The sequence below is a fragment of the Balaenoptera ricei genome, chromosome 3, assembly GCF_028023285.1.
Source record: "Balaenoptera ricei isolate mBalRic1 chromosome 3, mBalRic1.hap2, whole genome shotgun sequence".
Taxonomy (NCBI): domain Eukaryota; kingdom Metazoa; phylum Chordata; class Mammalia; order Artiodactyla; family Balaenopteridae; genus Balaenoptera; species Balaenoptera ricei.
In genome coordinates this window covers 42,933,970-43,063,887 of record NC_082641.1, presented here as the reverse complement: position 1 = coordinate 43,063,887, position 129,918 = coordinate 42,933,970, and the positions used below count along the sequence as shown (strand labels likewise).

The following is a 129,918-nucleotide window of genomic DNA, read 5'->3' as shown; positions in this document are numbered from 1 at the left end:
GGCTAGTTCGCCCCTGGGCGGAAGCTCTTTCTCGGTAGCAGCGGCAGCAGCCCGGTGTCGGTGTACGAGGATCCCCCAGACGCCGATCCCGCTGCGCTACCAGGTGATACCGGTGGTCCTTGCGCGACCCCTCGGGTTCCCCACGCCAGGTGGGTGGGGCGCGCGGGGCTCAGAATAGCTTTTCTCCCTGGGGTTTCGGAGTCCTGGCAGCGATGCCAGCGGCGAGCCCTTGCGGGGAGGCTTAGGGTCCGCCCGGCGCGTGTCTCCGGTTCTCCCCGCGCAGCCCTCACCACCATAGACCTGCAGGACCTCGCTGACTGCTCCTCGTTACTCGGGTCCGACGCGCCGCCTAGCGGTAATTCGGCCGCCTCACAGGTACCTCTCCTGGCGGAAACTCGCGGCCTCTCGAAGGCCAAACTTCGATTCGGGAGTCAGTTCTCAAGTTGCCTCAAAGAATCCTTTTGGGTGGGGAGCGCAGACACATCTGGCTAGCGGGGGGAGATGTCCTGCAGAAATCCAAGCCTCGAGGATTAGAACTTCCTCCTCCCTCCTAGTATGTTAACGGTGGCCGCATTCTCAGAACTGTTTTGACCAACTCTGGACAGGGAAGCTCATCTGGAGGGCTCCCCTGCCAGACGGGTCTCCCATTCCCCTCCCCATCTATTCCTTGGAGCTGCGATAAAGCAACGTGGAGGTTGCGCACTGAGGGACCAGGTGGGTAGATGGGAGCAACGTTGCTCTCTGGGCACCTATCTGTTCTCCCAACATGCCTTTCCAGGCCATTCATTAACCATTTTCATTCCCTGGATGTCTAAGGAGTGTGGAGATCGGAGAATAACTTCTCGATCAAGACTGGAAAAAACGAAGAGAATTTACATTTGGAGGAAGTGGGAAGAGTGACAGATGACTCGAAGAAATCTGACTGAAAACGTTGCTCTCTACAGAGATGGCCCTTCAGCAGTTGGGTACTTTATAAAAGTCCTTTTCGCCCCCTGCAAAGGCTGCTGTCACTTACTCCCATGGGGCAAAGAGGCATTTCCCCCCAAAAACCTATCTTCTTACTTGCATCCCATTTCTACCACTTGCCAGGGCTGAGACTCCCCAGCCAGATGATGGCGCTTCCCAGCACTGGTGTCTGGGAGGCCAGAAGCCTGCCTCATCGATGGATATGAATGCATCCATCGATGCATATGAATGGATATGAATAGCTAGATGCAACCTCCAGGAAGGGTGTCAGTTCCAGGTTCCTGGCAGCACGTGCTGGGGATATGAGGTTTCAAGGGGAACAGACCAAGTACAGAACTCTCCAGAGGAAATGACTACCTCCTACAACTGGGGTTGGTGTGGTGGAGCAAATCTTCCCAGGGCCTCTCTAAGTGCCTCTTAGAATTGGGATAGAGCCTAAGGAGACTCAGGGTAGGTGGCAACTGAGAGCAGAGATTGTAAAGGCAACAGGTAAGAGTGGGAATTGCCCTGCAAAGGCCATTCTCCTGTTCTTTTAGGGTCTGGATGCTCAAATGAAAAAAGACAATACATAAGAATCTTTCAACGGACCCAGAGGGCTACATCACGCCCTTACTCCAACATGTTTATTTTGCAAGAAAAAAGCCAAACCAAACCAAACCAAACAACAACAACAACAAAACCAAGCAGGCTCTTGCTGAATTTTTGCTTATGTATACAGAACCTAAATTTGACATCACGCTCTGCGTTAAGTTTTTTGGTTTTGTTTTGTTTTTGTTTTTTGGCTGCTGTTTGTGTTGGAGAAATGCCAGGTTTTTACCTAATTGGGAAGATAGGATTCAAAGTTTCAAGGACAGAGCTCATGCCCGATGGCCCAAGCAAGAGGTCCAGGATTTTTCCCGCGGGAAGGCAGAACTGGTACAGAAGGAGATATATCCCTAGGGTAAGATTCTGTGGGGGAACCCCCTGGCCAGTGCACACTCTGGTTACATTTCTCCTTCCTGTTGGGGAAAGTGGACAGAGAGAGGAAGTGCTCTACAAGTGTTGGAGGTCCAGAATAGGCTAAGACCTGGGATAGCACAGGAGGAAGCATTTCCTGGGTGCCTGTCCCTGAGTTGGCCTCTAGTCTCCTCATGGTAAGGGCTTTTCTCTACTGAGAGGGAGACCTTTTAGCCCTTGGGAAATGTCTCATTTCTGACTCCTTCAACCAGGGAAGAACTTGTGCTTCAGGATTTGTCTGGGGCCCTCAGTCTTTCCTTTCTAAGCTCCCTTCCCCTTACAGACTCATTTCTTAACTGGTGCTAGAGGTATCCCTGGTTGAAGCTCTCCTCCCTGAAGGAAACTGATACTTGTACATTCTTTGAAGTTAGAGTCAGAATAAGTTCCTCTTCTCAGAAGTATCTGAATAGTAAAGAAGGGTGTTTGGGAGAAGAATATGATTAACCCAAAGGAATAAAAAAATTGATAATAGTGGAATCAGTAGAATAGATATTTCTGATGGGCATACTGGATGCACCCATCACACCGTGCTCCTTGAGAGGCTTCTTTCCCCTTCCCAGAACTGTCTTCATTGGAAACCAGGCTTTCCTAAAAGAGAAATAAAAGCTAGAGGCAATGAGGTATAGAGGAAAGAGGACTGAAATAGGCACCAGCATTCTGGGGCAGAAGCTCCAGTTTCACTATTTCAGAGCTGGGTGGCTTTCGACAACGCGATTTCTCTGCGCTTCAGCTTCTCCATCGTGGGAGGAGTCACTTCCTGGGCCCTGCCTGCTTCCTACATTGGTGTGAGAATTAACAGAGAGACTCGATGTAAAAGTTTGTGTCAACTCTGTCCACGAATTAAGGGAATAAGAAGTTTCCTGGTCACCAGCCTTTTACAGTCTCCTTCCGTCTCACGCACCCAGGCACATTGCAGGAACCGAGGAGTGTGTCCAGTCCAAGATGCTGGTGATGCATCACGCCGTACGGGAAAAGTCAACTCCAACTTTTTGAGAAACAGAAGAGCAAGAGGGTCCACGCCTGCTGCGTGCTGAACAGAAGCACTTTCCATAGCATCCCTGGCCCCTCATATCTTCGCCTACCTTTTCTCTTTCTGTGTGGGGAGAGGTGGTTTAGTTGTGACTGAGCCTTGGCGGGATACGCGGACTCGAGTTACTGCTTTGGATGCCCCTGCACGCTGGCGGGTCTTGGGAGGAAGGACGGTGTGTCCGTACGCCAGGCTCTCAGCTCTTAGAGCTGTGGCTCCTTGGCCTGTGGGAGGTAAGTCGGGGCTGAAGGTCTGCGGGCGCACTAGCAACGCGCCTGGTTGGCTGGTGACCGGCCAATGAGGCGGCGCCGGACTGTGCAGGCTGCCAGAGGCCGGGCGCGGGGCGGCTGTGCTGCGCGCAGCAGGACCGACGCGCGACGCAGCAGCGCGCAGTTTCAGCGCCCGGCAGGACCCTCGCGACCGGGTCCCCGCTTCGTGCGTCCCTCTCCCCACCATGGCAGTGCAGGCCTGCTGGATTCCGTGTCTCGGGCAGGGCTTTGATTTTCAGGTACAAGTTTCCGCTGCGAACGCGAGTGCATGCAGACCTGCCATCGAGCCCGGGGGGTTAACTGTCGGTCTAGGAAGTGTTCCAGACCCGCCAGACTCAACATTAACTAGTTGGTACCTCTGGTTTGTTTCAGAACCACTCCCTGCAAACGGCAGCGGACTTCGATCTGCAGGATTTCAGAGACACCGTGGATGATCTCATTGCAGGCAAGTGCAATCTCTTTGCAGTTAAATAACGGCGGGGGTGTCCTCTACCCCTCAAATCTGACTAGTTCGGATTTCGTGGTCCTGAAAGTGGTAAACCCTGTACCTGTCAACGACTCGCCAGCAACTCATCAAAGGGTCTGGCTCATCCATATTTAACCCCCCCCCCCCTTTTCCTAATGGAGAAGATGAGTCGCTGGATCTATAGCGCTTTCTCAGTTTGCCCATGTGAGTTCTGGGAGAGAGAACCCTACGCTGTGATGTGGGCTGGAAGACGCTGAGTGACAGGAGTGTGCAGAGTAGGGCATTCGTGTGACTTCAGGCAAGTTTGACCTGGCCACCGTGGAAATTCAGTTCAGATCATCTCAACAGGCATTTATTGAGCGCCTGCTGTGTATGTAGAGGATATCAGGAAGAGCCTGGGGATCGTAGGGATTGCAGAGTGAGGGGTGCTTTATTAATAAAGAAAAATCACGTAAACCCTACAGCCGCGTGATATTTTGTCCCTGCAGTTAGCTGGGCACGAGTCTGAGGCTGCAAACCCAGCTCCCTCTCTTCCTCTTCATCAGACTCATCCTCTTTGATGTCGCCTCCCCTGGCGGGCGGAGACTTCCCCTTCTCTCCTTGCGACGTACTGCCGTTTGGTCCCTGTCTCTCCCCACAAGCCTTGCAGTCACCGCCGCTGCGCCCTCCCGACGTGCCCCCGCCAGAGCAGTACTGGAAGGAGGTGGCCGACCAGAACCAGAGGGCGTTGGGGGACGCACTCGTGGAGAATAACCAAGTAGGGACACTGGGCTGGCGTCCAGGAGTCCTTGGGGCGGGGGCAGGGCATGGGGCCCCGGGAGGAAGCGGAGTTGCAGGAGCGGGAATGAGCCCCCTTGGACGTTAGAACCAGTGGACGAGTTTACGTAGCTGCTGTTGCTCCACTGGTTCTACCTCAGTTTACAACGTCACGAAGTGGGAATAATCTTACCCACCAGATTTTTAATAGGGCCACCAATATTTACTGAAGGCTTTCTATATGCCTGGTATTGTGCTTACCAATTTACTTTTCTCATGAATTACTCACAGCCATTGAGCTAGATACTTTTACCAGCCCCATTTTACAGATAAGGAAACTGACTTATAGGAAGGTTGAACTTCTGTATCTGCCTGTTGCCCAAGTCAGCACTCCTCACCGCTACACTGAGGATTAACTGAGAAACATTTTGTCTAAGTGCTCTGTAAAAATAAATAAATAAACAAACAAACAAATAAATAAAATTATCATTCTCACCAGTGTAAACTTCCTTGGGGCCCCAGTTTCTAATTAGACGTTAGGATCTGGGTTCAATTTATGAAGAGTGTACAGGCGAGACCGAGCAGGGTAGCCTATCCCTGAATGTTTGGGTCTCCTCCTGCAGCTGCACGTGACGTTGACCCAGAAACAGGAGGAGATCGCCTCACTGAAGGAGCGGAACGTGCAACTGAAGGAACTCGCCAGTCGGACACGGCACCTGGCCTCGGTGCTGGATGTAAGTGGGGCGCGCGCGTGTAGAACACTGCAGGAAGTCGGAAATGTTCTGTGCACCTCCCACCCAGCTCCCGGTGTTGGGAGCCGGCGGAGGTCGGGGAACGGAGAGGACCGCTGGGAGCTCGCTGAGTCACTTGCAGGTGTTGCCTAAGTCGGCCGAGTCGCGCAGTTCGAAGTGCGCCCAGGTCTCCTTTGAGCGCCCAGCACGAGGCGAGTCCGGATGGCCCCAGGGCGGCGCTCCTCCCCATCTTTTTGTAGAAGCTGATGATCACACAGTCCCGGGATTGCGGGGCGGCAGCCGAGCCCATCCTGCTCAAGGCGACTTCCAAAAGGAGCCTGGAGGAGTTGTTCAGCGCTGCGGGGCAGGATTGCGCGGAAGTGGACGCCATCCTGAGGGAGATTTCTGAGCGCTGCGATGAAGCGCTGCAGAGCCGCGATCCCAAGCGGCTTCGGCTGCAGCCCGAGCCCCCGAGCACGGACGGCAGGCCCGGGAACCTGCACGGCGCCTTCCGGGGGCTGCGCACAGACTGCAGCCGGAGCGCGCTGAACCTGAGCCACAGTGAGCTGGAGGAGGGCGGCTCCTTCAGCACCTCCATCCGCAGCCACAGCACCATCCGTACCCTCGCTTTCCCCCAGGGCAATGCCTTCACCATCCGGACAGCCAACGGGGGTTACAAATTCCGCTGGGTCCCCAGTTGAGCTGGGATGTGGTCCTCCGAAACACTGCCTTCTATCCAAACTGAAGCCCCTGTAGGCTAAACGGGAGTAGCTGAAACCTGGTTTCTCAGAAGAACTCCACTTGCAGGGCCGACGCCAGCCTGAAACTTTTTTTTCAGGAACAAAAACGTTTTGATACTGATGCACTGTAAAATTCTGGTACAAAATACTGTCTAGTCCCTCCCCTTTTCACAGCGAAACCGTGTGTGTATGTGCGTGTGTGTGCTTGCATATGGATGTGTATACATACACTTATATGTCACAGTCAATTTTTAAAGTATTTATTTTTAGCAGCTTTGAATTACGTACTTTTTAGAGCTGGAAGGGACCTAAAAACCACTTAGGTATTTTATAATTATAATAATGCCCTACTTTCATACGAAGCAAAAGGAGGCTCTAAGAAGTTAAGCAATTTTCTACAAAGAGAAGCGTCATGGGAACCTTCCAAGTGCTCTCGCTAGTCTTTTAAAGATTGTAGGTCCAGAGGCCAGGTCTCTGGGTGAACGTTTCAATACATCACTCACTTCCCCTTATCACTTAATTTTGTTACGATTGGAATCTTTCATTTTAGCTGCCAGAATAAAAAATTAGGAGAGGTTAGGGTTAGGAATTCCTAAACCCTTGTCTTAGGGCAGGCAATAAAACAGAGGAAGGTGAAGATTCTCAGAGTCGATGGGTTATTGACAAAACAGGTGCTAAACACGTTTGTTTGTAATGATCATTTACATAATTTTGTAAGATTTATGATAAATGTTTATATTAATTATGTATAGTTTTATTTGTCTAGACAGAATAACCACAGAAAAAGCAAACTTAGTAAGAAACACACATTGTTTTAAGAAAATGGTACATCCCACATGAAAAAGAATGTGCATATTTTAGGGTGTTCATATTTTGGGGGGGCAGAAACCAAGTGTGGAAACCTTGGTAAAAGTAAAACTATCTATTTGAATTCCATGGATAAAACTGGGGTACACATTCATGTTTTATATTTCTTGGCTTCATCTTCTAAGAAAAACTTAGGTGTTATACGGTGCCTTCGCTTTGCCTTTTCTTTATCCCCTTTTGCGTAGGCTTCCTTTTTCTACTCTGTTGTGAAGTTTTGTTAATAGAGTATGTCAAGTCGTGATTTGTCCTAAGCTCCACAGTTCTCAACAAGAGGGCTGCTTCTTGCGTTTGGGGGCTCAGCATGGGCAAGTGTCCAACCCTGTTACACCGCATTGCTGGTTCTGCCATCCGAATGCCATCTGAATGGAGAGATCAGGTAACAGGTGAGCTGGGCAGGCTGGCGGAACCTGCTTCTCCAGTTTGTCCTGTGTAACTGTTATCTGTATTTAAATGGCCATTTTGAAAACAAACAAGAAAGTGATAAAATAGAGCACATTTCCTCATACTTTGTCTAACAAATGGACTCTTACAAAATACACTGGATGGTTCAGAATTCTTTTTTTTAAAAATTTATTTATTTTATTTATTTTTATTTTTGGCTGTGTTGTGTCTTCATTGCTGCACGCAGGCTTTCTCTAATTGTGGCGAGTGGGTGCTACTCTTAGTTGCGGTGCGTGGGTTTCTCATTGCGGTGGCTTCTCTTCTCGCGGAGCACGGGCTCTAGGCACGTGGGCCTCAGCAGTTGTGGCTCACGGGCTCCAGAGCACAGGCTCAGTAGTCGTGGCGCACGGGCTTGGCCGCTTCACCGCATGTGGGATCCTCCCGGACCAGGGCTCGAACCCGCGTCCCCTGCATTGGCAGGCAGATTCCCAACCACTTTGCCACCAAAGAAGCCCCCATAATCTTTTCGTCAGCGTAAATATAAAGTTACTACAGTTCAGCATCAGAAGAAACAGAAAACAAAAACAAAACCCCTTGTTTCAAGAAACAATCAGCTTGTTAAAAGTTCTTTTCCTCTCCACTCCTCAGTTAGTATCTTCATAATGCATTAGCTTCAATGACAGAAAACTTAAAAAATTATCTATATGTATTTTTCTATTTGTCTTATGCCTGGAATTTTAAAAATTACAAGAGCTATCAAGACTTCTGTGCGTGGTAGTAGGTGGTTTTACGGCCTTCCCCATGCTGAATGAGCCCACAAACCAGAGCTTCTTTGACCTGGTGTTTTCCTCACTTCTTTGGGAAGCTAACCACCCAATGACTGAGTGCTTATACTAGCAATGAAGGGAGCTGTGCCCACTGATTTATGTCCTTACATTCCTTACATGGTGCGAATTCTTTGTACTGCTTGTTGCTGATTTAGTAGGAAACCTCAGTTAGAGCAACTTTAAACCAAATCTTAGCCATTGTCTCCATGATTCTTTGAGCCTATATTCAGCTATGTGATCTAGCCTAGCTCAGGAAGACATGTTAGCCTGAAATTATCCCAATAATTCCTTCATTTCAAATAGGACCAGGCACTGTTCAAGGTGTTCAGGAGATAGTCATGAACAAACCCAATTCCTTGCTGTCATGAAGCATGCATTCTAGTGGGGGAGACAGATACTGAACAAATAGTATATAATGTCTGACAATTAACATGTTATATAGAAAATAAAGCAGAGTCTGGGGATAGGATGTGACAGGAATTATTATTTTAGATAACATGGTTGGAGTGTTTCTAAACAGTTTCTATAGCAGCAAAATCAGTTTAAAAAAAGAGGCACACACACTTTAACTGAATTATTTTTTAAGGAAGTGACCTCATAATTGCAACACTTAGATGTTGTTCTAAAGTAGTGGTTCTTAAATTGTAGCATGTATCAGAATCATCTATAGGGCTTATTAAAACCCAGCTTGCTGGGCCCCATCACCAGAGTTTCTGATTCAGTGAGTCTGGGTAAAGCCTGAGAATGTGAATTTCTAACAAGCTGCCAGGTGATGTTGATGCCTGGGTCTAGGACCACCTTTGAGACCACTGTTGTAAAGAAACTTTTTAAAGATCACTTTAAAAAGGTTAAAACAAACAAAAACCAATTCACCTGATGTTATGCAAATAATTCTTGTGATTTAGGATTAAGTTTTTAATGATAGAAAGCATACTACATTCAAACAAGGGCTATATTTCAAAAAGTTGGAAGCGACAATAATGTGCTTTGAAAAATGATGTTAGATGACCCAGAAGGTAGCTTCAATGATGAAATGAATACCTTCAATGAAGGACTTGTTGTTGAAGATAAGTGTGAAGAGTCTGAATAAAATTACTTATGAAATGTGTTAAAGAAGCTCAATTCAATTGACCCCTACTGTGGGCAGAGAGATCAGGACCTAGTCCTAATTCTTCTAATTAACTCAAAGGTCACTTAGAAGAATAATACATAACAGTTGAAGAATTATGGTACCATTAATTTATAATATTAGCTAATGATATTTTTGTGTCTATGTTTAACCTAAAGGAGAACTAGGCAGTATAATGATATTTAAAGAATTTAAAATTATTTGGAGCAATGATATGACCAATAAGGGATTAATATCCAACATATATAAACAGCTCATACAACTGAACATCAAAAAAACAAACAACCCAATTAAAAAATGGGCAGAAGAATTGAATATACATTTTTCCAAACAGGAAATGTAGATGGCCAACAGGCACATGAAAAGATTCTCAACATCGCTAATCAACAGAGAAATGCAAATCAGAACCACAATGAGATATCACCTCACACCTCTAGAATGGCTATCATCAAAAAGAACAAAAATAACAGATTTGGCGAGGATGTGGAGAAAAGAGAATCCTTGTGCACTGTTGGTGGGAATGTAAATTGGTGCAGCCACTGTGGAAAACAGTATGGAGGTTTCTCAAAAAACTAAAAATAGAACTACGATATGACCCAGCAATTCCGCTCCTGAGTATATACTTAAAAACCCCCAAAACACTAACTCAAAAAGATACATGCACCCCAATTTTCATAGCAGCATTATCTACAATTGCCAAGACATGGAAACAATCTAAATGTCCATCAACAGATGAATGGATAAAGAAGATATGGGGGTATATATACAATGGAATATTATTCAGCCATTAAAAACAATTTTGCCATTTGCAACAACATGGATGGACTTGGAGGGCATTATGCTAAGTGAAGTAAGTCAGACAGAGAAAGACAAACACTGTATGATATCACTTATATGTGGAATCTAAAAAATACAACAAACTAGTGAATACAACAAAAAAGAATCAGACTCATAGGTATAGAGAACAAACTAGTAGTTACCAGTGGGGAGGGAGAAAGGGGGAATATAGGGGTGGGGGAGTGGGAGGTACAAACTATTGGGTGTAAGATAGGCTCAAGGATGTATTGTACAGCACAGGGAGTAAAGCCAATATTCTGTAATAACTGTAAGTGGAAAGTAATTTTTAAAAATTATATAAAAATAAAAGAATTTTTAAAAAGACACTAAATTTTGATAATAAAGATTCAAATTCATAAAAATAGTTCATGCACAAGCCAAAATGTTCACTTAACAAAAGAAAATCATTATATCAATAGTTTGCAGTTTACACTGGTTGTCTCTATTTTTTTTTTTAATAGATCTTTATTGGAGTATAATTGCTTCACAATACTGTGTTAGTTTCTGTTGTACACCAAAGTGAATCAGCCATATGCATACATATGTCCCCATGTCCTCTCCCTCTTGAGCCTCCCTTCCATCCTCCCTGTCCCATCCCTTTAGGTCATGGCAAAGCACCGAGCTTATCTCCCTGTTCTATGCTGCTGCTTCCCACTAGCTAACTATTTTACGTTCAGTAGTGTATATACGTCGATGCTACTCTCACTTTGTCCCAGCTTCCTCCTCCCACCCCGTGTCCTCAAGTCCATTCTCTATGTCTACGTCTTTATTCCTGCCCTGTCACTAGGTTCATCAGTACCATTTTTTTTTTTTAGATTCCATGTATATGCGTTAGAATATGGTATTTGTTTTTCTCTTTCTGACTTACTCCACTCTGTATGACAGACTCTATATCCATCCACCTCACTACAAATAACTCAATTTCATTTCTATTTATGGCTGAGTAATATTCCATTGTATATATATGCCACATCTTCTTTATCCATTCATCTGTTGATGGACATTTAGGTTGGTTCCGTGTCCTGGCTACTGTAAATAGTGCTGCAGTGAACATTGTGGTACATGTATCTTTTTGAATTATGGTTTTCTCAGGGTATATGCCCAGTAGTGGGATTGCTGGGTCATATGGTAGTTCTATTTTTAGTTTCGTAAGGAACCTCCATACTGTTTTCCATAGTTGTTGTATCAATTCACATTCCCACCAACAGGGCAGGAGGGTTCCCTTTTCACCACACCCTTTCCAGTGTTTATTGTTTCTAGATTTTTTGATAATAGGCATTCTGACCAGTGTGAGGTGATACCTCATTGCAGTTTTGATTTGCATTTCTCTAATAATTAATGATGTCGAGCATCTTTTCATGTGCCTCTTGACCATCTGTATGTCTTCCTTGGCAAAATGTCTATTTAAGTCTTCCACCCATTTTTTAATTGGATTGGTTTTTTTTTGATATTGAGCTCCATGAGCTGTTTGTATATTTTGGAGATTAATCCTTTGTTGTTTCATTTGCAAATATTTTTTCCCATTCTGAGGGTTGTCTTTTTGTCTTATTTATGGTTTCCTTTGCTGCGCAGAAGCTTTTAAGTTTAATTAAGTCCCATTTGTTTATTTTTGTTTTTATTTCCATTACTCTAGGAGATAGGTCAAAAAAGATCTTGCTGTGGTTTATGTCAAAAAGTGTTTTTCCTATGTTTTCCTCTAAGAGTTTTATAATGTCTGGTCTTACATTTAGGTCTTTAATCCATTTGGAGTTTATTTTTGTGTATGGTGTTAGGGAGTGTTCTAATTTCATTCTTTTACATGTAGCTGTCCAGTTTCCCCAGCACCACTTATTGAAGAGGCTGTCCTTTCTCCATTGTATGTTCTTGCCTCCTTTGTCATGAATTAGGTGACCATATGTGCGTGGGTTTATCTCTGGGCATTCTATCCTGTACCATTGATCTACATTTCTGTTTTTGTGCCAGTACCATACTGTCTTGATTACTGTAGCTTTGTGGTATAGTTTGAAGTTGGGGAGCCTGATTCCTCCAACTCTGTTTTTCTTTCTCAAGATTGCTTTGGCTATTCGGGGTCTTTTGTGTTTCCATACAAATTGTAAAATTTTTTATTCTAGTTTTGTGAAGAATGCCATTGATAGTTTCATAGGGATTGCATTGAATCTGTAGATTGCTTTGGGTACTACAGTCATTTTCACAATGTTGATTCTTCCAATCCAAGAACATGGTATATTTCTCCATCTGTTTATGTCATCTTTGATTTCTTTCATCAGTGTTTTATAGTTTTCTGAGTACAAGTCTTTTGCCTTCTTAGGCAGGTTTATTCCTAGGTATTTTATTCTTTTTGTTGCAATGGTAAATGGGATTGTTTCCTTAATTTCTCTCTCTGATTTTTCGTTGTTGGTGTATTGGAATGCCAGAGATTTCTGTGCATTACTTTTGTCTCTGGCAACCTTACCAAATTCATTGATTAGCTCTAGTAGTTTTCTGGTAGCATCCTTAGGATTTTCTATGTATAGTACCATGTCATCCACAAACAGTGACAGTTTTATTTCTTTTCCAATTTGTATTCCTTTTATTTCTTTTTCTTCTCTGACTGCCGTGGCTAGGACTTCCAAAACTATGCTGAATAAGAGTGGTGAGAGTGGACATCCCTGTCTTCTTCCTGATCTTAGTGGAAATGCTTTCAGTTTTTCACCATTGAGTATGATGCTTGCTGTGGGTTTGTCATATATGGCTTTTATTATGTTGAGGTACGTTCCCTCTATGCCCATTTTCTGGAGAGTTTTTATCACAAATGGGTGTTGAATTTTGTCAAAAGCTTTTTCTACATCTATTGAGATGATCATATGGTTTTTATTCCTTAATTTGTTAATCTGGTGTATCACATTGATTGATTTGCATATATTGAAGAATCCTTGCGTTCTTGGGATAAATCCCACTTGATCATGGTGTATGATCCTTTTAATGTGCTGTTGGATTCTGTTTGCTAGTATTTTGTTCTGGATATTTGCATCTATGTTCATCAGTGATATTGGTCTATAATTTTCTTTTTTTTGTGATATATTTTTCTGGTTTTGGTATCAAGGTGATGGTGGCTTCATAAAATGAATTTGGGAATGTTCCTCCCTCTGCAATTTTTTGGGAGAGTTTGAGAAGGATTGGAGTTAGCTCTTCTCTAAATGTTTGATAGAATTCTCCTGTGAAGCCATCTTGTCCTGGACTTTTGTTTGTTGGAAGATTTTAAATTATGGTTTCAATTTCATTACTTGTGATAGGTCTGTTTATATTTTCTAATTCTTCCTGGTTCAGTCTTGGAAAATTGTACCTTTTCCAAGAATTTGTCCATTTCTTCATGGTTGTCCATTTTATTGGTACATAGTTGTTTGTAGTAGTCTCTTATAATCCTTTGTATTCCTGCGGTATCAGTTGTGATTTCTCCTTTTTCTTTTCTAATTTTATTGATTTGCGTCCTTTCCCTATTTTTCTGATGAGTCTAAGGGTTCATCAATTTTGTTTATCTTCTCAAAGAACTAGCTTTTAGTTTTATTGATCTTTGCTATTGTTTTCTTCTTTTCTATTTCATTTATTTCTGCTCTGATTTTTATGATTTTTTTCCTTCTAGTGACTTTGGATTTTCTTTGTTCTTCTTTCTCTAGTTGTTTTAAGTGTAGGTTTAGATTGCTTATTTGAGATTTTTCTTGTTTCTTGAGGTGAGATTGAATTGCTATACACTTCCCTCTTAGAACTCCTTTTGCTGTGTCCTGTTGGTTTTGTGTCATCATGTTTTCATTGTCATTTGTTTCTATGTATTTTTTAATTTCTTCTTTAATTTCTTCAGTGATCTCTTGGTTACTTAGTAGCTCACTGTTTAGCCTTCATGTATTTGGTTTTTTTTACAGTTTTTTTCCTGTAATTGACTTCCAATCTCAGTGTTGTAGTCAGAAAAGATACTTGATATGATTTCAACTTTCTTAAATTTTCCAAGGCTTGATTTGTGTCCCAAGATGTGATCTATCTTGGAGAATGTTCCATGCTCACTTGAGAAGAAAGTGTATTCTGCCACTTTTGGGTGGAATGTTCTATAAATATCAATTAAATCTATCTGGTCTATTGTGTCATTTAAAGCTTGTGTTTCCTTATTTATTTGCTGTTTGGATGATCTGTCCATTGGTGTAAGTGGCGTGTTAAAGTCCCCTACTATTATTGTGTTACTGTGAATTTCTCCTTTCATGGTTGTTAGCATTTGCCTTAGGTATTGAGGTGCTCCTATGTTGGGTACATAAACATTATAATTGTTATATCTTCTTCTTGGATTGATCCTTTGATCATTTTGTAGTGTCTCTCCTTATCTCTTGTAACAGTCTTTATTTTAAAGTCTATTTATCTGATACGAGTATTGCTACTCCAGCTTTCTTTTGATTTCCATGTGCATGGGATATCTTTTTTCATCCCTTCACTTTCAGTCTGTATGTGTCCCTAGGTCTGAAGTGGGCCTCTTGTAAACAGCATATATATGGGTCTTGTTTTTGTATCCATTCATCCAGTCTGTGTCTTTTGGTTGGGGCATTTAATCCATTTACCTTCAAGGTTATTATAGATATGTATGCTCCTATTACCATTTTCTTAATTGTTTTGGGTTTGTTTATGTGGGTCTTTTTCTTCTCTTGTGTTTCCCACCTAGAGAAGTTTTTTTAAGCATTTGTTGTAAAGCTGGTTCGGTGGTGTTGAATTCTCTTAGCTTTTGCTTGGTTGAAAAGCTTTTGAGTTCTCCATCAAATCTGAATGAGATCCTTGCTGGGTAGAGTAATCTTGGTTGTAGGTTTTTCTCTTTCATCACTTTAAGTATATCCTGCCACTCCCTTCTGGCCTGCAGAGTTTCTGCTGAAAAATCAGCTGATAACCTTATGGGGATTCCTTTCTATGTTATTTTTTTTGTTTTTCCCTTGCTGCTTTTAATATTTTTTCTTTGAATTTAATTTTTGTTAGTTTGATTAATATGTGTCTTGGTGTGTTTTTCCTAGCATTTATCCTGTATAGGACTCTCTGTGCTTCCTGGATTTGATTGACTATTTCCTTTCCCATGTTAGGGAAGTTTTCGACTATAATCTCTTCAAATATTTTCTCAGACCTTTTCTTTTTCTCTTCTTCTTCTGGGACCCCTATAATTTGAATGTTGGTGCATTTATTGTTGTCCCAGAGGTCTCTGATATTGTCTTCAATTCTTTTCATGCTTTTCCTTTATTCTGCTCCTCTGCAGTTATCTCCACCATTTTGTCTTCCAGCTCACTTATTCGTTCTTCTGCCTCAGTTATTCTGTTACTGATTCCTTCTAGTGTATTTTTTATTTCAGTTATTGTGTTGTTCATCTCTGTTTGTTTGTTATTTAGTTCTTTTAGACCTTTGTTAAACATTTCTTGTATTTTCTCAATCCTTGCCTTCATTCTATTTCCGAGATTCTGGATCATCTTTACTATCATTACTCTGAATTCTCTTTCAGGTAGATTGTCTATTTCCTCTTCATTTATTTGGTCTTGTAGGTTTTTACCTTGTTCCTTGATCTGTGACATATTTTTTTGCCATCTCATTTGTTGTTGTTGTTTTTTATGAGTGGGATTGTGTTCCCATCTTACTGGTTGTTTGGCCTGAGGCTTCCAACACTGGAGTTTGTAGGCTGTTGGGTAGAGCTGGGTCTTGATGCTGAGATGAGGACCTCTGTGAGACCTCATTCTGATGAATATTCCCTGGGATCTGAGGTTCTCTGTTAGCCCAGTGGTTCTGACATGGAGCTCCCACTACAGGAGCTTTGGCCTGACCCCTGGCTCATGAACCAAGATCCCACAAACTGCATGTGGTGGTAAAAAAAAAAAAAGAGAGAGAGAGAGAGGACAAAAACAAAGTAAAAAATAAAATTAGACTAGGAAACTATCAGATATGCTAGATAAGAATATAAAAATAAACATATAGATGAATCAACAACCGGAAGGTACAACAGTACCATAATAGTAAAAGAGAGAAGAGAAAAGAGAAAAAAAAAAGGGGGGGGACAAAAGGCTTTGGCTGTGGAGGGTGGGGCCTAGGCAAGGGCGAGGTTTGGGCAGTGGGCAGGGCCTATGCTTAGGACCCACAGGGCTGGAAAAGACCTTGGGGGCTGTGGATGGTGGGGCTTAGGCTCAAGGAACAGAAGGGGCCCAGGCGTGCCCCCCACCTCTGGTCTCAGAGGGTGGGGGATGTCACCTGGGAGCCCAGCAGGCTTCATGGGCTCAAGTGAGCAGGGCAAACGCCCTCTGCTCCTCTCCCACTTCTCCTGGAGGGCCCATCCCACCTGCCTCTCTTGATCTCCCCCACCTCCCTCCTATGCCCCCCAGACCTACATGGCCTGGAGGGGGCTTTGGAGTGGGGGTACTGGCCTGGGAGCTCAGCACGCTCCCCAGGCCAAGTGGGCCAGGCAATTGCCCTCTGCTCCTCTCCTGCTCCTCCTGGAGGGCCCCTCCCACCTACCTCTCCTGATCTCCCCGGCCTCAGGGGTGCCGATCCTGTCTGGCCTCCACTTCTCCTCCCCTCTCTGTCCCCACACATTCTACTGGTTCACTTGGGGGTTTCTCCCATCTCCTTGGGCATCAGGGTCCCCTACCAGTGGCCAGCAGGCGCCCTAGTTGTGGGGAGACACTAACTCGTTGTCTTCCCACACCGCCATCTTGACTCCGCCCTCTCTACACTGGTTGTCACTATTTAAAAATTTACATACATGTGAAAATTCCAACCGTTCACTTAAAATGAGAGAATTGAAATAACTCAAGTTACGTTTCTTTGCTTAGTCACTCACTGCGCCAGCAATGTTCAGTTTTAATCTCCTGTTTAAATGCAAGAAAATGCAATACCGCAGGGATGAATGACATGAGCTTTGACTAATGCAAGCTCACAGAGCTCAAAACATTAGGAACTCTCTCTCTTGAAGACATGTAATTGAGTCCCTGTTTTTTGAGCAATGACTGTATGATGGAGATTTTCCCGATTAACTGTCAATGTTTATAAGAGGATAGGAAATGAAAGTGTGTTAATATGAAGTTTCCACCTATAGTATTAAAATTCAACAATGACCACAGAATTTAGAACTTAGACCAGCCAATAAAAGATTTCTTCAGATAGGAACATTTTATCCCAGATATTTAGAATTACCCATCCTACATAAAAGACTTGTAGTTGTTTTTTTTATTGTTTTGTTAAAGTCTCCAGACAATGTATCCTCTTAGTGCTGGCACTTGGAGTAGACAGACTGCTCCAGATGACCCTTAATATGCCACAGGGAGAAGTTGTGGCATTCCATTTTATTAGTTATTCATGAAAAAAATTATTTGGAGCAAGAATCATCGGCTGCGTGATCCTGTAGGTCACATGACTGAATCTAATCTGTTAATCTTACTGTGTCCTCCTTGAAGTAGATGCTGTGGGCTGAAATCTGTGCCATAAGTGATAAGCATGATGCCTTGGTTTCAGCATAGGGATTTATGGGACATGACAAAATTAGGGACTTGAAGCCACCTACATGTTGAAAACACTCACAAGCAGGTTTCCCTAAATTAGTTCTTCCTTCTCCCCTCTCCCTTGTTCTCTCTCTCTGATCTTTGCATCTCACAGAAAAGAGCACCAGTACTATAAAGTCTGTGCCAGGCAGTTGAGATAGGAATGGAGTTTACTCGATTTTTAAGATAAGGGTTTATTTTCAACACATAATAAGTTGAGACAGGAGTTGCTAACATTTGTTTCAGCTGCTAATGATGCTGTCAATGAACCAGACTTTATCTTTCTGCTTTATGCCCCCCTAACTTGTTAGCAGTTTGTCCTCATGCTCAATGTTTCATGACCATAAGGTTACTGCTGTAGCTCCAGACATCATGTCTGCATTCAAGATAAAAATAAAGAGTACAAGGTTTCACAGATTGAAAGGGAAGACAAAAACTCTGCCAGAAAACCCCCAGGTGGACTTTCATTCAAGTCTCATAATCATACCTGAGCCCCTACTTGCAAGGGAGGCTGGGAATCTAGTTTCTCACTCTTCTAGCCAATATAGTGAAAGGTAGGCAAGGGAGAAGGGAGTTGGGAAAAGCTCTTACCCTATCTAACTAACAGTATCTGCCACAGAGGTTTAGTTGGTCTCAGTAATATAGGGAAACCTAAAGAGAAAAGACAGGAGGAATGTGTCCCCATGACACCAGAGCTTGGCCTCCCCAGCAGGAAGTGAGGTGGGCTTCCATCCTGAGAGAGGGCCCAGGATAGTTCTCGGCCTCCCTTGGGGACCTGGGAGCCTGAAAGGGAAGGAAGCACTCAGAGTGGTGCTGCAGCTGGAACCTGAGGCCTGGGTATGTGATGAGAGTCTTTGAGTGTGGGAGCCTCTGGGAATAAGATGAAGGAAGTGATTGGTACTCTGGTTGGATTCTCCTTAATACATTTCATCTTCATCTTTTAACTAAAAAAATGGAAATAAAAATTTTATGCAAGGAAAATATACTCATTGTAAATACAATGAAGTAACGAGTGGTAATGAAAGTACAGTGAAGTAACAAGTGGTAATCCTACCAACTAAAGATACTATTCTGAATATTTTGGTATATTTCCTTTCAGAAATTTTTAATGTATACACATATGTGAGTGCATAAGTATGTTTGTGTGTATTTAAAACTTGGATCCTCTATACATATTATTTTTTTTTAAATAAATTTATTTATTTGTTTATTATTTATTTATTTTTGGCTGCATTGGGTCTTCGTTGCTGTGCTTGGGCTTTCTCTAGTTGCAGCGAGCAGGGCCTACTCTTCATTGCAGTGCGCAGGCTTCTCATTGCGGTGGCTCCTCTTTGTTGCGGAGCACAGGCTCTAGGCGCGCAGGCTTCAGTAGTTGTGGCTCACGGGCTCTAGAGCACAGGCTCAGTAGTTGTGGCTCACGGGCTTAGTTGCTCCGCAGCATGTGGGATCTTCCTGGACCAGGGCTCGAACCCATGTCCCCTGCATTGGCAGGTAGATTCTTAACCACTGCACCACCAGTGGAGTCCGGCAGGTGGATTCTTAACCACTGCATCAGCAGGGAAGTCCCTACATATTATTATTGAATAGCAACAATTGACCATTGTATAGAAATGGTCAAGGGTTCTGGAGTCACATAGAGATGGACGGTTGCTATCCTGGCCCTGCTGGGATGGGCCAGCTGGGTGACTTGAGTCTGCGAGCGGGCCGCATTCCTCAGTTTTGCAACTGGGACTATAGAAGTTGTGCGATTGATTGAGGTGATGCATCTCAAATGCTTGACACAGTACCTGTTACTTGATGAACACTATAGTTATCTGTTTGTATTAGTTTTCTATCGCCACTATAACAAATTACCATAAACTTAGTGCTTAAAACAACACAAATTTATTATCTCACAATTCTGTAGGTCAGAGATGGTTAAGCTGGGTTCTCTGCTCTGGATTTCTTGGAAATCAAGGTGTTGGCCGGGTTCTTATTTAGAAGCTCTGGGAGGACTCCATTTCCAAACTCAGTCTGATTGTTGGAAGAATCCAGTACCTTATGATTGCAGGACCGAGGTTCCCATTTCCTGGCTTGCTGCAAGCCAGGGACTTGTCTTTGCTCCTAGAGATGTCACTCTGGTCCTTGCATTTGGACGCCTATATATCAAAGCCAGCAATGTGTGTCAGATCCTTCCCACTGGAAGCTCTCTGACTTTCCCTTCTGCTGTATCTCTCTCTTGCTTCCAACTGGAGAAAATTGCCCAAGAAGTAAAACTATAAGCATGAGTTAGATGTCAAAAGTGTGGGCATGGGTTATCTGGAGAGCAAAAATGGTGTCCTTGCTCACGGCTGAATTCTGGAGCCTATTTGTCAAATGGAGGAAGCTAGAGAGCAGCTTTATTAATGAGTGCTGAAGACATTCACAACAGTTTAACCCTTCTAGACAATCGTGGGGAGGAAATCAAGAAACAGGGAAATAAATCCAGTTCTTGCTTCCCAGTGGAATTCCCTGTCTCAAGGTACCTCAGACTGAGTTATAGAAGGAAAGTTGCCAGGGTCCTGGAGGCATCTTTGTCCTGATGCTGTGCAAAAATTTCCCATTGGGAAAAGATGCATTGATTTGAGAAGAGAGCATTTCATGCACATCTCAATGTCCTGCAACTCTGCCCAAGCCTAAAAATGCATCCTTATAATGTGACCACTAGCCTGTTAAAAATGCTATTTAAAAGTTCTACATTTTTTTCTAATTCATTGGGTTAACAGAGTTTTTCTTGCCATCCCAAGTACCTAACAGATCTTTTTCTGAGAAATTCCATTTTCATATTAAGGGATACCATCTTCATCCAGTACCTTTCTCTGTCTGGAGTGAAGTTTAATTCACTAATTTATTGAGGTTCTATATTTTATTTTCATCTAGTTGTTTATATTTTATTGCCACTTACATCCAAAATTGATCTGAGACCATTTGTAATGAAAACTTACATGAAATACGGCAGTTAAAGTTGAGTACCATTAAATGTAAGGAAATCAGCATAGTTAGGGTAGTAATAATTTGCTTTGATTCAATCATACCTACACTTAAAGACCTATAGCCTTCCTTTAGGCAAACACCTGTTCAAACTTGCATAACTAACAACTGTTTTCAATATTTACTTTTAGCTGCTTAACAAAACACAAGGTAAATCAGACATGACAACTATTTACATTTATTCGTACTGTACTGATGTAAGGGAAAAGAAACACCACAGATTTACTTAGGATTTATATGGGCAGTCAAGTAATAATTAGAAATTTCATTTAGGTATAGGATGTGGAAAATTCAATTATTTCTAAGCCATGCCATGGTTTAAAGCAAATACAAATACCATGTTCTGTGAGGGATAATGATAGCTTTGAGCACTTGTATAAGATCATGCCTAACTCTCAAGGCTTCAAGATTTGTCTTTCATTTATTTGTTTATAATGGAAATTCCTAATGTAGAAAATCCCTCTTGGGGTGCTTCCAAACTCATCATGATCGCCCCTTTTCTGGGAAGAGACCTGAGTACACAGGGCTGGGTCTGTTTAGTTTAGGTTGTCACCCCCCTCTTGCCCTCATCATCCACATCACCAACAAGGAGATTCTTTGGTTTTAAACAGAACTATTGAGATATATTTCACATACTATATAATTCGCTGATTTGAAATGTACAACTTAATGTTTTTTAGTATATTCAAGGGTTTTGCCATCATCCCCACAACCTAATTTAAAAAGTCCCTTCTATAAGAAGTACTGTACCTGTTAGCTGTTACTTCTCATTTTCCTCCCCAATCCTCCAGCCCTGGGTAACAACTAATTTATTTTCTGTCTTTATAGTTTTCATAATCTGGACATTTCATATAAATGAGATCATATGTATTTTTTTGTGACTAGCTTCTTTTTTTTAAAATTTATTTTTGGCTTCCTTGGGTCTTCATTGCTGTGTGCGGGCTTTCTCTAGTTGTGGCGAGCAAGCAGGGGCTACTCTTCATAGCCGTGTGCGGGCTTCTCATTGCGGTGACTTCTCTTGTTGCGGAGCATGGGCTCTAGGCATATGGGCTTCAGTAGTTGTGGCTCGCGGGCTCTAGAGCTCAGGCTCAGTAGCTGTGGTGCACGGGCTTAGCTGCTCTGCAGCATGTGGTATCTTCCTGGACCAGGGATCGAACCAGTGTCCCCTGCATTGGTAGGAGGATTCTTAACCACTGTGCCACCAGGGAAGTCCTAGCTTCTTTCACCTACCATACTGTTTTTAAAATTCATCCATGTCATAGCACATGTCAGTACTTAATTCCTTTTTATTGCCAAATAACATTCCATTGTATGGACATTTTTGTGGTTATCATGGAAAATGTTGCTATGAATATTTATGTACAAGTTTTTGTGTAGACATATATGTATTTTCATTTCTCTTGGAAATGAAATACCTAGGAGTGGAATTGCTGGGTCATAATGATAACTCTATGTTTAACATTTTGAGGAACTGCCAAACTATTTTCCAAAGTCTTTGTTCCAAAGCTGCACCACTTTACATTTCCACCAGCAGTGTATGAGGGTTCCAGTTTCTCCACATCCTTACCAACACTTGTTATTGTTTTTCTTTTTTGATTATAGCCACACTAGTGGGTGTGATGTAATATCTCATTATAATTTTGCTTTCCATTTCCCTAATGACTAATGATGTTGAACATTCTTTCATGTGCTTATCGGTCATTTGTATATCTTCTTCGGAGCAAAGTCTTTTCAATCCTTTGCCCATTTTAAAATTAGGTTATTTCTCTTTTTATTGTTGAGTTGTAGGAGTTGTTTATATAGTCTGGATACAAGTCCCTTATCAGAAAAATGACTTTAAAACACTTTCTCCCATTCTTTCTGGTTTGTCTTTCCTGATGCTATCAGTTGCAGCAAAAATGTTATTTTGAAGCAGTCCAATTTGTTTATTTTTTGTTTTGTCACTTGTACTTTTGGTGTCATGACTAAGAAACCATTGTCCAACTCAAAAATCACAAAGACTTACTCTTGTATTTTCTTCTGCGTTTTATAGTTTTATCTGTCAATTTAGGTCTGTGATACATTTTGAATTAATTTTTGTACACAATGGGTATTCAAACTTCATTCTTTTTGCATTGGATATCTAGGTATGTCAGCATCATTTGTTGAAAACACTATTCTTTTCCAATTGGATTGTTTTGACACCCTTGTTTAAAATCAGTTGGACATAAATTTGAAATCAGGAAGTGTGAGGTCTTCCAACTTTGTTCTTTTTCAAGATGGATTTGTCAGTTCTGGATCTCTTGCATTTCCAAATGAATTTTAGCACTACCTTATTATTTTCTGCAAAAACCCCAGCTAGCTGTGGTTTTGATGGGGTTGTGTTGAACTTATAGATCAATTTGGGAATATTGCCATCTTAACAATATTAAATTTTCTGATACATGGATATTTCCCCTTTGTTTAGATCTTTGCTAACTTCTTTCAATAATGTTTTGTAGTTCTCAGTGTACATTTTATACATCTTTTGCAAAATTTTTATCTAAACATTTTATTTTTGTAACAGCATATTGCTATTGTAAGTGGAATTGGTTTCTTAGTTTCATTTTCAAATAGTTTCATTGCCAATGTATAGAAATACAACTAATTTTTGTATATTGATCTTGTATCCTATAACATTGTTAAATTAGTTTATTAATTCTAATAGTTTTTTAAAAAATAGATTCTTTAGAATTTTCTATATACAAGATCATGTCACCTGCAAATAAAGATACTTTTACTTCTTCCTTTCCAATCTGAATATCTTTTATTTCTTTTTCTTGCCTAATTGCCCTCACTAGTACCTCTAGTACAAAGTTGAATAGAAGTGGGGTAAGCAGACATCTTTTTGCTTTTCCTGATTTTAGAGGGAAATATTTAGTCTTTCCCCATTAAGTATGATAGTTAATCTGGATTTTTCATAGATGTCCTTTATCAGGTTAAGGAGGTTCCCTTTATTCCTACTTTACTGAACATTTTTAATAAACGGGTATTGGATTTTGTCAAATTTTTTTTTTGGGTATTTATTGAAATATAATTTATGTGGGTTTTGTCCTTTATGCTATTAAAATGTTTTATTACCGTGATATTTGGACCCAAGAGATTCTTGATGTACAATAAGTCAATCAGAATTCCCTTTCCTGGGAAAACTCAACCTTGCAACTTAGGTTTAGAGACTAGTAGTCATTTTAATGGCAAAATGCTGGGGAGGAGATCCAACACTTGGTAACATCAAAACTTTGGGAGTAGGCACCATTCAGGGAAGAGGTCCATAGTGGAGCATTCCAGGTGGTGACCATCAGTGAAGTGAGTTCTGATTCTTGGAGGAGATGCCCTGTCTAAGAGAAGTTGGTGAAACTCTTCATGTAAAGAAGCGGCCACTTCGGGGGGTGGGGAAGGGTATAGGGCAGAAAGACACTGACAGCTAAGGAGCGGACAACCCCTCTCCTTCTTCTGAGTACAAAGAAGAGGGAGACCTTTAGATTAGGGCTGAGTGTCAAGGAATTGTTGATAACTGGATAAAACAATTCTTCCTGAGTGATCTCAAGGCTCTGGGGGGAAACCAACAGATATTCCTACTTACACTGAAGTCAGGAACACTTGCAGTATAAAGTCCTCTTAAAAAAATTACAATAGTCAGAAACCTTATGATATTATTAACTATATTGTTTCTATAAGTTAAACATATTTTTGCTTTTCTTAGAGTTTGTTTTTTAAGAAAATGATAAACTTTTAAAACTACCACAGCTTTAATTGTTATTGATCTTTGTGAATATTATCTTTATGCAATTGAATCTTCTCAGCCTATTGTAAATCTTAGATTTCAATTAATTCCAAAGGGTATAATATATTGCTCAACTTTTAAAACACAAAATACAAAATGTGGCTTTTGTTGACAGACAAATATGCATTTGGTTTGAGACACAGTGTGGATGGTAAACATGCTTGCTCATCATCACACTGGAGGGGACTTGCATACTTGGTGCAAAACAAAAACCAACCCATTGGGCTTCCCTGGTGGTTCAGTGATTAAGAATCCGCCTGCCAATGCAGGGGATACGGGTTCGAGCCCTGGCCCGGGAAGATCCCACATGCCGTGGAGCAACTAAGCCCGTGTGCCACAACTACTGAACCTGCGCTCTACAGCCTGCGAGCCACAACTACTGAAGCCCGCACGCCTAGAGCCAGTGCTCCACAACAAGAGAAGCCACCGCAATGAGAAGCCCGTGCTCGCCGCAACCAGAGAAAAGCCCATGCTCAGCAACGAACACTCAACACAGCCAAAAATAAAAAAAGTAATAAAATAAAATAATAAATAAAAAAAACTAACACAAAAAAACAAAAAACAATCCATCGTGTACCTTGATGCCTCCTACTCACAATTTGGTGTAAATAAAAGGACATTTATAAAGCTGTGACCAAAATTAAGGCATACTCTTCTTGTGAATATTAATAACATTTGAAGAAACATAATAATCTAAAAAATTTACTGTTGACTGACTTTCACCATTTACTACATTTGCGGGAGGAATGGGTAGGAGGGAGAGAAATGTCTTCCAAAGGTCACTAGGTTGAAACAGCTGTCATCCTTCCCATGAACCTAGGTCAGTTTAGTGTCCCTAGAGATTAGGTACATAGAGCAGAAAAGAGAAATGAGTGAGAGAAATTTTTTTTTTTTTTGGACAAACCATAAATTAATCTTTCCCCAAAAGTAGAAAAATAGCAAACTATCTACTATTCAAAAGCAACACATATATAGAATTACTTCTAAACATGAAAATTTAATCTAAGTGTCTCCATCTTCCCTGCAAATCTTTAGATTTTATAAAAATATTTATGAGTAAGAGATCATAAAATAAAAGCATAAGGACCTTAGAAAATGTAAAATGAGCCTTGCAAGTGCATTGTATTTCTTCTTTCATTTAAAAAAAAATTTTTTTTTTTTTTTTGCTTTATTGAGGTATAATTGACAAAGTTGTAAGACATTTAAAGTGCACATTGTGGTGATTTGATATACGTGGCTACACATTGTGTAAGTATTCTCCCCCATTGAGCTAATTAACACATCTAACACTTCATAAATTTATCTTTTTTTTTCTTTGTGAGAATCTCTTCATCTTTAACTGACTAAACTAGGAAAGGAATTTAAGTAAGTATGAATGTGCTTACCACATTCATTCTGATTTATATAACTATTTATATTAAAAATACATTAGTTTTCTTCTTATGACAGTAATATATGTTTATTGTAAAAAAGAAAGATAAATCCAGCCATTTAATAATTCATTAATTTAACTAATATATGCTGAATACCTACTCTGTGCTAAGTATTGGTTATATATTGGTGAATAAAACAGGTGTGGATCTCCTCCCTGTGGAGCTCAGAGGCTAGAGAATGAGATATTCAATAAACAGTAAACACATAACAAAAGTAATTTAAAACTGGAATAGGTACCTTGAAGAGAGAGTCCAGAGATAGAGAATAATAGCAGAGAATCCACTTACATGAGGGAGCTCAGGGAATGCCTCTCTGAGGAAGAGAATTGTAAGTATTAAATTTGAAATTTTATCAAAGCCAAACATACACGTGATTTAAAAAATTAAATAATAGAGAAGAACTTATATGAAAAATGATGATCTGCCTCTCCTCATCTTCCCATTCCCACCCTACTCACCAGATACAGCCATTTTAATCTCATTTGGCTGTTTCCCCGCGCTAGTTGCTGCCATATCTAAATCGTTGGTTTTCAACACTGGCCCTCATTGGAATCACCTGGGGTGGTTGAAACAAGTACCAAATATGTGGGCCTCACCTTCAAAGATTCTACTTTATCTAGTTGTGATGATGTCAATATTCTGCTTGGGTTACAGAACATGCTTTGTAAGATTTTGATCTTTTGAAATCTACTGATATTTGTTTAATGGCCTGGCTTATGGTTTAAATTGGTGAATGTACCATATGCATTAAAAAGAATGTGTATTCTGAATTTATTGGGTGTAGTCTTCTTTAAATGTCAATTAAGGTGGCTGATGTTGTGATAATTACCATGTTATCTTGGCTGTGATAGTTTCTAACACTTTTTCTTGCTTTTGATATCCTGGGCAGTTTTGAGGAGTACTGATCAGGTATACTTTAGCATGCCCCTCTACTACTGGAATTTATCTAATGTTCTTCTTGTGATGGCGGGGGGGAGGGTTGTGTTTTTTGGAGGAAGATAATACAAAGTGCCATTTTCATCCTATCATATCAAGGGTACATTCTATCAATATGATCTATGACTATTGATGTTCACTTTATCACTTGGCTGATGGAGTGTTTGTCAGGTTTCTCCACTATAAAATTACTCTTTCTTCTTCTCACTATGAAAGCCACTATGTATATCCCATGCTTAAGAAATGGGGAGTTATGCTTCCCTTCCTTTGGGGTGGAATATCTACATAAATTATTTGGAGTTTTTCTGCATGAGAAATTTGTCTCTTTTCCTCAATATCATTTTTATCAATGCTATCTATCTATATATCATCTATCTACCTATTTACCCATTCAATCATCTATCAGCTCTTTCCTTTTCAAGTTAAACAAACAAAATTAATAAAAATTATCTTGCTCTAAAAGACTCAGTATTATTTCTAAATCTAAATTGACAAGTCTTTTCTTTATCTGAGTGGAATAATGTTCATTATATTTGCTTTCATTTTGACTAACATTTGGCTTTTACCTAAAACTTTACAGTACGATTCTCTATAACTTTTTATTATTTATTTTTGCAATGATTTAGTCTACATGCTGACACTATTAACTTTATTTTAGAGATGAAGGAACAAAATAGTTAAAATGCCATTACTAAGTTCTCAGAGCAAACCAATGAATGAGCTGCCTCTACAGTTGACTCCTAGCTTTGCCCTCACATCACTGGGCCTTGTTAAGTTTGTCTCTGTAAATTTTAAGACTTCTAAGAAAAAGAATCTTTTTCATTTGTTTCTTGCTTTTGGTCCTCTACTTTAACTTTCCCCTGTCTTTGAATAGTGAACTTTAAACACACTTCTGTCCGGAGGGAAGAAATTAAAGCTAGATTTTTCTGCAATGCTTTGGAAACCACCACTTAGCAAAAACTAGAAAGAAAAATCAGAATATCACTTTGAAAGCAAGATGAACACCAGTATTGCACAAACAAAATGTAAACTGCAAATCCAGCAACAAATAAAGAACTTACAGGTGTTACTACTTAGAGAAACGTTACCTTTAGTTTCTCTTGTTTCTGTATTGAAAGCAAGACATGTTTGCATTTAAATTTAGAAAGTTTTGGCGATACTTATTCTTAAAAGTAAACACTCCACAGTGAGTGGCTCAACCATAATGCGTGTATACCAGGAATGGAGAGCTCTGCTACTTGGAGGGAATGGAGAGAAGAGGATGAGTGGTGGAGGGGGAGCTTGGCATGAAGAACGAGGTTGAGGAAATGGAGTTATGTGTTAATCTTACTTTTACGGAAATTTTTAAATGAATTCAAAGTTGTTAAATGAATAACGAAAACAGCTATATTATAGAAAAAAATCTTTGTGTAGTTGTAACATAAAGAAATTCGAGCATCTAAAATCACATCTATAACAGGAGAATGGCATTTGTATCTGGGTTTAGTGTAGAAAATGATTTACTCAAGAAGTTATTTTATCTTCTGCACTAAGTACTTAAAGCACCCTAAAGCTAGCTACACGGTGGCACAAAAATGTTTAATAGATTTATATTGGAGGGAGAATTTTTATAGCTAGATTGGAAACCTATCAACTAAATGGAACTACTAAATCAATTCAGAATGACAAATTAAAACTAAGAATGTCAAAATGCAATAGAATAAGTGTCCTTATTCTATTAAATGTGTTATATTTATTGGTAACACATTTTTATCAGACCAGCTTATGGACTCTAATATAGTATGTAATATTGACAGGAGATTTTTCAGTTAATCAGGTAAATAGTGGCTTATTAAAAGGTCTTACTGTCTCTTAGCTTAGGCTTGTTTTTATTTAATTAATTTTGGGGGGTACAGTTACAGTGAGGAGATTTTGGCTGAACATAAGATCTTGCCCAGAATGGTATCTATGAATATTTGTTGGCTCTACTAATTCAGAGTGCTTCTCCTTAAAAATACCTGAAGAGATTGTTTTACCTTGAGAAGTTCTAAAGAAGACCGATTGAAGAGACTCCACAGTCTATGAAATGAATCAGATATCATTTGCAAAAAAGTATATGCACAGTTCTCAGATGATGAAGGGCCTACAGCCACAGAGTGTATTTGCAGTTAAGATTACTCCGGACTTCCCTGGTGGTCCAGTGGTAAAGAATCCGCCTTCCAATACAGGGGACGGGGGTTCGATCCCTGGTCGGGGAACTAAGATCCCACATGCCATAGGGCAATTAAACCCGGGTACCACAACTACACGCAACACAACTACAGAGCCCATGTGCCCTGGAGCCCGAGTGCCACAACTAGAAAAAGAAAATCTGCACACCACAACTAGAGAGAAGCCTGCGCACCACAACAAAGAGCCCGCGCCGCAATGAAAGATCTTGCATGCTGCAACTAAGATCCGACACAGCCAAAAAAATAAAGAAAATAAATAAGTAAATTAAATAAACATTAAAAAAAAAGAATTACTCATTTCTCGAAACTAAAGAGTCACGACAGCTGATTCGATATGTGATCCTGGACCAGATCCTGTACTGGAGGAAAAATGTACTATAAATTACACTATTGGGTCAATGGATAAAAGTGGAGTAAGGGGTGCATATTAGATAAAAGTATTGTATCAGTATTAAATTTCCTGAATTTGATAACCATACCCTGATTATGTAGGTTAATTTCTTTGTTTTTAAGAAATACATGTTTAAATATGAAGGGTGAAAAGAGACATGAGGTATGCACCACTTTCAAATGGTTTAGAAAAGTAAACTATACACATATCTATATTTATACACTTATCTATTATCTATCTATTTATCTATGTATCATCTATCTATCTATCTAGAATGATAAAGAAAATAAGGCAAAATGTTAAATTTGGTGAATCAGGATAAAAGTTAAACAAGAGTTCTTATTATTCTTTCTTTTTTTTTTTTTAAAGATCAAATTTATAGAGAGAATGTTTTGCTTATTTCTTTTAAATTTTATTTATTTATTTATTTATGGCTGTGTTGGGTCTTCGTTTCTGTGAGAGGGCTTTCTCCAGTTGTGGCAAGTGGGGGCCACTCTTCATCGCAGTGCGCGGGCCTCTCACTATCGCGGCCTCTCTTGTTGCGGAGCATAGGCTCCAGACGCGCAGGCTCAGTAATTGTGGCTCACGGGCCCAGCTGCTCTGCGGCATGTGGGATCTTCCGGGACCAGGGCTTGAACCCGTGTCCCCTGCATTGGCAGGCGGATTCTTAACCACTGCGCCACCAGGGAAGCACCCTCTTATTATTCTTGTAACTTTTATGTAAGTTTGAAATTATGTCAAACAAAAAGTTAAAACACACACATATTAAATTTTTAAAAGTTGGAAAAAAAAAAAGAATTAGTCATTTCTCAGCAGGGTGATGACGAAGCCCTGGGCCAGACTGCTTCATGTAACTTGTCCTTGACCCAGACTCTTCTTTTTAAAATCTCCCTCTTTTGTATCATTCCTTGTCTACACCAGTCCATGTGAAATTGATTAGTTCTTTGTATCTGAAGTGATATGCTAACTGCAGAATTTGCAATCTATTCACAGTGACCTAAAGTTCAGTCTTTCAGATCTGAACTTTCTACCTCAACTACAGAGACTCCATTAATTAAACTCTGTCGTGCTGGCTGATTCTGTTCTCATTTCTTCTCTTTTTAAAAAAAAAATAATAAATATTTATTTCTCACAGTTTTGGAGGCTGGGAAGTCCAGGATTAAGATGCTAGCAGATCTGATGTCTAGTAAGGCCCCACTTCCTGGCTTATAGACAGCTGCCTTCTCGCTCGTCCATCTTTTTGCTCCATCATCCTCAGGTTGTTGACTTGTCTTCTTAAGATGGTTCCCTTCATGGTCCCCTTGGGGCTCTGTAGTTCCACGTGCAGAAAGCAACATCTTCTAGTGAAAAGGGAACTGTCTTCTCCCACGTTGATTTAGAGCAGTTCCTGAGATGGAAATTTTCATTCAGGGAGGTTATGGGTGGTTGCTTTCAGGAACAGGACCTGATACGGATGACAGACAGGACTGGCCAGCAAGAGAAAATTGAGCCAAGATGCAGCTGCAGCAGAGACCTCAGCTGATGCCACAGGGCACATTAGAGCTGGTTGAATCCTGAGTTTCCCAAGTTGAGACAAGAGGCTGGACCTATGTGCCTCTACGTGGACCAGTCACTGGATGCAGGCTTAACCTTGGCCATAGACCTCTTGGAAGTTGCAGGAGTGAGAGCTTCTGTCCTGAAGGGGGGTCTGGGTGGTGCACCCAGCATCCACTACACATGTCTATTTTCATGAGCAAAGACGTATTTCCCACATGCCCCTTCACGTCCCCCTGGCTGACATTGCCTCATATCCATTTCTAAACCATTTAGTGGTAATGGCAATGGAGATACCAGGACTGCCTTTGACTGAAAAAGAGTCATACTCGGGATAACTTTGGTTTCTCCTGAAGGATGAAGCTGCCCTGAAGGAGGTGAATAAAATCGGGTATGTTAGCAAGGAAGGTGGAGGGTGGGATGGCCATTCGGTCGCAACAGAATCTGGTCCATGTAATACTGAATATTTATCTTTCTGATTGATCAATGCTCAACACAGTGGAGGGAATTCCAGTTACAAGGTGTCTAGAAATATGTGCATCTCTCAGTGCTTATGGGCAGAGCATACAAGGAGGAGATAAAGGCCTGCTTCCCATGGGAAGTGCCAAGCTGTGGCTGCATTTGTGATGTAGGAGGAAAGGTTTCTCTCCTCTATACGGTGACTTTGAACAACATAGGGGTGAGGGGTGCCAATCCTCTGCAAAGGGGAAAATCCACCTATAACTTATCGTAGGCCCTCCCTATCAGTGGTTCTTCTGTATCTGTGGTTCTGCATCTTATTCAACCAATCGTGGATCTTTTTATGCTGTAGTATTTACGATTGAAAAAAATCCGCATATAAGTAGACCTGTGCAGTTCAAACCCATGTTGTTCAAGGGTCAACTGTATAAGCTGTATTTAAAATGGTTTCTGTGAAAGTTGGCTGAAGGTTCCATTGTCCTGGCTCCCAAGGAGTCCAGATGGACCTTAAATGTTCCCATTTCTTTTTTTTGAAGGTTTTTAAAAAAAATTAATTAAGTTATTTATTTATTTTTGACTGCGTTGGGTCCTCGTTGCTGTGCGCAGGCTTTCTCTAGTTGCGTCAAGCAGGGGCTACTCTTCGTTGTGGTACGAGAGCTTCTCATTGTGGTGGCTTCTCTTGTTGCGGAGCACAGGCTCCAGGCACGCGGGCTTCAGTAGTTGTGGCATGCAGGCTCAGTAGTTGTGGCTCGCGGGCTCTAGAGCGCAGACTCAGTCATTGTGGTGCACAGGCCTAGTTGCTCTGCGGCATGTGGGATCTTTCCAGACCAGGGATGGAACCCACTTTCCCTGCATTTGCAGGTGGATTCTTAAACACTGCGCCACCAGGGAAGTCCCATAAATGTTCTCATTTCTTATTAGGCAAACTGATGTGATGTAGGAAATTTAAGTAAGGTGATGCTCCTTTAACTTAAATATATTTTACCTGGAAAGGCTTATTAATACTTGTGCATACCGTCTATGAAATGATTCCTAGTATATTATCACTCACTGCATGAGAAGAGGTTTTATAAATAGCCTTGGCTTTAACAGAGAAAGAAAAAAATCTTCCAGGCTCAAACATTACCTCAAACATAGGCTCAAAATATTCTTTTTTTATTACTTAGGAGATCATGTACTTGGGTAAACTCATTTGGGTTTGTTTCCTCATCTGAAAAGATAAAAAGAGGCTGGGGCCTGATAGGCTGAAATCTTCTATGGTTATTAGGAAGCAGAAAACATTTCCTTTTTCCTTTGAATCAAACTAATGATTACCAAGTAAATAGAAAGACATTTGAAAACACTTGTTTATCTTGGTTTTATCTTAAGAGTGTTTACTATTGCCAATGTAAATGTTGAACATTTTATTTTTATGTGCTAGAACAACTGACAGAAACAAATGAAGATTTAAGACAAAGGAAAAAACTGAGAGGCTGAGTTGTATTTTGGATTTAAAGCTACTTTTGTGTCAAGACAAGTACATTGTGCAGAATGAAGTTTATATGGTCAACAAATGAAGAAACTGCAGATGCCTGGTTGTTGAAAATCCACTTTTGTTTATCAATACAGAAGAATTTAAACGTAAAGTGGAAGAGACTAAAGTTATTCCTGTATATACAAAGTGAAATTGAGAATTGAGGCAATTGGTTTTCCAGATGTTTTCATAAAAAGAAATTTTTGACTTGCAAAATTTTGAAAATTGCTTCACTGATCCATCTTACTCTATATACAAAGAAAACATCTAAGGTATTTTGTAATGGATTTTAATTTATTTATTCTAATTTTAGCTTTTAAATAAAAATATAGGAAATCTCCATGGTATTATTAGAGTCCAGGGAACCTTCTGCTGGTAAAATGCTTTTATGTGTAGAAACAGGTGGGCATTTTAGGAAACATTTTCAGATTCAGAAATGGAGTTGGGGGAAGAACTACAAAAAGTAGGGTTCATTCAGGAGAGCTGATGCCAAGCCAGGGAAGGCCTCCTGCTCTCCCCAGTACATCTCCCTCCCCTGAATCTTCTCATTTCACTTAGATACGTGGTCCAACTTTCCTCTGATTAAAGATGAATTTGGGTTAATAAGTAGTCTCATTTAAAAATATGATTTTTTCCATTATAACAGTAGTATGTGTTCATTAATGCGGTTGTAGGAAATAGAGAAAGTAATGAGAAAATAGAGAAAGTAATGAGAAATTACCTCTAGTTTCACCCCCCATCATGAGTAAACAGCTTCTTTAACTTTCTCTGGAAGGAATATGGGGCTGTTTGGCATTCCTGAGTTAGTGCAATTTTGTTGTGCTGGGTTGTTTTCCCCCTCCTTCCTACCAAGCTCATATGCATTTATTTATTTGGCCAGTACATTGAACATCTCCTATGTGCTGAAAGGCTAGGAAGGTAGAGCCCCTCTCCCTGAGGAGCTCACAGTCTACTGGGGAAAAGCTGTATCAACGAAAGAATGAGCAGTTTGACTGAAGAGGAGGGAGACAGGTTGCTTGGATCCAGGAGTACTTTGGACCCAGGACAGGTCAAGGCAGAGCTGTGAAAAGCATGACCATTCTCTCCCACAAAGTACCAGAGAAAGTGGTCCAGAATTGAAGGTGGGAGGGTGGCAAAGATAAATTCAAAATAAAAAGTTTTTCTAGGTAAAACTAATTGCAGGTTTTAAAGTCAGAGTAGTGGTTACCTCTGGTGAGGGGTATTGACTGGTGAAAGAGAATGAGGAAATCTCCTGGTGTGGTGGAAATATTATGTCTTTATCTGAATGATGGTTACACAGGTGTATTCGTGCGAAATAAATCATCAAACTATACACTTAAGATTAGTGCCCTTTATGTGTGTATCAGTAAAAAAGTAAAAGCTTTTCCCCATAGGTCTGGCCCTCTGACCACAGGAGGAGAGGTTTAAGAAAGTCTCACTCTCTGCTGTACTACATCACTCTGTCAGCACCCAGGACTCAGACTTGTATTATTAATACAGTGGTTCTGCTACATTATAGGTTTAAAAGGTTTTGTGGATTAATTTTGGAAGTTAAATACCATTTAAAATTAAGTCTGTAGGAAAGTGCAATTGACTTACAAAAGAACATCGGGCGTGCAACTCAGCAAACAGTCATGGAACACCTCTGCTGTGTAAAGAATGGTGCTTTGTGCTGAGAAAGTCTCCAAGATGAATGAGACCAGGATCCTATTGTCTAAGTGTGACCTTTCCTTGGTTAGAGTCTTTGCCATGTTACTATTGGTTGAAGGCTTGATTTTTTAAGTTTTAGAAATAATCCAAACATGGCCATCAGGGAAATGCATATCAAAACCACAATGAGACACCACGTTATACTCACTGGAAGGCTATGATTAAAAAAAAAAAAAGACAGATAAAAAGTGTTGGTGAGGCTATGGAAAAACTGGAGTCCTCATATATTACTGGTGGGAATGTAAAATGGTGCAGCCACTTTGGAAAACAGTTTGGCAGTTCATTAAAAGTTAAACATAGAGTAACCATATAACCCAAAAAATTCACTCTTAGGTATCTACCTAAGAGAAATGAAAACATGTCCACACAGAAACTTTTGCATGAATGTTCATGCCAGCATTATTCATAATAGTCAAAAGTTGGAAACAACTCAAATGTCTGTCATCTAATGGATGAATAAAATATAGTATGGCCATGCAATTGAATATTATTTAGCAATAAAAAGAATAAAGTACTGATACATGATACAATGTGTGGATAAACTTTGAAAACATTATGCTAAATATAAGAAGCCAGTCACAAAGACCACATATTGAATGATTCTATTTATATGAAATTCCAGAATTGGCAAATCCATAGAGACAGAAGATAGATTAGTGGTTGCCTAGGGCTGGGGAAAGGGGGAAATGGAGAGTGACTGCTCAAGGGTAAGGGATTTCTTTGGGGGGAGGTGATTAAAATATTCTAAAATTGATTGTGGTAATGGCTGCACAATTCTGTGAATATACTAAGAATCATTGAATTGTACACTTTAAAATGGTGAATTTTATGCTATGCAAATGCAGCTGTTAAAACACACTAAAAATAGTGTCTTTGAAGAAAGTAGCAAGAAAACCTTAACACTAACATTTAAGCAAAAATTTTGAGTGGTTAAGAGCTGTTCTGGAGCCCTTGGGGTTATTTATTTATTTATTTATTTATTTATTTTTGGCTGCGTTGGGTCTTCATTGCTGCATGAGGGTTTTTCTCTAGTTGTAGAGAGCGGGGGCTACTCTTCATTGTGGTGCGAGGGCTTCTCATTGCGGTGGCTTCTCTTGTTGCGGAGCACAGGCTCTAGGCGCGTGGCCTTCAGTAGTTGTGGCACGCGGGCTCAGTAGTTGTGGCCCACGGGCTCTAGAGCACAGGCTCAGTAGTTGTGGTGCACAGGCTTAGTTGCTCCAGGGCATGTGGGATCTTCCTGGACCAGGGCTCGAACCCATGTCCCCTGCATTGGCAGGTGGATTCTTAACCACTGTGCCACCAGGTAAGTCCCCTGATGACCTTTTTCAGAGCTCATGTCAGAGCTCAGTAAATGTTAGCTATTATCGGTAGAGAGCGCTAACATTTTTAAAGTACCCTACATACATTTTCTCACTTGATAACACAAGTACTCGGGACATTTACATTCTTTCTGCCTCAGTAAAATTTTGAGCAGCTTGTTTTTTGGCACTGGAGACTCTCCTGGTGTCTGTCACTCTGTCTCATCCCTGTTTAACCCTATTTGATTCTTACTTTTACTTAATTTCTGCTAAGATGTCAATAAATAACACTGAATAATGTGACCCAGCCAAGAAAATTTCCATGTTAAAAGAGAAATCTTAAAAACCAAAGAAAGCTTGTGGAATCCAAAGGAAAGGCAACTCTACAATAGTATCTTTTTCCTTTGCCATTACATAGCATTACTGCGGCAGCCTGATCTGCCCACTCCTCAGTAGGGTTCTGATTTTTATTACGATTTAGCATGTATATTGTGCCTATTCTAAAGGTAGCTTAAAAGTCCTAAAAAAATAAGAATTTTCTCATAAAAAGGAATTTACACTTCTTTTCTTTAGATTTGTTAGGCCTCATGCTAATAAACCAAGATTTAAAATCTGTTTTAATTCTGAGAATTTTATTACAAATTCAAGTATTTTATTATTATTGTTTCTTGTTACAAAATCAATGACTGCAAGTGAAAAGAGTAACATAAAACACCCATATTTCTCCACTTTGATGGGGACTTCAGACATTTTTGTTACATATATACATACAAATATATACTTAAAAGAACAGGAATCATCCCATTGTACACCTGTTTTTTCTCCTACCTAACAGTAGTGATGATTCTTCTTTTTTTAATTTTATTTTTCTAATTTTTAATTTTTTAAACATCTTTATTGGAGTATAATTGCTCTACAATGGTGTGTTAGTTTCTGCTTTATAACAAAGTGAATCAGCCATACATATACATATATCCCCATATCTCCTCCCTCTTGCATCTCCCTCCCACCCTCCCTATCCCACCCCTCTAGGTGGTCACATAGCACAGAGTTGATCTCCCTGTGCTATGCGGCTGCTTCCCACTAGTTATCTATTTTACATTTGGTAGTGTATATATGTCCATGCCACTCTCTCACTTCGTCCCAGCTTACCCTTCCCCCTCCCCGTGTCCTCAAGTCCATTCTCTATGTCTGCGTCTTTATTGCTGTCCTGCCCCTAGGTTCTTCAGAACCTTTTTTTTTTTTTTAAAGATTCCATATATGTGTGTTAGCGTACCGTATTTGTTTTTTTCTTTCTGACTTACTTCACTCTGTATGACAGACTCTAGGTCTATCCACCTCCACCTCACTACAAATAACTCAATTTCGTTTCTTTTTATGGCTAAGTAATATTGCATTGTATATATGTGCCACATCTTCTTTGTCTATTCATCTGTTGATGGACACTTAGGTTGCTTCCATGTCCTGGCTATTGTAAATAAAGCTGCAATGAACATTGTGGTAGTAGTGATGATTCTTTTATGATTTTTATTTCTGAAATATTTTAATGACTTCACTTCATTATACAGATGTGGAGTAATTTATTTAACCAACACCCTGTGGCTGGATATTTAACAAATCTGCATGGGATCATGCACATTTCTACAATTATCTCAAAAGCAAACAAAATGCTAGGAAATTAAGGGAAGTAAGGCATTTCTTCCAAAATTCAGCCTTTCAGGCCTTTATAATGGTGGTACAGTTTTGAGTTCTATAATCTAAGATAAATATTGAAAGCTGAGGATTCAGAAGAAGACAGTAAACAAAGCATTGAGAAACAGGAATTGAAATTATTTAACCTTAAGAAGAGGAAGCTTACAGATGACTATATATTTATTTATATAAAAAGAATATCCCACAACACCTTGTATTTTCCTATGTCACTCTCACAATCTGTCAATATTAGAATTATTATTGTCCATGTCTCCTCTTTACTTTTAGTCTGAGAGCTTTCAGAGGGCAGAAATGATCTCACTTCTCTGTTTACCCTGTAGTGTGTGCTGTCTATTGAACATGATTTGAACATAATCATGACATCTCAAAGAAATAGAGAGCAACCAGAGCTTAGCCCTGCTTACGGTCACTATGTTAATCTTCATAAGCTTCTGAAGGAACTGCAAGCCATGTGACTCTGTAAATATTGCTAGTATGCTACTGTGTGTTTCTTATTCCTATGAAGAATAATTTAAGCTTTTCCTTGCTGCCTTACTCTAGTATATCAGGTCCTTGTGTATAATATTACTGAAATGTAAACACAATTGTGTTGAAATTATGACCCACTAGCTAATTTGAACTATACAAAATGTTAACTAAATGCTTCTGTATTTACACAGGTATATTTACTTATTGGATAAACATAGTTGGAAGTGTTTCATTTAAGCGTGATGATCTGATCCTCTTGTGCTGCAGCTGAGGGGCAAGTTTTCCACCATAGTGATACAATTCAAGTTTTCTGGGTATTTTAAAAACTAAATATCTAGGAGATAAAGCTGTGAAATCTCAAGAAAAATTAAGAATGGCACACAGCCAATTCATGTCGTCAAATTATGCTCTCCAACTTTGAGGGTGGTTGTAAATTTTACCAGCCTTTTGAGCAGTAAGGTAACTGTAAACGTTTAGGTTGTTTGAATCACAACTTCCTACATTTGATGACAAAATAATTTAGATGGCTTGTACCTTGCTAAAGTAGGTCTGATTCTGGTGTGAGTTGGTTGGTGTTTTTTAACAGGAAACAGAAAACATCCTTGATGAGATCTTCGGTTTTGTTTGGTAGCAGGTAACAAAATAAAGGCTCGTATTTAGTCAAGTCTCCAGTTAATAAAGGCAAACATCATACCTTGACTCCTTACATGTTGTCCCAGAAAAAAAAAAAAAAAAAAAAAAAAGCAGAGAAACAAGTTTATAAACGCTTCGATTCCCTAGCAAAACCAAGTAATCTGGAGTTGTGGGAGTTAAATATTCTTTTAAAATAGCTCCTTTCTTTAGTCCACTGCTGAAGTTTGTAGTACAGTGGCTGAACATAGCATTCAATAAACTCTAGCCATTAGTTTTTTTCAAGAAGACAATGTCTTAATCTAAAAACTTAGTCAAAAAGTTAATGGGTGCAGCTACAATAGACAATAAATTTGAGGAATCAAAGTGAAAAGAAAACGGCAATTAAGAAATGAAAGCCAGAGGCTTCCCTGGTGGCGCAGTGGTTGAGAATCCGCCTGCCAATGCAGGGCACACGGGTTCGTGCCCCGGTGCCGCAAAGATCCCACATGCCGCGGAGCAACTAAGCCCGTGCACCACAACTAGTGAGCTTGTGCTCTAGAGCCTGCGAGCCACAACTACTGAGCCCACGCGCCTAGAGCCCGTGCTCCCAAACAAGAGAAGCCACCGCAGTGACAAGCCCGTGCACCCCAACGAAGAATAGCCCCCGCTCGCTGCAGCTAGCAACTAGAGAAAGCCCGCGTGCAGTAACGAAGACCTAACACACCCAAAAATAAATAAATACATAAAAAGAAAAAAGAAATCAAAGGCACCAGGATGCATATTGTTGCCTTTTTTTTTTAACCTAATAAGATAGTCCTGTATTTCCTGAAGAATTTAGTGAATTAATTACTTTTTCTTGTTCACAGTGCCACCTTCAGGAAAGACAAGTTTCGTTTTAATTTAGTGCAAATACATCCTTATTGGATTGAGCTACGTCAAATACCTGAAGATTAGGCATAATAAAGACAAAGTTTGTTTTAGTTTAATTGATTATCATGAGAATATCTACTCTGATTTTTTCTGCCTGGCTGTGTTAATGCAGAAGATCAACTGTAATTTTAAAGTTTTGATGTGGGGCATTAAAAAATTGATTAGAAAGGGAATGCATATGGTTTCTAATTTATTTTCTTTCAGGACATCATACTTACATCATAATATATAAAGTATGCAATTTTAATGTTATATACAGGAGATTTAACAGTCTCCCTTGATAGTTTGTTCCTTTAATCAGTCTCATAAGGGAATTTTCTATTATATTGAATGAAACATGAAATTAAACTATTACTTTTAGTATTTAGAATAGTACCCAATGGATGAATAATCGGTTGAGGAAGCTGGAGTAGTTCAGATTAAACAACCTGGGGGAAAAGGGGAAGAGCTGCAAGACCTCTCCAAGGCTGCATTGTGCAATATGATAGCCACTGGCCACATATGGATACTGAGCACTTGAAATGCAGATAGTATGAATTGAGCTGCGCTACAAGAGTAGAATACGCACAGGATTTTGAAGGATTAATACACACAAAAAATCTTACAATATCTTATTAATATTTTTATATGGATTACATGTAGAAATTATGTTTTCTTTATATCAGGTAAATAAAATAAATTATTTAAATTGATTTCACCTATTTATTTTTACTTTTCTTAATGAGGCTACTAGAAAGTTTAAAATTATATAGGTGGCTTGTGTTACATTTCTTTTGGGTAGCACTGCTCTACAGCCTACATATTATAGTGGCAGTAGCACTCATAACAATGATAGATTTACTGAGCACATACCATGTGCCTGGCCCTATACTAAGTGCTGATAAGAAACCTTCAAGTAAAGTTCCATGATCACTCATGTTTTCACCTGGAATTGAAGCTGAGAGATTAAATAATTGCTCAAGATATCATAGCTAGTAAGTAGAAGAGGGGGTATTGGAACCAAGTGTGATTCCACAGCCCACTTTCTTAATATCTACATTATAGTACCTCATGGAATAACCTTTACCTGGAATCACAGAAATCAGAGCTATGTAGAAAAGGTAGGGCTTTAATTCAAACTTTCAGTTTTATAGTTGAGAAAAATGAGGCCAAGATCTCCTGGACAAGAGAAGTTAAATGGCTTGTCTAAGATGTCCTGTAGCTGAGTCTCATATAGTTTACCACTTCATTTGGGGTGGGATGAATTATGATAAATCCTAAGCAGGCAAAGAAGAGGGCTCTATGACATCAAATAATTGGAGGTTGGGATATGGTCTGAAAAGTCAAGAAAGGAAGTAATGTTTGAACTGAGCTCTGGAATAAGGGCAGAAGTTAACTAGGTCGAGGAGGAGGGGCAGGAGGATGTCACAGCAGAATCTCTACGATTTTCTAGTAAGAGCTTGCTTAAAGGAAGGTGCTCACACACTTAGCTGAAGACATCTCAGAGCGGTGGGTTCCTGTCCTAGTTTCATACATAGCCTTGGGCCATAGGGCTTCAAATCCCAGACCTTTCATTATCTCCTCCTTTGGAAATCTTTATCCGTTTTCTCTCATCTTCTGTGTCCCAGGTTTCACTTGTCAGGTTGCAGATGATCCGTAAGCTGCTCTGTTCATTTCTTGATATTAGCAGATCAAGACCTCTTACAACTTAAGTGTGCTTTTTCTAAGAGGGCAACTGAAAGGGATCATTTACAGATTAAGATTCCAAACTATCTGTATGTTTTCAATGGAAATACATCCAACTAGGGAAAGACCATCAAATTCATTGTAATTTTTTAGTCTTTTTTTCCCATTTACTTTACTCTTGTGACTTTTACCATCCTTTTCTTTCCAATTAAAAAAAAGGAATTTATGGTATCTTGGACTAAGATGATGGCTGTGAAGATCTGAGCAAAATTTAGGAGGTAAAATTGACTGGACCTTGTGATGGATTGAACAGGGAGAAGGAATGAGATGTCAAGGCTGACCCCTAAAATGCTGGCTTATATCACTGGATGGATTATGGCACATTCACTAAGTTGGTGCATATTGGAGGAGGCCAAGATTTGGGGGGAAGGTCATTAGTTCAGACCAGCTAGAAGTTTGAGGTGCCTGTGAAACATATTGGTCTGGATTAGGTATGGGTCACTGACACTGTGGACAAGGTTGAGATTACCCATGGAGGGTAGGTACAGTGTCAGTGGTGGGCTGGAGCTGGTCTGTACTGTCCATGAGCCAATTTGCTCTGCATGATGTCATGTTGGTAACCTGAAATAGGCAATGGTGGAAGTATGCACACCACAGAAATTGGCAAAAACTTCAAATTTTAGGTCTCTCCCTGCCTCCCAGCTGATTATCAGCAAGCCACTGATAAAACTTAAACCTTTCAAAAGCCTAGTAAGAAGAATGAACCAGTAGTAACTACCGAGAAGGAGGAAAACCAAGAATGTGTAGTGTTGCTGAAAATGGAAAAAATTTCAAGTAGGAGGGAATGATGAGTAATCTCAAATATTGCTCACTTTTATCAAGTAAGATGAAAAGTGAGACCTGTGGGCTGTAGCAATGGGGAAGTAATAGTGAGTAGGCTGAGGAGTGAGTTGGAGTTAGGAACTGAGACTGGGGTATAGACAAATCTTTTGAGAAGCTTAGCTGTGGGGAGGATAGTCTAGAACAATAGCTGGAGATTTATACACATTTCAGTGCTTATTGGATGAATCCAAGGGAAAGGTTGCAAACAAGGTAGGACAGGGAGGGCTGGGGAGATACTACTACTACAGTATGGATCCCGAGATGAGATGATGGTAAAATTCCTAGAGAAATTAACCTTAGGAGAAGGGCTATTTTCTTTACTGCATAGGAGAGAATGAGGAAAATGGTGTCACGGGTTGGGCTTCCCAGGAGGCAGACTTGGATTTATTTTTCTCAGATTTACCTTCTAGTTTATGATTTTTTTTCTGACATGATTTTTAGATACTTTAGTATACTTGTGAGGTTTCTCTGATTATGACAATTGATAACCATTGCGAAGTATGATACTCAGAAGTGATATCTGCAGATATGGTCTGCCTCATACAAAGGAAGGAGTAACATTTCTCTCCTGAGGACACTACATTTCTATTTTTAAAAAAAATTTTATTGGAGTATAGTTGATTTACAATGTTGTGTTAGTTTCATGTGTACAGCAGAGTGAGTCAGTTATACATATATCCATTTTTTTTTAGATTCTTTTCCCATATAGGCCATTACAGAGTATTGAGTAGAGTTCCCTGTGTTATACAGTAGGTTCTTATGAGTTATCTTTTTAATATATAGTAGTGTGTATATGTCAGTCCCAATCTCCCAAATTTTCCCTCTCCCCCTTACCCCCGGTAACCATAAGTTTGTTTTCTACATCTGTGACTCTACTTCTGTTTTGTAAATAAGTTCACTTGTACCCTTTTTTTAAAGATTCCACATATAAGGGATATCATATGAAATTTGTCTTTCTCTGACTGACTTAACTCAGTATGACAATCTCTAGGTCCATCTATGTTGCTGCAAATGGCATTATTTCATTCTTTTTTATGGCTGAGTAATATTCCATTGTATATATGTACCACATCTTCTTTACCCATTCATCTGTCGATGGACATTTAGGTTACCTCCATGTCCTGGCTATTGTAAACAGTGCTGCAATGAACAATGGGGTGCATGCATCTTTTCGAATTATGGTTTTCTCTGTGTATATGCCCAGGAGTGGTATTGCTGGATCATACAGTAGCTCTATTTTTAGTTTTTTAAGGAACCTCCATACTGTTCTCCATAGTGGTTATACCAGTTTACATTTCCACCAACAGAGTAGGAGGGTTCCCTTTTCTCCACACCCTCTCCAGTATGTATTGTTTGTAGATTTTTTGATGATGGTCATTCTGACCGGTTTGAGGTGTTACCTCATTGTAGTTTTGATTTGCATTTCTCTGATAATTAGTGATGTTGAGCATCTTTTCATGTGCTTTTTGGCCATCTGTATGTCTTCTTTGGAGAAATGTCTATTTAGATCTTCTGCCCATTATTTGATTGGGCTGTTTGGGTTTTTCTGACATAGAGCTGCATGAGCTGTTTATATATTTTGGAGATTAATCCCTTGTCAGTTGCTTCGTTTGCTAATATTTTCTCCATTTCAACTCATTCTGTGGGTTGTCTTTTCATTTTGTTTATGGTTTTCTTAGCTGTGCAGAAGCTTTTAAGTTTAATTAGGTTCCATTTGTTTTTGTTTTTATTTTCATTACTCTAGGAGGTGGATCAAAAAAGATATTGCTGTGATTTATGTCGAAAAGTGTTCTGCCTATGTTTTCCTCTAAGAGTTTTATGGTGTCTGGCCTTACATTTAGTCTTTCATCCATTTTGAGTTTATTTCTGTGTATGGTGTTAGAGAGTGTTCTAATTTCATTCTTTTACATGTAGCCATCCAGTTTTCCCAGTACTGCTTATTGAAAAGACTGTCTTTTCTCCATTGTATATCTTGCCTCCTTTGTCGTAGATTAGTTGACCATGGGTGTGTGAGTTTATTTCTGGACTTACTATCCTATTCCATTGATCTATATTTCTGTTTTTGTGCCGACATTACATTTCTATTAATAGAACCTGCATTTTTTTGGTAGCCACATTGACATCATCCTGCTGACTCATACCAACTTGTAGTCAACTAAAACCCCCAATTCCTTCTTATATGATGGTAGTTTTTAAACATTACTTCTCTTTCTCTATCATAATCATCCTTTGCTTGGAAGAGTATGGTTTTTGTTTTCGTTTTTTTAGTTTGTGAGTTTTTTTTTTAAGAATAAGTGTAGATTTTATATTTAGCTTGATGAAATATTATTTTGGCACATTGTTGCAGCCTGGAGAGGTAATTTTAGATTTTGATACGACTGAATTAATTCTTCCAGACATGTTGACTCTTTCAACTCTTATGAGTATTTTTGATGATTGAACAGTACCTTAAAAGCAAACTATACAACTATACAAACAAAAAATACAAATGATACGCCATGGGCTAGTGAAGTCTTAAATAGGCAGACTCTCTGTTTATAATATCCTGCCTTTAATTTTTCAAAGGTAAAATTTGGGATGTTAATGATCCCAAGTACCTCACATGATTTCAGATAAGAAGAGGGCTTTTTAGAGTACTTATGTCATTTAGTGCTTTAATAATTCCTACATGGGAACAAAGACATTATGTTGTGCTTCATATAGGCTTAAGTATTTGAATGAACATTTTTAAAAACCAAGTACCATGTGTGGATTTAAGTAGAAAAAAAAAACCTGAGGTGACTTCCCTGGCTGTCCAGTGGTTAAGCCTCTGCACTCCATCACTGGTCCGAGAACTAAGATTCCCACATGCCAAAAAAAAAAAAGAAAGAGACCTGAGATTTTTCTCATGTGCAGAATAAATATTTTAAAGGTAACCTTACATTAAAAAAAATAATTTCCATTAAAAAATGCAACTGAAAAAATTAAGAAAAATGGCTAATATCCTCATGAAGGAAATCCTCTTATTTAATCAATAAAGCTATTGGTATTTCTGGTTCTCAGTACCAAGAATTGTTCAGACTAAAGGTCAAGTTATAGTGAAAGAAACTAGAAGTTAAATTAGTGAAGCTCTCACATGTCACTGGAGATGGATGAGCCTGGATTTCAGAGAGTAATGTCTTCCATCACTGAACAAAGACTATGCTTCCCTCTTTTAAAGACTCCATATCACCACACTCCATAAATTATTAAAATGATTAAAAGACCAAGCTTTAGTCTTTGGAAATGCCTTAATTTGCTAAGTAGAACAACACAGAATTTAAAACAAAAACAAATCAAGTAGAAATGATTTTGTTGAATATGACCTATTTCATTCTCACTAAAATGTATGTAATGAATAAAATTAAAAATTTAAATCAAAATATAGAGTATAAAGGCCAGTTTGGTCCTTTGAACACATTATTTCAATTAGGATAATAAGAGGATATGATGGCTTAAATGGAATTACATTGAAAACTTCAACCATGGAACAAGTTTCATCTATTTAGAATGCAAACTTTTAATGCATTTTATTGGGCTTTTAAAATTCTTATCTGTCACAATTGAGTTAACTGACTTTTAATGAAGGTATCCAAATAATTTCAGAATTAAAAAAAAAAAATTCTGCAGAGATTGAAATAATAATTTTGATCTTGTTAATATTTTACTAACCCTGGGGGTTAACTAAATTTCTCTGACATCTAAATTTCTAGCCATCTGCAGATATCTTGAAATCAAACTATGAAAATTATACAAAAGAGAAAGCATAAAAAATTCCATGGCTATATGAGACTCAGTTTTCTGCTCTTGTAGTCTCTCATGAAACTTCTCACTTAAGGACATGGGTCTTTGATTTGATTTTATCCTGTATACAGTCTAATAAATTAGCCTATTAGTATTGAATGGGTGCTGGCAAAAGACACAAGACTCCTGTGTCAGAGACAAAGGACTTTTAAACAAAATTAAAAAAAAATTTTTATTGAAATATAATTGACATGTAACATTATATTAGTTTCAGCTCTACAACATATTGATTCGATATTTGTATATGTTGGGAAATGATCACCACAATAAATCTAGTGAACATCTGTCACCATACATAGTTATAATTTTTTTTTCTTCAGATGAGAACAAAGGACTTCATTACTCAAACCACAGCAAGAGGCATAAGCATGGGGCTTCCTTGGTGGTGCAGTGGTTTAGAATCTGCCTGTCAATGCAGGAGACATGGGTTTGAGCCCTGGTCTGGGAAGATCCCACATGCTGCGGAGCAACTAGGCCCGTGAGCCACAACTACTGAGCCTGCGCGTCTGGAGCCTGTGCTCCGCAGCAAGAGAGGCCGCGATAGTGAGAGGCCCGTGCACCGTGATGAAGAGTGGCCCCCGCTTGCCGCAACTAGAGAAAGCCCTCGCACAGAAACGAAGACCCAACACAGCCAAAAAAAAAAAAAAAAAAAAAAGTAAATAACTGAGTATTAAAAAAAAAAAAAAAAGAGAATCTACTATGTGTAGGATCTGGGCCCAAGGATTGTGTTCTCTGGACAAGTGCTTTATAGAGACGTATTTATTTATTTATTTATTTATTTATAAAACTCACTTTATTTTTTAATTTATTTTTTTAATAGTAATCTTTTATTTATTTATTTATTTTAATATTTATTTTTGGCTGTGTTGAGTCTTCGTTTCTGTACGAGGGCTTTCTCTAGTTGCGGCAAGCGGGGGCCACTCTTCATCGCGGTGCGCGGGCCTCTCACTATCGCGGCCTCTCTTGTTGCGGAGCACAGGTTCCAGACGCGTAGGCTCAGTAGCTGTGACTCACGGGCCCAGTAGCTCCGCGGCATGTGGGATCTTCCCAGACCAGGGCTCGAACCCGTGTCCCCTGCATTAGCAGGCAGACTCTCAACCACTGCGCCACCAGGGAAGCCCTAGAGACGTACTTATTATCCAAATACTTTTTAAAGTTAGACATCTAAGTACCATTACTTTATCTCAAAAGAAAAATATATTATTTTAGGGGCTTTCTATGAGTTATCTTAATTTCATCATAAATATGTACAGTAGAAAATAATTATCACATTTTGCAGATGAGGAACCTGAGACTTAAAGGGGCAAAATATCATTTTCAATACCTGTCACACAATTAGCAAGTGGCAGGCCTAGGAAGACCTAGGTCTACCTTATCCAATCACCTTTGCTTTCCACTACACCTTTTAACTCACAAATTTCTTGAGTTTATTACATTCTAAGCATAGCCATATTAAGGTTTTCTTTTGTGACTCTGTAATCCTAGTTCCATGATTTAGGAAAGGTACTAATCTCATCTACAAATCAATTCAACAAACATTTATTGTATTGTACAATGATGTACAAAGCTTACTATATACAAGACAGTTAGCCATTCTCTGAAGAGGACACGAAGATGAAAAAGACAAGATCCTTGTATTCTTGGAGTTACGACATAGTGGAGAACACATACACACAAAAGCTGGAACTAAGTAGACAAACAGTACAAAAGATATGTTCTGGGAATTTAAGGAAGTGAAAAAAATTCCAACTAGGAAGATCTGAGAAGGCTTTTTGGAAATGGGAACTGAAATTTCATGGGTAAGATTGCCAGGAGAAGTTAGGGAAAAAGAACCCAAAGGTGAGGCAGCCTCAGCAAAGGCCAGAAGGCAGGAGAGTGATGGGCATTACCTACATTGTGGGGGACCGGAGATGCTGGTGGGATTGTGGGACATGATGCAAGAAAGGTAGAGAGATGTTAAAATAATAGAGGACTGTATGTGAGCTAGAAAGTTTAGAACTTAATTCTATGTGTAAGAAAGATCCTTTCATGGATTTGGGGCAGGGAAGAAATATGATCAGTGCAAGATAGTGTTTATTGCCTTCTATAGTTTTGTCACTGGATCTCCACTACTTTGCCTAGTGCATGACACTTGCTGGGTGCAAATAAACATGTTAAATGAATGGACTAGAGGAGAATAGACTGGAGGTTGAATTATCAGTTAGGTTCTTGTAATCATTCAAGAAGAGGACAGATGTAATCAATACTACAGAGGTGAAAATGACTGTCTTTGATAGTTGAATTTGGGCACATGGGAAAGAGAGAGTTAAGGCTGGCTTTGACTTTGCTGCACAAGGAAGATAAGTGATACTGGGAACAAGGTGCATGCAGAGGAATAGGTGATTTGGGGAGAATGGGAATAGGGGAAGATTCTCAATTCTGTTTTGGATTATGTTGTATTTGAAGTGCTGGTAGGATAGCTAGTAAAAGGATGATCAGGTCTAGAGCATTTATGAGCCCTCTTTTCTTTGAGGAGGATACCATGTTCATAAGCCCGACTTCATCAGTTGTTTTATACAGATTTGTACTCATTTCAGTTTGATAGCTTCCTTACATTCCTTAAAATCGTGGGGAAGTAACTTAGTACCCTATGCAAGAGTTATACCACAGAGAAAAAGAGAAGGGGAAAATGCTTGAAGTGGTTGGAGGTGAAGTGATATAATGATTTTCGTGCTTTCAGCTGGGCAGACTTTACTCTCCATCTTCATTAGTTGGGGTATGGATGGAGAAAGACATTTTATTTTATTTTATTTATTTTTTTGAACAAAGTGAGAGCACATTTATTGAGAGACAGAATGAGATCTGCACAAAAGAAAAGTCATCCCATGTTCTCGGATGGGAAGAAATTATGTTATAATATGTAATTATCTCTAAATTAATATATACATTTAGTACAATTAACCTAATCTCTAATGCTTTCTAAATCTACTTATTGAAAACTTTAGAAGTACTTCATAAGGTAAGAAGGTAATTAGAAAGTATCAGGACAACCACCTAAAATAGAAAGTTTTATTTTCTAGTTATCATTGAGTTACTTACAAAGTTACCCAGACTTTCTCATATCTTGAACTTCTGCTCAGTTCTTGAACTTTTTGGTGACGGTGGTGAGAGTTTCACTGCAATACATCATAAGTTATTTGGTTCACCATATATTATTTTGTATTGGAGAAAGACATTTTAAAGGACAGACTACTTAGAAATCATTCAGTAACGGGACAATATGCGTATACACAAACTACTTATGATTGAAAAATAATAAGTCATGTAACCAGAGGTGACGTACTTTATTGACTGCTCTTCTGACTGAGGCTTTTTTACGTTGCTGAAACCTTCTCAGTTTACGTTTTTAGAGTCCTACTCATAGTCTGAATTATAAGGGATTCACTGATTCCTTCCCCAGCGCTATTTTGAGCTATATATTCTGGGGAGCAGTCACGCTCAGAGAGTTTATTAGTCCGGGACACGACGGTCTCCTTCCCTTCCTTTCCCCTCGCCCCTCCGCAGTGAGGGAAGTCCCCCTTCATCCAGCGTCCCCTCCTGTCCCACGCAGGCTGGAGCTGGATACATGCCCGTCAGCGTGGCGCTTTCCCCACCCACCACCTGGCGGGGCACGTGCCCCGGGGACCGTTGGAGCGAACCCCAACCGTCCCTTTTGTCCAGTAAGGAGCGCGCAGGGAGGGTCGGGCTGGCGCGCGGGAGCTGGGGGCGCGAGCCGGGCTGGCTGGCGCAGGGCAGGTGGGGCGCCCGGGGGAGGTCGGGCCGGGACGCGGGACCAGCCTCCAGCCCGGCGGGAGGAGCAGCGGCCCGAGGGACGCGACAACCGACCGTTGGAGTTGGGGATGAGGAGCTCTCCGGTTTGCATTTCTGGAAAGCAATTGAAATCAGTGAAGTAGAAAAAGCAAGTTGCAAAACCGATAAGTATAGTAAGATCCCACTTATGTAGAAAGATTCACAGCGCCAAATGATCTATGTGTACGTATGTAAATGCCCTGGAAAAGGTCTGACGATGCTCTGGGGAAAGGAGTAGCTTGGGAGAGCGGATGGAGGGAGCTTACTTTGTACGTTGTACATTTCTGAGCTATTTAACATTATAGCATGAAAATGTGATCATGTAATTGAAAAAAAAAATCTGCATTTGGGAAGCTTGGCTATCCATTTGCTTCCCATAGGTAGGGACCTGCTCAGACTCAGAGCACCGGCAAGAGATGAGTCAGGAAAAGCTTCTTCCCACTCGCCCTTCTCTCTGCCTCACTACTCTACCTGTTTCCCCCTCACCTTCTTATTCCAAGTCTTTCCAAGTGGCCTTTGCCCTTTGCGGAGGAGTCCTCACAGCCTTTCTCATTATTACAAATCTACCTCCCAAACCCACTCTCAAAGAGGAAACATTTTGAAAACAGGTAATTACTCACAGGCACCTGAACATTTGAACTAGCCATTACTCCTAAAACATATTTGATACAAATTAAGATAAAATGTTTATAGAATATATCTATTTTCTCCTAAACAGGTGTACCATAGTTTTTCTATTTGTATGACCACATGATGTTAATTTTTTTATTTTAAGTTTTCATTTTGAACTAACTTGACTTAGAAAAAGTTACAAAAATGGTACAAAGAATCCCATTGTATCCTTCACCCAACTTCCCTAAATGTTAACACTTAAGCATAATAAATGATTATATACAGGAAATTAGCATTACTATTACTCTATTAACTAATCTACAGATATTATTCACATTTCTACAATTATTCAACAAATGTCCTTTTTTTTTCTGGTCTAGGTTTCAATCCAGGATCTCATAATGCATTCAGTTGTCATGTCTACTTAGTTTCTTCTGAACTGTGACAGTTTCTCAGTCTTTCGTCATGACTGACCCTTTTGAAGAGTACTACTGGCCAATTATTTTGGGGATGTCCTTCAGTTTGGGTTTGTTTAGTATTTTCTCATTATTCAAGTTATAATTTTTTTTTGGCAAAAATATCACAGAGGTAATATTGTACCCTTCCCAGTACATTATATCAAGAGGCACATGATATCCGTGTGTCATTAATGGTGACCTTAATTGATTACTTTGTTAAGGTGGTGTCTGCCAGGTTTGTCCAATGAAAAGCTGTAATTTTTCTTTTTGTATTTAATCATAGGAGGCAAACATCCTCATCATATGCACACCAGTTTTAGCATTCATGGTTCCTGACTGAGACAGTAGGTGGTGTTTGCCAAATGGTGATTTTTCTGTTGACATTATTCTGGTGTTAAATTTCAGTCTGAATATTTAAATGCACAATAACTTTTAAAAGGAAGATTTTGACTAATATTTTTCTACTTTACACTAGGGGGGAAAAGGCATTTGGAGGCTGTGTGATATGCCATGGAATTAGTGGCTAAAATGGAATTATTGAATGTATTACTTATAGATAACTGAATTCTAAATGAATAATTCACTATTCTTAGTACTTGTAAGGAACATGGGATCTGAAATCCCAATTTACATGAATTTACAAGCTCATTAATTGAATTAGTTTTTATTACTCTCATGTTTGTACCCATTCTTATAAATGGGTGAACATAAAATGGTATTTTAAATAGAACTAAGATTAGAAGTTTTAAATTTTATTTCAATGTATTGCTATTTTTAGTTGGTATTGAAAACTAATCCTTTAAATCAACAATACTTCTGACTCTTATCCAACGATATTTCACTTAGCCTCAATGTTTGCTGAAAGTATTTACTGGAAGTTGGAATGAGTATCCTTTGAATGCACTGCAAGGAAAGTGGAATTCTTGTGGGTGAAACTTAGAGATCTTTTAATCCGAAGGTTATTTGACTAGCAAGCATTTTGATAAATCTCATTTGAAGATTAAGTTACCCTGTGCAGCGTTTCCTCTAACCCTTTATCACTGTAAATGGAAAACTGGTCTAAGATTGGATCTTAGCCTTGATGCTATTTTTATTTCAGTATGAAGAAAAGCAGGAGAAATGAGTTTAGATTTTAAAAATCACTGACCCTTTTGACTACTTGATATCTATTAACCCTTCTCCCCTCCCCGAATGCACAAACCTACATGTTGCATTAGAGGGAAAGCAATCCAATGTCAGTTGGGGGGGTGGGGAAGAGGAGGGAGGAGGTAATGAGGGGGAAAAGCAGGCTGCCAGACTGTCAGAGGTTTCCCAGACAGTTTCCCCTCGTGCCATACGGCACAGCTCTCCTCTCCTGGCAGCTCAGGTGTGCACAGCCCATCTGGCTCCTTGTCATTTCCCTCAAACCCCTCCCTCAACCCCCAATATCATCCTCTCCTTTATCACTTAGCCCCCAGTCTGCTCAGCTTTCTTGCTGGGTCTTCACTCCCTATCAGGTCCTCCCCGTCACTGGCCGTTTCGCCAACTTTCACTAACCATTGTTAGGGGAGAAAGCTCAGAAGCTGAAGTGTGAGAACCTGACCACTGCCAAATGGTTAGAGCAAAGAAGAATTTCTTGAATAAATATGTCAATGATTCCCCCTCCCCTTCTCATTAGCATAGAAATCTTGCCACGTTTTCTTGTCCGTTTGAAGATGGAGGAAGAGCTGATGACACGTTGAGGGAACACACCTAGACTCAGTAGCTTTAAGCAAAGGGTGATTAGCGTCAAAGGAGAGGAGGCCGGAGAGTTATGCACCCCTCCGATCCCTCAGAGGCAGAGGCAGGACGGTGGGGCTGGAGAATGAGAAGTGGGGGCCGAGGAAAAGGGAGCAGGGTTCGTTATTACAGAACATTTTTGTTTCTAAAATGGAAAGAACGTGAATTCCCAGAACCCGCTTCTTCGCCCGCCAACCGCCTTGCCTCCTGCAGCTGTCCAGCCCTCCGCTCCTGGCCCGGCTCAGGCCCGCCACCGCTCGCGGCAAAGCTTGGCGCTCCTGCGCGCGCCTCTGCGGACAAAGAGCTGGAGGCTGCGGGGCGCGGCCGCCGGCCGAGGGAGAGGGAGAGAGAGAGAGAGAGAGAGGACCCAGGCGCGCGCAGGGGGAATCCCTCCCGGGCTCTGACGTCACCGCAGCGCCGGCCAATGAGAAGCCGGAGAGGGGGATTCCCGCTCTGGCTGCCGCCCCGCCGGCTTTTTAAACCGTACCCTGGGGAAAGCCCGCTGGGAGCGGTGGGAGGAGCGGGGAAAAATGGGAGGTTAGGGGTGAAGTATGATCGTCCTGCGGGACAAGACTCCAGAGGTTTGACGATTAAGCGTCAAGACTGGCTTTGAACTGGGGGGCAAAACCAAAAGCGTTCGAGGAGAGGCTACACTCCAGCCAGGTAGGGCAAACTCCTCCAGAGATGGAGTGGAAACTTGAGCGCACCGCCCGGAGGAGGGTCCGGACCGAAGAAGAGATCCTATGGGTGAGTAACGCCCTTTTGTTTCCTCGCCCCAACTCCCTAAAGGGACTTCTTGTCGAAGGCACCGTTTCTAATACCTGTTTAGGACCAAGAGGTAGTTCAAAACTCTAAATCCTGATTTTAATTTTGAGTTGTGTAATTTAGTTATATTCTGGAGGTGCCTGTTTTCTTTCCAAAAAAAAGTGAATGTAGTTTGACTAAGTAAGGATCTAGAAACATTCCACGCCTAATATTATGTTTTTCCTAAACAGTTTCTATTCATATATGTTGTCTGTATTTTCAAAGGAGGAGGTCATGCGGGTGCTCGCCAAAGACATGAAACAGAAGAGAGGTCAAGATTCTCCCAAGGTGAGTGTCCAGTGCTTACTCCAGTTCTCTGTCTTGAATATGACCTCGAACAAACGAATTCTTGCTAAAGATATTTGCTGGAAGTATGAATTGGTCTGAAAATATGAAAAATTAAAAAAAATCTCACACTATCACTAACTACAGTCTGTATATTAAAGAGTCTATATATTAAAACCTTTTTGTAAGAAACTGAAGATCTCTGACTGACAAATAATGGTAATCATTTTAATCTGAATGTTACGTTCTAGTTTTTGCCTCTACAGCAAAAGATGACGCTTGGATGTGTCAGGTAGGCAGTGCATCTTTAGCTGGCTGTTATAATTTCATTTTAACAGTTGCTAGTTGCGCTCCCCTCTGTTGCGTTCATAAGCTCGCCCCCCAAAGAAACGGAAATGGTGCTATCTTGTGGTCAAGAGGAGAAGTGGCATAATCCACCGGCCCTTAGGTTAATAACTTAACAGTTGATCCCATGTAGTACTTTTTCACCTTGAAAGTCCCAACCCAAAGGCCTTTAGCTTCTCTTGTAATCAGTGTAAATCATTATCATGATTCACCTTGCTAAACAGTTCACATTCTTTTAGTCTTTACTTACAGATTTTAGTTTCAAATCCATCACCAGTTTTATAGATTTTTTTCTAGACCTTCTTTAAATTTTTCTGTATTTAATTGGTGACACAATAAATTGAACACATAACTTTCAGAATGCAATGACTAATAGCCTTTTTAGCCAGAGAAAACAAATGACATTTGACTCCTAAAATTCCCTAAATACTTTAATATTTATTTTTCCCAAACAAAGCTGAAGATTTGTCTTGCCTACCTTTTGTATCACCATGACTCCTAGATATTTGACTCCCTGATACAGACAACTGGTCTTTTCGTCAGTAAATAGAAGTAATGGGAAAAGCTACAGTTATGTATAACTTTGTTAATTCACTTGTATAGCAGTATCCGAGCCTTTAATTTGTAAAAGCTAAGTGGAAGTATTTTGAAAGTTTTCTTTTTAAGTTTTTGAATAGATTAAAGAAAATATTGGTTTTATTTCTTACAGTATTTTTGGAGGAACAGATTTTGCCTGTAAGTTTTCTTTAATGTGACTATTAAGATGAAAGTTCTGCCACTGTTTCATGTTACAAATTTAGCCTCAGTGACTTTATGGGCCATGAAAAGCAGCGGTGACCTGAATCAGGTAGGCAGTGTATTGTTAGCTGGCTGCTTTGGGTCAATTCAGCAGCCACAACTACCCTGCCACTTGCTTCTGGATAAATTCTTCTTGTTAACGAAGTACACTGTTTACCTGTGTGTGATGGGTTGGCAGTGTATTGTTAGCTGGTTGAATATGTGAATGGCATCAGCTAACATGCAACTGCTATCTTATTGCATGTACAATGAACATCAGAGTATAATTAAATCTGTAAGTAATATGTGTGTATGTTTGTGTGTACGTGTACTTTTTGCCATGAACCGGGTCACTCTTTACCATGATGCTTATTACTACTTTTCAGTTATAATACAACAAACAGCTTTATAATGATGAAGAAACTACTCCAATTAATTATTTTAAAGATTTCAGGTAATATTCTGGAGTCTCTAATACTTGTAGACAGTATTAAAGTATTTGTGAAATTATATATTAATTTTAAATATAAAATTTAGAATATAATGACAATTTGGAATGGCAAACCTAAAATGTTTCCTCAAATTTTCAACTAAGTCTTTAGAATTCTTTCTGGATGATTAGTTTCTTAATTTGACATTAGAATAGGTCTCAATTACCATGTGTGTGTACAGCTAAAGGGGGAGTTGAAGTAACTTTCCAGATGAGTCAGTCAACTAAAACATTTTCACTTGAATATCAACAGAATTGGGGATTTTGGGGGTTAGGGGCTGAATTATTTGGAAGATTTGCCTTGAATCTTCATTTTCTGTAAAATCACAGACTCATACAGTGTTTGGAAGAGAGCATGATATTTAGTTTGTGAAGGGGGAGAACTGACCGCACAATATAATTTAAAATATTTTCTCATTCCCTTGGAGGCCATTTTGACTCATGGAGCCATGTCAGGTGTGTGCTGGGTCCCAGACACACTGTGGTTGTATAAACATTTGCAGCAAGTTCATGGAACTGACTTTGGTGGTCTGGTCAATTATTAACACCCTAAATGAGAAGTGAGAAATGTATCACATTCTCTACTGCATTGGATTATAAGTTATGGGTAAAATTAAATTCCTACCTTATTTAAATGTAAACATTTCTAGAACCATGGGTTAAAGAGATACCTATAATTTGATTCTTATGCATTTTGCTACTTTCAAATCTCATCCTCTTTTTGTTGTTGCCTAGTATCATTCCATTTTCAGCATCTTTGTGTTTAAGTATTCCTTTAATGTAAATATTGTTTTCATCTTGTTTTTTTTAAGGTTAAATTTCAACATGTTATTTTCTATAGAAAATCACTGATCTGTTGATAAAAATAAAACCTACTAAATTTAGAAGGCTTGTCCTTTGTGTTTTACTTTAAAAAAATTTTTTTACAGAGCAAGACGTAAAATGCCAACATTTATACTCAATAAACAGAATACATAGTTCAGTTCCTATTACTGAGATGATGAGAAAGGAGAGAAAGGATGGAGTGTAGTAAAGATAAATAAGGAGATCAATGGGTAAGGAGGCGATTGAATGTTTAAATTCAAAAAGAAATTGTTTTCGTAAGAGTGAGAAGGAAAGAGAGGGATCCACACTTGGGATGTCAGAGGAAGAGAAGACAGAAGTGGGTTGAAAAAAAGAGGAGGACGGAGGCAAAGCTGGTTGGAAGTATCTTCTCTGGGGGCAGCCACTGCTGTTCACTGGTGCTGGGGATGTAATTGCTTCCCATCACACCCTCTGGAAAATGGTTCTCCCTCCCCCACCAGCCTCTGCCCCCAAAAGAGGATGCTTCCCTCGGCAAGGTGTGGCCTTAAGGGTTCAGAGGGAGGAGGGAACAAGAAGAGTGGGAAGAAGTGTGATGTGTTAGTTTCTTGGTGTAACAGTTATTAGGATTTTATTATTCCCTGGGGAAGATGAAGTCAAGCTGAGGGATAAATACAGAGCGTCCCCATATTAGCTGCACCCAAACATGACATTTTTCTTTCAAAGGAACACGTTAGCAGGAATACACATGATTTTGTACAGGGATCACCCAAGACCTTCCCGCTCATATCGGGCAGTCTTGAAACAGTTAATATGTTTAAAGAAAATAAATGTAGAGAAATAGTTTTTGTTTTCCTTCTTAGACTTTGTCTATATATATATATATATATTTTTTTTTTTTTCTTAATTTTTACTGGAGTGTTTTCCTACTTGAAATTACCTGCAGGCAATCCAGTTACATTGTTAGATTATAGTGCGATTATACAGTTATAATGTTAGCAGCTTTTCATAATTCAGTATAACTGCATATACATACACATTTATATATAACCTGTCAAAATAATATATTTGTAATAAAAATAAAGAGTATATGTGATATGTTTTTGCTTTAGATTTTTCTCTCTGGAGATCCTTATTACCATAAGTCTGATTTTAAAAATTTTGTTGTGCTGGAGCCAGCTTATCCTGGTCTGTGAGAATTGATTGTTAAATTTTCAGAAATTTTACAAGCCAGTTATCAAACCATTAATAGATTAAAATTGACCATGTGGGAGCATTCACACCATGGAAATTGCAAATGCTGCAAATTGGGACTCCTCCTCCAGAGATTTGGTTGTTAAACATTTACCAGTCATCACTGTATATATGCTATATATACTATAGTTATTAAGAATTATGTATATGTACATATATACATACTATAGGTATGCTATAATTAGTACGCAATTTCAAAAATGAAGTACAATTTTTAGGGAATATTTCAGGCAAATTCATATTTATTCCACTCTGCAACACTCTGTATTTTTACCTCTGCCATAAGATGATGATTAGGAGTTACTAGGAAGTACTCCTCTCCACTTCCCAAATTAAACAAACCAAAACAAACTGCGTCAATGAATTATTAACCACAGTTAAAAGCATTTGATTTTGTCCCTTTCCTTTGTCAGGAGGACAACTGCTGAATACTCTTTTATGGGATGCCTACTATTTTTGTTATACTTCTCAGTTCAGGCAGCTCGTAGCAGTTTATGTCCCGGACTTTTTGATGCTGAGATAGAGAAGGTATTGTGCTCAGTTCAAGAAAAATGCATTTTTTTCCTCTGTGTGTTTGCCTGACGGTATTCATATGAGAATTCGTTGAGGTCTGGGTGGCAGCACGTCAGCAAATGGCTCTCCTCCCTTTCCTCACACATAGCCTGGTTGTTACAGAACCCTGAATGGACACCTGTATGACACACTTTCAAATCCCTACCTGCCTTCCCTGCATACTCAGAGGGGCGAGAGGAGAGAATCAAGCCTAACCTAGTAGAGATTATAGGTTGAATAAGGCAACCAAGTTTGGAGATACATAAGTGAAAAACCCACTTTTTATGGCTTTGGAGAGAACTAGTGATTTGGGGCAGGATGGACATCCCAGCTGCGTTCTCTGGGACAGTCCTGGTCGTCCCCCAGCGCATTGCCCTCTGTCTGGCAGTGGGGTGTCTACGTAACCTCTGTGGTGCTGGCAGATACACTTCTGCTCACACCCCGATTGTGAGCACATAAACACCCCTGCCGTCCCGGAGCACTGATATGAACTCATGGAAGTCGTAAGCGGGGGTAAACAGCAGGAGTGTTCCAGAAGCAACACTTGGAGGGATTATCCTAAGTAAAATTTTGCTTAGAGGCCCAGAATTCAAATTGCTAACAGGCTTTCGGGGGCAAGCTTGCAAAAGGCAGATAGACTAATGAGGTGGCTTCCATTTCTTCAACAACAATCCAGGTTAGTACTGATTCCTGATCACTTGAAAGACCTTGGGAACTTGGAAGGGGCTTTTTGTTCACTTTGACCCCACCCCCAATTTATAGGTGAGGAAACTGAAAAGTAGTCGAGCTTGGCCCAAGGCCCTGCCGCTGGTGAGAGGTAGAAGCGGGCTTTGCTCACACAGTGACCACCATTCTTTTTTTTTTTTAATGTCTTTTTTATTGGGGTAAAAGTCACATAATATAAAACATACTATTTTAACCATATTGACTGCTATTCTTGAGGTGCCTCTGCACATCCTCTTGACCTGAGGGGAACCACACCTCCACCCCCATCAGAGAGCTTACTAAATACATTCAGAGCTGGGGGTTGGACATATATGTTGAAGTAGAAGGTATTCCGGGAAATATATTTGATTTTTTTAAGACCTTTAAACACTTTTGCAGAATTATTTACTGAGGTGGCACTACTGATTTCACCATAAAAAAGAATCTTCACTTTCACTCATCAGGTCAGAATTGGAGAGCCAATTCACAATTATTTAGATTGGGTCTTCCTTCTTAGCCAAATTCTACATGACTGTTTTTTCACATTTTTTTTTTGGCTCCAGTATTCCTGTTTAATTCCTTTATGAAATGAATATATATTTCATGGGGCAATAATTAACCTTCATCAACTTGGCAGGTTGCTTTTTTAGCCAATAATTAGAAGCCTGACAAAACGTAAAGATCAGGACTTTGGGAGAAAAGGTATGTTGTGACTCTATCAAAAGGCTCAGTGATTGCTGATGTTTCTAAGACTCATGTAGTTGCAATCACTCCCTTTTCTTCATTAAGAGTTTTGACTGTTTGCAGTTGATTCTTCTTATTACAGCCATGAGAATGATGCAGCATTGAATTCTTTTCAAATGGCTAATCTAGTCTGACTAGATTAGCAACCAAAATTAACCTGTAAGGAACCTGTAAGGAATTAACCTGTAAAGAATTAACCAAAACCTGTAAGGAATTAACCTGTAAGGAATTTATCAAAATTAACCTGAAGGGGAATCAAGCTGAATGATCATATACTCATGGCTTTTTTCTTACACTTGGGATTTTCACTCAAAAATACAGACTGACTCAAATGTTAATATTCTAATTATGGAATTTGAGTTGCTTCTAGAAAAAAATATTGAGAAAGATGAAGGCTTTTTCAAATGTTGTGATAATGTCATTTATAAGTGACTATTTGGCCAGGTGTAGTAAAACATACCATGAACCTGTACTTAAAAAAAAAAACCCAAAAAACCCCAAATCCTGTACCTGAAACAAATAAAAATACATAAGGATTAGAATCTGTATTTCACATTTTCAATGTTTATTTTGCTTTTTATTACATAAAAATAATCATTTATAATTAGTTACTCTGGAAATGTCACACAGTGTCTTGAATTCAAACAGTGGTCTAGTGTGTTGGCATTTCCATCAAGAACGACGCTAGAAAATGTCAAGTCAGAGAATAGGATATTGAAGCACATTGGTGACTGTATTCTGAATTATTTAGTGTGGTCAGATGAAGTATTTAATATATTTCATTTAGAGTCTTTGGCTACTCTTCATTTTTGCTTTAGGTAACATCTCTATCGTGGGGACATTCATTACCAGTCACTGACAAGATAACGTAAAAGGAAAGTCATCCTTCAGTGCCACATTTAATTGTCAGAGTATTTAAAATGGGATCAAACCCTCACGGCGACATTTCTGTATTCTGACTATTGCCTTAGAATGATTCAATGGCATTTTCATAGATCCTCTTTCTTTTTTATGATCATTTGTCTAATCAGAGCTGCTATCTCAGGCCTGATGATTTCAATGGGTTCCTCTGGCCTCCAAGATTTCACAACTTGACCTTCAGGGTTGACCAGATACTTCCAGAAATTCCATCTTGGTTCCTTCTTTGACGAATCTAAAATATCAGAATATATTTTCATGAGTAAATTCTTTGTCAAGATTTTCATTTTTGTCAGTATCTGCATAAATTACAACTTTAGAATCAAGTTCTAGGATCGTCATCATTTCAAAAACCAAACTAAACAAAAAGCAAAACACCCAAACAAAACAACTCAAAGTTTGTGTAACCAGATTTCTATATACTTGGTGACTTCACTGATGATTCTACTGACCTAGAATCAAGAAATGAAATAAATTAGTTTATTTTAGATTTGTTGATCTCCACCACAAAAAATTTACCCTGTCACTAGCTGAAAACTTTCAGTTTCTTAACATTTGTTTTAAGATAAAGTGATGTTCTAAATGTCTTTGGTAATAGGAATGTATGGATTACTTTTTGTAGTAAATATATATATGTTTTTAATATTGTTGCATATTATATAGTAAGGAATTCTAAATAATTGTAGATATCCTTTGATACATCTTAATTTAGGTAAGAAATGTAGAAGTTTTTTTCCATTTATATCATACAGGATTTGTGTGCATTATTATTGACTAACATGAGAAAAAATATAATTATTATGTGCCTAGTAATGTATGCTCAGTGCTTTAAATGGATCCTCTCCTTTAATCTTTACAGCAACCCTGTAAACATTGGATATTATTATTATCCCCATTTTGCAGATGAGAAAAATGGAGGCCTGGACTCACAGTCACATGCTAGTGAGTGGTAGAGCCTGGATTGATATGTAGACCTTCCTATTTGCAGAGCTGGTGCTGTTAAAATAGGGGACATGGCAAAGCAAACAAATTTTAGGAGGAAGATGACAAATTCATTTTTGTACACAAGGAGATTCAGGTTATGTGGGACACCCAATCAGAGGAGGCTTCGGAGCTTAAGAGCAAGAGCTCACCCAGGGAAAGGGGACAGAGTAAGGAGAGCCCATGTGGATGTGGCAGAATCCTGAGGATCAGTAGAGTTAAGGGTGGAGGAAAAGAGGAACCTGCAAGGGAGGAAGAGAAGGGGCCAGAGTAGAAGTCACAGGCAGCGAGACCCACCAGGCTCAGGAGAGTTATGGAGTGAGAGGCCAAACACAGTGATCTAAGAAGGAAGCAGAAACAGGGAAGTGGAGAAAACAAATGTTAACTATCCTTTCAAAAACGTTGCTGATGAGGTAGGTAGAAGGCACACACTGCCTAGAGTTTTTAAAATTGAGGGACACTTTGCTTTATGCTGGGGAAAGAACAAATGCGGGAGCATAGGTTAAAAATAACAAATGAAAAGTAGCCTAATATTTACTTCTATGTGTTTTATTTTGTGTACTGTGCCAAGCATTTACACTGGTTATTTCATTATTAATAGTGTTGCTGATTAGCTCAAACATCAGTGACTTGGTATGAACATCATATTATTAACTAAAGCCTTCTTAAAATCGCTTTGAAAAATAGCCATTTTCTATGATGGAAAATGTGTATTTAAAGATAATGCCCATCAGGGCAGGGCTCTCTCTAGTCAGTGTAACATATTCGTGTGAATTAGAAAAAGATACCCTTCCAGGTGGGGACAGTCCCTCGGCACATACCTTGCACTCGCCTGTGTTTCAGCCCCCGTTTGCCTCCTTACTCCTGTTTAGTGAACAACCTGTACACCTGTACAGAGCCATCTTGTTTGTGAATGCATGATCAGGTACTGTCAATTTTGGCCAGTTTTCAAAGATCTAATTTTCATTTGGCCGTCAACTCATAATCTTTGTCTCTGTAGCTTCATCTAACTTTAGTGAAACCTTAAATCACTGTTACCTTTTTGAGTGTTGAGTGGAGTTTCAGAAGCTTTTTTAGTGACAAACGGGAAGAACCTAGGAGCTACTGTGCCCAAGTATTTGGCTGCTATAATTGAGAGATGATTACAGGGCACATGCTCTGGCTTTTTTTCCCCTGTGCACCCTGGAAATAAAAGGAATGAAGACCTCACTCTAGTTGCTATTCGTGGTGTTAGGCATTATATTGACTTTCCCTAGAAACTGAATATAATGTTTTTGGACGATCCTGATTTCATACTTAAATGAAATATTATAGAACATCATTAGCTGGTTTGTTTCATTGAAAGCTTGATTGCCTGGCTGAGGTCATGGTTTTAGCAAAACTCAAATTACCCACAGTGAAAATGATTGAGGCTGTCATCTATAAAAGTTAGATGAGAGGACATTAGCTGAATGTCCTTTAGAATAGTGTCTCCACAGTGTAAGCTGTATGTGAATAAGTACTTTACTTTTATTATTAACACACGTAATCCTCCAGGCAATCTTAGGGGGTAGATAACGTCATTTTACGAGGAAACAGGCACAGGGAAATTATGTGCCTGAAGCCACCCAGCAAAAGTAAAAGAGCAGGGATTTCAACACAGACTGGGGCCAAAGTTTAGCTTTTAGTCACTATACTGCAGCACGTTTACGCTGGAAAATCTTTAAATAGGTTTCTGTAGCTAGCTTAATTACAGAGATAGCCTAACATTACCCTCCTCCAAAAAAAAATCAAGATATATTGCTTTGAATTTTACCAAAAACCACCTGGCAAACAGATATTATTCACCCTTGAGGATAATATCTTAGATAAGTAAGGCAACATAAAATTAACCACAAAAATAAGTTCAACTAATAATGCTCAGCAATATTGATGTAGGATGTATAGCTTTAGTATTGGGGAGGGATATTAGCACATGCTAGTTAAATAAGAATTGAAATATTTTGTGAAAATAGCCATGACCCCACTTACAGTAAATTCTTCAGGAAAATGATCATAAAAATAAAATACATTGGAGTAGATTTATTTTGCCATCCAAGAAGTTAAAACATTGATTTCAGGGAAGCATAACTTCTAGAAAATCACAAAGGATGAGAATCTAACTCTTTGATAGTTTTATAAAACTTTCCCACTAAAACATTTCAAATGAATGTATTGTACTGGTATATTTGTTTTAAAAATGAAAAGCAATTAAAAACATTAAATTGGTGAGGCAAGGTAGATATTTACCAACAAGAAATCTAAATGCAGGTTCTGCTTCAGGTCCTAGAATCTTAATCTTGTGGAAGATGGGGAATGTTACTCCGAAGTTATTTCTTGCAAAAGATACTACTTCCTTGCTTGGGCGGGGCTCCGATTCTCCAAACTGATTGCATGGAAAAGCCAAGACGCTGAAGTGGAATGGTCCAAACTCTTTGTGCAGTTCCTGCAGTGCTAAGTAATTTCTGTCTGTGAATTGGCAGTCACTAGCCACGTTTACAACTAGTGCAACCTCCCGGAAAAAGAAAAAAATCCAAACGGAAAGTGAAGCAAATAAAAGATTAAAAAAAATATTTGCAAGTAGTTAAAATCCTAAACCATTTTGGAGGAATACAACCTTTGATAGATGGTTATCTCATATTTTTAGATATACCCAATTCTGCTGAAAATCATAACGCGGATGCATGAGTTAAAACTCTGAAAAATCACGACCATTGAAAAAGCCCTATGTACTCAACTAAAGTTTTTTTTTTTTTAAATAAAAGATAAAATATGATTATTGATAGAGTGCTTTTCAATGTTGTTAGATTATGGAATTAATACTTTCATATTCACATTATGTGGAATACTCCATATTCACATTACTAACTCTAAGAATTTCCTAAGCAACTTAAAGTATTAATCCAGCACTTAAAGCAAACAGTTAACATAATCAGTTATCAATTAGAAGTATATAAACTGAGAGCTCTGATGGCTAAAGTGATATACTAATAACATTATTTTGAAGACTAAATTATAATATGACCGTTTAACAGTGAAAAATGGACTCTTAAGAGAATAAGCAGAGAACACGGACAAACAACAGAAATAAAAGTCAGAAGATGCAACTTACTTTGCCTTTAAACTTTTCCAGAGAAACCGTTCTTCCATTTGAATCTTTCACTTCAAATGTATAAAAGCTGTTGATTTTAGGTTTTAGGAATTTTAGTTGTAGAAGAAATAACATTACTGTACATAGAACCATAGACAGCAAAACTGCAAATACCTTTGCTTTGGGCCCTGAACATCTCAAAGGGTAGGCTGTGAGAGGCTCCATTTTGGATGATTCTAGAGGGAAGTCTCAGCAGGCTGGAATTCAAGGAGGAGCTGAAACTTGAAACCAGCTTAGTGTAACGGAAAGTCAGGAAGGACAGACTAGCTCCTCTCACTGCTGAGGAATAGAAAGACCTTTCTCAGATTGAGAACGGAGTGCAACTCCTGAATGAAGTAAAAAGCTCTAAAGAATATCAATGTATATATGATGTCAGTTGCAATTTTTGCTTGAAATATCAGGACATTTTTGGTAGCTCTTTAATATCGGCCCAACAAAGAAAATATTTCACCAGAAGATGGTGCCATTGTAACTTGAAAGCTGTGAGGTGCTCCCAGCAAGTGACTGGATGTAGGGAATTGGGTGTATAATACCCAGGAATAGTTCAGAGTGTCAATTAAATTGGTCTATTAGTATGACACATGATCTATAGGAATTTCACATTATATGTGTATATATAATGCATATGGCTTAAGCATGCTATATGAGTTCAAGGACTTTATAGTGAAAAGGGCAGTGACATTTCTGAAAAGGCTACTCGCTATGACCTCATCTAGCTAAGGCAATGCCAGGTGAATATAGTAAAAATAAATAGATTAAAAACAATGATGGCTCTAAAAAACGCTCCTCTACCATAAAGCAAGCTATAGTTCAGTGATTTTTCAAATTTTTGATTATGATGCATAGAAAGAAATGCACTTTACAATATAGCTCAGTACATAGACAGGTGTAACTGAGAAGTTTCATTAAATGATACTTCCCCTTTGAACTGCGTTGCACCCTGGTCTATTGCATTTTTAAAACAGCCTGGTTCTGAACCATGAAAATGATTTCAAGGTTCACCAATGGCCTGCAAACTGTAGATAGAAAAATACTGAACTGTATAATAAAGCAGGACTTTAATAATTAAATAAGGTATTTCTACACTAAAGGCAAAAACACTCCATCCCCCATCCTACTTGGGTGCATCATCCAGTTGCTTATTATCTTCATTTTTTTCTGTGGCTGTCACTTTCTACAGGAGGCCTAACTTTGTTGAAAACTTTAGGGGCAGATTTGGAAAGGGAATTGAGGGCTGCATATCCTGAAATCCATGGTTCCTTTAGCCACCTTAGAAAATGCCCTGTTTAGGGCACACAGCAAGTTTTTTTTTTTAACATCTTTATTGGAGTATAATTGCTTTACAATGACGCGTTAATTTCTGCTTTATAACAAAGTGAATCAGCTATACATATACATATATCCCCATATCCCCTCCCTCTTGCATCTCCCTGCCACCCCCCCATCCCACCCCTCTAGGTGGTCACAAAACACTGAGCTGATCTCCCTGTGCTATGCGGCTGCTTTCCACTAGCTAACGATTTTACATTTTGTAGTGTTTATATGTCCATGCCACTCTCTCACTTTTTCCCAGCTTACCCTTCCCCCTCCCCATATCCTCAAGTCCATTCTCTAGTAAGTCTGCATCTTTATTCCTGTCCTGCCCCTAGGTTCTTCATAACCATTTTTTTTTTAAGATTCCATATATATGTGTTAGCATATGGTATTTGTTTTTCTCTTTCTGACTTACTTCACTCTGTATGACAGACTCTAGGTTCATCCACCTCACTACAAATAACTCAATTTCGTTTCTTTTTATGGCTGAGTAATATTCCATTGTATATATGTGCCACATCTTTATCCATTCATCTGTCGATGGACACTTATGTTGCTTCCATGTCCTGGCTATTGTAAATAGAGCTGCAATGGACATTGTGGTACATGACTCTTTTTCAATTATGGTTTTCTTAGGGTATATGCTCAGTAGTGGGATTGCTGGGTCATATGGTAGTTCTGTTTTTAGTTTTTTAAGGAACCTCCATACTGTTCTCCACAGTGGCTGTATCAATTTACATTCCCACCAACAGTCCAAGAGGGTTCCCTTTTCTCCACACACTCTCCAGCATTTATTGTTTGTAGATTTTTTGATGATGGCCATTCTGACTGGTGTGAGGTGATACCTCATTGTAGTTTTGATTTGCAGTTCTCTAATGATTAGTGATGTTGAGCATCCTTTCATGTGTTTGTTGGCAATCTGTATATCTTTTCTGGAGAAATGTCTATTTAGGTCTTCTGCCCATTTTTGGATTGGGTTATTTTTTTGATATTGAGCTGCAGGAGCTGCTTGTATATTCTGGAGATTAATCCTTTGTCAGTTGCTTCATTTGCAAATATTTTCTCCCATTCTGAGGGTTGTCTTTTTGTCTTGTTCATGGTTTCCTTTGCTGTGCAAAAGCTTTTAAGTTTCATTAGGTCCCATTTGCTTATTTTTATTTCCATTTCTCTAGGAGGTGGGTCAAAAACGATCTTGCTGTGATTTATGTCATGGAGTGTTCTGCCTATGTTTTCCTCTAAGAGTTTTATAGTGTCTGGCCTTACATTTAGGTCTTTAATCCATTTTGAGTTTATTTTTGTGTATGGTGTCAGAGAGTGTTCTAATTTCATTCTTTTACATGTAGCTGTCCAGTTTTCCCAGCACCACTTATTGAAGAAGCTGTCTGTTCTCCATTGTATATTCTTGCCTCCTTGACCATATGTGCGTGAGTTTATCTCTGGGCTTTCTGTCTTGTTCCACTGATTTATATTTCTGTTTTTGTTCCAGTACCATACTGTCTTGATTACTGTATCTTTGTAGTATAGTCTGAAGTCCAGGAGCCTGACTCCTCCACCTCCATTTTTCATTCTCAAGATTGCTTTGGCTATTCGGGGTCTTTTGTGTTTCCATACAAATTGTGAAATTTTTTGTTCTAGGACACATAGCAGGTTTTGAATGAAGGTACTTTGTTCCACTAGGGTCTGACTGTTGGTGTTGTGGTAAGTTTCCAGAAAGTGCTAGAAAAGTGCACAGAATGATCTGAGAAGCTGTGAGAGTCCCTTCCCATCACCATTAGGTATTTGGAGCTTTAGAGGACATGCTAAGGAGGCTGTCAGCCCTGCTCTGGTCCCTGCTCCTGGGGTATGTGTTTGGAGGTAGCTGAGCAATGCCCACAGCTTAAGCACATAAACCTGTCAGAGAACATAAACCACTTCAGTCCCACTCTTGGGACCTGATAAGAATGGATACGAAAGAAAACTATTCTCTTGTAAATATAATTTCTAGTAAAAATTAAAAATACAAATACTAATACAAAATGTATTATATCACTTCTTAACTGTGATAACTTTACTTTGGTGCTCTCTAGCTGAGTTACTGAAAGAGACAAAGTGCCTGTGTTTATATTATCTCCGAACACTGCTATGTAGCTTAACTTCTCTGCCCTTGCTCCTCCAAGTCAGGTCCTTGTCTGCAGCACTGCCATCACCTGGGTGCTTGTTAGAAACACAGCCTTTCAGGCCCCATCCCAGCCTTTTCTGAATCAAAATCTGCATTTTTACAAGATCCCCTCATGACTCAAATGCACATTTAAGTCTGAGAAACTTTAGACCTCAATCTTTTTCTGGTTTGCAGAGCAACAAGCTTCTTTGGTTTCCCTTTATCTTCCACAGTAGATGTGTTTCGTGTCTCTGTGTCTACACTAGCTACTTTAACTCCGCAGGCTGTTTAAGCAAATAGCTTTAAAAGTTAATTCATAGAACCTGTTGTAATTTGAACCATGTAAACTCATTCCATTATAACTGTGCTTTGAGGGAGGAGACAGAGGGATAACTCTGGAAGGGATGTTGACGGACCATCTCCCAGGCAGGACTCCATAGGGTGATATTATTTTGATAAAATCATTATGCTAGCTTCTAGTCCATTGTTTTCTAAGAATCTCCCATTGAGTGATCCAGAGCTGAAAGGACTTGAGAAGGCCAATCTTATGCTGTATGAACTTACAAGAGATTGCTGTATAAGCCAGCATGCCAGTTTTTACAACCAGAAATAAAACAATTGTGCAGACCTGATGTTTCCTGTTCGTTTGACCAGAAAATTCACTCTATATGAAAACTACTTGGAAAGCTTAAGTAAGTCTCTTGTCAAGGACAAAATCAGATCAGAGCCAGTTTGTTAATTTTATGATTCTTAAGGCTTAGGAGCATGAGATATAAATATAAACATATGTGTATATATATATCTATGATGTCTAAATATCCATACAGGCCCATTAACCAAACATTTAAGACAGTGGTTTGGAGAACACTCACCCTAGACAGTGGTGACCACAGATAGATTTTGGACCTTGCTAGAGTCTTTCTCTGTATATATTTGATTTCATCATCTCTCAGCTTTCTGGGGACCGTCATCATTGCTTACATGGTCTATACTAAGACCATCCTCAGATTATAAATAAATCCACATTGCAAATTTCTCTGCTTAGGGGATCATATGTTAGAAAACCCACCAGTGCTCTTTCAGAAGATCTAGAAAGGCTTCCTAAAGGAGGGAAAGACATTGATGGGGTTGAAGGTCAAGGTTAAGGGAAGCTACTGGGTCAAAAATGGGATAAAGCAGTGGACTCAGTCAACCAACTAAGGCACTGCAGAAGATACAATAAAGTGTAAGTGATGGAAGCAGCCTCACACAAGTATGAAATCAAGTTTGGAGACAAAACACACATGAAACAAGGGAACAATTATAAGGCAGCAAATAACCAAGTGCTAAAGAAATGACATGTTGGTAAGAGCTTTGTACTACCCATGATTCTAAATAAATAACATGTTTGTAGAAAGCTATTTTTAATATTTAATATATAAATATGCATATATTTATATTACAGGGGATCAAGTGTAGTATAAAGCTCTTTACAGACATTATGTAACAATTCTTTGAAATATGAAGTTAATAACTCACCCAGGATCACAGAACTAGTAAGTGGGACAACCAAGACTAGAGTTTAGGACTTTCAACTTCATAACCAAAATTATTTCAATGACATTAAACTATTTCTCTGTAATAGACAAAATATGTTTACTTAGAAGAAAATGTGATATGTGAGATTGCTGTAGTACTCTGGTGAAGGGGTTTTATTCATCACTAGATATTTAGATTTTTTTTAAAAGATTTTTTTTTTAATGTGGTACATTGTTTTTTAAAAGTCTTTATTGAATTTGTTACAATACTGCTTCTGTTTTATATTTTGGTTTTTTTGGCTGCGAGGCATGTGGGATCTTAGCTCCCCCACCAGGGATGGAACCCTCACCCCCTGCACTGGAAGGTGAAGTCTTAACCACTGGACCTCCAAGGAAGTCCCGACATTTAGTTTTATAAGAAATCACTGTAAGGGTCTGAAGAAGGGAGGGAATGGAGAACAACAACCAAAACCTTGGCCACGTGTACTGAAGTTATGTGGAAGGGGTCAGAGCCTGCAGAGCAACAAGTCAAGCTGAGAGATGATAGTGTCTTAACGAAGGCAACCTTGATGAGGGAGATAGAAAGGAAGGGGTAGATGCTAAAGACACTCTGGAGCCCCCAGTGGCAGGTGTTGGCAATGCAGAATAAAGGATGTCTGACCTTGATTGTTTTTGCTTGGGTTGTATTGCTCCCTAGGATGAGGGGGCATTGGAAGTTAAAAAATGAGACGGTAAATATTTTGGTCTTCACGATCAATTTTAAATAATATTTAGACCCTGATTTCGAAATGTCCTGTGGACAGAATGCTGCTGTGTTGGGCTGCTGGTGGTGGGGCAGGTGGGAGGGGCAGACATTCAGAGGCCAAGGAAGAGCGGTTGGGGGGATATGCCTGAGAGCTAAGGACCATCTTTGTTACTTTTGTCTCTGCCATTAGGTTCTAGAAAGACCCTGGCATCACCAGCATATCTTTCTTTGGAATGTCTAGGTTTTTCCCACCCACTGAATATTTGTGTGTCAGATTATTTATCACTAGATATATATTTGTTTCTGTTTTCCCAGTTGTTTCATTTTGTTACTTCCTGACCTTATTTTTAACCTCTCTAGGTTCCTTTCTATTTATTTTTTGGCTCCGGTGCCCTGAATTCCTCCCGATTTAGTGTCAATATGATGTGAACTCTAAAGGTAAACAAGGCACACTGATGTGCTTGGAGTATCAAGTCATTCATCCCTTTTCCCTTCTTTGTCTTATTTTCCTTATCTTCCTCTTCCTCTCTATTAATAAATACTTGAGTCATTTAAAACTATGCGACAGGCATTTCCTCAGCAGGAGATAGATCCTGGAACAAAAGTTTAAAAACACTGAAGATGAAATACCACAACCTACAGCAGTGTTTCCTAAGCTGTAGTTATTTGCATACTGCCTCAGTGATTTGCCCTGTCTGCATACCATTTGTTAGTTACTTAACTTTTTTGTCCAAATCGAGTCACTTATTTTACTCAAATTAATTTTTATAAGGGAAAATTTTCTATCAACATTGAAAAATTTAAAACATTAAAAAATGCACGTTAAAATACATAACTATTAAAAAATGTTCATCTGTGCCATTACAGACCATATGTCCTTAGTGGAGGGGCTGACTGAGAACAATATATTCAAAATGTTGCGAACAATTGCTTTCTAACTCTTTGAACGTTCTTTGTGTTGAATACAGACTTGCCTGTTCTGATGCATTGGTCCTAGTTTTGTCATAGGGAGCAACACAAAATAAGTTTTGCTTTTTTGTCATAAATTGCTTCTCTTTAAAGAAGACAGTTCCTTTTGGGTCTCCTTTCCTCTGGACGAGATACCCCAGGTGCTCTCACTCCATTCATGTGTGGCTCTTTTACTGTGTATTCCCTGCCCTCCTATCACTGCAGTCTCTTTCCTCCAAATAAAATCAAGTTTTGAATCCTGGCTTGTCCATCTCCTTCCAAAAGAACAGTTCTGAGACTGGCCACGATTCTCCAGATGAGTTTTGATCAGTGCAGAGATAATCAGATTTTGCTTGCTTTTCTTCTGGACACTGTTTTTCTCTTAACAAGACCTAAAATTGTACTACTTAAAAAAATAGTAATTGCATTATACTGTTGACTCATATTCTGGATGTGGTTGTCTAATACTGCCCATCATTTTCACTTCTTATCAGTTCTTTCCCATGTTAGGCCTGTGCCGTGAAAAAAATCTAAATGGGAAAATTTTTCACATATTCTTATTGAATTGAATTTTGCTGATTTTGGTCTTTGTCCCAGACTTTATTCTGAATCCTACTCTGTCCTTTAATATTTTAACTCTCTTCTCACCTTAGGAAAAACAATTTCGATAAATAAATTTCCATTCAAACTACTGATAACAAACTGAACAGCATTAGGCCAGGGACAAAACCCCTTCTGTACATCACAGGCAGATTCATTCAGGCCAACATGGATCCAGTAAGACTCGTGTGATCCAGGCCACTGGCGACAAGCTACTTATTTCTAGTTACTTGTTCTTCCTATTGGAAAACCATGGAGAACACTTGTCTATCTAAATTTGGAGGGGAGGGCATTTTCTCACCTGTCATCATAGATCACTAATCAGTATCCATTCTGGAAGTGTCGTCAGTGTTCTGTGGTTTCATTTATCTGGTCCCAGAGACTTGAACTTATTTAAATTGCCCAGATGAATATCTATTGCTTAATTTATCTCACTCTCCAGTTTCTGCAGAAGTGTTTATTATATCCTGTCCAATTTGAAAATCATTCTTCTTAATGGAAAAGAAAGAAAGAAAATACCTTATTTCCTTGCCTCTGGATTCTTACTTAAATCCCTTGTGGCTTTTTAGGATTCATTGCCTCTGAGGGAAGAGATTCATTCATTTATTCATGAGCTCCTAGATGCCCTAAATGTCTTATAATCTGAGGATAGTAAGAGAAAATACAAAGTCTCTGGTCTTAATGAATTGATAATATAGTAGAAGGACATAAAAATAATCAGAAAAGTGGAATATAAGCCGTCTTAGTCTTTGTGGGCTGCTGTAACAAAATACTATAGACTGGGTAGCTTATAAACAACAGAAATTTATTTCTCACAGTTCTGGAGGCTAGAAGTCTGAGGTCAGGGTCCCAGCATGGTCGGTTGAAGGCTGTCTTCTGGGCTGCAGACTTCTTGTTGTACCCGCACATGGTAGAAGGGGCTTGAGAGCTCTGTGGGGCCTCTTTTATAAGGGCACTAATCCCATTCATTAGGGCTCTGCCCTCATGACCTAATCACTTCCCAAAGGCCCCACCTACTCACACCATTACCTTTAAGGGTTAGGATTTCAACATGATTTTTTTTGTGGGGGAAGGAGGGACACAAACATTGAGACTACAGCATGAGCAGAGGTGCTAAAAGCACGGGGACTGAATCACTTTGTGAGTTTAAACCTTGGGTTACCCTGGTTGGCTGTGAGGTTGTGCACTGCATGCTCCAGGGGCTGCCATTCATAAAGGCAATGTTGTGTACAATTGTGTGCAGTGGTCTGAATCCTGGATCCTCTACTTATCAGCGCTGTATCTTTTCTCAAGTTATCCTTGTTCAAACCTATTAACCTTCACTTTCCAACTCTGGAGAATGGGGGATATAACTGTACCTATCTCACAGGGTTGTGATGAAGTTTAAATAAAAACCCTCTAATACATTTATCTCAGTGCTTGGCACTTATTGAGTGCTTGATAAATGCTGTTATTATTAATAAAATGTGACCAGGCTCTATTGGAATCACACATAGTGAGCTATGGAAGCACAGGAGTGCTGTGTATTAGTTTCCAATAACTGATGTAACAAATTACCACAAATTTGGAGGCTTAAAACAGCACACATTTATTCTCTTACAGTTATGGAGGCTAGAGGTCCAAAATCAGTTTCGCTGGCATAAGGCAAGGAATCAGCAGGGGAGGCTTTAGGGGAGAAGCCATTCCTTGCCTTTTCCCATTTCTGGTGAACCAGCATTTCTTAGTTGTGCATTACCCCAGTCTCTGTCTCTGTGGTCACATTTCCTTCTCCTCTGTGTGTAGTCAAATCTCCCTCTGCCTCCTTCTAGAAGGACATGTGATTTCATTTAGGGGTTACCCAGATAATCCAAGATGCTCTCCCCATCTCAAGATCCTTAACTTAAACACATCTGCGAAACCCCTTTGCCATAGAAGGTAACATTCATAGGTTCTAGGGATTAGGATATGGATATCTTACGGGGCCATTATTGTATTAGGATTCTCTAGAGAAACAGAATGAATAGGATATATAGATATAGACAGAGATATAGGTATAGATATAGATGTAGATATAGATAAGAGGCTCATGAGGTTTTGGAAGCTAAATCACACAAGCCTGCCATTTGCAAGCCGGAGAACCAGGAAAGCTGGTGGATGATTCAGTCCAAGTCCAAAGGCCCGAGAACTGGGGGACTGCTGTTGTAAGTTAAGGAGTCTGAAGATCTGTGGACCAGGAGCTCTGATGTCTGAGGCCAGGAAAAGATGGATGTCTCAGTTCACAAAGGGAGAGAATTTGCCCTTCCTTTGCCTTTTTGTTCCATTTGGGCCCCTGGTGGTTCGGAGGATGCCCACCCATATTTGTGAGGGTGGATCTCTTTACTCAGTCTACTGAATCAAATACTTCCAGAAACACCCTCACAGACACATCCAGAAATTACGTTTTACCAGCTATCTGGGCATCTCTTAGCTCAATCAAGTTGACGCATAATATTAACCATCACAATTATATAGCCCACCACAGGCTGCCCAACCCAGTTTAGAATGGGGAGGAAAGGAATGTCAGAGACACTTTCCTGAAGGAGTTGGTGGCTGACCCCAGCCATGAGGGTGGGCTAGAGAACTGCTGAAGAGCATCCCAGGTGGGGAAACCGTATGGAGAGAGTGACAGTGGACAAGCCAGAGAAACATGGCTCATTGTTGGTTCAGTGTGAAATTTCTTAATCATTTTTCTTAGCTGACATATCAAATTATTCTTTATTTTCCCTCTTTTAAACTCAGGATTATTTTGTTTTTAAATGTATATTTAAATTTGGGACTCCAGGAAAACCTTGATCAAGAGTATCATGTTTGTTGCAAGTTAAATATATCTTCAAATATGGTGGCTGTTCCCTTTCTTGCTGCCTAGAAGGGTGAGGGCTGCTTCGCTGGTGTTTGCAGAGGTTGCAGACCTAGCCTAGCCCACAGCCTGAATGGGGCCCACAGACATGCTTTGCTTAATCCCACGCGTTTTAAAATTTTTGAATCACTTGAAAACTTTGAAAAGTAGGGAAATTGATAGGAAAAGTCTCAATTTATAACTTCTGTTAAAACATGGGACAACGTACCCCTCTGACTATCTTTCTTGCTGAAACACGAGCATTCCGATCAGAGAGAGATTCCCACCACCCAGTCTCCCTCTGACTGGGGCCGAGTGTCTCCAGTCTTTGAGTTGGATCTGCGGTTTCCTTGTCTGAGAGAAACCAAGAAGCAGGAGATGAAAGTCTGAGTGGGCCACGTTTCTCCCTCCAGGCCCGCTTCTGCCAGCTCCTTCCCTGCCACTGCCTTGTCTGGGCTTCTGAGGATGAGACGCCTGATTTACGTTTCCAGGGCTCTATCTTTCCCTCTTTTCAGCTTTTCCTGTTCCTACTCAAAAACAAGAACAAGGGTAGAACAATCGAAAGGCAAAAAAACTGACCCCAAACAACACTGTTCACAACAGCAAAGGCCTCGGGCTCCTGACTTCTCTTTTTCTGGGGAAGGTGCCCTTTTTGGTGCAGTTTCTGGAGGAAAATAGAGCAGCAGTAGGGGGGAGATCTCCACCCACCCGCTGGAGTGGCTGCAGGCGACCGGGTGATCACCTTACACACACTTACTAAAAAACCCAAACAAAACCAATATTCACTGCCTTAATGTTCTGGCATATTTCCTTCCTATTTTTCATTTATAGATAGGAAGTAGGACCATATTAGAATACTCTTTCTTGGTGTCCATTTTTCACTTGGTAGTATAGTATAAGCATTTTTGTGTTTTATTGAATTTAATTCCTATTTTTAAAGATTTTTAAATTGAGGTGAAATCATAAAAATTAAAAAACATGAAATTAAACATAAAATTAAACATTTTCAAGTGAAAAATTCAATGGCCTTTAGTACATTCACAGTGTTGTACAACCACCACCTCTATCTCATTCCAAAATATTTTCATCATCCCAAAAGAAGACACACGCACACACACACACACAAAAGAAGTCTCCATACCCATTAGGCAGTTTCTCCCCATTTCCTCCTTCCCCCAATCCATGGAAACTACTGATCTGTGTTCTGTCTCTATGGAGTTACCTGTCCTGGATTTGTCATATACATGGAATCATACAATATGTGACTTTTTTGTGTCTGCTTCTTTCACTTTTCATAATATTTTCAAGGTTTATCCACATTATAGCATTTTATTAGTACTTCATTCCTTTTTATAGCTGAGTAATATTCATACACATATTGTTATACAGGCATATATATATACTCCATTGCACACATACATTACCCCTTCAATTTGTTTATCCATTTCCACCTTCTGGCCATTATAAATAATGCTGCTGTGACCATCTGTGTACCTGTATTTGAGTACCTGTTTTCATTTCTTTGGGGTATATACCTAAGAGTTGAATTGCTGGTCATATGGTAATTCGAGGTTTAAATTTTTGAGGAAGTGCCAAACTTTTTCCACAGCAGCTGCACCATTTTGCATTCTCATAAGCAATGTACAGAGGTTCTAATTTCTCCACATCCTCACCAATAGTTGTTATAGATAGGTCGATTGATTGACTATAGCCATCTTAGTGGGTGTGAAGTGGTGCTTCATTGTGGCTTTGATTTCATTTCCCTAATTTCTAATGGCTGCCGAGTATTCCCTTTTATGGATGCCACATAGTTTACCTAGTCAATTCTCCACTGGTAAACATTGAGTCCATCTCATCTTTTTGCCCTTACATATATACTGCAGTACACACCCTCACGTTCTCAGTTGAAAGCATGGACTGTGGAGTCAGACAGATGAGGTTAGGGTATAGCATCTCCATTTACTCCTAGTGTGGTCTTAGGCAATTCACTTAACTTCTAAATCTCCGTTTCTTCATTGGTAAAATGGGAATAAATAACAGACCTGCTTCACCAAGTGTTTCAGAGGATTAAATATGAATGTGCGTAAAGCCATTAACATATGGGTTTGTACGTGGTAAGCAATCAATAGATGCTGGAATCTTTGATTTCTTCCTTAAATTCTTAGAGGTGACATTGCTGGGTCAGTACAGGTTAGGCACATATTTGAGGGCTTTTGACACACATTGCCAAATTGTCCTTTCCAGATACTAATTGACATTCCACCAGCACTGTATGCCAGTGTTTGTTTCTAGAACCTTCAACATTGGGAATTGTCATTTAAAAAATCATTGCTAACATCTCATTATTGTCTTAAATTTGCATTTTTGATTATTAATGAGCTTGAATATATTTGGGGCTTTTATATATCTCTTTTATGAATTGTCTTTTTATGTCCCATGTTCATTTTTCTCTTGGGATGATAAACTTGTCTAAATTTCTGTAAGAGCCCTTTATACAAAGATATTAACCTAACATGCCTGTCATTTTGTTAAAAAATAATTCATTTTCAGTTTGTCATGTGCATTTTAATTTCTCATAGCTACATGGCATGGCTCACCACTAAAGGATCTGTAAATACCAAACTCTTGGTGTTTCTCAGAGGGGATGGACAGAAGTTGAGCAAGTTAGGCCTCAGTTTTCCCATCTGCAAAATGGGATTGGACTAGAAAATTGCTATTTATTTCCAGATTTTATGATATTTTATGCTTTTATGAAATTTTATGATTTTATATTAACATCTTATATGATCAGTATATAGTGTTATTCAACTTCATATTTTATATTTGTATGTAATAGTAATAAGCATAAACATAATTACTCCTGTAACTGCTTTGGTATGTCTTCAGACCCTTGAGCAGAGGCTCTAAGTGTGGTATATATATACATGTGTATATATATATATATATATATATATATATATATATATATATATATATAAAATGTACTAGGTGAGTTGTTTATAATTTTCTTTTAAGGAATTTTAATTTTTGTATCATTGAGGCTACTATAAATCATGGATCCTTTTGTTGTTAAATAGGTATTTGATGCAGTTAATCCAACATACTCTAACTTCAAGAGCAACTTTGCGAAGAGGCTATCGGCTGAAGTTCCTGTTGCCAGTAGCCCAATCACCACAAGATGGCGGCAAAGCCAAACCAGGGATGTGGCAGCCCATTCCTTTGGGGAAGAGCCTTCAACAACTGACCTCCCAGAAACTCTGCTGAAGATAACTCCTGAGAAAGAGACCTTGATTCCAGGTGAGGTAATAAAAATGCCACAGGCCAGTTTTGAAATCTTAAAAAAAATTTGTATTCCTGAGAAAACCTTTGTCTTACAGAAATATCTGATGTCACGTTTAGTCAATTGCTTTTCTCCCTTTGAATAAGAAATCTCTAGGGGCAGGGGGAAGGGGAGGCCTGAAACAAAACCAGAAGAAAGTATGTTGTATTTTAAATGTGTCTCTGAGATTTACATTGGTAGATGATTGTTTTTGTAAAGATTTTAAGTATGTATAAATATGTGTATACATACATATGTATACACACAAATATGTATCTCTTATGTTTTGTAAAGTATAGAGTTTTTGATGACTCTGGTAAGAATCCTTGTCTACAACAGTCAGGAAAAAGATGTATTAGTAATGAAATAATTAGGTATGAAATAGGAGAAGAAAAAGATGAAAACTGCAGAGGATGAGTGGAAGAGAGAGAAAAGGAAGGAAGAGGAGAGAGATGGAGAGTAGAGAGGAGACAGAGAGAGAGAGAGGAGGAATAAGAAGAAGAAAGAAGAGAAGAGATGAGGGGAGTGGAGGGAAACAAGAAGAGAGGGAAAGAGGGAAGAGGGAAGCAAAGAGAAGGAAAGATGAGAGTGGGACAGTCTAATGCCTGCCTGGGACAGAGATGGGGAATTGGCACCAAAGCTGTGATCTGGTGGGCAGGGATCCAGGATTAACCTGTCAAAGCTTTGAAACACAAGCTCTCCTTCTAAAATATGTCTCATATTAGCACAACTTTAAAAAATTTTTTCCCAGCTTTACTGAGATTTATTTATTTTGGCTGTGCTGGGTCTTGGTTGTGGCATGGGTTGTGGCATGTGGACTCTTAGTTGTGGCATGCATGCAGGATCTAGTTCCCGGACCAGGGATCAAACCCAGGCCCCCTGCATTGGGAGTGCGGAGTCTTACCCACTGGACCACCAGGGAAGTCCCAGTTGAGATATAATTGACATATAATACTATGTGGGTTTAAGGTGTATGACATGATGACACAATGCACTTATGTATTGCAAAATGATTACCACAATAGAGTTAGTTAACATTGCCATCACGTCACATAATTACCATTTTTTTGTGGTGAGAACATTTAAGATCTATTCTCTTAGCAGTTTTCAAGTGTATAATACAGTATTGTTAACCATAATCATCATGTTATACATTAGATCCCCAGAGTTTATTCATTTTCTAATGGGAAATTTGTGCCCTTTGACTGACACCTCCCCATTTTCCCCACCCCCTAGCCCCTGGCAACCACCATTCTACTCTCTCTTTCTCTGAGTACGGCTTTTTTAGACTCCAGGTATAAGTGAGATCGTACAGTATTTGTCTTTCTCTGTCTGACTTATTTCACTTAGCATAATGCCTTCAAGTTCTATCCATGTTGAAAATGGCAGGATCTCCTTCTTTCTCATGGCTGAATAATGTTTCATTGTATGTTTATATACCCCATCTTCTTTTTTTTTATCTTTTTTCTTTTAAAAATTAATTAATTAATTTATTTTTGGCTGTGTTGGGTCTTCGTTTTCTGTGCGAGGGCTTTCTCCAGTGGCGGCAAGTGGGGGCCACTCTTCATCGCAGTGCGCGGGCCTCTCACTATCGTGGCCTCTCTTGTTGTGGAGCACAGACTCCAGACGCGCAGGCTCAGTAGTTGTGGCTCACGGGCCCAGTTGCTCCGCGGCATGTGGGATCTTCCCAGACCAGGGCTCGAACCCGTGTCCCCTGCATTAGCAGGCAGATTCTCAACCACTGCGCCACCAGGGAAGCCCTACCCCATCTTCTTTGTCCATCTGTTGATGAACACTTAGATTGTTTCCATATCTTGGCAATTGTGGATAACTCTTCGAGATCCTATTTTCATTTCCTTTGGATAAATACCCCGAAGTGGAATTGCTGGATCATTGCTGATAGTTCTATTTTTACTTTTCTGAGGAACCTCCATACTGTTTTCCATAGTGACTGCATGAATTTACATTCCCACCAATAGGAGCACAACCTTTTTTATTCCCATCCTTCAGAAGCAAAACTTGACACTTAGTGATTTAATTTCTGTTCTTCCTTTTTAAAATCCTAGGCAACGTAATTCATTGTCTTATCAGCATGTTTAAGACAAATGGTAACTTAGTGCCACTCTCTTCTCAATGACATTAGACACAGTGAGGCACCGTAGTCCTGCAGATTGAAAGGGAGCTCAAATCATTTTTAAACCAATGAAATTTTCCTGTAATAGTAAGTATCAACACAGAAAATAGCTTATTGAAGCAGTAGGAGAAAAAGGGTTGTAAGAAAGGTCATCCTTATGGCTATCTTCTGAAAGATGTTTTAATTGAGGGGTGATTTTCATGCTAACTGTATCAGAGGAATTTCTGGCTAAAATTAAGGGCTCCCTTTTCCTTCATAGGTCCTTAATTAATTAATTACTTTCAAATAAAGCATTGCATGAGAAATTCAGAATTCTAAGAGAGATTATCAGTCAAAATAATTTTACAAGAAAGTATATTTCATTTTCTCTTTAAGTTAATACTGCATATTAATCAGAAACATTGGTTTCTCAGTGTTTTGCTGGTGGGGTTTCTTTCTTTTTGTTCCAGAAGGGTGAACCCTGAAGTCCCTCCCATCCTAAAAGGGATGTTTGTAGAGAGGTTCATTTGCAGTCATGCTCTGTGGACAAAACCTGAGAGGTCCCGGATCCCTTAGGCTGGTGGACCTGACCTCTTTGTTGATAACTGGGGTGATTGTCAGCACTAGCATTCAAATGTAACTTTTTCTTTCTCATTTGAGGTTCAGAGAGCTGGCTTCTTCTCCTCTTTACTTGTCTACAAATAAGACAAAACAAGGATGCATAATTTTGCAAGACAAAGAGTAAGATCTAAAACGTTGCTGAAGGGGCTTCCCTGGAGGCACAGTGGTTGAGAATCCGCCTGCCAATGCAGGGGACACGGGTTCAATCCCTGGTCCGGGAAGATCCCACATGCCGCGGGGCAACTAAGCCTGTGTGCCACAACTACTGAGCCCGCAAGCCACAAGTACTGAGGCTGTGTGCTGCAACTACTGAAGCCCGTGCACCTAGAGCCCGTGCTCCACAACAAGGGAAGCCACTGCAATGAGAAGTCCGTGCACCGCAACGAAGAGTAACCCCCCCTCACCGCAACTAGAGAAAGCCCACACGCAGCAATGAAGACCCAGCACAGCCAGAAATAAATAAATAAATAAAATACATTAAAATAAAAAAGAAATGCCTTTAAAAAAAAAATAAAACTTTGCAGAACATTTCATGTTTTCATCCCTCTTTCCTCCTTGAAATTAGACTTTGGATTCCTCCTTCCTCTTAGACTTTGGATAGCCCAGAAATTGAGGTGTTGGGCTCTAGGAACATCAGTGACAGTTTATCTAGCACACATTTGTCCAAACGAAGAAGGGACTGTCATATCTCAAAAGGCCAAGATACTTAATCTAGTGGCCCCACGGTTCCGCTGATGAACAAGTGATATAGCAGATATTTAGCTTTAGAGGATGACTTGTCAAAGTTTTCAGTGCAGTTAAGTATGGTAAAGGGCTTTCTCAGTCTTGAGAAGAGACTAGAAATGGACAATAACAATGCAAATAACATTGACTCTTCCATGACCTTAACTTAGGAAGAATCTTACTAAAGTCATCTCAAGCTAGCTTTACATCTTTGTGCAACAGGAAGAGGGAGAGGCAAAGTGATTTTCTTGTGATCATGTAGTGAACGTCAATGATTGGAAGGCAAGCATCCCATAGTGATTTCCTGGCAGGATGATCACAGCCTGGGCAAACCAGGTACCCTTCGCTCCATCATTTTAAACTATTGAACTGTTCGTATCCATTCTTCAAATCCGCAAATGTGTCCTTTCCAGGCAGACATAAAGCATTTCTGCTGCTGCTGCTGTTGGGGTCAGGTCTTTAATCTTAGCATTTCCTCCTGGTTTTGGAAGCCATTGAGGCAATTCCTTATCCAGTGTTCACTTATGAACCCAGTGCTCTGCATAGGCCCTGTGCCGCCCTCTCCACCCCACCCCACCCAGGATTTTGCAGAGACGAGGGCCTGTATCTTCACATTCCATTCTATGGTACATGCCAAGGGCTGACCTCCAACCAAAGGTTTAAAAGATTATATTGTTTTAAAAACCAAATTCAAAGCTAAATGTTTTTCTGGCAGGATCCTACAAAGAGCCACTGAAGACCCCCAACAAAGGAAGTTTTGAAACAAATAACTCTGCTCTCCATTTTTGCAAGGCACCTCATGCACTGGACGGAGGCAAGAGGAAAACTGTTGCCTCAAAAGGCCAGGTAGGTAAAGAGAGAAAACTGAAGATCTCACATCTTGAGAAGCTCAGACAACTGAGTCCCAAATGTGAGGTAAGAGCTGGCTTAGCTGCTGTGACGAATCAATAAGAAGATGACGGGTTCCTAACAGAAAGAAATGAGTCTGTGAAGGACATGAAAAGAGGCGTTTCCAAAAAGAAATAGAATACCTGGCAAATACACAAAAAAGGGTTTAATTAGCATCAGTCAAAAAAGTGAAAATGAGACTAACCATCAAAAAGGTAAAGACTAAAAATAGAATAAAATTATACGTACTATGGTATGTTTCCTCTCAGCCAAAAGTTCTCTTGTACAATAATTTCCAAACTATTTGGAAAGTATGTGGTGACTTGGTCTGCCCTTTGGGGTCTCTCAGGATCAGTTTAACTCTTTGTCTATAAGATGGTCTTTTAAATATTTCCCTTACGTCTTTGTTGTTGTTGTTTTTTTAGTTTCTCTACTAAGTTAATTTAATTCTTTTAAGTATCTTATTTATTATGGTTTTAAGATCATAGGAGTCTGCCCTAAATCCTTTGTGCACATTAAATATCAGTAGCACGTTTCTAGGTTTATCAAATCCCATGAAGAGCCTCTGAAGGAATCAATGTTTCATTTAGAAAACTTTGAACTAGGAATGTCATAAATTCTCAATTTAGGCAAAGTTACTCATTGAGTGTGTCCTTCCTGTGTTTGGCATATATATCTTGCTGGAGGAACAATAAAATATTGTGAATGTAAAATTTAATTATTTGAACTCATATGCAGTTGGAAACAAATGTTATTAGAGCAGGTCTTTTGCTGGGTGCTTATTGTTGGGTAAGGGTTTGGGGTGGGTGGATGGTCAAGGGGTTCTATTGAGGTAACTATGGGTGCTGTTGAGCTCATGCCCAGGCCCGGCTATTAACACCACTGTCCTTTCCACCCTCTGGTGCTGTTTGGAGTTTTTACTGCCCTGACCATCACGACTTCCCTTTTCCTTCCTCTTATGCTGTCTGGTAACTCGTGGCAGCAAAGTTGGTGGCTCTGTCTGTGGGGTCACAATGGTGTTGGCAAGTTACTATTGTTATAGCAATTGTTATCCAGCCAGAACATCAACCCAGCATCACTGAAGAACCTGGGCAGGGAATAAGGGAAGCCTTTTTACTACTTTATGTAGAGCATTTGTTGTCATGACTAACTGGAAGTCTAACATCAGCAAGAATGGTGCAGATATATAAAGTGAGGTCTTTTACCTTGACAGTAAAAGTGTGTCTTCATGTGGTCCTCAGAGACCATCTGGAGGGTGTTTCCACAATGAGACCTGCATAACTCTAGAGACTTCAGAATTCTCATATCCAGTCAGCTCTATGCCAAGTTGCTCATTAAAGTATTGGGTTGGCCAAAAAGTTCGTTTGGGTTTTTCCATAAGATCTTACAGGAAAACCCGAATGAACTTCTTGGCCAACCCGATAATAAGTGGCTCTCACCTAGGGAAGAGTATCCCTGGGTATATCGAGCAGAAGCACACTGTCTGGGCAATGCCTTGGTCCGCTTTGAGGTAACTATGGGATTCTGAAGAAGTGAATCTGTGAAGAGTTACATTGAGCTACTGGCCAGCAGGTCATTGTAGGAATGTTATTTTATACCAGTGCTTCTCAAACGGGGGCTACTTTGCTCCCCAGAGGACATCTGACAAAGTCTGAAGACATTTTTGATTATCACAACCAGGGATAGGTATCTAGTAGACCACAATAATGCATTACCTGCCAATAGTTCTGAAGTTGTGAAGCCCTTCTTTATAATTAATTGTTCTACTTTGAATACCTAAAAATCCATGATTCATTGACTATGAATGAATGCCTATTATGTGACACAATATCTGGGAAGAAAACCAAAATATCAAAATGATGTTCAGCAGGCCGGTGCTGGAGCCGCCATTGGAGCCGGCTTGGCTTGAGGGCTCCGCTGCGGAGCGGGAGGTTGGGCCGCAGTTAAAGTCGCGTCGGCTCCTGGTCCCTGGCCCTTCAGCGGCATGGCGTGCGGGGCGACGTTGAAGCGGCCCATGGAGTTCGAGGCGGCGCTGCTGAGCCCCGGCTCCCCGAAGCGGCGGCGCTGTGCCCCTCTGCCCGGCCCCACTCCGGGCCTCAGGCCCCCGGACGCCGAGCCGCCGCCGCTGCTTCAGACGCAGACCCCACCGCCGACTCTGCAGCAGCCCGCCCCGGCCGGCAGCGAGCGGCGCCTTCCAACCCCGGAGCAAATTTTTCAGAACATAAAACAAGAATATAGTCGTTATCAGAGGTGGAGACATTTAGAAGTTGTTCTTAATCAGAGTGAAGCTTGTACTTCGGAAAGTCAGCCTCACTCCTCAGCACTCACAGCACCTAGTTCGCCAGGTTCCTCCTGGATGAAGAAGGACCAGCCCACCTTTACCCTCCGACAAGTTGGAATAATATGTGAGCGTCTCTTAAAAGACTATCAAGATAAAATTCGGGAGGAATATGAGCAAATCCTCAATACCAAACTAGCAGAACAATATGAATCTTTTGTGAAATTCACACATGATCAGATTATGCGACGATATGGGACAAGGCCAACAAGCTACGTGTCCTGAAGCTTTCTTGCATATCTGGGTACCAGGTTTGACCTCAAGAGATGGCTGCTGTACACTTTTTGCAACTGGTTTGATATCACATTTCAGCTCCAACTTTGCATCCTGAGAACACTTAAATGTTTCTGCAGGTCCATTTTATACAACTTGAAAGACCTTAAAACTTTCCGGTTGCCACAAGCATATCTTTCTTCTCTGCTCATCCAATAAACAGCTGTGCCCTACTGTGATAGATTTTCCAAACAAAAATACCTGGAGCAGCAGTTTAGCAAAATATGCCCTCAGTGGCACTCAACAAATGGAGTTTCCCCAAGCACAGTTCTGTAAGAAGTGTGTGTGAGAGTGTGTGTATGTGTGTGTATGTATTTTAAGTTATTATTTGTATTGTGCAAATTTTTTTGATCTTGGGGATTCTGGCTGTGAATTTGATGCACGACAATTATGGTTAAAAACATTTCCTTGGTCTACAGAAGATCATTAATGTTTTGTGACCATATAAGTTGTAACAGTGGATTGTTTTCTGTGTAGGTGTTATTGTTAAATACAGGGACTGTTTCCAGGCACAGAATATGAATCATAAGTTAGGATGGACATTAGATGTGATTATGACGACATAGCGAAGGTCTGTGGTCCTAGGTGTACAAATGCGTGGTGAGGAATTAGAACAAACCCGAGACAGGCCATTTGACACATGACTCTGCCTAGCTGTGTTAGAACATTACTTTGACTCCAAGCCTTAAAATACCCACGTGGAGTCTGTGCTCACCTCATTCACACAAGGAGCTCCCTGGACACTGAACCTCTAAGAAGGAAAGGAGTCTCCTCTGGAGCAGGAGCAGCAGGGTTTGCTTGGGAGCTTGACACAGGTGAGCATGGGGCTGGGCCATGCCCCGGAGGCACTGCTACTTGGGAGGCGCCACTTCACCTTTGTATCAGTTATTAAAAATAGAATTTGGATCCTTTGGTCAGGTTCCCCCAAATTCTTTTAAGAGATGTCCATGTTCAATTGCTTGAGCTTTGTTTTGGCAACCCCCTGCCTGAAGTTGCTTACAGACTGTTCTTCACCTTATTTCCAAGGCTGAGGAACAGAAAGTAGCCTCTGTTTTGAGGAGGTGGAAGTTAAGTATACATTTATTTTTTACTGTGACTTGTTCAGGACCACGTTTTACAAAATGCCTTGTTTCCTTTATTATTATTTCTGGAAAGGAAAGTTCTATTAAAATTGTTTTAGTTTGAATATAGAATAGTTTTTTTAATTAAGGCTTATTTTGAAAAAAACAGTTTAATTCAAATGTATGCCAGTACCTTCCAAAGTAAGGTAATATTCAGAGACAGTTGTCCTTATCAGATGGCTTAGAGAAGTTTCTGGAATATTCACATTCGAAGATTCCTTATTAATGAATGTCTTTGACTTAAATCTAACCAAAAACTGCAACATTATTCTTTGTACATTTTCATTATATAGTGTTAACAAGCTTAGTTGCAAACAAATAAAATACTTAAGCTAAAAAAAAAAAAAAAAAAAAAAAAAAAAAAATGATGTTCAGCAGAGAGACTTCTGTCTGAAGTATGGTGATCCAGTGATTAAATGTATTGTTGTGAAAGAGAAAAAAGAGAATCTTCTGTGTTTTAACTATTTACTATTATATTTCTAGGATAAGTACTTTTCTTTCCCCTTTTTACTAATTTCCCATCTGTTTTTGATTGAAGTTGGAAGTAAGAACACCAGGAGTGTTCTTTATATACTGGCCCAGAGAGATAGCAATCAGAGTTTTGTGCTCATGGAAATTTAGGCAATTTACTTAAGCTCTCTCTGACTTGATATTCCCATTTCTCATGGGTAAAGGTGTTAGTGGAAAAGGACCTTTAAGATAATAAGTTTAATCCCAACATATTACAGATGAGGAAAATTGAGGTCCAGAGAAAATCTCAGTAACAGACTGAGAGACCATCTCTGGGTTGAATGCTGAGAGACACCCCTTGAAATAAATCTTTCTTGGGGAAAGCATTCTTACTAATACTCAACTTTATTGTTTTGAGGAGGTCTTTTAATTTCAGAGAGTACTAGAAATACAACATTTCAGTTCTTGCAGGCTTTGATGATGTCACTGGCATATGGTTGGTTTGTGGGCTAAAAGAATTTTTAGGCCAGAAGAATAAAAGAGGATTTTATTGTAGCTGAGTGATACCCTCCCTCTGGAGTTGTTGGGGAGATTACAAATAATATAGCAGTAAAACGCTCAGCACTGTGTTTATTACACAGTGGTTAGCTAATAAATAATGGCAATTATTCTAGTGTTGGTTTCGGTGATGTGTAGTCTTTGAACTTTGCAGTGAATTATCAGTTTTAATTCTATACCATACAACACATCTGAGATGTACACATATGTTTCTGAATAAGTAATCTCTTTGTGTTTGTTTTCAGAAAAGCTTAAACCAGCTATTATCAACCCAGAAAGTGGCTCAGCAGGTTAATGGGAAAATGCAGCTCTGCGAGCAATCCCAATGCATTTGGAAAGGTATGGGCCAAAGATTTTCTGTTTGTCCTTCTTTCCTACCCTCCTGTCTCCCTGCCTCCTTCATTTCTTCCTTATCTTAAAATATTTTATTTTTATATTTATTAGAACAAACTCAACATAATTGTAAAATGTAGATAATTCTCGTGATCCTCTGTCTTAACCATCCCTACCACCACTTCCCATTTCCCAGAGGCAACCACCCTTAGCTCTTCCAGCTATGCCCCCTGGTATTTACATCTATGTTCTAAGTAATATTTGTAAACTGCTATTTTTTTTTTTTTTTTTTACAATTTTAGACTTTATCACAACTTTCTAGCATAGTAAGAACTTAGCTCTCCTCCTGTTTCATTCACCTCCCTCAGTCTATTTATATTACACTTTTAAAGAGTAAAGTTAGTATTTAACGTTTACATCATATTACTATAAAACTATTATTTCCTGTCAAGCCAAATAGTGTACTATAACTATGCCTCTTTTCTAGTATAACCTTTTTTTCCCTAGAATTAAAAAGTTGCTTTATTTTTTCGTTTATTAGATACCTGTGAAACTATGACTGTTTTCCCTAAATGCTCCCATGTTTTGTTCCACAGCCATCAATAACATTTTCCACATACCCACCCATATCAGTTCTTGTTTTCCTTGGTGGCCTCCTACCCAGAGCCTGCTGAACACGCTGCTCTCTTGGCCAGTCCCACAGTTGTGATTCTGGGACTTCTCTTCTCTGATGTTAGATCCGCTATTTTCTGGCAGCCATGTTGTGCTCTTTCTGGGTTTGCTGGTCTGAAAATGTGCTTACTCTACTTTTACACTTGATTCATAGTTTGGCTGGCTACAGATTCTAGCTTCACTCAGAATTTTGTGAAAAAAGGCATTGCTTTATTGTTTTCTAGCGTCCACTGTTGCTGCTGAGAAGTTATATGATGTTGTGACTTCCTGTCGTTTGTATGCCACCTGCTTTTTCTCTCTGAATGCACACAGAAAAATCTCTTATCATTAGTGTTTTAAAATTTCATGATGATAAAGCTTCGTGTAGATTTAAAAAAAAACAAACCTCATTATAACTGACAAGCCCACTGGTGGATCTTTTCAATCTTGGAGACCTATGTCTTTTAATTCTTGGAAAGTTTCTTGAAATATTCTTTAGTAATTTCTTCACCTTTGTTTCTTTTTTCTTTCTTTCTGAAATGTTGACCATAATTGTTGGTCCTTCTGGATTAGTTCTCTTATTTTTTTCTATTTTATTTTTCATCTCACTTTTTCTTCTACTTTGTAGGTGGTTACCTCATTCTATCCACTAGCCTTGCGATTAAATTTTTTATTTTGGCTATCCTAGTTTTAATCTCTTTCTCTCTCTTTCACTCTCTCTCTCCCCCCTATACCCCTTCCTCCCTCCCTCCCTCCCTTCCTTCCTTCCTTCCTTTCTTCCTTCCTTCCTTCCTTCTTTCCTTCCTTCCTTCCTTCTCTCTTTCTCTCTTTCCAGCATCCTGTTCATGCTTCATGTATATACTATTTTCTCTTATTTCTCTGAAAAAATTTCACATACAGTTTTGGAAGGATTGCTGTTCTTCCTGAATTGTCTTTCTTTGCTTAGCTCCTCCTGCAGTAGTTTTGGTTTCCCTCTTTCAGAGTGAAGAAGGCTTCAGTGAAGCTTCCTGAAATGTGTGGTGTTCTAGAAATAGTACTAAGGTAAAGAGCTGTGACCTGCCAAATTCACTATGACAATTTTCACTCTATCTGTTTTTGCTGGTGCTCTTGAGTTAAGAGGTTGTCACTTTTTTGGTTTATTCAGGGAGTAAACATCTGGTTTCTTTTGACATGTGCACGTGTGTGTATGTACAGGTTATTTGTGTGTGTATGTGTGTGTGTGTGTGTGTGTGCGTGTGAACTTGACAGTCTTATAACCAAACTCATCTCATTCTAAACCTTCCCTGTGCCTCTGAGCCCTGACCCCTTGTGGGGTTTCTGCAAGACAAATCAGCTTGCTTCTCTTCACCATGCCCCCTCTATAGGCACTTGAGGGTCATTTCTTATGTTCCTCCTGGTCAGTTATCAAACCTTTATTCATTTTGCAGAAAACTACTGTAATGTCTTCTTACTGCTATTTCACTCCCATACTCTTTGTTCTTATATCTTCACACCTTAAAAAAGTCATTTGCTGTCATTCTAGTGAGGCTGAAAATAGGAGGCAGAGGAAATACACTTATGTGACCATTCTTCTGACTTGACTTGCAAGTCTGTTGCTCTGCTTTAGATAGATGACTTTGGTGGCAGCACTGAGGAAGATATGAAGGCACGGGCTGTTGGAAGCAGAGTCTGATTGAAAGGAATGTTCTATGAAGGGCTCTGTTCTTAATTCTTTTAAGGGGAGTTAAAGTGTGAAACAGATTCCACGTAAGCCAGGTAACTACTCTTAGGCAAGTGGATCACTGGGACAAATTTTATCCAGGTGCTGTGCATATAAAGTATTTCTTCATGCCTCACCCATATTTGCTAAGACTCTGAAACCTCACAGTAGGCACCTCCTGTGACTTGTAAGTATACCTATTGGGGCCAAAGCTGGTAGAAATCTTTGGTTGGTGATGTCATGTGTGCATCACGGTGACTCTGCAGCCATGCAGTGGGGAGATATTGCTACTGTGGCAGTTTCTAGAAGGTCCTCCTTCCATGCTGCATTTAGTGCCCCCAAAGTCAAATTTACCCTGCACCCCACGTGTTCGCCTTCCTAGTTCCTCTTTCCATCATGGAAGTCTTTGTGTCATTCATGAGATTGTTATCATGGTTGGAAAATAATTGATTAGGAGCCTAGCTCTGTGAGAGAAACTTAAGAGAACGAGTGGTTCAACTCATAAATGCCAGGGAAACTTGCCTGTTAAATTTCCCTCTGGGATAAGATAAATTTGTGCATGTGTATTTTTCATGCCTCTGTTTCCCAGCAGTATAAAAGGGACATAAACGGAGTTAGATGCCTAAAAGTAGGCACAAAAAGTTAAGGCCTGCTGAATATTCTTTTGGGAGGTTTGGGAATGTACAGTTGGATGAATGAGTGAAACTTATCCTTTACTTCTTTATCCTTTTCCTTAGAGTTATAATTTCTTAAAAGCAAAATACAATATCTGGGGACACGTCTTACCTTAGCTCTCCCATTTCTTCTGATGGCAACAAGTTTGTGTTTCTGTAACATGCTGAAGATTTGATGTAGAATAGAAATTGTATATTCTATAAAGGCAGAGAGAATGTACCTGTATTATTTTGTTATCCTAGGAGATCTATCTATCTCTATGTATCTATGTATCTATCTATCTGTCTACAATCTATCCATCCATCCATCCTATTCTTTAGAGAAGTTTTGAGTTCACAGCAAAATTGAATGGAAAATACAGAGAGTTCTCCTATATCCCCTGCCCCAACACATGCACAACTTCCCCCGCTACCAACATCCCACACTAGAATAGTACATTTGTTATCATCGATGAACATACATGGACACACTGTTATCACCCAAAGTCCATAGTTTACTTTAGGGTTCACTCTTGGTGTTGTGTATTCTGTGGATTTTGACAAATGTGTAATGACATATAGCCACCGTTATAACAGCATGTAGAGTAGTTTCACTGTTCTAAAAATCCTTTGTACTTCGCCTATTCATCTCTCCCTCCTCCTCTAACCCTGGCAAACTTTTCACTGTATCCATAGTTTTGCCTTTCCTAGAATGTCATTTAGTTGGAATCATACAGTGTGTAGCCTTTTCAGATTGGCTTCTTTCATTTAGTAATATGCATTTAAGTGTCCTCCATGTCTTCTCATGGCTTCATAGCTCATTTCTTTTTAGCGCTAAATGATATTCTATTGTCTGGATGTACCACAGTTTATTTATCCATTCACCTATTCAAAGACATCTTGGTTGCTTCCAAGTTTTGGCAATTATGAATAAAGCTGCTATAAACATCTGTGTGAAGGTTTCTCTGTGGACATAAGCTTTCTACTCACTTGGGTAAATACCATGGAGTGCGTTTGCTGGATTGTATGATAAGAGCATATTTAGTTTCATATGAAACTGCCAAACTGTCTTCCAAAGTGGCTGTACCATTTTGCATTCCCACCAGCAATGAATGAAAGCTCCTGTTGTTCCACATCCTTGCCAGAATTTGGTGTTTGTCAGCGTTTTGGATTTTGGCCATTCTAACAGATGTGCAGTGGTGTCTCATTATTGTTTTAACTTGCAATTCTCTAATGAAATATGATGTTGAACATATTTTCTTATGCTTATTTGCCATCTTCTTTGGTGAGGTGTCCAGATCTTTGGCCCATTTTTAAATTGAGTTTTTTGTTTTCTTATTGTTGAGGTTTAAGTGTTTCTTTGTATGTTTTGGATAACAGTCCTTTATCACATATGTCTTTTGCAAATATTTTTTCTCAGTCTGTGGTTTATCTTCTCATTCTTTAGACATGTCTTTTGCAGAGCAGAAGTTTCTAATTTTAATGAAGTCCAGCATATCAGTGATTTCTTTCATGGATCATGCTTTTGGTGTTGTATTTAAAAAGTCACTGCCAGGGAATTCCCTGGCGGTCCAGTGAATTAAAGACTCAGTGCTTTCACTGCCATGGGCCCGGGTTCAATCCCTGGTTGGGGAACTAAGATCCTGTAAGCTGTGTGGTGTGGCCGGAAAAAAAAAAAAAAAAAGTCACTGCCAAAACCAAGGACATCTAGATTTTCTCTCGTGTTATTTTCTAGGAGTTTTATAGCTTTGTGTTTTACTTTTAGGTCCACGATCCATTGTGAGTTAATTTTTGAGAAGGGTATAAGGTCTGTGTTTAGATACATTTTTAAAAATTGAAGTATAGTTGATTTACAACATTGTGTTAGTTTCAGGTGTACAGCAAAGTGATTTGATTATTTTTTTTTCCAGATTGCGTGTGGATGTCCAGTTGTTCCAACACCATTTGTTGAAAAAACTGACTTTTCTCCATTGTATTTCCTTTGCTCCTTTGTCAAAGATCCGTTGACTGTATTTGTGGGGCTCTATTTCTGGGCTCTCTATTCTGTTCCATTGATCTATTTGTCTATTCTTTTGCCAATACTACACTGTCTTGATTACTGTAGCTTTTTAGTGAGTCTTAAAGTCAGATAGCGTAGGTCCTTCAGCTTGGTTCTTCTCCTTCAATATTGTGTTGACTTTTCTCCATATACGCTTTAAAATCAGCTTGTCAGTGTCCACAAAATAACTTGTTGGGATTTTAACTGGTATAGCACTGAATCTATAAATCAAGGTGGAAAGAGCTAACATGTTAATAATACTGAGTCTTTTTATCCATGTACATGGAATATGTCTTCATTTATTTAGCTTCTCTTTGATTAGAGTTTTGTAGTTTTCCTCACATAGATCTTGTACATATTTTGTTAGATTTATACCTAAGTTTTTCATTTTTGAGATACTTATGTAAATGGTATTGTGCTTTTAATTTTAAATTCCAATTGCTTATTGCTGGTATATAAGAAAGCAGTTGACTTTTGTATATTAATCTTATATCTTTCTATAATCACTCATTAGTTCCAGGAGTTTTTTGTTGATTCTTTGGGTATTGCTTTTTTTTTTTTTTTTTTTTAATATAGAACATTATGTTAGCTTCAGGTGTGCAATGTAATGATATATTTGTATATATTGCAAAATGATCACCACAATAAGTTTAGTTTATAACTGTCACCAGATATAGTTACAGAATTTTTTTCTTATGTTGAGAACTTTTAAGATCTACTTTTTAAGCAACTTTCAAAGATGCCATACATGCTTTACATTAAATTCTCATGACTTATTTATTTTGTAACTGGAAGTTTGTACTTGATTTTTTTTTGAACCTTTATCAGCAGTGCTTGAGTATGTATTTCTAGTAACCTTGTAGTTCTGCCCACAACTGCAGGTTTTCATAGTTAACGTTGCGACGATGAGTAACAATCTGGCTTCTTGGTATAGCATTGTGAAGCTCTCATTCTTTTATCAGAAGCCATGTGGTCGTAGGACCACAAGTTACCTGGGGGGGCTCATTTCCTGTTGATCATGTCATTCTCAGTTTGATTACAAGCCAAGTGGTTGGAAAGATGAAAAGACAGTGGCTTGTGGTTTAGACTTAGTGGGGTCATTTGATGAGAAGTAAAACTGAGCACAAGATATAACCTTGAATTCAGATAGTCATGGGTAACACTAGCCAAAAGTAACTCTGTGTGCTCTGGTACAGAAACAGTGAGAGAAAGAGCCAAAATCAATGACTCAACAGTCTTATTGACAAAGACTCAGAGTAGGGCTTAGGTCTATTAGATAATTGTTGATGTTATAGATACATGGATATGTGAACATTACTTTGGTTTTAAAATCTCAAGTGACAGAATAAATATTCAAAGCATGATGTAGTGTCTCTGTGTGCTCCCCACAAAATCTGTCATTACATTTAGGCCTGATACTCATGTGCTTTTTATTAGAAAATGTCATTGAATATTTTTTTAAAAATTGTTTAAATTAATACTGAAGTCTTTTTCTTCCTTTCCTCCCCCTGCAACTTATAATTCAATTTTATCATGATGACCACTTTGTTTTACACCCCCCTTATCTCTTAATACCTGCAAGGATAAAGATTTTGTTTTCAGGATTATAGTGTAGAACTGTTCATTTCTTGTAGGCTGCAGTGATGGAGTCAGAGATGAATACTTCCACATTCAAAGATTCAGTGATATAAACTATTCCATACTCCAACCAGAGGTGAAGATTCATCTTACCGCTCTTCGAAATGACTATTGTAAGTTATTGCTTAGATCATGAATTGAAAAGTTGAAATGACAAAATGTATTCTGTGCTCTGGCATAAACTTGAAATTTGATTCTGGAAGAACCAGATGGCCTTGTGCCTCATGCTTAAATGGTGTACCATCCAAATATGGTTAATATAGTGGTTTTTTCATTGTGGAATTTTCATGTTCAGGAATGGGTATTGTTGGTCTTGGTGAGGCACAAGAACTACACATTACGTTTTACTGTGTTAGAATGAAGTGTATAAGTGGTAGCCTATTCTTATTCTTATCTTTTATTTATTTATTTACACTCATTGCTTTTATTTTTTATTTAAAAAAATTTTTATTGGAGTATAGTTGATTTACAATGTTGTGTTAGTTTCAGGTATACAGCAAAGTGAATCTGTTATATATATACATATATCCACTCTTTTTGCTTATATTTTAAACATGGATAAATCTTATCAAACAACCACATTGGCTCTTTGTCTCTAGCTTCTTCTTATGTCACTAGCTTGTGATCTAGTTGGGAAAATGGGAATAACCCACATTGACCTGCTACCAACATGCCAATGTAGAGTATAAATAATAAATTGTGGGGTTTAAGGAGTTATAAGGACTGTAAGTAGTTTGCTGATCTTTGGATTTGTCCAGAAAGGCTTTGTGGAGACATTCAGACTTGAGATGGGTCTTAAAAGATGGGTAGGACTTGGAGGAGTGGAAGAGAGAAGACAGAGCATTTTCAGTGGTGTTAGCAGCATGAATAAAGGCAGGATGTTGGTAATTCATGGTAATTAATGGCAATGAAGAGGATACACTGGGGACTGGTGAATAGGAGATGGATGCAGATTATGGATATATTTCAAATCCTGATGTAGATTTTTAGATTTGTTGTGGGAATTCTCAACTAGGAGAAATATCAAAGGAAAATTCATGGCAGAGTATGCAGAATGCCTTTAGCAGGAGAGCTACCAAAAAGTAAGGGACTGTTTTCTCTCCATGAGAAAAAGTATATGGGAAGAGGGACAAGTTTAAGATTATTCCACGTTTTGGGGGCTTCCCTGGTGGCGCAGTGGTTGGGAGTCTGCCTGCCAGTGCAGGGGACACGGGTTCGAGCCCTGGTCTTGGAGGATCCCACATGCCGCGGAGCGACTGGGCCTGTGGGCCACGATTGCTGAGCCTGTGCGTCTGGAGCCTGTGCTCCGCAACAAGAGAGGCCGCGATGACGAGAGGCCCGCGCACCGCGATGAAGAGTGGCCCCCACTTGCTGCAACTGGAGAGGGCCCTCGCACAGAAACGAAGACCCAGCACAGCCATAAATAGATAAAATAAATAAATAAAGATACATGAAATTGCTAAAATTATAAAAAAAAAAAAAAGAGATTATTACACGTTTTGAAGCAGGGGAAGGATGGTGTCACTGAGAAGACAAGTTAGCAGGAGAAGCCATGTGAGGAGGGAAGATTATTCTTGCAGTATTACACTTGAGGAGACAGTGAGATATACAAGAGTTTCTGGCAGGTTATTAGAAATGAGGTTTGTAGTTGAAGGAGGGGAAAGGCTAGAGTGTAGGTCAGATGAGTATGATTGAAGCTGAGAGCCCTGGTGAGCTCTCCTGGTGAGGGAGAAAGGAGCAGAGGGAAGAGGTCTGCTTCTGGGGAGCATTCACAGAGAGGAATGAGCAGGAAAAAGCAAAATCGTTAAAGGGAACAGTTCTCCTACCATTCTCCTCCTATACCTCCTTCTCTAAGCGAATTTATTGCCATGACTAATGAAAATTGAAGAATTCATTTCAAGAGATGTTTAAAAAGCACAACACTCATATTAAAAAAAAGGAAACAAAAACCTTTTGTCCCTACTTCCCCTTCAGGCCATAACCCCTTTTGTCTCCTCCCTTTGACAGCAAAACTTGTCAAAAGATGTCTATATTCACAATTTCTTATTTCTCTCCCCATTGTCTTTGAATCCGCTTTAGTCAGTTCTTAAATCTCACCATTCCATTGAAACTGCTCTTCCAAACATCACCCAAAACTCTTCATTGCTAAATCCAGCAGTCACTTCTTGGAGATCATTTACTTAACTCTATCAGCCACGTTGGAGACTGTTGGTCACTCCCTCCTGCTTGATATCCCACTGTCTTGGTTTGCCTCCTAGTTTTCTGTTCACTCTTTCTTAGTCTTTTTTTGCTGGTTTCTCTTCCTCTTCTATCTCTCTGCCTCCTACATTTTGGAATGCACCAAGTCTCATTCCTTGGGCATCTTTTCTTTTTGACTTCTACTCTATTTTAGTTGATCTATTGGCTTTCTGGCTATATCTCCTTGTATTACGTTTTTAGTTGTAGCTCTAGGGATTGCAATGCAATCTAAACTTTCTCAGTCTACTTAGAATTACTGTTGCATATTTCACACAATATGTAAAAATCTTGCAGTCACATGTGTCTCCCCAGCCCCCAACTTTTTTGGGAGAGTTACTTTAGTTGTCTATGTTTTAAATCTACATGCATTGAAAACTCCACCATCGTTAAGTTTTACTTTAAAAAGCCATACGCATTTGTGTTTTAAATATTTTAAGAGAGAAAAAATTGTCCTTTATATTTACCCAAATATTTACCAATTACAACATTCTCCTTCATTCCTGAAGATCCAAATTTCCCTCTTCTATAATTTCCTTTCAGTCAAAAGCTTCTGTTAGTATTTCTTGCAGATCAGGTCTGTTGGTAAAGACTTCTCTTACCCTTATCATGATATTTTTGCTTGATGTAGAATTCCGGGTTGCCAGATGTATTTTTTCAGCACTTTAAAGATGTTCCACTGACTTCTAGCCTCTATGGTTTCTGGTGAGAACTCATTTGAAACCTTGCTCTCTTGCTTCCAAGACCTGACTCCAATTACACATATGTTAGATCTGTGGATATTATCCCACAAATCCCTGAGGTTCTGTCCATTTCTGTAAAAATTTTTCCCCCATGTTCTTTATTTTTTATTTTATTTAATTAATTTATTTTTTAACGTTTTTATTGGAGTATAACTGCTTTACAATGGTGTATTAGTTTCTGCTTTATAACAAAGTGAATCAATTATACATGTACATATATCCCCATATCTCCTCCCTCTTGCATCTCCCTCCCACCCTCCCTATCCCACCCTTCTAGCTGGTCATAAAACACCGAGCTGATCTCCCTGTGCTATGCGACTGCTTCCCACTAGCTATCTATTTTACATTTCCTCCATGTTCTTTAGATTGGATAATTTGAGTTTTCCCTGCACTTACACGATTTGGGGTTAGGCTGAGATGTGTGTGGGTTTATACACTCACAATTAGAGGATGCCTTTCTGTGGCTCCCCTCCTATCCCTCCCAGGCTTTCTCCTCACACTTTGGCCACTTCAGGCTCCTTTCTCTGGTTTCTTTGACCAGCGACATGGTGGGCTTTCTATCAGAGTTTGAGCTGCTGGTGTTACTCCATGATTGGGGCCCACGCTCAGGGTAAAGCCGTGTGAGGAAAAAAATGGAAAACTCACCACTGGGCAGGTTGCTTCTCCAAATTTTCACTCCCTTACTTGGTTTACCTGCTTTTGCTTATTTTCCAGAGTTCTCAGGTATTTGTTTTTTGAATTTTGTTCAGAGTTTGTAGTTTGCATCAGTGGGAAGGATGAGTTATAGGGGATTAGACTGCTCTAGTGAAACTGGTGTGTTTCATAGTTTTGTACTGATATGTGTCAATCAGGATAGGAGTTTCTGTCTTATAAGAAATAAGATAGGGTACAGTTTAGTATGTGGTCCTACAAATATGGTTTTTCTGAGCAGTCATATGATTCTTATAGGGTAAGATAGAGAATACTACTAAGAACTTCTAGATATCATAAATAAGCCAGAGATCACCTCTTCTAGATATACTGTAATTGGGTTGCCTTTTGATTAGCAATGATGGTGTCATCTCCCATATGTATATTCTAGGTCCGAGGATGTCTCCATAAGAATTACATGATTTTAAATTTTAATGATCTGTTAGATGAAATCCATTTATATTTATTATGGTAGATGAAACTGCCAAGTTTTCTAAATGCCTCTAAATAATTATATAAGAGCATAAATGGTAAGTGTTATTGCTTATTACACTGTGTATCTTGATACAAGAGTCTATTCCAACTTTCATTTTTGAACTTCTCATGGTCTGCTTGGATCCATGATTCTGTTTTCCAGCTGACCATAGGGAAGTTATCAATCTTTCTCCTCTATCTATAGATAAAGTTATTTGAAAATTTTTTTTTTTTTTAATTTTTTAAAATTTATTTACTTATTTACTTATGGCTGTGTTGGGTCTTCGTTTTCTGTGCGAGGGCTTTCTCCAGTTGTGGCAAGTGGGGGCCACTCTTCATCGCGGTGCGCGGGCCTCTCACCATAGCGGCCTCTCTTGTTGCAGAGCACAGGCTCCAGACGCGCAGGCTCAGTAATTATGGCCCACGGGCCCAGTTGCTCCGCGGCATGCGGGATCTTCCCAGACCAGGGCTCGAACCCGTGTCCCCTGCATTGGCAGGCAGATTCTCAACCACTGCGCCACCAGGGAAGCCCTGAAAATATTTTTATTTGGCTGTATAATCACCCTAATTTGAAATGCTTTTCTTATAGATCTGAATATCCTGGACTGGAATTTTCAAAATCTTGTTGCTATAGCCCTTGGATCTTCTGTATACATCTGGAATGGGGATAATCACAATAGGATTGAAAATATAGACTTAAGTGTCACTTGTAACTATATATCTTCTGTGTCCTGGACAAAAGAGGGAACCTGCCTGGCAGTTGGCACCAGCGAGGGAGAAGTGCAAGTACTGGACATCTTTTTCTTTCTCATAATGTGTTCTGTATAGTTGCTAGATAACTAAGATTGACTTTTAATAACAGGTTATTATAAAATAAAGAAACTATAGTAGATGTGGTACTTGAAGCTATGGGGAGTAAGAGGATATACCATTTTGGGTCTTTTCTCAATGGTGTTTAATGAGGATGTAGGGATACTCTGCTTAGTTTTTTCACACAAGCTTTCTTTCTGTCACATTTCCTTTTTTCCCCCCGTTCTTTCTCTCAGACTAAAGTTGGACTTATGAGATCCCCAGTTTTAGGACTTTGGGGGGAAGAAGACAAACTTCCAGTCTTCCTGTCTCACCTTAAGCCATGATCAGGAGTAGAGTTACTTAAAATGAGTGAATTTTTTTCTAATAGGCTCTCTGAAATGGGAGCTTACCAAGTTTCCATCAATCTATCTAATTTCTCATGTACCATTATTGTTACTGTTGTTTATTAGCAATAGTGTAAACAATATTGCTCAGGTGTTCAATGACTTTGGAGGGCCACAGATGGCTCTACTGTTTTCTCATCTCTGTAATGATACTGGATACTATGAGGGTTATGTCATGATTTCTTCTTTCGCCAAAGTTCTCATTCCTAATATGGGTCAGAATGTCATTTATAGCTGGCAGAAAAGGAGTCTCTTAGCAGTAAATAGAATTCTTGACTTGAGAAAGTGTCTAGGCACTCAAATTTTATTTATTGATAACTATAGGTGAATTTCCAGGTTTGGAATTCCCACAATTTGAAGGAACTAGAAGTGTCATAGTGATTCTCAACCCTTTGCAGCCCATTGACTTCACCTGGGGAACTTTAAAATAAATGCCATATTCCCAGGCTCTTACTCCCACCATTAAGTCAGAATGGTTAGCACCCATAGCCTGCTCCCTCAATGATCCTAATATGCAGACAGCATTGAAAACTGCTGACTAGGGTTAGAGGTGCTGAACTTTCACTTAGCATAAGGACTGGCTATATCAACACAGGCCTTTGAGAAGACCGTGGGTTGTGAAAATGCTACATAACTGTGCTTGTTCATTTTTTTCAGTTATGGGATGTGGTCACTAAAAAGCGACTGAGAAATATGCTTGGTCATTTGTCAGTAGTTGGGGCTCTAAGCTGGAATAACTACCTCCTTAGCAGGTGAGCAGTGTCTTACTGGAACCAATTATATTTGCGTCACCAATTGACTATGGGTGCTGAGTGAACAGAACTACAATATTTTAAACCAAAACCAAAGTAAAACAAAACAGACATGATTAGTAACAGTTATGATCCTACCTGTCAGGTGTTCAGACCTTCTGGTGCTATAAGCGGTCCAGTGGCCACGTGTACCACGGTGGCTCTGTGCCTAAAGCATGTACTCATACTGAGATGTGACGTGCAGGATTCATTAGATTGTTCAGATAAAATGCAAAACTCCGTTTAAGCGAAAAGTTTCTCCGTGCCAAGTAATACCTACTAGAGGGATATTTTGTTGAAATGGGTATTTATTGCTATCAGTATCACTAATTTGGAATATGTTAAGCTTTCTGGGGCACATTTCCAATTCCCAGACCCACAGAGGTTAGAGCTGGAAGGAACCTCATAGATTAACCAGTTCAGTGATTCTCAGACTTGAGAGTGTGTCAGAATCCCTGGAGGGCTCCTCAAAACCCAGATTGCTGCTCTCACTCTGGGAATTTCTGATGCAGTAGGTCTGAGGTGTGCTGATGATATGCATTTCTAATTTCCCAAGTGATGCTGACACTTTATCACTTTTGAGAGCTACTGATTTAGTCATCTAACTGCTTCTTTTTGACCAGGAAAGTTAAGCGACTTGTCCCTGTGAGCCTACATAATTGGTCTAAATACGTATTTAATAACAGTCATTCATCTTCATACTGTATTTCTTAAAGTAGATTTAAATTTAAATAAAATTTGAAGCCTTTTACCATTTCTTTAAGTAGCACAGATGTAAATTTGAGGTTTTAATACCTTGTGATTATAGGCTAGACTTAAAACTACTTAAGCAAATTGCCCTTATATAGGCCTAAATATTTACCCTGTGAAGTTGTTGTAGTCAGGTCAATTCTATACTCGAGTTCCTTTTACAATCTATTTACATTGCTTAAGTTTAGTTTCATTATCCATGAGGAACATGAACAAATACTTTCTTATAATCATAGCAGCTAACATTTTAGAATACTCTGTGCCAGGCAATGTGCTAACTCTTTATGTGTGTAATTGCGTTTTAATCCCTGCAATGACATTATAAAGTGGTTTATGTCCCCCCACCCTCTTTTTCTGAGGAGTAAACTGAGACACCAGCCTGAGGTCACATGGTTAACATAAGGGGAAGAGTCAGGCTTCGAACCAGGTGGTCTGGCCACAGAGTCCATACTGTTCATCAAAATGCTATCTGGGCTGTGCCTAAGTAGTTTTTAAAAATCTGATGCTGCACTTTGAGAAACTTCAGAAATAAATGTAGGCAGTTATTTACTTTCTCCTTGGAGAAAACTAGTCCAGAAAGAGTTCATTATCTTTGTGTGATAGGACCTTTATCATCATTTGGATCCAAATCACTGAGATCGGAGACATTATCCAGTGATTTTGAATCATATTGCAGTTTGCTGTGACATTCAGATAGTTTTATATTCTTTTTAGATATTAGTAGCATGAGCAAACTAATAGTAGATCTGTAGATTAATAGAAAAAGGAAATAATACATTTTTATGTCTAACACATATATCATACACATATGCCATTTCGTTGAGATAATATGAAATATTCTGAATTCCAGAAAAGTAATATTTCCTGGGTCTAGTACATAAACTACTATCTGGGAAAATATGATAATCTTCTAAATTTATTTTTTCCATGCCTGTATTAAAGCCATTAAAGTTAAAGCCATTAACTTTAAAGCATCATATTAAAGCCATTAGAGTTATCTATCAAAAGATATGTTTTAAATATCCAGATTTGAAACTCTGCCAGGCAAATCTATTTCACTTGTGGGAAGAATCACCCAGGCAGAATACTCCATCCTTATTAACTCAAGAAATGTCTGTGTTTTGTATCTGTCCTAAGGGGTCTTTCAGGGGTTTGAACATTACTTTCTTTCATGTTATGCTTATGCAGCATTAGGGCTCAAGTTTTCTGTCCTAAACCTGCCCCTTTACCTCTGGGCAGTGGGTCGAGACTGGGCCGTGTTTATCATCACGATGTTCGGGTAGCCCAGCACCATGTTGGAACTCTTCACCACAAGCAAGCTGTGTGTGCCCTGAAGTGGTCGCCGGGTGGCAGGCTGCTTTCCAGTGGCTGTAGTGATGGACTGCTGACTATATGGCCCCATGATCCAGGTGTGAATGCACAGGGTCACCCGCTAAACGTCATACCCCAACCTACAGCAGTCAAGGTAAGAAATCCAACAGTTTTGAAAGTTGTGCTTGGGCTGGAGGTTAGTTAAGCATGGGGCATCTGGTGTAAAATTAGTTAAAATATAGTTTTGCTGAAGTGACAAGACAAAAGATCTGCAGAGAGCTGCTTCCTGCAAAGAGCTGCTTACATTCTTAGATGTCTTATCAGAAATACATTGAATTGAACTAAGAGTTTCTGGAAACCTGGGCAAGCCAAGCCTTGTGGCAGCTACTACCTGGGGAATCATAAGAACAGTCACCAGTGTAAATATTTTCACACTTACCAACAACTAGCCAACTAGTATAGCAGGAGCAGAAGCAGACTTCAGAGGTTGACATCTGTGTGATTTCTCTCATGATGGAGATTCTAGTTTTGCCAAAACAGCTTGTTTATAGTAAAAGCTAATTGGAAGTAGGGTATTGAAGAAAATGATTGCTAATAAACATAAAGATACTCGCTAATAAACATAAAGTTACTCTCTAAAAAACATAAAAATATTCTATGATAAAACTGGGGTCCACGGGCTCAGGAGAATTCCTCAGCCTCTTCAAATTGTATGCAAAATTTTGTGTTTACTGAAATAGCCCTCTTATCCAGCCCAGTCAGGGGTGTAGCTGAATGGTTATTTTAAAAAGACAACTAAGGTAGGTAACCATAAGATATGATACATATATATTGCAAATATTTTATTTCAACTGAAAATTAAATTGTACATTTATTCACCATACAAGGTCAAGGTCTTTACTTTGAAGGTAGGTTGACTGATTAGAGTTCTTCATTGTTTTTCTTGTATGAACTATAACCATATTTCATTGTTTAAGTTTTCTATTTATGGTATTTATTCTGGTTATCTATTGCTATATAACAAATTACCCTAAAACCTAGTGGCTTAACACAACGATTATTTTATTATCTTTTATGGTTTCTGTGGGTCAGACTTTGGGAAGGGGTCTTCTCAGCAGTTCTGGCTCAGGGTCTCTCATGAGGTTGTAGTCAGACAGTGACTGAAGCTAAAAGTGCTGGGAGCTGGCGCAGCTGTTGGCTGGCTAGTCATCCTTCCCTCTTCATGTGGTCTCAGAGCTTCTCCACATTGGGTCAGTTTGGGCTTCCTCACAACATGGCAGCCTTAAGAGAGTTGGACTTTGTGGCTCAGGGCAACAGGGCCAGTGCTTTAGAGAACAAGGTGAAAGCGGCATCACCTTTTATAACTAATTCCACAAGTCACGCAGTGACACTGTTGGTGCATTCTATTGTTTGTAAGCTAGTCACAAGCCCTCCCAGATTCAAAGGGAGGAGAATGAGATTCTACATATTGATGGAGGATGTTGATAAAGGGTATGTGGGATGGGAGATTAGTTTTTAACTCCAATTAAGCTTAAACTCAGGATGAGATTAATGTACTCATTTGATGCTGGTGTTATAAAAAGTTACAACTATTTGGAAACCTATATCAGCACTTCCGAAGCTTGGAATTTACCTAATAAAATAATATATCACACGGGCTTCCCTGGTGGCGCAGTGGTTGGGAATCTGCCTGCCAATGCAGGGGACACGGGTTCGTGCCCTGATCTGGGAAGATCCCACATGCCGCGGAGCAACTGGGCCCGTGAGCCGCAATTACTGAGCCTGCGCGTTTGGAGCCTGTGCTCCGCAACAAGAGAGGCCGTGATAGTGAGAGGCCCGCGCACCGCGATGAAGAGTGGCCCCCGCTTGCCACAACTGGAGAAAGCCCTCACGCAGAAACGAAGACCCAACACAGCCATAAATAAATAAAAACAAATAAATAGATTAAAAAAAAAAATAATATATCAGAAACAAAAGACATATGCCAGACTGTATTTATTATAGTATTCTTCTTTTAAATTTTTAAATTTTATTTTATTTATTTTTTATACAGCACGTTCCTATTAGTCATCAATTTTATACACATCAGTGTATACATGTCAATCCCAATCACCCAATTCATCACACCACCACCACCACCCCCCACTTTCTCCCCTTGGTGTCCATACGTTTGTTCTCTACATCTGTGTCTCTATTTCTGCCCTGCAAACTGGTTCATCTGTACCATTTTTCTAGGTTCCACATAAATGCGTTAATATACGATATTTGTTTTTCTCTTTCTGACTTACTTCACTCTGTATGACAGTCTCTAGATCCATCCACGTCTCTACAAATGACCCAGTTTCGTTCCTTTTTATGGCTGAGTAATATTCCATTCTATACATGTACCACATCTTCTTTATCCATTCGTCTGTCGACGGGCATTTAGGTTGCTTCCATGACCTGGCTATTGTAAATAGTGCTGCAATGAACATTGGGGTGCATGTGTCTTTTTGAATTATGGTTTTCTCTGGGTATATGCCCAGTAGTGGGATTGCTGGATCATATGGTAATTCTATTTTTAGTTTTTTAAGGAAGGTCCATACTGTTCTCCATAGTGGCTGTATCAATTTACATTCCCACCAACAGTGCAAGAGGGTTCCCTTTCCTCCACACCCTCTCCAGCATTTGTTGTCTGTAGATTTTCTGATGATGGCCATTTTGACTGGTGTGAGGTGATACCTCATCATAGTTTTGATTTGCATTTCTCTAGTAATTAGTGATGTTGAGCAGCTTTTCATGTGCTTCTTGGCCATCTGTATGTCTTCTTTGGAGAAATGTCTATTAGGTCTTCTGCCCATTTTGGGAATTAGGTTGTTTCTTTTTTTAATATTGAGCTGCATGAGCAGTTTATATATTTTGGAGGTTAATCCTTTGTCCATTGATTCGTTTGCAAATATTTTCTCCCATTCAGAGGGCTGTCTTTTCATCTTGTTTGTAGTTTCCTTTGCTTTGCAAAAGCTTTTAAGTTTCATTAGGTCCCTGTTGTTTATTTTTGTTTTTATTTCTGTTACTCTAAGATGTGGATCAAAAAAGATCTTTCTGTAATTTATGTCAAAGAGTGTTCTTCCTATGTTTTCCTCTAAGAGATTTATAGTGTCCGGTCTTACATTTAGGCCTCTAATCCATTTTGATTTTATTTTTGTATATGGTGTTAGGGAGTGTTCTAATTTCATTCCTTTACATGTAGCTGTCCAGTTTTCCCAGCACCACTTATTGAAGAGGCTGTCTTTTCTCCATTGTATATCCTTGCCAACTTTGTCATAGCTTAGTTGACCATAGGTGCGTGGGTTTATCTCTGGGCTTTCTATCCTGTTCCATTTATCTATATATCTGTTTTTGTGCCAGTACCATATTGTCTTGATTACTGTAGCTTTGTAGTATAGTCTGAAGTCAGGGAGTCTGATTCCTCCAGCTCCGTTTTTTTCCCTCAAGACTGCTTTGGCAATTCGGGGTCTTTTGTGTCTCTACAAATTTTAAGATTTTTTTGTTCTAGTTCTGTAAAAATTGCAACTGGTAATTTCATAGGGAATGCATTGAATCTGTAGATTGCTTTGGGTAGTATAGTCATTTTCACAATATTGATTCTTCCAGTCCAAGAACATGGTATATCTCTCCATCTGTTTGTAATATCTTTAATTTCTTTCATCAGTGTCTTATAGTTTTCTGCATACAGGTCTTTTGTCTTCTTAGATATGTTTATTCCTAGGTATTTTATTCTTTTTGTTGCTGTGGTAAATGGGAGTGTTTCCTTAATTTCTCTTTCAGATTTTTCATCATTAGTGTATAGGAATGCAAGAGATTTCTGTGCATTAATTTTATATCCTGCTACTTTACCAAATTCATTGATTAGCTCTAGTAGTTTTCTGGTAGCATCTTTAGGATTCTCTATGTATAGTATCATGTCATCTGCAAACAGTGACAGCTTTACTTCTTCTTTTCTTATTTGTATTCCTTTTACTTCTTTTTATTCTCTGATTGCCATGGCTAGGACTTCCAAAACTATGTTGAATAATAGTGGCAAGAGTGGACATCCTTGTCTTGTTCCTGATCTTAGTGGAAATGGTTTCAGTTTTTCACCATTGAGAATGATGTTTGCTGTGGGTTTGTCGTATATGGCCTTTATTATGTTGAGGTAGGTTCCCTCTATGCCCACTTTCTGGAGAGTTTTTATCATAAATGGGTGTTGAATTTTGTCAAAAGCTTTTTATGCATCTATTGAAATGAACATATGGTTTTTATTATTCAGTTTGTTAATATGGTGTACCACATTGATTGATTTGTGTATATTGAAGAATCCTTGCATCCCTGGGATAAATTCCACTTGATCATGGTGCATGATCCTTTTAATGTGTTGTTGGATTCTGTTTGCTAGTATTTTGTTGAGGATTTTTGAATCTATATTCATCAGTGATATTGGTCTGTAATTTTCTCTTTTTGTAGTATTTTTGTCTGGTTTTGGTATCAGGGTGATGGTGGCCCCATAGAATGAGTTTGGGAGTGTTCCTTCCTCTGCAATTTTTTGGAAGAGTTTGAGAAGGATGAGTGTTAGTTCTTCTCCAAAAGTTTGATAGAATTCACCTGTGAAGCCATCTGGTCCTGGACTTCTGTTTGTTGGAAGATTTTTAATCACAGTTTCAATTTCATTACTTGTGATTGGGCTGTTCATATTTTCTGTTTCTTCCTGGTTCCGTCTTGGAAGGCTATACCTTTCTAAGAATTTGTCCATTTCTTCCAGGTTGTCCATTTTATCGGCATAGTGTTGCTTGTAGTAGTCTCTTATGATGCTTTGTATTTCTGTGGTGTCCATTGTAACTTCTCCTTTTTCATTTCTAATTTTTTTGATTTGAGTCCTCTCCCTCTTTTTCTTGATGAGTCTGGCTAAAGGTTTATCAATTTTGTTTATCTTCTCAAAGAGCCATCTTTTAGTTTTTATTGATCTTTACTATTGTTTTCTTTGTTTCTATTTCATTTATTTCTGCTCTGATCTTTATGATTTCTTTCCTTCTACTAACTTTGGGTTTTGTTTGTTCTTCTTTCTCTAGTTCCTTTAGGTGTAAGGTTAGATTGTTCATTTGAGATTTTTCTTGTTTCTTGAGGTAGGCTTGTATTGCTATAAACTTCCCTCTTGGAACAGCTTTTGCTGCATCCCATACGTTTTGGATTGTCGTATTTTTGTTGTAATTTGTCTCTAGGTATTTTTTGATTTCCTCTTTGTTCTTCGGTGATCTCTTGTTTACTTAGTAACGTATTGTTTAGCCTCCATGTGTTTGTGTTTTTTACGTTTTTTTCCCTGAATTGATTTCTAATCTCATAACATTGTGCTTGGAAAAGATGCTTGATATGATTTCAATTTTCTTAAATTTACTGAGGCTTGATTTGTGACCCAATATGTGATCTATCCTGGAGAATGTTCCGTGTGCACTTGAGAAGAAAGTGTAATCTGCTGTTTTTGGATGGAATGTCCTATAAATATCAATTAAATCTATCTGGTCTATTGTGTCATTTAAAGCTTGTGTTTCCTTATTAATTTTCTGTCTGGGTGATCTGTCCTTTGGTGTAAGTAAGGTGTTAAAGTCCCCCACTATTATTGTGTTAGTGTCGATTTCCTCTTTTATAGCTGTTAGCAGTTGCCTTATGTATTGAGCTGCTCCTATGTTGGCTGCATATATATTTATAATTGTTATATCTTCTTCTTGGATTGATCCCTTGATCATTATGTAGTGTCCTTCCTTTTCTCTTGTAACATTCTTTATTTTAACATCTATTTTATCTGATATGAGTATTGCTACTCCAGCTTTCTTTTGATTTCCATTTGCATGGAATATCTTCTTCCATCCCCTCACTTTCAGTCTGTATGTGTCCCTAGGTCTGAAGTGGGTCTCTTGTAGACAGTATATATATGGGTCTTGTTTTTGTATCCATTCAACAAGCCTGTGTCTTTTGATTGGAGCATTTAATCCATTCACGTTTAAGGTAATTATTGATATGTATGTTCCTATTACCATTTTCTTAATTGTTTTGGGTTTGTTTTTGTAGGTCCTTTTCTTCTCTTGTGTTTCCCACTTAGAGAAGTTCCTTTAGCATTTGTTGTCGAGCTGGTTTGGTGGTGCTGAATTCTCTTAGCTTTTGCTTGTTCGTAAAGCTTTTGATTTCTCCATCAAATCTGAATGAGATCCTTGCTGGGTAGAGTAATCTTGGTTGTAGGTTATTCCCTTTCATCACTTTAAATATATCACGCCACATGCCACTCCCTTCTGGCTTGTAGAGTTTCTGCTGAGAAATCAGCTGTTAACCTTATGGGAGTTCCCTTGTATGTTATTTGTCGTTTTTCCCTTGTTGCTTTCAATAATTTTTCTTTGTCTTTAATTTTTGTCAATTTGATTCCTCTGTGTCTCAGCGTGTTTCCCCTTCAGTTTATGCTGCCTGGGACTCTGTGCACTTCCTGGACTTGGGTGGCTATTTCCTTTCTCATGTTAGGGAATTTTTTGACTATAATCTATTCAAATATTTTCTCGGGTCTTTCTCTCTCTCTTCTCCTTCTGGGACCCCTATAATGTGAATGTTGTTGCATTTAATGTTGTCCCAGAGGTCTCTTAGGCTGTCTTCATTTCTTTTCATTCTTTTCTCTGTATTCTGTTCCATGGCAGTGAATTCCACCTTTCTGTCTTCCAGGTCACTTATAGGTTCTTCTGTCTCAGTTATTCTGCTATTGATTCCTTGTAGTGTATTTTTCATTTCAGTTATTGTATTGTTCATCTCTGTTTGTTTGTTCTTTATTTCTTCTAGGTCTTTGTTAAACATTTCTTGAATCTTCTCGATCTTTGCCTCCATTCTTTTTCCGAGGTCCTGTATCATCTTCACTATCATTATTCTGAATTCTTTTTCTGGAAGGTTGCCTATCTCCACTTCATTTAGTTGTTTTTCTGGGGTTTTATCTTGTTCCTTCATCTGGTGCATAATCCTCTGCCTTTTCATTTTGTCTATCTTTCTGTGAATGTGGTTTCATTCCACAGGCTGCAGAATTGTAGCTTTTCTTGCTTCTGCTGTCTGCCCTCTGGTGGATGAGGCTATCTAAGAGGCTTGTGCAAGCTTCCTGATGGGAGGGACTGGTGGTGGGTAGAGCTGACTGTTGCTCTGGTGGGCAGAGCTCAGTAAAACTTTAATCTGCCTCTCTGTTGACGGGTGGGGCTGGATTCCCTCCCTGATGGTTGTTTGGCCTGAGGCAACCCAGGACTGGAGCCTACCTGGCTCTTTGGTGGGGCTAATGGCCGACTCTGGGAGGGCTCATGCCAAGGAGTACTTCCCAGAACTTCTGCTGCCAGTGTCCTTGTCCCCGTGGTGAGCCACAGCCACCCCCTGCCTCTACAGGAGACCCTCCAACACTAGCAGGTAGGTCTGGTTCAATCTCCTATGGGGTCACTGCTCCTTCCCCTGGGTCCCGATGTGCACACTACTTAGTGTGTGCCCTCCAAGAGTGGAGTCTCTGTGTCCCCCAGTCCTGTCAAAGTCCTGCAATCAAATCCCGCTATCCTTCAAAGTCTGATTCTCTAGGAATTCCTCCTTCCGTTGCCAGACCCCCAGGTTGGGAAGCCTGACATGGGGCTCAGAACCTTCACTCCAGTGGATTTACTTCTGTGGTATAAGTGTTCTCCAGTTTGTGAGTCACCCCCCCAGTAGCTATGGGATTTGATTTTACTGTGATTGCACCCCTCGTACCATCTCACTGTGGCTTCTCCTTTGTCTTTGGATGTGGGGTATCTTTTTGGTGAGTTCCAGTGTCTTCCTGTTGATGATTGTTCATCAGTTAGTTGTGATTCCAGTGCTCTCGCAAGAGGGAGTGAGCGCACATCCTTCTACTCCGCCATCTTGAACCCTATTAAAGTATTCTTTATAAAAATAAACAACAAAAACACAATCCCCCCAATCCACTTCTCTCCAAAAAACTCAACCCAACCCAATGCAAACCAAACCAAAATAAGATAAAAAAATCAAGCTGAGTCCAGCATTAGAACAAACATTAATTAGAGTATAATAACATGATGGAATAAAGTGGGCTTACTAAAAATGATAATTATGAAAAATAAGTTAAACATGGAAAGCCATATAATAAGTGAAAACAACAGAAAAATAAAATAGTATATACATTATGCTTAGTACTTTATAAAATAATTTTACATATAGAAGATAATATGTAAAAATGAGAATAGTTGCCAGGATGATTGATAAGGATATACAGATAAATATAACTGAAATATTTGTTAAAATGTTTTTTCAAGTTACTGTCACTAGTCATTTCAATTATCAATATAAATGTATAATATTAAATTCTGTTTTTCAGAATTAACAATAACAATTTATAACTAAAGAAAAGGCAATTTTATTTTCTAAAATGTATTAAGATTTGAAATACATGAGATTTTCTTGTGTTGTGAGCAAGCATGTATAGCTCTCTATTCTTTTCTATTCCCTCTCTGACCTAGAACCTAAGGACACAGGTAGACAAACCAGAGGAAGACTGTATTTTATAACTAGATGCTAGGGGCACATGTCAACTCTTCCAGCAGCAGATTTTTGCCCCAGAGGATGTGTTGAATGAAGCTTTTCAAACATATTATTGTGGGGTTTTTCTATGTTTAAAATACTTGCAATTGTTATCTAAATTTGAAGAAGGCACGAATACGTGATTTCTAGTCCCTGAGAAGTAATCTCTGGAGAGTAAAGTAGCTCTTGCCTTTGGATCAGAGGTCCTGGAGATCTGCCATGGGGACAGAGCTCTGGAACTTCTGCTTATATGCGTGCAGCTCATTCATGAGTTCACCTTCTCCGAAGCTGACCTGCCTGTGTGATTATTTGGAACTTTAAAGGCCATGGATTGGTGTCCCTGGCAGTCTGAAATCCTCGCTGTTGGAGGAGGAATGAAGGACGGACACTTACACATCCTGGACATAAATACTGGGCAGAGCATCCAGACCCCAAGCACAAACTCACAGGTAAACGTCTCTCAGGGAGTTTACCTTCATACTGATCTTCTAGAATCTTGTGAAAATAACTTATGATAGAGCATAGAACCCAAACACACCTCTCTTTACCTGCTAAGTCTACAGGAATTTCAGTTCATAAGAGTTTCTTTTTGTAAAACCTTCTTCATCTGTGAGTTGAAAGTTAATTGAACTTGTGTATCCTTTTTTTTCATTTCCCTTCTTTCTCAGCACTGCTTTGACTGTGAAACGTGAGCGTAGTCTGACTCTTCCTAGACAATGACCATAGTCCACTTCAATTCATAGGTTCATTGCGCCTAAGCCTATTTGTATGTTTAGTCTTTTGTTGCCTTGGGATAAACTTTCCTAGAACTAACATAATTCCTCTAATGCCCTAACCCCATGCGTGGACTGGAGGATAGATGTGGACAGAGCATTCTGCCTAGGATTAGTTTAAAATGCATTCAATGATTCAGAAATTGCCATAATTCTATATTTTGGGGGTCATTATTACAGATTTGTTCCCTAATCTGGCTACCTAAGACAAAGGAGATTGCAACTGGCCAAGGGTCTCCTAAGAATGATGTGACTGTGTGGTCCTGTCCTGCTCTGGCCAGGTCCCGTGGGTTTTTTGGTAAGTAAATAGGTAAGTAAAATTCCATGTACCTATTGCAAAGTGAGCTGCTACTGGTGGAAAAATCCATGAATGGAAGATTTTCTCCTTCTGGTTCTTTGAAGTATATATTTTATCAGAGGAAAAAGCCCTACACCCACCACACCTCAGGGAGTGTATATAGCTGAGTGTTTCTGAATTTGATTGTTCGTCACTTATAACTGTCATGTCTTCTTGCATTCGTGTATGCAGTGATGATTGTGGACAGTTTTCAAAATGTGTTTCTGAACTCTGGAGTTAGCATTATAACTCATCTTACCCTATTTTGCAGAAGAACCAGCAGAGCTGAAATGTGTGGGAGATAAGGAAGTGTGAAAAGGGTGAGACATTGTTCTATGTGGGGAGACCACTCCAGGCTGTGAGACCCTGGGGAGCCTCTGCCCTTTCAAGGCAGACTGTTGTTCTTTCTCGGCATAGTTCTGTAAATGTTTACTGGTTACTTCTTGAGAGCAAGACCCCATGATGGAGAATAAGACCCGGACCTTGTCCTCAAGAGCCTTAAATGCTCTTTGGTGCAATCTGAAATGTTAAAGGGGGCTGAGGGAATTAGGGAGACAGAAGTGTTGGCTGATGAAGGAACAGAGCACTGGCATCCAGTCTCTTGTAGACCTCTGATTACATATTCTATCTTCTTCCTCTTGCCACTCAGCTTGTCTTCTGGTCATCCCTGAAAGTTATTTATTCAACATTTATTTATTTAGCATCTACTATGTGCCAGGCACTTTTTGTGGCACTGGGAATACACAGCTAAACCAGACAGACAATATCCTTGCCCTCATGGAGCTCACACTTTTGAGGGAGCAGACAGACAAAAACCAAATATATACAATATTAGGCAGTGATAATACCATGACTCTCTTTGGAGATTCTGAGAATGTTTTTGGCCACAACAAAACACCTTTAACAGAAAGACTTCCTGCTTCTGCTGGTCAGGCTGGCTGGAGCTCAGGTTAGCCTCAAAATGACTATATATCCTTCAGCTGTTATACTGTGTGACTTGGTGAGTAAAAATACAGGCATGGTACAGCCACTATGGAGAACAGTATGTAGGTTCCTTAAAAAACTAAAAAATAGAACTACCATACAACCCAGCAATCCCACTACTGGACATATACCCTGAGAAAACCATAATTCAAAAAGAGTCATGTAGCACAGTGTTCATTGCAGCACTATTTACAGTAGCCAGGACATGGAAGCAACCTAAGTGTCCATCAACAGATGAATGGATAAAGAAGATGTGGCACATATATACAATGGAGTATTACTCAGCCATAAAAAGAAACGAAATTGAGTTATTTGTAGTGAGGTGGATGAACCTAGAGACTGTCATACAGAGTGAAGTAAGTCAGAAAGAGAAAAACAAATACCATATACTAACACATATATATGGAATCTAAAAAAAAAAAAAGTGGTTATGAAGAACCTAGGGACAGGTCGGGAATAAAGACACAGACCTACTAGAGAATGGACTTGAGGATATGGGGAGGGGGAAGGGTAAGCTGGGAAAAAGTGAGAGAGTGGCATGGACATATAAACACTACCAAATGTAAAATCATTAGCTAGTGGGAAGCAGCCGCATAGCATAGGGAGATCAGCTCGGTGTTTTGTGACCACCTAGAGAGGTGGGATGGGGGAGGTGGCAGGGAGATGCAAGAGGGAGGAGATATGGGGATATATGTATGTGTATAGCTGATTCACTTTGTTATAAAGCAGAAACTAACAATTATACTCCAATAAAGGTGTTAAAAAAAAAAAATACAGGCAGCTCTTGACAGAGCCACTTCAGTACCAGCATGAGTGTAGGAGAAGCATGAGTTGGTCCTTTGCATATATTTAATCACAATTCACCAGACCTTTTTAGTTTAGAGAAACACTTAAAATCAAGCCCCAAAACCCAGTTCTTTACAAAATTATAATTCCAGCAGCTAGATAGGTCCTTCAGCTAGGTGGGAGTACTGATAGATACTTGAACCATTTGCTGATGCTTAGAATAAAGAATGTACTTAGTGCATTTTTGTTTCTCTGTCCTTAATAAGTTATACTTTTCTAGTTTTAATGACTTGTGAATTTTTTTCATTGATATTAGATAGCTATCCAAAGGTACATTTAACCTTTTCTCCTTCCTTTAAAATGCTTTTGGCTGGAGAAGATGCAGTTAATTTTGAACTTTTAGACACTAGTTTTCATCTCTAACTCAGTAGTTTCTTCTGTGTACAAGATTTCCGCAAAGTGTTTAGCAGGAAGATTGTTTTACAAACACACATCATGTGGTCAAATAAATTTGGAAATTCTGGGTTAAACAAGAACAGTTTTTCTTTCCTAAGAATGTCTCAAAGCCTTTGATACGTTATGTGTATTGGGAATCTCCAAGAGGAGTTACAGCATTCTCTGTTTCCCAAATTCATCTGGGAAATCTTTGTATGGGAGCATCTTGAGGTTCTTGCTCCGTGAACGTGCTTCAGGGGGCACTGCCACATGGCATGGGGCTGCTGAGGTCTTCAGCTTCTATGTGTTTTTACTGTCTCTCAATGTTTCCATTGTGGGTCAAGATCAGCACTGAAAAAAAAAAAAAAAAAAAGAAATAGAATGGTATAGAATGGAAAAATGGAAAAGTAGGTATTATTTTGTGAATAACTTTTGTCATAGTTATCAGTACATTTGCATGTATGGGGTCACTGCATAAAATGTAGTTTTGACAATGAGTTGTGGTCATAAAGCTGGAAAAAAGCTGTTCTAGATTGTGGTCATGCCCTTAGTAAGTCTCACCCTGTTACCCAGAGTCATAATTCTCTGGGGGAAAATTTTAGTTAGAGAGGTCTCACCCACCTGACTACAGAAGAAAGATACCTTATAATTCCCCCTCCTATCCACCCCGCGGAGAGTTGTAATTTACAAGGTTTGAAACAGTGGTAGGTAACTTTCTAGTCTATAAATGAGATCTGACCTTTGACTGGGTTTCATCAGTCCATTGCACATACGTCAGTATGTGGTCTCATTTATGGATGTAGCTGCATAAAGAAAACCAAACTTTCAATGCTTTCAGTGACAGTACTCTTGGCACGTGGGGATGTAAATCCTAAAAGAGGACCTTCATCTGAGATAAGGTGGCATTTCCCACTATCTAGTAAACTAAGATTGTCACTAATGTGAAAAATGTATTTCAAGATTGTTTTTGTTTCCATCCAAATGCCATATTCCTAACAAGTTCTAGAAGTAGCTATCCATTTTTTAAGTCAAGATATTTTTCAAAGCCTGCTCTATAAAACATTTGGGATTTTTTCCCTGTTATTCCTTTTTCCACTTTCTCTTCTTCCTTCCTCTTCATCTTAACACACCATAATAAAGAATGAAAGAGTATTTATCACTGATTATATTTATTGAATAGATTTTTCTTTTTTAGGTTTAATTTTAAAGCAGTGGTATAATGATCTGTATTTTCCTAACTAAATTAAGTTGCTTTTCATTTATATGGCTCAAATAAAAAAAATTTTAATTTTTAAAAAATAATGGATACTGGCCTTCATTAGAAAAAGAGATTCTTCTTTGCGTTGGATTTGGAGCATGGTAAACAGTTAAAGCATTGAATTGGATTCTAGTTCTGGCTCTGCCATTAATCAGCTGTGTGGCCTTGAACAAATTGTTCGATACTCTTAAATTTTTTCTTCATCTGTAAAATAAGAAGATGGCATTATATCTATAAATTTAAACATTTTTAATGCACCAACATGCCTAGGGCCAATCCCATGTCTCCTTGGCGGTGTGTCTTTGCGCGTGTGTATGTGTATGTGCGTGTGTGTGTGTGTATGCATGAAGGAGAGCATTGGGAGTTATGTGTTTAGATGGAAAAAGCCCCAAGTATCTAAGAAATGTCTCCTTTGGGAGTGGAATAGTGTATCTGCACTCCTTGCTGTTGAGAATCTTGTGTCAGAGAACAAGATTATTTCTGAAATTCCAGCTCTCAATTGAGTTGTAAGCAGTCTATGAGGGGGTGGCCACCTACCTCATTTGATTTTAGTTGTGCCCCCAAATACCTACCCACTCAAAAACATATCCAACCTCTTTTTTTCTCTCATCTTCCCAGTCCCAGCTTTCTTTCATGGAGTCAGCTTTGTGGATTTTGGCCTGAAGTTTTGATCGTGAAAGTTACTGTTGGATTAGGATAGGTTTTGCAAAGTATTTTCCAAGGAACCTAGTAGTTTGAGATGTTCAAGTCAAAAGGACTCTAGTGAAATAAGTTTCAGAAATGCTGCCTATTATAGCCTCTTCTTCCAAATATTTCTAATGCATATAGCAGTTTTGAAACAAGGAATCCTGTTTAATTTTCTTAACTTGGAGCTCCCAAATTAATGGGAACATTAAAGACTCTTTTCATTTTTAATACCTATCAACCTCGTATAGAACTATTGTTCCACAGAATATTCTTTCGGAAATGATCAGATAGATAACAGAAAGAGGGTATTGTCTTCAGAATTCCATATGAAAGACTCATGTATGTTTTGTGAGACAGATTTTTGGGTCCTTTTCCATTAAGCTGCATCAGTTTATTTGATTAGTTTCTTGAAACCAAGATCCCAAAAGGATGACTTTCAGGGAAGGATAAGAAGAGGGATGGAGTGTGTGGTAGGAGCACAGCCATGGTAATTCCTGGGTGTTGGTGGGTTAGAGAAGATAGAACTAATAATAGTATAAGGCATGAGGGGTGTGGTGAGCTAAAAACTGGTCCCCTCAAAGCTATCCACGTCAAATCCCTGAAACCTGTGAGTGTGACTTTATTTGGTGAAAGGGTCTTTGCAGATGTAATTAAGTTGAGGATTTTGAGATGAGATCATTCTGGATTATCCAGATGGGCCCTAAATGTAATGGCAAGTGTCCTTATAAGAGGCACACAGAGAACAGACACAGAATCAGAGATGATGTGACCACAGAATCAGAGATGATGTGCCCACAGAAGCAGCGATTAGAGTGACGTAGCTACAAGTTGGGGATGGCCAACAACTGCCAGAAACTAGAAGAGGCAGGGAAGAGAATCTCCCCTGGAGCCTCCAGAAGAAGCCAGCCCTGCCAAATCCTTGATTTTGGACTTCTGGTCTGTGAGAGAATAAATTTCCGTTGTCTTCAGCCGTGCAGTTTGTGGTAATTTATTACAGCAGCCTTAGGGAACAAAAACAAGGGGGAAGAGCCCTGAAGGGCAACAGTGAAGCAAAACCTTAGCCACTTTAAGGTGTTACCCAGAGTCCTCCCTGACTGGTGTTTTCCATAGCAAAGGCGCAGTGGGAGCACCAGCCCTGAATGTGGCAGGGGTTTGGAGAAGCCCTTTGTCCTGTATGGGATTCGTGGCCCCAGCTTAGGTTGCTTCCCAGTCCTCAGCAACAGCCCTTGACATGTGGAACGTGAGCTGTCTGTCCTTCTTCCCACAGGCCACCGAGGCAGAGTGCTGCACCTGGCTTTGAGCCCAGACCAGACCCGGGTTTTTTCTGCCGCAGCTGATGGCACAGCCTGCGTATGGAATTGCTGCTAGTCACTCAGCCCCTCTCAGCTTCAGCTTCCTCATTTCTATGTGAGAATAATGATGCTGGCCTTGCCTTCTCCATGGTGCTGTCATGAGGCTCAAACAAGATGACGTGCTTTTCCTGAGGTGAATGCCTGTTCTCCTGACCTTCCTTCTCAGGTTACTTTATTTGCTCTGCTTCGGTCCATTGCATTTCCCAGACATTGTCTTTGACTCTATGCTTCTCTCTCTGACTTCCTCCTCCTCCTCCCCTTTTCTTCTCCTTCTCTCTCTGTCTTTTCCTCGTTAGAGGTGCATTTTCACTGCTATAGTCACAAGAATATCTACAGCAAAGATTTCTAAACGCTTCTTTGTCACTCGACTTTTCTCCCAAGCTCCAGCCTCATACTTCTGTCTGTCTCTGGGTATTTCTTTTCTGAGATACTTCTTTGTCTTTAGCTCAAACTCAATACATTAAAAACACAACTTATTCACTTGAAAAACATTGATTAAAGTGCTACTCTATGTTAAGCATGCATATTACTTCCTCTCAAAAAGAGGACTTCTGTGGGACTCCCTTTTCTCTTATCATGGTGTCATCCTTATCCTGGTCGTCTCATTACTCAGGGATCCCCCTGGTTATTCAGTTTACCCCTTGTTCTCTGTTTTTTGTTTTACCCTAGTAATGTCCTGCATACCTGATGACCAGTTTGTGGTAACTGCCTTCTAACTGGTTTCCTGTCTTTATTCTTCATGGGTCTCCACATTCCTGCTGGGTTACATTTCTAATATCATTGTGCTGACCCTCCAAGTCCCCTGCTCATAAACTCCCAATGACTCCCATTACCTAACCCCATAGGCCTCCACCTCGGAGTCCTGAGCCCACAGCCTGAAGCTGGGGACCTGTACCAGTTATGGCTCTGCCACAAACTTACTGAGTGACCTTGGGTCTGTCACAACATTTGCAAGAATAGGAATTTGGATTTGGTAACTGCTAAGGTTTCTTTAAGCTTGGTCAGACCACTGTTCTATCTTTTTAATGTTAATCCTCGCCCCTCCTGTGTTAACCCTGGGCTAAGTCTTGTGATTTCCTGCCTTATGCTTTTGTTAGACCTCTTCTTTCTAGTCTGGAATTCCTGCTCCTCTCTTCTTTTGCTTTGCACCTTCACATAAGTCCTGACCTCTCCAGGAAGTCTTTTGAAATGATGTTACCTGGCTTTAACTCTTGGCATCAGTCTGTATCACCTATTTTGTGTTAATATAACTATTCTAGTTGTTTTAAAAAAATCTTTTATTACTATGTGAATCTTTGTTTATTTAAGTTTTAACATGCTTATTTCTTCCGGACAGTTCGATTGAGGAGTTGAGGGATATTGGCCTTGCCTTCTCCATGGTGTTGTCATGAGGCTCAAACAAGATGACGTGTTTTTTAGTGTCAAGATGTTATATTTTTTGGTGTCCTTTGGAATGTTTTGCATGTGTCAGCTAACATATGTTGATTAATTTATTTGCTTTGTCATAAATGGTTTTTACCAATACATACACACTCCCTTAATACCCCTCCTCAAAAAAAAAAAATAATACCAAATAAAAGCCTTGATAGTTGAAAAGTGGAATAGTAAATACAAGGGGTGTTAGGACTCTCCTGACAAGTTGCCAGTACATTCTGTTCTTTTCCCTGTTTTTAGACTCAGAAAATCTGCTTGGTAGTGCTAGTAATTTTTACCTTGTAAAATTTTAGGTCACCAAAAGCTGCAAATATGCTACATTCCTGCGATACACACTCTTCTTCTTTAAGATAATGGCTTTCATTTGATCTTCTTCTTATTTAGCCAGGTATAAACTATAAGAAAAAGTTTAGCAGGGAAAGGAGCAAAATGGTGAGGCCACTTCCAGTGTCCCCCACCATTCTGATGTGGTTACTTCTATCTTAACAATCTCACAGCATTATGACATGACAAAAGATCACTTCTCTCAATTAATACTGGTGTGTGAACAAGGCTCTCATTTAAGAAAAATAACAATATATCTTTTACTGCTGTTAGTTTTGGTGGAAGTCTGGAATATGGTTTCAGTAAAGAAAAAAATGAACTTACAGATAATACACAAAATAGAAGCCTCTGCTACACAAGTTTTGTAATATAAATTTTTTATTGACTAATAAGTCACATAAAGCACATACATCTTAAGTGTATAGCTCAGTGAGTATTTAATTTATGAATAAGATCAAGATCATATGAATAAATCATCCAGATCAAGATGTGAACATTTCTTTCACCCCCAAAGACTTCTTTGTGTCCACTCAGTCAATAGTCCTCCATTATTCTGACCTTGGTCACCATGAATTAGTTTTGCCTTATGCCAACCTTCAGATAAATGTAATCCTACTGTAAATATTCTTTTTTTTTTTTTTTTTGGTCTGGTTTCTTTTACTCAACCTTAGATTTGTAAGAGTAATTCATATTGTTGCATTCATGCATGACACAGGCATGTAGTTTGGTCTTTTTCACTGCTGTGTAATATTCCATTGTATATACAACAATTGTTTATCCATATTATTATGAATGGATATTTGAGTTATTTTCAATTTTGACTTTTAAGAATAAAGCTGCTAAAGACATCCTCAAACACGTATTTGGTGGAGAAAAGCCCTCATTTCTGTTTGGTATATACCCAGGAGTAGAATTGTTAGGTCATAGCATATGTGTTCATTCAGTTTTAATAGACACTGCCACTTTTCCTAAGAAGCTCTACCAATTTACACTTCTACCAGCAATGAACAAGGGTTTCATACAACTCTTTTTAAGTAGACTTCAAAATCTGTAATAAATGTTGCCAGTGGGGAATACTCCATCCATCCTCTTATTGCTATTAAAATCCTAATTAGGGATTATAGCAGGCATCTAAAATATCCTCTTAGAGCATCTCTTTTAGATATCAGCATGAGACTTCACTTTCTAATATAGGGGTTCTCATCCCCAGCTGCATATTAAAATCATTGGGGAGCTTATAAAAAGAATACTTTGTCTTGGTTCTCATCAAATTAAATAAAAATTTCTAAGGGTGAGACCTGAGCATTGGTCATTTTAAAGAGCCTGGTAAGTCTAATGGGCAGCCATGGTTGAAAACCAAAAGACCAGTATTTTGGTCAGTCTTTAAGCTATGTTCCTTCATTTGTTTTAAGAAGCTGTCTCTTAGTGTTGCTGTATGTTCTTAGTTTGGATACACCATGTGTGTGTGTATGTAGATGTTTACGTATGCATACATGCGCACAAATATAAGATTTATATTCCAGAAGGAACTGATGGAAATCAAAGGAATCTGTTCACATAATCTCATCTTGAAGTGGCTACTGGGCTGATGACTATCCACTAAGTTCAATACGCTGAATAAATATCTTGAGTTTTTTCCCAAAGGAAAATTTCAGGCCACGATTCAACACTCACTCCCTAGTATGAGATGGCAGTCACTGTAACCACCATGTTGATTGGACCTACCCAGACTCAAGGACAAGGGGAACCAGGAAATCACCTAGATAATCCACGGCTTAAATTCAAACTACTGAGAAAGGAGGCTGACTTTCCTTGTGAATCTTTCTTTTGGCTAGCGAAGTGCCTCATTAATATCCCCTAGAATTTTAATTTCTGTTTCTCACCTGCCTTTGGAAAATACTGTAAGGCATTTTCTGTTTCTACTTCTCCCATCGACTCAGGTTCTTACATATAAATCTGAATAGCAGGTGTTGATGTGGAACAATGGCCTTTGAAGGGCAAACATTTCCTTTTAATCCAAACACTCCAGACTGGCTGTTTCTGTTTCTTGCAGAATTGCTGAGCCCTTCACTGTACTTGTTACTACACAGACTGACCTTAGTGTCTCTCCTGCTGGGCCCCACTGAAACAGTGAAGTGAATAATTCAAGCCAAGTTTGCATATCACTTGTCACATGGATGACACAGGTGACATTGGTCACTTGATCTCTCCTTTGCATTATCCGCAAGGTCTCTATATTACTCTGGTTCTCTTTGCTGGTGGAGATCTGCCTGCTAAAGTTATAGGAGAGCAACAAGTACAGTGATACAAATTGATTTTATTTATGATAAAATTAAGACATGACAGCAGTGGGCATATACCTGGAGAAAACCATAATTCAGAAAGATACATGCACCTCGATGTTCATTGCAGCACTGCTTACAATAGCCAGGACATGGAAGCAACCTAAATGTCCATCAACAGAGGAATGGAGAAAGAAGATGTGGTACATATATACAATGGAATATTACTCAGCCATAAAAAGGAACAAAATAATGCTATTTGCAGCAACATGGATGGACCTAGAGATTGTTGTACTGAGTGAAGTAAGTCAGACACAGAAAGACAAATATCATATGATATCACTTATATGTGGAATCTTAAAAAAAAAGGGTACAAATGAACTTATTTACAAAACAGAAGTAGAGTCATGGATGTAGAAAACAAACTTATGGTTACCAGGGGATAAGGGGCGGGAGGGATAAATTGGGAGATTGGGACTGACGTATACACACTACTATATATAAAACAGATAACTAATAAGAATCTGCTGTATAGTACAGGGAACTCTACTCAATACTCTGTAATGGCCTATATGGGAAAAGAGTCTAAAGAAAAGGAGTGAATATATATATATGAATAACTGATTCACTTTGCTGTATACCTGAAATTAATACATCATTGTAAGTCAACTATACTCTAATAAAAATTTAAAAAAAAGAAGTAACAGCAAATGAAATGAAATACGGTTATCTAAACTGCATGTTTCATAGTCTTAGCTATCCAGCTGAGGTGTTTCTTTGAGAGAAGAATATAGACGCCAGGTCCTCGAGGGTCTCCGCATTTCCCTGGAAGGCCAAAGGCAGTGATGCCTCTGAAAATGCCTTCACATATCAAAGGGCTTCCAGAATCTCCCTGGGGGAAAACAAGAGGAATGATGAAGACCAGCATCAAATATGACCACTAGCAGAATGGAAGAAATTCCATTTAATGTGGAGCACTTAAGGTGAAGTTAAGACCAACCTTGACTTACTTGACAATTAGTGCTTAAAAAACCAAAATGTTTGGGAATATTCAATAATATGTTCAAATTGGTTTTCTCGACTTGTTTGTGAAGCAGTGAAAATTGAAATGAAACTTGTATTATTGTTTGTGTAATCCACTAACTTTGAGACAAATTCTCTGCTTTAGAAACTCTCCTGTTTGTCATTTTCTCAAAATGTTTAATAACTCAAGGGATAAAATAGTCAAATGCAGATTGAGGCAAAGAACAAAAGCCATGTTTTCTAGTTCCTCGAGCAGAGAATTGTTTTCCCAAAGGAACAAAACCAAAGCAACCTTTTCCTTCCCCTTCTCAAATAGACAGAAATTGCTGCCTCGAGTCTCCTTTTTTTTTTTAATGAGAAAGAAACATTTAATGAAATAAGTTATACAACAATATCTCTAAAGAGCGGATGGAATGTGAAAGACTCAAAATAAAATTCACCTCATCAATACAGTAATCACTGAAGATAAAATTACATTTTAAAACTTGTGTTATTAATCTGCCAGTCTATCACCCTATATAGTATCAGTGAACATTAAAATTAGACCTTGGAGGTCAATTCCTTCAAACTCCCACAAACACCATTCTTCTCTAGCAAACATCGTTCATTTAGTCAATATTTATGGAACATCTACCATGTGCCATGTAGTCTTCTAGACACTAGGACTAAATCAGTGAACAAAATAGACGAAAAGTACTGCTCTCGTGGAATTTACATTATTCTTTGCTTTTCCTCCCGAAGTCTCCTTTGAGCATCTGATGCTAGATGGATGCTCCCGGAAGCCAGTGATAACACTTTGGAACTGCCTGTTTCCACGAGGAGGGAGGCTTCAGTTAGCTGTAAATCATGCTTTATTCTTGTGCGTGAGCCACCCAATATGTGACCTTGTATTCTCTCAAGGAACTTTAGAATCAGCATATTTAAATGTATTTAAGGTCTAGAGACCAGATTGGCTGTTTCCGGCTTTAGGGAGGATGGGTGGTGCCGGATGAAGGGCTACTGAGGCTTGTACACAGAGTTCTGCAGATGCAAGGCTCTGAGGGCTCAGCTCCATCCTGTGAAGTGAGAAGTGACAAACCAGTGCTCAGAGCTTAAACCTTTGTCAAGGGTTCTTCTACTCCTATTTTTAAGCAGAGCCCAGCCCCAGCCCTTCTCAGGGCATATGGTAGGGAGGCTTGTGTGCACTTTGGAATGGATCATTCTTGGAAGTTGTTTCCGAGGGTTGAGCTCAGCTCTAGGAAGCTATGGGGTTTACCCCGGAGATCTTCAGTCTGTCTTGGGAATGCAGGCATTTCAGACTTACCTGGTTAAATGGCAGAGGAATTTTGGGGGGTGCTCAGATGGGGAAAACGTACTGAAGGCCCTAGAGGAACCCTGACTTCAGCTCTCCTCAGTGTTATATATTTTTCAGTTTAGATCTATATATGTTAATATGAAAAATGAGAAAAAATAGCTTCTTAGTGGTTTTCGATATAAAATCAAGAAGATGTAGTAGTTCAACCCAGGCACTAGCATGGTTTATGATGAACAACTCACCTGAGCTGAGAACATTAATTAATTTGACTGGAGTTTTATCAAACTTCTTTTTAAAAGCACTAGGACGCTGTAGAAGCCAATGTCATGACAAGGCAAAGAGTGACTTCAAGTTCTCTACATCTGCATGACTTAACCCAACAGCTAGAGTTTGGGATCTTATTTTACTTACACTGCAGGAGTCTCTTCCACCTTGGAGGCTTCCGGCACAAATCATATTCAGTCCAATCACAGGGTTATAATTATAGTGCCTTTGATCGTTGCAGATTCTTCTGTCTATGACGGTGACATTGACCTCTCTCAAAATATCAGACTGAGGTGAATTATTGCGAAACATACCCCACCCTGCAACTCGACACATAGTTCCCGGTTTCACATCATCCCCCAATTTAGGGAGAGGAAGGATAGCCACGTTTTTATTAATTGTTGCTTTTTTGTTCAGCTGTTGGAAGACAAGCAAAAAGTTAACAGAATGAGATAATTAAGAATTTCATCCAATAAAAATGAATTAAAAAAATAAAAATTTCACATTTTTATTTAAATTCTAGCCCAACCCTCAGGGACCCCCCCCCCCCAACTCCCACCCCCTTATGCAGCTACAATCTGTAGTTATCGGAGCACTGAGAAAGGTTTCCATGTAGGTGGCCAGACTATAGGAGCTTCTATGACTTTTAAGTCAATCAAAAGTATAATCAAAGGTTCGTACCTTTAGAAGTTTAAGATCACCCTCATGCGTGTCCTGGTCATAGCATGGATAGGGAAACTCTTTCTTAACGAACATGATCTGTTTTTCAGGCTCTTTCTCGGTTATTGAGTGAGCCCCAAGAACGATCTGGGATCTTCTGTTCCTGAAAACAGACACAACACCGTTAATTTGGTTTACTCTTTAAATCAGAAGCTGAGCATATTATGTGCTGATCAGTTTCATTGTCCCATTTGTAAATATGCTTGCTATGAAAATACTTGTTTGTGGCTCAGAAAAAAATGTGTACTTAAGGGGCTTCCCTGGTGGCACAGTGGTTGGGAGTCTGCCTGCCAATGCAGGGGACACGGGTTCGAGCCCTGATCTGGGAAGATCCCACATGCCACGGGGCAGCTAGGCCCGTGAGCCACAACTACTGAGCCTGCGCGTCTGGAGCCTGTGCTCCTCAACAAGAGAGGCCATGACAGTGAGAGGCCCGCGCACCGCGATGAAGAGTGGCCCCCGCTCGCCACAACTAGAGAAAGCCCTCGCACAGAAACGAAGACCCAACACAGCCAAAAATAAATAAATAAATAAATTAAGTAATTTAAAAAAAAGTGTACTTTAAAGAATAAAAAGTGAATTGTTTATGAATTTATCATTACCATTATCATCATGATCACCTGCAGCTTATTTATAACAAGCTAAACTAGGTTTCATTGAAAAACAAATGATAAGAGAATTCCATGGCAGCTAAGCCAAGTCTTGGGATCTTTGTTGGGGTTTTACTGCTGTCCCCTCAACCTTCCTTTAGTTGTAATAGAGAATCAGGTTGCAGATGACTGGAAAACAGAGGTCTCAGTAGTCTAGAGACAAAAGCAAAAGACACTCGATAGTTGTAGACTAATGCACTGAAGATATCTTCGTAACAGAACAGCAGACTTAAATGGGAAAACTTTCAGAGATAGATTGCTTAGTGGAAGACCCTATTTGCATGGCTTTGAGTGTGTGTTTGAGGGGATGGTGGTCTGCAGGAGGGTCCCAGCATTCTTTCCTTTTATTACTCCATGCTAAAGGTTCATTTTGGTTAATAAAATCAAGATACTCTCTGATGCATTAATGATGAAGGCCATTATCACTCACAACTTAGTGTATAAACTACACCGACCATATATTCACATTGCTGTTTTTCCATTACACAGCTGATATTAGTCTCACTTAAGACATTAGAACAGTGCTTTCAGTAGACTATACTTTGATGATGAAATGTTCTATAAATCTGCACTGTCCAATATGGAGCCCCATGTAGGCTACTGAGGACTCGAAATGTGGCCAGTGAGACCAAGGACCGAAATTTGCAATTTGATTTAACTTTAATTAATGTAAATGTATATAGCCATAGGTAATTTACATAGCCAACATGACAGTGGCTATCATAATAGACAGCCCAGGTTTAGAGGCTTGATTTAGGGAGCGGAGAAAAGACCAGCTCTGGAAGAGGTTTGAAGGCAGTGGTTGACGGTGGTTAAGAGATGGCTGAAGGCGTGAGAAGTTCATAAGAAAAACAGGAAGGCATTCAAAAGAAGCTTTCTCTACTTGACAGTGGTGCTCAGGTCCCTGAGTGGACACTGAAATTTTCACCCTTCCGCACCATCATGAAATCAAGACCAGCAGCAAAGACTTGCAGCACCTGAGCCGGGTGGCTCTAGCGGAGATCTTCAGAAAGAGCTCTGGATGCTGCTTCCTCATTGGTCTGATTCTTTGGGGCTGAGTCTGGGCTCAACTCCCTTTTGGGGTAAAGCAAGTTGTCAAAGATGTAAACGATGTTAAGATCCTGTGGCTTTAGTGGTATTTACTCTCTTCATTAATATTCCCCCAGGTTAGAATATCTCCACAAATGTTTTTTAAACCCAAGCACTTACAGATTACAGTGAGCTGCAGTCAATACCCAGTCTTTTGCAATCAAAGCCCCGGCACAGATATTTTTCCCTTGAAGTAGCACCATGTAGGGTCTTGAATGAGGAGTCACTGGACTTCCTCCAATAATTTTTACACAGAGATCTGTTAAAAAGAAAAGGACAAGTCATATCAGTGACCCCTCCAAAGAGTTCTACCTAAAGCCATGTTTCTAAGACTAGACATGCATTTCCCACTCAGAGAGGAGGGGAGATGAGAGCACCCTCCCCATCTTCATGTGGATTTCAGATATCTGAATGTAAATCCCATTCCTGTTGGACTTTCTGAGAAGGTCCTGCTCTTTCACCCACAGAAACCATGCCGTTGGCCGTTCCAGGGATTACCAGGCTGGAAATCTGTCCCAACCGCTGACCTCAGGCCTCAGGGCTTGCAAAGGCAGACAACTGTGCACAGGTTTATACCAGGAACAGGTGCACCAGGAGCCGCTGGTGATGATGACAGCCTTGAATGCTCCCCCACACCTCTCCCTTTCTGGCTAAGTATTAATTTGGGGAAGCAGAGTGGCTTTTAGAAGCTTGAAAACCACCCTTTTTTGCCCCAAGCCCTTGCAAAACCCCACAGCTTACAAACTGATATTAGTGCCTTTTAACTGTGACCCTACCCTTGAGTTCTTTGGTCATTGTGAGACTTTTTCTTATTGAAATTTGCACTCTTCTCATTCATAAATTGAGAGAATAATATCTTTTGCACCTGAAGCTCCCCTTCAATCTCCAGACTGAACCACATGGTTTAATCTAATTCCTTTTCCAATGAAGAGAGGAGAGAAGATGCTATAGGGAGAGAATTCTGCCTTAGTCAAATTTCTTTGGTGATAGAACAAGAGTAGAGATTCACTATTAGCGAACAGTGAGACCAAAGCACAAGGCAAACCATACATGTTGGTTGAGAGGATCTTGTGCCCGTGTGATATACTCTCAGCACCACCTTCCTACACCAGATGTTCTTGGATTCTCCCCAAACATTTCTCCTGACCATTGGCTGGGACTCAGGTTTCCTTCAATAAGGCACAGTGCCTGTTACTCCATTATTAAAGCTAACTCATTGCCAGATTTACAATGAGGTGTAAATGATGAGAGTGGGGGAAGGGGAAGTGGGTGTCCAGAAGGCCTCTCGTTTCCAGAAGGGAGTTGGGAAGGGGAAGTCCTAGGCTCTAGAAGTAAAAGGATAAGGGACTTAGAGAAACCAAGAGAACTTCACCTACATCTCAATTTTCCTAGGGTGTATCACGAATAGATGGATTTCAAAGATGCATCTTTGGACCGTCTGGGCTGCAGAAATCATAAACTCAATATAATACTTCGTTTTGCAGAGTGCTGTGTTTGGTGAGCACACATACCACCTCAGAAAAAGTCCCCATATCCCACAACCTAGGATTCGGGAATAGGATTTAGAGCAGGTGAGAAGCTTTTAAGACTAGCAATTCTTGGTTCCCACCCAGAATCACAATAAATTAAAATCACTGGGGCTGGGATATCAGCATTGTTTCAAAACCCTCTAGAGGATTCTAACGTGTAGAAGGATTGAGACCTCCCGTCCAGAGCATCAAGTCTTGCTTTGCTGTGTCTGTTCCTTTCAGGGACCCACACTGCTCCCTCTGACCACAGGAAACAAAGAGTAAGTTGCTTCTGTTGTTTCCTTTGAAGAAAAGATATGATTGGATTTTTTTAATCTGCTCTCTTTTCACTGTTGTGGAGGATTTAACATGCCTGAACATAGTTGTGCTATGCCATACTTATAGTACTCTGCCCACCCTTTTGTTTCTAATGCCCTGCAACCTTCTTACTTCTAAAACTTTTAGGTGCAAGATAAACCAGAGAACTTCCTTGGGAATTTTTGGTAAGATAGGTTGTTGCATCAGCCCCTGCCCACCACTTCCATCTCCAAAAGCTGCCAGAATGTGGGGAAAACCCATGGTTGCTCCACACTTGTCAGCACAGTTCAGCCTGGCCCCAGAGTGGTTTTCACTGCCTAGAAAGTTTTTAAGGAACATCTAGAGCTACCCAGGGGCTATTACCCTTCTAGTGATAATCCCATGACTTTTACAGCATTTCAAACTGATGCATGTGCAACTCACACAAAACCAGGCAAGTTGGTTACTACTTAGTACATCAAAGAATAAGCTTAATACAAAATACTATAGCACTTCCAAAGAGTCAATGCGGGGATGCTCCCAATGTCCTAATATATTCCCAAGGACACACTAGCCTAGAGAAATAATGATAAATATTTGAAACATTCCTGATTTTGGGGGTATGTCTAGGTCAGGTTTTTTTTTTTTAAACTATTTATTTATTTATTTATTTATTATTGAAGTATAGTCGATTTTGTCATTAAAGCTATCTATGCATTTTCTGCAGCAAGAAAGGCTGAGGCATCACTGTTCCTTCCCTGAAAGGTCCTATTTGTTTTCCTAACTTAAGAACTTTTTGTTTGTTTGTTTACTTGTTTTTAAAGTGTCCTTTCTGGCAGTTTTCAAGCCACAAGTCGGCAGCACTGGTGGTTCTATTATCTTTTGTAAAGGAATTGTAAAGAAGAAAGAAGGATGTTTTTCCTTCTAAAATAAAGATATATGTAGAATCCAAGAAAGAATGTTAAGGCTTGTGAGAAAAACATCTCCTCTTAGTACACTTAGCTAATATCGCCAAAGAGTCTGCTCCATTTTGCTTAATTGCTATAATGGAAATGACAAGAATCAGTCTTACCTTCAGGAATTAGAAGGAGAAAAATGACCATTGAGAGAGTGGCTGCCAGAAAGGTAGAGGAGTTCTTCATTGTGGCTGGTGTCCCCACGTCAATCAATGTGAAAATCTGTTTTCAGTTCTTACTGGCTCTTATTTATATATCGAGAGTACAAAGGATGTGGTTTCCTTTCTTTTCTTTCTTTCCAATTTCAAAGTTGAGTATTAGGAAAAAAAAAACAAACCACAAGTGAGAACAGTGAGTAATCACTCCTTATCTGCGGGCATGCTTTCCTCGGCTAGGATTGCTGAGGGGAGAGGGTTGTAATTCTACAGAGCGGATGGGGATAATGGGCCCTCTTTGCCATCAGAACATAGTATACAAGAAGAGACTCCAAATGTTTCAGCTGAGATTTCGAGGATTCTAGTTTTCATCAGCAGCAACATTATCTTTTCTATCCACAAATGAAAGCTCTTTAAAGACTTAAATCAGAGATTTAAAATTGGTCACCTAAAAGTTGGTCACCAACCAAGTGTCTTTCTAGTCATCTGCTTGGATTTTGTAAGGATTAATCAGCCAAGGGCACGTGGAAATATAGGATGGAGGCTTATTTATTCATAAGCTCCTGCCTGGATTTTCCTCCCCCACTTTGTGGAGGGTAACTTATTGTGCCCCTGTCTGGAGCTTGGCAG

General features: G+C 39.3%; 5 protein-coding genes across 9 annotated transcripts in view; 3 read left to right on the top strand and 2 right to left on the bottom strand.

The window, feature by feature from the left end:
• The window catches only part of MCIDAS (multiciliate differentiation and DNA synthesis associated cell cycle protein), a 6,110-nt gene extending 198 nt beyond the window's left edge, over positions 1 to 5,912 (top strand). Inside the window, exons 2-7 of the mRNA XM_059919302.1 lie at positions 7 to 103; positions 284 to 375; positions 3,631 to 3,703; positions 4,270 to 4,481; positions 5,104 to 5,214; positions 5,472 to 5,912. Of these exons, the coding sequence (XP_059775285.1) occupies positions 7 to 103; positions 284 to 375; positions 3,631 to 3,703; positions 4,270 to 4,481; positions 5,104 to 5,214; positions 5,472 to 5,912 (1,026 nt within the window). The remainder of the gene's footprint in view (positions 1 to 6; positions 104 to 283; positions 376 to 3,630; positions 3,704 to 4,269; positions 4,482 to 5,103; positions 5,215 to 5,471) is intronic.
• A 47,323-nt stretch (positions 5,913 to 53,235) lies between these two features.
• Positions 53,236 to 117,308, top strand: CDC20B (cell division cycle 20B). The gene is made up of 12 exons (XM_059919301.1): positions 53,236 to 53,298; positions 53,581 to 53,643; positions 77,569 to 77,788; positions 81,983 to 82,113; positions 87,141 to 87,234; positions 93,904 to 94,020; positions 98,639 to 98,835; positions 99,903 to 99,997; positions 102,026 to 102,251; positions 111,004 to 111,129; positions 111,634 to 111,751; positions 117,208 to 117,308. Exons 1-12 carry the CDS (start codon positions 53,236 to 53,238, stop codon positions 117,306 to 117,308), a joined length of 1,551 nt encoding a protein of 516 aa, XP_059775284.1.
• GPX8 (glutathione peroxidase 8 (putative)) lies at positions 59,853 to 64,565 on the bottom strand. 5 transcript variants are annotated; one of them, XM_059919299.1, is made up of 3 exons: positions 64,491 to 64,565; positions 63,476 to 63,737; positions 59,853 to 60,461 (listed from the first exon to the last, which is right to left on the bottom strand). In XM_059919299.1, exons 1-3 carry the CDS (start codon positions 64,539 to 64,541, stop codon positions 60,298 to 60,300), a joined length of 477 nt encoding a protein of 158 aa, XP_059775282.1. In that variant the 5' UTR covers positions 64,542 to 64,565; the 3' UTR covers positions 59,853 to 60,297. The 5 variants fall into 5 exon arrangements, with proteins under 5 accessions (XP_059775282.1, XP_059775279.1, XP_059775283.1 ...); XM_059919296.1 differs by having other exon boundaries at positions 64,338 to 64,558; XM_059919297.1 differs by lacking the exon at positions 59,853 to 60,461 and adding an exon at positions 61,927 to 62,389.
• LOC132363613 (akirin-1-like) lies at positions 84,034 to 84,845 on the top strand. The gene has a single exon (XM_059919294.1). The coding sequence runs from the start codon at positions 84,140 to 84,142 to the stop codon at positions 84,716 to 84,718; it is 579 nt and encodes a 192-aa protein (XP_059775277.1). The 5' UTR covers positions 84,034 to 84,139; the 3' UTR covers positions 84,719 to 84,845.
• Positions 117,309 to 122,062: 4,754 nt separating the features above from the next.
• Positions 122,063 to 129,319, bottom strand: LOC132363612 (granzyme A-like). The gene is made up of 5 exons (XM_059919293.1): positions 129,250 to 129,319; positions 126,493 to 126,631; positions 124,595 to 124,736; positions 124,061 to 124,330; positions 122,063 to 122,224 (listed from the first exon to the last, which is right to left on the bottom strand). The coding sequence occupies exons 1-5, from the start codon at positions 129,317 to 129,319 to the stop codon at positions 122,063 to 122,065; spliced, it is 783 nt and encodes a 260-aa protein (XP_059775276.1).
• Positions 129,320 to 129,918: the final 599 nt, after the last annotated feature.

Coding starts and splice junctions, on each gene's coding strand:
- LOC132363612 (XM_059919293.1), bottom strand. CDS start 129,319: ATGAAGAACTCCTCTACCTTTCTGGCAGCCACTCTCTCAATGGTCATT. Junction 126,632..129,249: donor TCTCCTTCTAATTCCTGAAG/GTAAGACTGATT, acceptor TCTTTTTAACAG/ATCTCTGTGTAAAAATTATT. Junction 122,225..124,060: donor GTGGAAGAGACTCCTGCAGT/GTAAGTAAAATA, acceptor GTTTTCCCCCAG/GGAGATTCTGGAAGCCCTTT.
- GPX8 (XM_059919295.1), bottom strand. CDS start 64,541: ATGGAGCCTCTCACAGCCTACCCTTTGAGATGTTCAGGGCCCAAAGCA. Junction 63,738..64,337: donor TGGAAAAGTTTAAAGGCAAA/GTAAGTTGCATC, acceptor TTTTTCCGGGAG/GTTGCACTAGTTGTAAACGT. Junction 62,390..63,475: donor TGCATTTAGATTTCTTGTTG/GTAAATATCTAC, acceptor TTTTATTTCCAG/GGTGCACAGGGGAAAAAAAG.
- CDC20B (XM_059919301.1), top strand. CDS start 53,236: ATGGAGTGGAAACTTGAGCGCACCGCCCGGAGGAGGGTCCGGACCGAA. Junction 53,644..77,568: donor GAGGTCAAGATTCTCCCAAG/GTGAGTGTCCAG, acceptor GTTGTTAAATAG/GTATTTGATGCAGTTAATCC. Junction 82,114..87,140: donor CTGTTGCCTCAAAAGGCCAG/GTAGGTAAAGAG, acceptor GTTTGTTTTCAG/AAAAGCTTAAACCAGCTATT.
- LOC132363613 (XM_059919294.1), top strand. CDS start 84,140: ATGGCGTGCGGGGCGACGTTGAAGCGGCCCATGGAGTTCGAGGCGGCG.